The following is a 144179-nucleotide window of genomic DNA, read 5'->3' as shown; positions in this document are numbered from 1 at the left end:
AGTTTCTAAGCTGTTTTATGGATAGAAACAAAGGATTGCAGAAATGTATTGTCAACACTGTTCTATTTATTTGTGTGTGCGTGATCTGCACGTGATGTGCTAGCTACTTTGTGCGTTACAATGCAGCAGCGCACTAGCTTAACTTGCGCGTACAATAAGCTGTTTAAAACGTGCATTCACCCGATCGATTTTGAGTGTCCAGATGGTATAATCAAGCATATCATGTGGTGCGCTCTTGGAATATGCATTTATTTGTCATTTTAACTGTTAGAAACAAAGCGTAAATGTGAACTTCAAAGATTTCTTATCCTGTTGCGCCCCTCTATAGTCTGTAGACTAGTCTGTGCAACCCCTAGTACACACATGTAATGTACAGTAATGTCCGTTTCATTTATACTTGAACCCGGAGGGCGCCACAGGGGAAATCTGTGTTCGTGGTGATCATCCCTGTATGCCTGTCACTTAGACATAAATTTTTTTTTTTGTCAAATTGGACAGATAGTGAAACTAAAGTGCTTCTCTTCATCCAGGTGGATAAAGAAAACAGTACAGCTTTTTAAATATATATTTTTTTTAAATCATAGCTTTATCGGAATGGTCCGAAATTTGGTGACTTTGTTGGTACTTGGTATATGAACACCCATAAAAATTGGGGACAGGATTTGAATAGTCTAAGTGGTTTTAAAAAAAAATAGTCACACTCAGGACCTTCTGGTCCAAATGGACCCGCATAAGAAATGAATGGGAAATTGGCAAAAATGTGAAAATACAGAGTTTTTTTGTGCGTACAATCTACAAATCAGCCACGATCCAGAAAAAAAGCACACAACAGTGAAGGGGTGAATCTATAAAACATCAAGAGTGCAAAACAGACACATCCACACAGACACACAAACACACTTTTATACACATACGCACTAATAAATTCAGATTACATATGGGTTTTGAATTTTTAAAATGCTCAGTTTGTCCACCAGATGGCATCCATCTCATTTCAAAAATTGCTTTCATGAGGCCTAGGCTTGACTTTAAAATGAAATACAGCTTTAAAAAAAAAAAAAAAAAAATTCTATTATATTCAATGGGGAAAAAATGGGTCATAATTATTGCATTAATATGAATTATAAATAATTTTTATTTTTGAAATTATCTCAAAACACCAAAAAAGAAAAGAAAAAATATTATAAAAAACAAGTAAAAAAATTTTTTTTTTTAAATAAATATTAATCCCACCCTTCCGGCCCATTTGGACCCGAAGGTCCTGAGTGTGACTCTAAAATGAAGGACCCCAGAGGGTTAAGGTCATTTTTGATGATTGACATCACAGAGTTTATTTTCGTACTGATGTGTAAATGCTATCTTATCAGTAAAAAGACGGAAAGCTTTCTTGTGTGAACAGCACATTTGTGCATTTTACTGTAATGTACTGGGATTACTGTTTGAAAGACGCTAATCTTTACCTTAGGGTGTTTATATCAAACCTATGGAAGCTTGTTTCCGCCACAGAATAAAAGATTTTAAAAGATAATTGCGACTTTTTATCTCACAATTGTGGGTTTACATCTCGCAATTCTGAGAAAGTCAGAATTGCGTGATATAAAGTCGCAATTGCATGTTATAAAGTCAGAATTGCAAGATATAGGCTAAACTATAAAAAATAACTCGCAATTCTGACATTTTCTCAGAATTGTGAGGGATAAATGCACAATTGCGAGTTATAAAGTCCAATTCTAAAGAGAAAAAGACTGACTGTATATCTCACAATTCTGACTTTATAACACGAAATTGTGACTTTATATCATGCAATTCTGACATAAAAAGTCAGAATTGTGAGGTGTAAACTCGAAATTTTGAGGAAAAAAAGAGTAAAAGATTTACTTTATTTTTTTATTCTGTGCCGGAAACAAGCTTCCATAACCTGCAAACTCAATCCCTTTGTACAAAGCACAACTGTGTTGTATTCAGGGGTTACATATATTTGCTGTTCCATAAGTGCCACATACTGTCAGTGAGTGAAGCTGCATTTTTATTTGGCTGGTAGATCGAAAAGAAGCTAATGCATTCAAAAAATCTGAACAATTAGGATAAGATCATTTTATTTTTTTTAAAATGGTCTTTGTCAAAACCGGTTTCATTTAAACTGTAAAGTTGTTTAAATTGTCATTTTATGCTTTATATGTTACCATAGACATTGCTCTACCCCACCCATATGGTAATAGTTTTATTTGTGCAGGTCTTAAAGAGGTCTTACAATGCCTTACATTTTTGCAGATGCCTGCAGACACTTGTGCTTTTTATGCACAATAAACTGAACCAAGCTGTTTTGACCTGAGATCATTTAGATATACAGATGCCTTTAAAGTGTAATTGTAAGACAGGGTCAAAGTTGAAAAGAGTTGACACTCGGCTGTGTGCTGTCTGAATGAGTTGGACCTCATCAGAGCAGACTCGTTCTGACTGGACATGGCTGCCATTTGAGGAACTCAGCCTCAGTAATGAGCTCTTTTATTCCAGAAGAAACAAAGCCAAGTCCGTTTAAAGGAGATAAGATCCCCCTCCAGTGATCGTTCTCTCTGTGTCTTTTTGTCCCACTCCACGTTGTCTTGAGGGCATGGGAAAGGCAGTGACATCCCTGTCTCTTTACCTGGAGCATCCTTTGCCCCAAGCAGACAGTTGTGCACAAAAATACCCCCTCTGTCCCTCCCTCCGTGGCTATTCCTGAGCCTCCCGCTCTCTCGCTTAAGCAGCAGAAGTAATGAGTGTCTCTTTGATTAGATCTGCTGTGTTTAGGTGCTCTGGGGTACATGCTTTTGGTCCGACTTGCCTTAAGATAAATGCCTGGCTGTCCTGATGTCACGTCACCCAACTTGTTGAGTTATGCACCCGTGTTTCTTTTCTCCATAGGGATGTCCCTTCTCTTATCTGTTCCCTTTGACTGCCCTAAATGTTTTCTTGCTCTCTCTCACTCCTGGTTTACCCCTTTACTTTTATTTCTAGTTCTTTAGGGCTCTTTTGACTTGGCCCAGTAAGCAACCATGTAGAAACCACCAAGATTGAGCTAGTAATGGCCTAGCAACAACCAAGAAAATGGATGTGGCAAGTGTCTAAATTTTTTTTTTGTTGCCTTCACATTGTTCTGAAAAACGTATTTACGATTTTCAACATGTTTACGCTACCGTATAAAAGTTTGAGCTTGGTAAGATTTTTAAAAAATGTTTTGAAGTCACTTTTGCTCACCAAGGATGCATTTATTTGATTAAGAATACAGTTTAACCGTAATATTGTGAAATATTACCATTTTAAATTACTTTTTTAAATTCTAATTAATTTCTATGATGGCAAAGCTTGAAATTTCATCATCATTACTCCAGTCTTCAGTGTCACATGATCCTTCAGAAATCATTCTAATATGCTGATTTGGTGCTGAAGAAAAATTTCTTATCATCAATGTTGAAAATAATTGTGCTGCTTTAATATTTTATATTTGTTTGAGATTCTTTTAAGGACGTGTATTTGCATCCTCCTTTATCGTGTAGATTTTTCCATTTGGCTTTAACCTCCCATACTGCACAGCATACAACAATAAATTGATAATTGATAAATAAATGATGGTCCTACACCAGAAACACAAACTATCTATTATGCTTTGGAATTGTTTTTGACCAAATACATCATAAAATCACAGATGAGTAACAAATGTCAAGCTACACTTCTCAATTTATGAGATTTTTACTATGTTTTTGCTCAAAACCCACTTCAAACCATCATCGAATGCTTGTAATAACTAACGCTTATGATCTAAAGTTCTTTTTGACCATATAATGGACAGACATGTATTAGTTGTAGTGTTTTATAATGGACTGAATGTTCCGGTACACATACTTACCATTTCTCATGTAAACATATTTTATGGTTATAAAAATAGCCTGAACCGCATGACAAACACAAACAGAACATATAACTTGGAAATCAGCGCTCTGTACGCTGTTTCAAGCTCATCATATTGCATAATTCAAGGGGAAATTAATAGAAATGATATACTGTATAAAGAACATGTGATAATAAATCTGTTCTCAGACACCAGTGATAACAAGAACTCAACATCCATTCTCTTCTCTCTTAAAGAACAACTTTCTTGTGTGTTTACACTGGTTTTCAAAACAGCACCACCAATCTGGACCAGCGGCTCCGGGCATGTGATCTCAAAGTCCCCTTGTAGTCAATCATTTTATCCCTTAAAACTCATCTATGATCACTAAAATGACATTTAAATGTTGTTTCCTTAAAAAATAAAAATAAATCGCTTAAAATTGCTTGAATGTAACTCTACACCCTTGCCTCGTTTAGTGTACGCGGTTCTATGAATATGCAAATTAACCCCACCTCAACTCACTCACACCAGCTCAGAGATTCACTCGTTGACGTGATTGGTTACAAGGTAGTTTGTGATGTCAGAATTCACCAGCGATTTCAAACTGGGTTTTTGAGACGGTCTTTGGTTCACTGTAGTTTTAGGGAGAAAATAGTCTGCAATGGTGTTGACTGTGAATGAACACTGAATTTGCACATGGTTTGTCTTAACCCTCTGGGGTCCGAGGTGTTTTTGGGGTCCTTGAGATGTTTTGACATACTCTGACATTTGTGCTTTTTTCAGTTGCTTATAAACGTATTACTGGCAAAGGTGTAATTACACTCTATTTAGCACAAACAGGGCTACCATAATATGTTATCAACATGTATGTACATGTTTGTATTCTTGAGAGAATATTGTTTATGCGTGGTTATTGAAAAAACTAAAACTTAAAGTTTCTGAAATAAGGCCACAAAACACATACTAAATATCTGTCCACAAGACTTTTGACTAATGGATGTGCTCGCCTAGAGTTTTTTCTTCAAAATGATCTGAAAATCATCCTGCCTTATCATTCACATAAAACAATAGATTGGTTTAAATTTAAAAATGACACTTTTTGTTTGGAAAGGCAATATGCGCAGGGGTGTGACCTGCTGTGATTCACACCTGAGAAGACAATGGGCCCGCATAATGAGCGCATAATGGCGCTGCATACTAATGACATATTTTATCATACATATTTCACAGTTGCGGATTAATTAGTTTGAATATAGCCTACAATCGAACAAACACTATAATAACATCTTAGCAAACAAGCTTATTTGATGTGGCAGTATTTTACAGTAAAAACGACATCTTGTCTTTCATATGTAACATATCGTTTTTATGATTAGGACATATAAATGTTAATTTGCAGTTTAATACGTTGCTTATACAAAAATATTTTATTTCAACATATTTCAGTCGATTTTTACTCATCTCAGTATTGGAATATAGTTAGGTAAAAGCTGTTCATTCATTCACACACAAAAACGCGATTCAAACAGTCTTTTTGTTTACAGACACTATTCCATATCGCGATTAGCACGCACAAAGCACTTGAAAATAAAGAATGTACCTATTTCCTCGGCTGGATCCGTTGCTCCTCCAAATGAAACTACCTGTAGCCAACTTCTGAGGTAATTTTTTCCAGGATTATTATTAAGATAGTATTATTCCTCACAGCGTCGTAAATATGAGTCTCTTTTGGTGGGTTATCCAGCTGATGTGGGCGTGGATCGCCTCAGAGCATTTGTGTTTGAATAGAGCGCGCGCTCCGTGGGCGTGGTCAAATTAACTTTAATGAGCTGAGACGAGAACGACTATCATCTCTCTCTTTTCGTACAGATTACATAAAATGAGAAAATTTGTTTTTTATATAAATTACTTCATTTAAAAGAAGATAATTCAGCCTTCATGCCTGTGTGCCTGTATACTTGTTTGACTGAGTATTTGCAGAGTTACAGTTAATTTTTCGGACGCGTTTCAGAATGGACTTCACTGACAGAGAGAACGCAGAACGCGCATCATGTTTATTTTTCTTTATTAGGCGAAAAGCACAACACTTTGTTTTTATTATGAGGTTCCACAAAAAAAATACAAACTTAACAGGATCGAATGATGTACAACACTTATATGTAAGATCAAAATCAACAGAGTAATTTGAGTCTCTTTTGCACTGATAAGGAAAAAAGTGAGCTGGTATCGCCGGCGAGACCGCCGACCCCAGAGGGTTAAAGCACATTAAAAACACCACATATACATATAAACAACATTTTAAAAGCTTGATTTTCACCACAGGGGGACTTTAAGCTCAAATCTAATTGAATGGCCAGTTTCATCTAGGGTGACAGAGAAAAAAAAATCGATTCAATTGAATGAGCCTGGAGTGAATAGCTCCATAGGGATCTATTTTTTCAATACAAGAGCGACATCGCGTTGTACATTCGCGTCGCGCAATCGTGATCAGTGCAAAAGGCCCAAAAATACAGTAATTTTTGAATACATGCGAGTGTATGAAATTTAATCAATTATTTTCAAAAAAGTTTTTAAATATATTTAAGGTATAAAAAAAACATATAAATTAGTGTTTTTTTTCATTATGATATTAGAGACATTTTACCTCTAATGAGACATTAGAGCCTTTAGAGACATTTTACACAAAAAAAAAATCTAAATGGATTCAGAAATGAAAAACACACTTATCATAGATGGTGTTTTAATATCTCTGCATAAATAATAGAAAATGAGTTCCATGTCATTGATCCTAAAAACACTATATCGCAATGACCTGGCAGCCACCCAGGTTTACTTACTAGTTTGTCGTTCCACATAAAAGATGACAGACATTTAGCCTTTGCCTTGAAGTGAATTTTTCCATGATAATGTATGTGGTGTTTTGGTGTGTTGCCTCTTCACTCCTCTAAAATAACATCTAGAAGCAAACTGTCTGTTACTGAGTGTCTGCTAGAATTATACCAGACTAATAAATGACCTTTGAGAAAGCACTGAGCTTGAAAAGAAAAGGATGGAGAATATGAGGAAGAGGAAAAAGGTGTATTTGACGTTGAAGTGTGTGTGTGTGTGAGAGAGAGAGAGAGGGCTGGACAAAAGGGGCTGTTAGAACGAGGTGGTTAATTGTTCACTTTGGGATGGCATCTTGTCAGCAGAGATAAGTTGTCACGTTTTCCACTTGAGCTGAGACTAAACGATTGTAAAATAAGTTACGGCCGTCCTTGGGGCTGTGTGCTGATGCAGGGCGCTGGGAGCATGCTCAGTGCCAGCCTGAACACCCCCCTGGCCCCTCCCCACATCAGCTCTTTCACTCGGCCTGAAATTGATGTGAACTGAATGTTATTTTATTCTGCCGCTAGTCACAGCTGTCAGTGCCGCTTATGAAAAGTGAAGCAGCCTCTCTGATAGCCTGAGCTGCAGGATCCAGCCAAACGCCAGTCAGAACTGGCCTCACGAACACGGGTGCTCGATCATTTAAACCAGAGTAGACACCACGGAATGTTCTACACTCTAAAAAAGGGTCTGTGAAAATAGGGCCCAATGTACGGTTAATTTGAAGGAATTTTCACAGGTGCTTTTTCTGTATTTTGAATGACGCATTGCATTGTGTTTTAGGTTTAACCCTCTGCGGTCTTAGGTGTTTGTTTTTTTGGACCCTGGAGGTGTTTTGACTATTGTGCTCGTTTCAGTTACTTATACCATTTTCTTGGCTATAGTCTGATTTGTAAACTTAACAGAAATTTTTTTTCTATAGTTATATAAATAACTATAGAATAATATAATTCTATAGAAATATAAGTATTTCTAAGTTTTTCTATAGATTGTTCTTACAGTGCGTACATGTGTGGCAGAGTTGCATTCTGAATAAAATAGAGATCACGATTCTGAATAGACATCTAAACAAAATAACAGGTAATTTACTTGAGGTTCTGACAAATGTTAACTGCTGCAGTCTATTTAAAATATTTAATTTGAATTATTTAAAAGAAAAATCTGTTTAAATGAATGATTCAATGACTCACTCAAAGACTTTACTTGTTTAATTTCTGGATAAATTAGCGTTTTTTAATGAATCTTTTGAATGAACGATTCAATGACAAATGCATTTTTTTCACCTTCTGGTGTAACAAATTTACTCTGTTTTGATCACTACTGTAGACATCATTGTTTATATCCAAACTATAAACTTTTATCCCAGTAATCTGTGATCATTTGAGTTATTGTAACAGAAATTTTGATACTGTGTGTGGTTTAAAAAATGTTTCATACCATGACAACTGCTCTCTGGGTCAGCGGCAGCGCCAACGCAGATTTAAATGTTCTGCTGTTATTGTACTTGTCAAAGTACTCTTTTAACGATGAATCGTGCAGCTCTAGTGTGTGGTAAAATAGGGCTGAACGTCAGTCTCTCTCTCTCTGTGTGTGCAGATACCAGTATGGGAGATTCTGTGTGCTCCAGCCCTAGCATATCCAGTACCACCAGTCCAAAGATAGATCCGCCCCCATCGCCACACGCCAACCGCAAAAAACACAGGAGGAAGAAGAGTACCAGTAACTTCAAGGTGGACGGCTTCTCTGGAACTGCAGAAGGTACTTCCTGTCTCTGTCCCACACAGTCTGGTCTTTTGGTCTGCACATTCAGCTGTAAAGCACTGGTTCTTAAATGGTCTTTAAACATTCTCCTGTATATTTGGCTGAGCTTCTGCAGTGCCATTGATATTTTACAGGGGGGGTCAAATGAGGGTGAGTGTGCTTTGTGAGAAAACATTGCAAAAAGTCCACGCTGAAATATTTGGATTTTAAAAGCTATTTAAACCTGGAAACACATGGAAAATTGTCAGGTCAATAATCAAATTAGCATTGGCAGGATGCCAGAATTTCAGTAGTCAGTAACAGTACCTGTGAAATTTAATAAGCAATTAACACACACTATTTGACTATTTAGCTTTTTTAAGTATTTTAAAGTTAATCATTATAAATAAATATTAATTAATAATTCAAATAAACACATTAAATGCATGACATGCAGCCTTTTTGTTTAAGCATTGCTTGAAAACAAGTATAGACATGTGAAAAGTAATTGATAAAACCTTTGCAAGCAATCGTACGCAGTTATTGATGTTTTTCATTTTCTTACTGTAGAGGGTTATTAAAGCTGCTAAAACTATCCAGACAAGAACCGTAACCGTTATATTTATTTTATTTTATTATAAAACTATCAAGAAGTAACTCTCAAAGCTATTTTAATATAAAATTGTTGGTCCTCTGTCCTTTTGACATCACTAAGATAAATACAAGTAACTTTTTAATTTGTAAAATTGACCACATGAACTCCTATAAACAAACGGTCAGAAATCCAGCCCTTCTCTTTGAAGCATTTCTTAAATCACGCTGGATAACATCTTTAATTTTTACTAAACATGTTGAGATCATGCCATTTGAATACTGTCATAAAAGCAAAACGGGGACAAACCAAAAATTCTGAATTTCAAGTTAATTCATGTACTTTTTCATTCAAATACTGAGTAAATAATAACATTCACATGCGGACAATTTGTACCATATATAGATTCAGTACTTTTCATTAGAATCAAAGAAGCCTTCCCATATACCATCATGTATAAAAGCACATATGCTGCATACACTGCTGCTGTCGCACACACACAAACGCAAGTGAGCACACACTGTCATGCAGTGAAGTTGCAGTCGAACAGATGTTTCTGAGCAGCAGATGTGTAATATGTTTCCTGGCGTCAGTATGGATCAGGCAGCTGACAGGCCTGCGTGGAGCAAGAGAAATATGCTGAGTGATTATTACAATCTCACACAGACAAGCCGGTTAAACGCCGTCTGTCACTCACACACGCACAGACTCCACTCATCATCACTGCAGCCACCATTGTGACACAGTGGATATATATTTGTATTTATTTTGCTAGTGATTAAGTGATTTAATTAATATTTTATTTAACTACACTTACATTGTTGTTTGTACAAAACTTTGCTAGAGGCCTATAGGTTTACATGTGAATGTAATGTCCATGCAGATCTACAATTTACAAAATGATCTAACAAATTTTACCAAAAGTTACAGTAACACACTACCATTCAGCAGTTTGGGGTTAGTATGTTTTTTTCTAAAGAAATTAATACTTTTTATTCAGCAAGGATGCATTACATTGATTATAAATGACGGTAAAGATTTTTACATTGTTACAGAAAAAAATCTATTTTAATTCAATGCTGTTCAGTTGAAACTTTGTTTATCAAATAATCCACAAAAATGTTAATCAGCAACTGTTTTCAACATCAGTAGTAATAAGTGTTTGTTAAGCAGCATATTAGAATGTTTTCTGAAGGATCGTGTGACACTAAAGACTTTATTGGCTGCTGAAAATTCAGCTTTGCCATCACAGGAATAAATTACATTATAAAATGTATTAAAACAGAAAACAGTTTTTGTAAATCGTAATAATATTTCACAATAGTATTGTTTTTGATCAAATAAACAGCCTTGGTGTGTCAAACATCGTTTCAAACATAGCAGTGGTTAATTTCCAACTGGAAATCTACTGAAAATCTCATAAATTACTACACTGAAATATACCGAATATTAACAAACAAAATTTGCATCAAAAGTATCTAATGCAAAACTTTTGTTAACTTTTTAAAGAAGATTTAGATATTTAAATTAACCTAAAAAATCTAATAAAATTGCTAGATCACGATATATTTATGAATCTCATGATATGCCTTGTTACATTTTCAAAATCTTATTGTGAATGTTTGTCTACACTTAATGCGAATGAGTTCTCAGTTTACTGTAAGTAGTTTATAACCTCTTGTCAGGGTGAGAATTCAGTTCTGATGTGTTATAAGGTCATCTGTATATGTGTGTGTGAGAGACAGTGAGCATGTAGGAATGATGGATGAGTGTGTGTCAGCTCAGAGAGTGTGTGATTAATTAGACTGGGCTTGTGTGGGTGGCCACGGCCTCTTGAGAGCGGAGGATCAGTGCTTGTTTAAAATGTTCCCAATCAACCCTTATTGATCCTCTCCCAAAGGGGGCCAATATATTGTCAGTGAGGAAAGAGTGTGTGTGTGTGTGTCCATGTGTCATGTGCTACAGTATTTGCTTCAGAATTAAATGTAAACGTATATTTATGCATTCAGATGTTCTCAACTAGGGGTTGTGACCCATACATGGGCCAAAGGTCTGTTCAGATTGTGCACAGAACAGAAAAACAATGCTAGGTCCAAATAACAAAATGATACTTGTCTTCTATTTGTGCATAGGTAAAATGGCAAAATTAAATATGCATCAGACAGTATTTGAGTGCAAATTGTTGAAGCAATTAAAATTAGACATGCTAACATGAATAGGTTTCATGAAAGGTTTCAAACTATGTAAATAAAAGGAAACAAAACTGGCCAAAACTAATTACTATGATAATTTGCAGTGTGACCACAATGTGTTTTGTGCTGAATGAGTATATTATAATGTATATTTTTATTATTAAATAAATTATTAAATTGCATACTCTACCACTCAAAAGTTTGGGGTCTGTTGATTTTTTAAAAAAGAAACAAATGAATTCTATTCAGCAAAATGGATGAAGTCATTTACACTGTTAGAAAAATTTTCAAATAAAATCAACTTTCTATTAATCAAAGATTCACAGTTTCACAAAACTTCACAAAAGCATTGCATTATAAGTCAAATGTCCAACTGTTTTCAACATTGTTAATAATAATAAACGTTTCTTGAGCACCAAAATCAGCATATTAGAATGATTTGTGAAGGATCATGTGACACTGAAGACTAGAGTAATGGCTGCTGAAAATTCCCAGGAATAAATAAGTTTAAAAATATATTTAAAAAGATAACAAATATTTTAAGTTGTAATAATATTTCAAAATATTAATGCTTTGATCTTTTTCTTTTTTCTCTTGTTTTTACTGTATTGGGTTGCCATTTGATGGCCAATGTAAAACCAGTTGAGAACCACTGATCTGGTGCACCATGACTCTACCATGATCTTTAGCATTTGAGAGTTTTGAGAGGCCATCTGTTCCACTTATTAATTCTCTCTATGGTGCCACCATGTGGTCATGGTAGAGTGGAATCATGGGAAATGAGGCCCCTGATAATCCTTAGATTGTAGTAAGCATATACATGACCATTGTTCCAAGATTATTTTCAGTCTTTGATGATAAATCTCTGAACCTTATGTTTTATTTTGCAATTTATCCCATCTGGAGTTCTGTAAAACAAAAAAAAAAACATTTATATTATTGATCAATCCATTGATGATGAGTGATTATTATGATTGATACTTCACCGTCCAATGAAAATATTTTCTGTCTTCCTCTTCTGTGGTGGACCACATTTAAAATTTGCTAATTTAACATTCTGGAAGAGGATTCTGGATTTGTATGTGTTGCAACAAAGAGATTTTTCTTGTAGTTTCTGACCTGTAGGGGTCTTCTGTGAGAAATGGGGTTGCATTAATGTACCTCACTTACCCCCTCTTTATTTCTTGCCATCACTATCTTTCTTTCACTCTTTACCCATTCTCCCTCCCCCTTTCCTTTTTCCTAACCCTGGAGAGCCACTTTGTCTTGCCCTGATTCACGTTTTTTGAAAAGGTTGAACGTTGTCAGACGCCGCCCGGGCCTCTTCCCCAGCCCCCATTCGTCAGGCAGGCACTTAAGTGAAATATTATAAATAATCTACAGTATTGAAATCTTTTATCAGCTGTGTCACTTTCATTATTCAATAAGCGATTAGTAACAGTCTCCCAATTTAGCCATTAAGCACTTGTGCGTGGGGCCGGGGAGTGCTGTCACACCGCGGGCCTGCTGAGGGATAAGGCTGTCAGCTCCTCTGTTATTCATGAGCTCCACCAGCCAGGTACTGCGTCCATAGTGTTTTATATAACACACACTGTCACGGTCAGGTACTGCATTCAGTGTGTCTTATAGAACACTCACACACAAGCCGCTTTTCCATCACCCTTCAAATTGCACAAATTGAAATTTGAATTGAAAATACAGCCAATGGAAACAACGTCAATTTCGCAAAAAGTTTTTACGCTCGCATGCAGTGGTTTTTCAGGCAATTCGAAAAAGGAATATTTCGCAAAACTGCAATGGAAACCGTTTTTGCGGAGTTACAGGTCACCGGACGTAGATGGCGCGGTATGTTTGGACGGAGAACGAGACAGTGCTTTATTAAAATCCATAAAAGACAAAAGACTTATGGGAATACTGGATTCTAAACCACAAAGAAATGCCACAATCAAGACCTCGAAGCAGATATGAGGTAGCCTGGTCCTATACCAGACTCTGGTACATTTCATTTATACAGAGAGTCTGGCCACTCCCCATTGACAAGCCTTAACTTCCTTGAAGGCAGGTACTCTGTTGAAGTTTAAAACTATTGGATCTGCCTAGAGCCACTCTGGATCTGCCATAACCAATTGATAACGTTTGGTCGTGACCCTAACCCTGTGGGGTGAAGGGCCACAACATCATGGCCACCAACAAAACTCAGCAAAGATTGTTCTTGCTCCGGCTTTACCTTCTGGATATCCGGCAGTGTTGCCACAACGGACCGTATGGCTTCGCTCGCATCTTTCTCCGCCTCCATTACTGAACTACAACTCAAGCGCACGACCTCAACGTCATCGTTCTCAGCCACTCCCTCTGTTCGCTGCTTGGACCGGTAAACACTGGCCGGAGAAAACCCACGAATATATACCGCAAACCCAGACGACGTACTGAAGGAAAATGACAATTGAGCGGAAGTACCTAGGAGGGTAGCCTGGGTTTCCCCATACTGCCTTTGCGCAATTTTTATTCACGCTGCTAGGCAGTCTGGATACCATGGACCAAATTTTCACGTCAGCGAGGGGACCAATCACAGAACGGGGAAGGAGCAGTAAGACGATGACGACGTCTATGTGACACACCGAATCAGTTTGTTTATACCTATGGATCAAACATGGCAGCAGACGCGAAGTTGCCTTTCGATGCAGCCTTGGATATTGTTCTAAGTAGTTTAGAACGCAAATATATCTCTGACCCATCGTCTTCTTCCTCGTCTAATTTCTTTCGCTCTACATACGTCATCTGGTATAATTGAAACGATTGGCTATGAGCTACGTACAGGCGCATTTGATAGACATTCGTAGCACCCAATAAACGGCTCTGGGCATTCGTAAACCACGCCTCAAATACGAGAAAATGAACATCTGGTTCCCAGACCACGTCTCAATGTCAATGAGACGTCGTCTGACGTTAGCCAGGCTAGTAGGAGGGTGGAGCCAGGCTAGATATGAGGGAGAAACACCTCATACGTGGCCGCTCCCCGTGCTTTCCTTGCCATTAATGCTTGGATAACATGCCTACGTCTCCTTCGATTAAAAATAATGGCTGATGCAGTGGCTGGGATATATGTAAACCTACCAACATCCGTTGGCATTCTTTATGGAATGACTTATCGCGAGAGGAAAAAAATTACGTTTCAGTCACATAACATTGGTTAATGGAAACGCTTTCATTTCGCAATAGTTTTTTATCGACATTTAGAAAATATTGCAAAAAATTTGCGCACATCTATAATGGAAACACGACTACACTTACATGCACTCTGATGGCAAAGTGCTACTTGAACAGTGTGTTTGGCTAACATCTCATGTGACACAAAACCAGCTAAACACATGTTTGGTTCATTTTTCACTCCAAAATCAATCATATATTACTGAAAGATGAACCTTATTTTAGTTTGCATTGTGACATTATTTGCATGTTAAACACATTTTCCTTCTGAATTATCGTTATAATAATTTATTGAAAATATCTATTACTGTATTGCAAAAATGTTTCTGTTTAGATCACAGTCATTTTTGTTGCACTTTATGCTTAAAGTAATAGTTTAATACGATATATTAGTTTTGCATATAATGCAGTAAAAACAAAAAACAAAAATTATTTCATTATTTTCTCATCCTTTCTCATTCCAAACTGCATGACTGCCTTTCTTCTATGAAACAAAAACAAAAGAAGATATTTGCAATAATGTTCTGATCATTATCTTCCATACAATTACAATTAATGAGGCTTGGAGTTTAAAAAATGCAAAATCACCACAAAATAATCATACATTTTGTCTATATGATTCAAAAACTATATTCCATGTCTTAACTCGCTCAAAATCTTGACATCTGCTCTAACTCTCCTTGCAGAGCAAAGCAAAATTAGTTCGAGTCTTTTTAATGAATAAATTGACCTGGATTTTCAAACCCAGTCTGAATAATTTGTTCATGAAAATGGATTGATCCAGTTCTCAAGTTCAACACACTGCTGAAGTCTTCTGGTCGCAGCAGTCACCAGCTTACTGTATTGGAGAAAATAAATGTGAATAATGACTTGTATTTGTATAGAGAAATGTAATTGAAAAGAGTTTGTAAAAATTACTATAACGTGACTGTATACAGTGGATTCTTTTCTATGTTATAAAGACATCCTAAAGGTGTCTAAGTTCCTTCATCTTAAATGCTCGTTGTTTTAGAAATGTGTTTCTGAACACACAATCTCAAAAGGGCTGGTAGATTATCAGATGATGTCATAGGGTGTTTCTTTAATTTTAGCTCACCTGTTCTTCTTCTTTCTCCGAAACAAAGTCTTCTCACACACATTCCTCTTTCATCCCCCTACACACCCACACGAAGATCAATCCATCCCAGCATGCCGTGCATTTTTACACTCCTCGCATCCCCCCCACAGTGGTCCGCTGAAAGCTCACCACTCAAATGGCAAACTTACTGCACGGACGATCACAGTTTATCAATTACCGCTGAGCTGTAGGGCCCTAAGTGGCCCTTGTTAAGTAATTACTACGTTTGATGCGAGCAGGAGAATGCGAGAGCCTTTGAAACCGGATCAGGCAGACGGCGTGGGTTCTGCGCTGCACAGGGACAGCGGGAGGCTCATGAATGCCTTGATGGTCGCACAAAGAGAACGATACCTCAGGAAGGCGAGACGGTTTAAGAAACGGCCAGAAAGAGAAAGACATTCCAGAGGATGGCGGGGGCTCACAGGTGTCCTCAGCTGGAGTCGGTCTGGCACGTGGCCGTAACGTTTAATTAAAGCATTCTGCAGGTGAACGGCTCTGCGCTGTTACTCTCAGGAACAAAGTGAAGATGTTCTTATGGCTTCCTAATGGTATGGAAAAAAGGACCATTCACCATCTCAAACTGAAAGTTGCTGTCTGTGATCAACAAAAGCCATTTTGAAGTGTATTTAAGACCGGCAAATGAGATAGAGACATGTTAAGAGCAGACATTCATGGAATTTATGTTATTAGAAGGCGAAGAATGGTTTGCGTGGGGGACCAAGCGTGGCACGTAGACAATAAGATGGAGTCCATCTATCCTATACAGATTCTACAGAGTCTATTGTGTGGAAAATAGCTTGATACTGGGGACACGTTATTGTAGTTTTTGCTTCTGATGCTGTGCACATGGAAGGGACTGGATGGGGTAGTGTTTTTTTTTTTTTTTTCAGGATTACTGTTGTGTAAAAATGTCCCCTTTGGCCTAAGGGGAAAAGAGTGAGCCTGCACTGAGCCAAAGTGACTTCAGGTCAGTTGTCAGCACAGCTGGGAAATGAACAGTTATTTAAAGAGTCGAGACTAGACCTGTGTTAATACAGACAGTGAACAGAATTAAATGATTTAAATGCATTTTGCATAGTGCAGTGATTTTAGTGTAATTTGTTTTCTTTAAGGGTGTTTCTTCTATGGACACACTTATGTCCCATGGGTTGAATTTTATTTATGAAAAATATCAGATTTCAGCTTTTTCATTGTTATATGAAAGTCACAATAAACTTTTTTTATTTTTTTTTATCATGCCTTCATCTTTTTTTAAATGCTTTTACTTCTTAAATGCTTTTACAAGATTTTTGTCTTGCCCTTGTCATAGATCCAAATTTTCAATCTTAAAATGAAAAATCATAATCAAATAATTACATTTAAACAAAGATTGAAATAAAAAAAAATTCAAACATTGTCACACAGTCATGGCTTAATTTCCACCACACTGAACTTGTTTATTAAAATGAAGTCAACTTTACCAAGAAGATGACTTTGTCAGTAAAAATACTTAAAACTTGAGATGAAATATGAACAAAAAAGTAAATATCACATGTGAATCAAATATTTTTAGAAATATTTCCAAACAGGCTATACTTTTGACCATTTTTTTTTTTTTTTTTTTTTTTTTTTTACACAACCATTGTTTCTGTGACCAGAAACACAATACATAATTTGGTGTGGTGGAATTGCTCAGTGGTGGGACATTAAGAAGAATTTAAAAAGAATGTATTTGTATTCTTTTGGACATTGAGTGGAGAAATTAAACACGGGACCAAAAGTGCCATACTTGACGAAACACCCTTTATTCCACTGTTATGAAATGCATAGATTTATCTTTATTTTTCATTGCATGATAACACAACCTGTTTTGTCTTGCAGTTTTCCACTCAAGCGGTGCATTATTTTGCATTTTTTTAACTAATGCAATGTGTTTTCAAACCTGCTTCATACCCAATGACTTCATTAGCTAACTAAAAATGTCTATATCATTCTCATTTAAAGGAATATTTGCACTTTTGCCTGCTGACTGCAGTTCATCCTTTGTTTTCAATCCTGATGTTCTCTGTGAATTGTATTTCATTGCTTTGACACTTCCTGTTTATTTCCCAAATATCTTTTTGGCTGTTCTACTTTCTCCACTCCTATCATTTGCTTTTTCGTCTTTTTTTTCTTTCTCTCCGCTTATTCCTGTGCCTGCCGTCGGATGCAGCCAAAGTACGTAGGGCATGGAAACTAAATCGCGTCAGTAGTCTTCGCAACATTTACAGCTTTGCCTCCAACGTTGAAGGTAACTAGCTCCAGAAAACAGAGCGAGGGGGAACTCAGTGTGCCCCTGTTTTTTAGACAAACCCTTCACACATACCCTGTGATTATGCTTTATCCTTCAGTCCTCCCCGATGTACTGTTAACCCCTGAAACACTCCCTGCACGGCACTTACGGTTCTTAGAGCATGTAACGATTGTAAAGGTATGCTTTGCTTCCGTGATCGTGTTTGTATGTGTTAAAGTGTCGTGTTTGAGTTTTAATTATTTAGTGATGGTAAATTGGATGATGTAATTTGGTGATATTGAACACATTGTGGGAGGGCACATATGTTTTGGCTCCTCCTCTTTGCACACCCCCTTTCCCACGACTCCACCCCTCCTCTGCTTTATTTATTTGTTCACATTTTTCCCTGGATGTGAATAACTCCTGTAATATTTGCCAGGTTATTAATGCTGGATGCTTGAAAGGAGAGGGGATAATATGGGAATTAATGACCTGTGTCACAAAGCAATACTGTGTGCTTTGACATTTCGCTCGGTTAATTTGTGTTTCCAAGCATTCAACTCTTCCACTGTACCCCCAAGCACTGCCGTGTGGAGGTAACACCCCCACCCTATCCTGCCTCATTTCTGTGCATGCTGCATCTTTTTCTCTCCGAGTTGATTGTGTGCCGTTTGTTGGTAAAGGTTGCCTGTGTCAGAGTTCACAAATTTCCTTGCCTGTGCAATATGCCTGAACATCAAACCACAAGAATAGAAAAGCGCAGAAATGATTGGATACTTTCGGTCTAAATTGCACAGAAAGTAATTATCGTCATATTAGTAGCTTGTGGATTATGGAGATCAGCACCAGGCACCAGATGAATGATAGCTGCCCCATTTTAAAGTTTAAGGGCGAAATAGAGGGGAGGGGTGGCTGCCTGATGCCCTGTCATCGCAGTTTTTGTATTACACAATTGTTTTCTTATTAATTGTGTGCTAAGGGGAGGAGGCGGAGCCAATCTTCATATTTGCCTCTGAATATCATCTTTCTGCATTGTTGCTTTTCATAATTGTCAAATACCGCCCTCTCCCCAACAGCACTGCAATTTAATAAGGGTGAGAACATTGCTGCTGACCCCGGAGGGCCCGGTGCCTTTGAAGGGTGGGTCCAATCTAGGCTGGGATGCTCCAGTGATCCCACCAACCCCCAAACCTTGCAAATTTTAATAAAAAAAAAACACTTAAAATGAATAAATAATAGGCCCAGACTCCCCAGCCACTTTTTGTTGATGTTTTAAGTTTGACTTTTGCTGCAAATGAGCAAATCATCTAATGTAGGCTCGTTCTTTTGATCCAGAACAGGAAAGATCTCTTTCCTTCCCTTTTCTGAGTTTGGAGAGTGGAGAGGTTTAAGCATTCCGTCTACCAAGCATGTCTTTCTGTAAGGGAGGAATTTGGGGATTTAAACACAAGGCTCTTTTACAGCAGTGAGGGTGGCTCATGGCCCTGCGGGACCTTTAATATGACTTGTATGATAGGAGTTCAATTAGGCCTGTGATTGACTGAAGGAGAGGAAATGGTGCGACTGCACAGATTTCCCGCTGATTAAACTTGTGAAATGGCCTCACAGGGAGATGATTCGAAAAGCTGTTTCAGAACATAGTGTAGCTGGAAGAGAACCCTCATAGACATATTGGTTTGAATGCTTATTTATGGAAAGAAGAACAAATAAGCTGTGAATACAATTGATAGGTGTTTTAAACTTGCATTCGGCAAAATAACTGATTCACAGAGCCAGACTATCAGCATAAATAAAGTCTGGTCCACATTACAGCTTATTCTGGCAAAAACTGCCCCTTTATCTCATTCCAAACCTGTACAACTGAAAAGTTACAAAAATGTTCTCACAAAAAAAAAAAAAAGTTGTCTAAACAAAGTCTGATGTAAAACTTCTATTATATGTGCAAAAACAATTAAAACAGTCAATTTTTTTTTTACATTTTTTTTTTTGTTCCACAAAAGAAGGTCCTACAGGATTGGAATGGCGTGAGAGTTGTAACCTTTGATGCCACTGACCATAAGCCCTTACAAACACATTCAACATGTTCACTTTAGCTGTTGTGATACACGACCTGACCTCTTTCAAACTAAGTTTGCATTCAAACTAACATTGATAGCCAATCAGAATCCACCCAGCTTTAAGGAACTAGAGCAGGGGTCCTCAAATAGCGGACTGCGGTCCGGTTCTGGACCAAGGCTTGGTTCCAATCGGACCTCGAGACAAAATGACAACTGTAGCACCATTTTACCGTTTCTGTATTTTAAAGTGAGCAACACGTCAAAACAACGGAGCGGTTCACGCCACAAGCACTCAGGGTCGTTTATGGTAATGATCTTTCGGCACTATATACTCTGATACTTCTATCTAGAGCAAACGGTGCTTCATTTAAGCCTTTTTTGTTTTGTGTGCGTTGCTTCTCTCTCCCGCTGAAGACACTACAGTGCTATAAGAGCTTCAGAGATCGCGGTTATTTTAACAACAACAACAGTAGAGAAACAGTGAACAACAATCTAGATTCATAAAACACTGCAGAAAATTAAAATGCCGCAAATACAACTATTTGTATCTGTCATATATGACTCCGACCATTTAAACAAGTTTTTTGGAAAGACTTTTTTTTTAATCTATATTGAGCATTATGTAATGAGCATTTCATAATAAATGATGTTATAATTGGGAAAATTATTTATAGACAACTAAAACCTTGAAATAACTAGTTAAATTTGTTTTGTGTTCATGATGAGGGCATTTTGATTGTGTACCTTGTTTATAGTAGATACTTATTTTAAGAAAATAAAAAAATTGTCCAGACTTGAAAAGAGGAAAACCCTGAACCCTGACACAGTAGCTTCTTAGAAATCACTGCTTTGACTCTGAGGCCCAACATACTCATCTTTGATGACCATTTTGACTGTTTAGGTTTTTGTTGTTGTTTTTTACAAATTACTACTGCTGCCCAGATGGAAATTTATCCAAAAAAGTATTGTCCGGACCTCTGCTGGGAAGGAAATATAGAGACCGGACCTCTTGGAATTTAATTGAATATCCCTGATAGAGCATTTAAAGCAGCAGATACCTGCAGCCCACCTCAACATAAACAGAATATTATCTATTAATGTGGACACTAATATAACATGCCTTTATTGTTATTTCCTGTCTTTTGTTGTTTTCATTTTTGTGCATATCGTCACCTAAATTTGAGATACATGCACACAGTCCATTGTCATTGATGGATACTTTCATCTTCAGACAGGAAGAGGCTATGTAAGCTTTTTTTCTTTCAAAGATACAATGTTTAGTTCTTCCTCGTTAAAACGAAACGTATCCTGACTCCAACTGAATCCCAACGTTAGCCAATCAGTTGTTCTAGGCATTTTTGTGTAAAAAGCAAAGAAATGAGTTTGCCTGTCAGGGATACCAGCCATCCGTGAGGGATTAGATTGTATTCTAGAATACAGAGTTTCCAGGTTGTTTCCTGTTCTCATTGGCCTGCAGATGCTATGGAGTGCATGGGTCTTTCCACTTCATATGGCATTTTGGCCTTAGGGATGCCCCTATGTGTGTGTGTGGAGGGGTATTACTTACTGATTACTTCTTCATTATGTAATTGCCCACTCCAGAGTAAATTATAAACAGAATGTGTAAAGTGTGTGATCTCTTACTGGCTCAGATCGTGTTTCGGGGGGGGGATCCCTTTGATTGTGACACACCAACACATCTCATCAATGCAGGTTCTCTGTTCAAGCCATCTGCTTGCCCCTTCCATTGCTGTCCCATCTGATCACCCAGTCAATGGCCTTTTGTTCCTAACACTTTCCAAATGTTGACCCTCAGTGCCGCTAAATAACCTCCCTCCATTTCTCTGTACTCAAACTCTTGATATAAACTCCTGAAAAGGGGGCTCTCACTCTATCTCTCTCACTCACTCACTCACTCTCACACACACACATTTTCCTAATTGTCTTGTGATTGGCCCATTAACCTAACCGGGGCCCTGGATAGCAGATCCATATGTCACTTTGCCTAGGGAGTGTTGTGGACAGGACCAGCAGCACGGTTGGAAAGATCGTGATGCTGGTCTGGTCTGGTCTGTAATTAGTGGCATATCCTGACCAGGGTCGCGGGGCAAGCCCTCCAGGTCAGGGGTTGTGGAGTGTGTCCTGCAGCTAACAGGTGCTCCACAGGGGCGAGAATCCTTCCTGGTGACTTTTATCCCAGAACAGTACAACCAAAGTGTTTGAGTTTAGCATTCATATAATGTCTTAAGCTGCACTCAGAAACCATCACATTTATAAAATGTTCATAAGTGTCTTTAAAACAAACAGAAATGACTAAAATATATATTTTTTTAAATGACATGCATCACTTAATAAACATTCTGATTCTCTGCTTTTGTAGCTGTTGATTAGTAATCATCCTGACTGTTTTCTCCCATCTGGTCTAGAACAAGAGGACAACTTTGAGTTCATCATTGTTTCTCTGACGGGACAGACTTGGAATTTTGAGGCAACATCCTATGAGGAGCGGGACGCATGGGTTCAGGCCATTGAGAGCCAGATCCTGGCGAGCTTGCAGTCCTGCGAGAGCAGCAAACAGAAGGTAGAAAACAGATTCAAAGCACTAAAACAGTGTGTTTCACATATTATGCCATGTATTGCTGTGATTTAGACCAGGGGTTTTCAAACTTTTTCATGCTCTCACAAAAATGATGTTCCACTTGCAAGGGAATTGATATAAAGAGCAGGTGTGTTGTTTATGGGTCAGTTTCTTGACGCTCATCTATTAATTTATTCAAAATTACATAAACAATGCAGTTTACGCATACAGTAACTTGAATACACCCCTTCTATGAGGGGAGTGTTTTCAATTTCTGAATAAAAATTTAATTTCAATTAATTGGGGGCATAAAGTAAGCCTCATTAGATAATTAGATTTGTAAAAAGTATTAAAAAAATTATATTAAAAAAGCCTCACTGCTTCTTAATGAAAAACACCTGTTAAGTGCATAAGATAATTAAAATGACCCACCTTCTTGTTACATGGCTATATATATATATATATTGTGTATATATGTATGTGTGTATATGTATATGTGTATATAGTGTGTGTGTATGTGTATATATATATATATATATATATATATATACACTCACCGGCCACTTTATTAGGTACACCTGTCCAACTGCTCGTTAACACTTAATTTCTAAGCAGCCAATCACATGGCGGCAACTCAGTGCATTTAGGCATGTAGACATGGTCAAGACAATCTTCTGCAGTTCAAACCGAGCATCAGTATGGGGAAGAAAGTTGATTTGAGTGACTTTGAACGTGGCATGATTGTTGGTGCCAGAAGGGCTGGTCTGAGTATTTCAGAAACTGCTAATCTACTGGGATTTTCACGCACAACCATCTCTAGCGTTTACAGAGAATGGTCCGAAAAAGAAAAAACATCCAGTGAGCGGCAGTTCTGTGGGCGGAAATGCCTTGTTGATGCCAGAGGTCAGAGGAGAATGGCCAGACTGGTTCGAGCTGATAGAAGGGCAACAGTGACTGAAATAACCACTCGTTACAACCGAGGTATGCAGCAAAGCATTTGTGAAGCCACAACACGCACAACCTTGAGGCGGATGGGCTACAACAGCAGAAGACTCCACCGGGTACCACTCATCTCCACTACAAATAGGAAAAAGAGGCTACAATTTGCAAGAGCTCACCAAAATTGAACAGTTGAAGACTGGAAAAATGTTGCCTGGTCTGATGAGTCTCGATTTCTGTTGAGACATTCAGATGTTAGAGTCAGAATTTGGCGTAAACAGAATGAGAACATGGAACCATCATGCCTTGTTACCACTGTGCAGGCTGGTGGTGGTGGTGTAATGGTGTGGGGGATGTTTTCCTGGCACACTTTAGGCCCCTTAGTGCCAATTGGGCATCGTTTAAATGCCACGGCCTACCTGAGCATTGTTTCTGACCATGTCCATCCCTTTATGGCCACCATGTACCCATCCTCTGATGGCTACTTCCACCATGTCACAAAGCTCTAATCATTTCAAATTGGTTTCTTGAACATGACAATGAGTTCACTGTACTAAAATGGCCTCCACAGTCACCAGATCTCAACCCAATAGAGCATCTTTGGGATGTGGTGGAACGGGAGATTCGCATCATGGATGTGCAGCCGACAAATCTGCGGCAACTGTGTGATGCCATCATGTCAGTATGGACCAAACTCCCTGAGGAATGCTTCCAGCACCTTGTTGAATCTATGCCACGAAGAATTGAGGCAGTTCTGAAGGCAAAAGGGGGTCCAACCCGTTACTAGCATGGGGTACCTAATAAAGTGGCCGGTGAGTGTATATATATATATAGGAGGGTAATATTAGAATGAAAGTAATTACAATTTCTAAACATGGGCATGAATGTGTAACATATATATATATATATATATATATATATATATATATGTTACACATTCATGCCCATGTTTAGAAATTGTAATTACTTTCATTCTAATATTACCCTCCTGCAGTATTACATGCCAGTTTCATAGCTACAATTTTAACTCGCAACCCACTGTGTGTTTATGCCTCAGGCCAGGGCAAATTGCATTTCCTTGGACCTTCTACAGTGCCTCTATTATTTTTATTTAGCTCCGCTTGTTTCCCCACTTTGGAATCTCATTTCAGCATAAAATGCTGGGTGTTTGCGATGTTGCTGTGTAGTCAGAATTGTCTAATGATGCCTTATAATATGCTGCATGAGAGTCATTACCTTTGAAACAAACTTTAACTTATGTGCCCGTAGTCTCGTCTGAGCAGCCAATCAGAAGCCATCGCGCTGCAGTCTGTCAGGAACATGAGAGGAAACACACGCTGTGTGGATTGTGAAGCTCAGAGTGAGTTTTGACCTGAATAAATTTGTTATAATCTGAGATCTGTTTTTACATTTCGTATCATGTACTGATCATTACATATTGGTCTGGCTAAATGATGCAACAAACAGAATGATCCTTCTATATGGACAAATTAGGGTTATATATGCCATATATACACGGTTATGCCGTATATATATATAAACTTATGGACTGTTTCATTTTTTCTGTCTCTCTTTTTTGGCTTTTTCAGATCCTGATTGGGCCAGTCTGAACCTAGGGGCTTTGATCTGTATCGAATGTTCAGGCATCCATCGGAACCTGGGTACTCACCTGTCCCGTGTTCGCTCTTTGGACCTGGACGAGTGGCCCCTGGAGCTCATCAAGGTCATGTCTGCCATTGGAAATGAGCTGGCTAATAGTGTGTGGGAGGCCAATGCTCAAGGACGCCTAAAGCCTGCTCCTGATGCCAGCAGGTACACATTTACATTATTTCCTCTTTCTATCTGTTTGAGCTTTTCACATAACCAATCATTTCACTTTGTGGGTGTAACATCTATCATTATTTCCACTTAATGTAAACAAGGTACTGATTATATTTTCCTACTTTATATTTCCCAACTACATAGTATAGAACATTTTTTACAGCAACGGAGTAGTATGTACGAATACATAGTATTCAAAAAACGGTACTCAAAAAGTACACGGATAACCTTCTACTTTCACCGAGATTCTGCTGTGCGCATTCGATGGAAACTTTAATATCTCATGGTTATCCCATTAATAACCAATGGTGGTGAAGCTATGCATCTGACGCCGTAGGTCACATGACAGTGACAATCTGCCTTATAGCATATGTGTGTGGAGTTCTGTGGAAAAACCTAAAATCAGATTTTTCCTTTTCCTTGCTCTTCCATCTTTAGCAGCGTAATTATCGGCAGAGAGGCTTTAGTCCCACCAGCCATCATAACAAATTAGTGCTGACTGCTGGCCGCCAAAATATCGACTTCCCATTCCACGCCGGCCTCATTAGTCACCTGAAGCACCTTTTAATTACTCCCCTCCTCTCTGAAAATCTTTCGATATGGATCCGCCATTTTCTGCCGTCCGTTGTCGATGTGCTAATGCGATTATAGTTCCTCATGTAGCTGTTTATTTATGTATGTTGAAGGCATGTGGCCCCCTGAGTGGGAAGAGGAGATTACAGAGAGGGTCAATATTATCTCAATTAACCTCAGTCACTGGACACAGTCATCTCTCTACTCACCCTCAATACTCCTGCTGAAATAGACGGAGTGTAATCCAGTGTGATTCCCTCATGTTTTTGACTGGACCTGGCTTTTACTTAGTGACACTGAAAGTTGATGTGAAATATATTTGTAGGCTAAGCAGACAAGATTCATCTGAAGTAAAAACATGCATTTTACTGTACATCAAGAATATTACGAATATAGTAGTTGACAATGGGGGTCCTTGGCTCAGTTGTCATTTTTCAATCCCCTTTATCCCACCATCTTTTTGTTACCTTTTTGTTACTTGAAATAGCCCGCTAAATTATTTTAACTCCATCTTAAAATCATCTTTAAAAAAATTTACTTCAAAACACATATACATATTAGGACTATCAACGTTAATGCATTGACACATGCGAATAATTCAAAATCTTTGACGCCTTAAAATAATAGCGCAAATAAATGACTGAAGCATGTGATATTGCCTCATCACGCATTCAGATTATCTTAGAAGTCGGGAGTTTATCACACTGACCATCTACAGTGGCACAAGCATATGTGGAAATTTCTATTCTAACCCTTTAACCCGATTTTGCTTCTGTTTGCGGTCATTTAATTTCGTTAAACTCCGGGAAAGTTTTTAGTTTAATGATCCAGTAAGTGAATTCTTTTAAGCAATTGGTCCAAAAACAGTGTTAAAGGTGCTCTAAGCGATGTCACGCGTTTTTTAGGCCAAAACATTTTTTGTCACATACAGCAAACATCTCCTCACTATCCGCTGGCTGCCTGTCCCCTGAACACACTGTAAAGAAACGCGATCTCTGTAGACAGCCCAGGCTCCACAAACAGCAACAAAAACAAACTGCGGCGACCCGCTCCCCGAAACATAACAAACTGTTCCAGCCAATGACCGACAAGAAGGGTTTGGGGGTGTGGTTTGGGGGGTTAGTGTGCGGATGAGGAGGAGGGAGGGTCTAGCTAGCCTCCGTTTTGTTTGACAATAGTTCGAACGTCAACAAGAAGTGACGTCACCCAGGATCGCTTAGAGAACCTTTAATGTAAAGAGATGGCAGAGAGAGTAGAGACTTTCGTTGCGTTTTCAGTGAATTATTCATTCCAGTGTGTTTCGCTTTAAAACACAAGCTCTGATTGCTGTATGCTTAATTTCACAATAAGCGTGCAATTAATCGCGATTAAAACATTATTCTTTTGACAGCCCTGGTCCCACTTTGTTAAACTCCCCATGAAATTTACAAGCATTCAAAACTTACAGTCTCTCGCTTCCACCAATATGGATCAATGATTTTGATCACATCACTCCTTATTCCAATCAAATGCTCTCTCGAATCTGAAGCATTCCGCCCACTGCACTATAAATAGTGGCTGAAGCTCTGGCTGAAATCGGTCACTTGTTCACACTATTACTATTTTCCATATGGTGAATGGCACCTAATGCACTATATAGGGGATAGGGAATGATTTCAGACAGTGTAAATATGCTTTCCATTGGGGAGAATGAAGTCTAGTTTCACATTAGTGTCATGCGAACCACCGCAGCGCGCACAGTCAGCTCCGGTCCAGAGACACGATAGCACAGAGAGGATCAAATGCGCGGATCGGCGCAGACCACAAAAGGTATCGAACCCATTTGAATTCTACACAGAATGGTGTATTTTAAAGTTATATGAAGGAAATTAGGAGGAGAAAAGATTAGACAGACTCGGCATTAGAAACTGACAAGTGGAAGTGATCACATCGGTGCCATGCATGCACCAACATAAATATTCAAAACTACACATCTACACAAACTACACTTGCTCAGCATAATTATGTTCACTGTTTTGCTTTAGTAACAGTTGCATGTTAAATCTAAAAGGGGAGTCTATTAGTCTGTGGCTGTCATACCAAATACGGTTTTGCCGAGCTCAACAGCCAAGCTGTGATATAAACTAAACGCTATTGGCCATTTCAAAAAGGGGAGGGGCTGTTCGATATGTCCCGCCCTGTTTTCCTGTTTCAGTGGATATAACGTCAACACATTGAGTAATGCTGCACGTTTCTAGGCACTTCAGTGGACCTTTAAGTGTCTTTAACTACTATGTACTAACATTTAAATGAATGATTTGATACAATGCACTTATTGTGTACATGTTTTTACATTGTACTTATATTATTATAATTACCTGCGTGTAATTATATCTGTTATAATTTCTGTATTTACGGCTATAATTACACTGTTGACTCTTCCCTTCCCTTTTAACCCACCCTGAAACCTACACATACCACTAAACCTGTCCCTAACCTTATACCCGTATGTGTTTTGCAATACATGGACAAAAATTAAGTACAATTTACTTATTTTGTTAAAGTACATAGTAGTTAAAGACACCTAATATAAAGTGTAATTTATGAAAAGTACTGTTATTATTTTTTATTTTATATATATTTTTTATATATGTATTATATCATTAAAATTATTTATTTTGAAGCCTCATGAAATTCTAGGGGTTCATGAAGCCTGGTTGGGAAACCCGATAAAAGCCATAAAAAGCCACAAAATCACTGAGAATCTTGTAGAATTCGACTTACATTTTAAAGACTACTTGGCCACCCTGTGATTGTGTGTGCATGTGATTTTGTCAGTGCTCTGTTGCGTGTAATTTGCTGCCTTCCCATCCTTTACTGGACGTTTGAATTGATTTAGCTTGTAACATCCAAATGGATTCAATCTGATTGGATAAAGCACATTTGACTGTAGTGTGTCAAATCTAAAAACAGAATATGATCTAATCTCTATACTTGTTGGAAAATAAAGTTCTGTTGATATGATTTGCATTTGACGTGTGTGAAGTTCATGGTTTTCCTTATTAGAATGTCTCAGTCTTGAGACATTTTCGAAGGGTTCATACATTTGAAGCGCTGTCTTGTCGCTAAATGCTGATACTCAGCAAGCTTGTGTCTTGGTGAACAGCTCAGGCATTGGTGTGTGCGCTCTGCATCCAGGATTGGTGGCTGATAAATGAAAACCCTCCCTCGTGGTCTCTCAAGTGAGTAATAGAGCTCGAAATTTCATTTTGCAAGCGACTGATTTAATGATCCAAAGGGTAATTAATGGGCTGATTATCTTAATGTTAAATATGGCCAGCAGCAATTAGACTGACCTCCCGCCTGTCAAGGTCTGGGCTACTCTCGTCTTTCAATTAGGGGCCTGTTTGGGGGGTGTGAGCTGGAGGTAAGGGGGAAGAGACGCGTTGTCTTCCATACCTCTTTCTCCACATGCATCATTCCTCGTTCTCCAGGCTGGAATTATGTTTTAGAGTGATCACACCCAGACAGCCCACCTGGATCCGACTAGAGAAATAGTATGCTGTTTTCAGCCTCTCTCTTTTTTGCTTTTTCTTCTTGACCCACCTATTTCTATAAGGTTTTGTTTAGCATTTAGCCTCAGCAACCTCTGCCTCTTCTTCCAGCCTTCACTGTTAATCGTCTTTTAAGAGAATGTCAAGAGTTGAGTTAATGGTGCTGTATGTTAGCTGTTCTAAAACTAAACTTGCTGATTTGGACACGCCCCCCTCTTTCTAAACCCACGCCCTACAAGAATACTGTTGCATTTTAAGCACTGTTTAACCACAGCGGAAATTAGGAAAATAAAAAATGGTCAAACAACCTCCACTGGACCACTTGAGATAAACTGACCCTAATGCCTAAAACTGTTTGTAGCATTTACAATTTATGAAACTTTTTAGTCTTTTAGCTTTAATTCATTCAAACAAAACAATATAGAATTTGAATGTTGTCCATTTATCGGTTATTGGATTTAGAGTAAAAAAAACAACAAAAACAATCCTTTTTTTGTAGTTTATTGATCCTAGGACTGTTATATTTCAAGACACTTACATCAGTGATATCTGTCAGTTAATAGGGCTATTATTGAGCCATTAAAACATATTCTCTGTGTTTAACTGTTTGCTTTAAAGCAAAGGGAAAGTTTCTTCCTGTTGCCTCATGGGCTGCTCGGCCGTTATGTACGATTGAGCCCGAGAGAAGCTCTAAATATACCCATTAACCTTTTACTGCCTGGGATAAATTCACACCTTCTCTGCCTCTAAAACTCTATGAGGTCGCTCAAAGACACCGCTATGGGCTTATTTTTGGGATTGTTTGACCACACACACGCATTCACACACACTCCCTCTTAGGCGATAGGTTTTGGCATGAGTGCTGTTTGTTGGCAGCTAGGCCATGTTGCAGTCTCATTTTTTTAATTAGTGTGGTGCTGCCATGGACACCAGAGCCCCCTCTCCCCTTCCTCACACACTAGGTGCCGGTCTGTATTAGCGGGCCAGGCAGGGTAGGAATGACAGCTCTGCTAATTGCGCCTCGTGGTGACTTATTGGGAGGGTGGCGCTCGCTGGCATCTCACACTGCCAACCCTCAGCAACACTCTAACGTTTCGCAGCCTGTCACCAAGCGTGAATATCTTAAAGTGTGAAATACACGCATTGTGTGCGTTTCACACACCCCTTTGTTCCAAGTGCATGTTAGTGATATACTTGTTTTCTCCTGTTATCTGAGTGTAATCAATAGCAGAAAACACTATCAGATTTATACTGATTACAGTGGAATGCTACAGGAATGACGTTTTTTTGTAGGCCAAAACATGGAAATTATTATTTTAGCACTTCTGGTTCCATTGTCCTGAAGTCAATGTTTTTTTGTTTTTTTTTTAATGGGTTTTTGGTTAAATGCCTGAAATAAGGTCTGTGGTGAACACAAGTTCAAGGTATTTCTCACATTTTATGCTACGACATAAAATGTATCAGTAATACTTGTGATTTATTTTTATTTTTTTATCCTTTTGCTTGTCTTGAAAAAGGCGTTTTCTAACAAGTGAATGAGAGAGACTAAATAGGTTGTTGGGGGTATGAAATGTCATCACGCTGATCAGGTAAACTCGTCAATACACTAGTTGTGTTTATAATCATGCTATTCTAACGCGGACTATATTTTTTTTAAATAATGAAATGAAAGAGTTGCCTAAAGCTTATTGGTCGTGACATTGGAGTCATGTGACCCATGGTGTAGTTTGTTTATAGCCTACGTTTAGCTTTTTATTTCTGGTGAGTGTTTTTAGGCTTCAAAATTCATGAAAGTTGTGTTCATTTGTGAAGATTGTTATAGTGAACCAAACGTGTCAGGGCTTATAAGCACAGGGCTTATTTTTTGGCAAGAATCCAAAAGCCAATGGACAAATCCTATTGGGTTTTTGTTGAGGGATAAGGTTTAAAAAAAAAAAAACGCAAAGATAAAGTCCAACACCATGATAACTGAGCTTTAATAACACAATTAAGACCTTAATGTAAAGCAAACCAGCTAACTTACTAACAAACTAACTCTCTCGTCTCTACCATGGCAAAATCTACATAATGATGGGTGGGTGAAGGTGGGTGTTGATTTGCAGTTTTCTAGAATCCAAGAAACTTCCATCAGACAGCTGAGATATCGAGCTCCACAAACCGCCTGACTCCCATAGCCACATGCGTCATCATGAGCAATGTCTGGCCTATAATAATTCAGCAGTAAGTGGCTAAAAAAGAGCCTCTTTATGGCCAGATATCGGTCTCTGAAAGGGCAGAGCTAACAGATTTCAAATTAGACTCGACTCTTAATCTGGGCTGGGGTGCAGGTGTGCGTCCCCAAAGCTGAGATCAGATTGGGCCCTGGGGATGGATGAGGGGGGTGATTTGGGGGAGGCCTGCTGGGCTTCATTCTTCCTCCGATCCAGACGTAGACGGAGAGCGACGTACTATTAATGTCCCATGAGTTACTCGCATAATGTTACTCGTTGAACTTGATCTCTTTGTGGAAAAGGAAAGAAGAATAATCACATTTTAAATTTCAACATGTGCCGCGCACCTTCTTTCTGTCATGTACCTGTCCTTATCGTTTTCCTGTCAGTGCCGGCAGGCATCCAAGGAGGTCCATTTCTTCAGCATTAACTGGCTGATCCTGCATTGGTCAGCCTCTGACCTCTTCCCAGTGTGAAGACCGGTGATACGAGCCAACTCATGGCCTGCATGTTAAACAGCTCTTGTGTCGTTATCTTTCTCCTCTCTTTTTCTCTTTCACTGACAGAAAGCACTGCGCAAATGTTTCAAATAATTGGCTGCCCCATTCTAATTCATCTGTAAAAGGACTTCTTGATTAGATTAGTCTAATAGACGTTATTTTGTACATGACTGCCTACCATTGCCCGTAATCATGTCCCAACTAGGTTAACAAGCCTTCCAATTTACTATTGACATTAAACTGGCTGACAAGAGCCAATCAGAGCACGGCGTATTATGAAGAGGACTGATAATGTGAACCAAGATGGCATTTAATGCCTGAATCATCACATTGTCTACCTTTTTGTCCAATTTAATACAGGATAAATAATGTGTATGTATTTGTGTGGGGTTTTTTCTCCCTTTCTCTCGCTCTGTCGGTGAATTTCTTTTGGAGTTTTCATGGGTATTTTTTTATTCAGGTCAGGAAAAACTATATATAAATGTCACGTTTTATCATTTATACATTTTATCCTCTTTTTGAATTGTTAAATCTGTTAATGTGAAAGCCAGACAAGAATGTCAGCTTTTCGAAGCGTTTGTTCTTGTGCAGGTTCGAATATGGGTTTGAATCCAGCCTGCGTCGCATCCTGTTTCTGTACTTCTCCCGTCACACATGGATCTGTTGGGAGCATAGCGAGTACAGAGAAAGATCAAGCCCTGTGCGGTTTTACCGATGCTTAGCACATTTCTTTTCCGTCTCTCTCGCGCACATACACTTTTTTTTGTCTCTCTTTGCCCTTTGGCCCCCATTTGCATGCTGCCACTGAAGCGTTCTGATCCAGTTAATGGAACCTCGTATGAGTGTGGCCCATTGCCTCCAGTGGGACTGATTTGAGTGTGGCGCAGGCCAGAGCTCAGTCAGAATCAGAATCGCTAAGTGCCCGTAATATTAAAAGAAGCGCTGAGCTTAATTATCTGTGTCTATCCAAGGGCAGCTAACGACTAGACTAGAGAGGATAATTGATTTCAGGCCCTTGTTTTTTCCTTGTTAGAAAAGGGGGTGGGGTGGGTGGGGGGGGCAGGAACAGAGCAGCTCTTGGAGTAAAATTGTCCCTTTGTGGCCTTATTCACCTCATGAATTCTCTCTGTCATTGACGTTTAGTTTTTTTGTGTAGTTTTTTTAGGGTGGGTGTTTTCCATTTAGAATGTGAATATGGATTAGAATGGAAGAAAAGTGGGAATTTTTTTTACAGCACTCTCTTTGGGAATATTCAATATTCCAAGTATAAAACAATACAATATTCCAAGTGTAAAAGCCCAAAATATACTTTGCCTATCTGCGCTCTGCGATGGGTTGTGCGCTATCCGCGTGCAGCCCAGTTTGTGTGTCCGCGCGGACAACTTGAGCGAGTGACTTGAACGCTTGAAAACAAAGTCCACTAGATGTACACCAAACTTGTCTTGCCACACTCACGGCCAAAGGAGTATACGTGGAGAGGAACGAGGAAAATTAAGTATATACCCGGGTGTTAATCCAGTGAAATAACGTTATAAAGAATCTGATGTTGTTTAAAACCCTGTGAGGAAATCACAAGAGTGCAGTGTCTGTTGTGTTTTTCACATTTGAGAGCAGGTTTAGCAAAAAAGACCAGAAATTCTGCAACACGTGACTTTACCGACTTAGTCCATCAAAGTGGCATACATGACACATATGCATGCACCAAAATCAGGGTTTAGACTTTCATCTATATTGAGAAAACATCAGAGCAACTAACAAATCGACAACTTTGGATCTTGAAACATTTACGCATAGACTTTTAGATGCATTTTAGAACGTTTTCATCATGTCACACATCACAATGCAATGTATGTACACATGTTTTGGATCGGTAAGATTTTTAATGTTTTTCTGCTCACCAAGGCTGCATTTATTTGAATAAAAAAAACCCTGTAATATTGTGAAATATTATTACAATTTAAAACAGCTGTTTTCTATGTGAATATATAGTAAAGTGTAATTTACTCCTGTGATCAAAGCTGAATTTTCAGCATCATTACTCCAGTCTTCAGTGTCACATGATTCTTCAGAAATCATTCTAATATGATGATTTGATGCTCAAGAAACATTTCTCATTATTAGCAATGTTGAAAACAGTTATTTAAATTTTTATTTCAGGATTGTTTGATGAAAAGAAAGTTCAAAAGAACAGCATTTATCTGAAATGGAAAGCTTTTGTAACATTAAACACTACCGTTCAAAAGTTTGGGGTCAGTAAGAATTTTTATTTGATTTTTTGAGGGAAATAAAATAAATCAATACTTTTATTCATCAAGGATGAATTAAATTGATCAAAAGTTACAGTAAAAACATGTATAATGTTACAAAAGATTCTATTTCAAATAAATGCTTTCTATTCTTCAAATAATCCTGAAAAATGTTTTTCAACATTGATGATAATTTGAACATTACATCAGCATATTAGAATGATTTCTGAAGGATCATGACACTGAAGACTAGAGTAATGATGCTGAAAATGCAGCTTTGATCACAGGAATACATTACATTTGAAAATATATTACAATAGAAAAGTTAAAATTGTTTAAATTGTCATAATTTTGGTATTTTTAATCAAATAAACGCAGCCTTCGTGAGTAGAAGAGACTTCCATTAAAAATCTTACTGATCCAAAACTTTTGAACGGCAGTATACATAAGAGAAACTATAATCAAATCCCACCGCTTAACAAAATATGATAGCTTACTACTGATTGGACACAGGAGGCTTATTTGAGACATGTAAATGGGCTTGAGATTTGTGTGTGCCTCTGTAAGTAAGGGTTAAAGCACTGAGATGAATGAGCTTGTGTGTGTGTGTGTGTGTGTGTGTGTGTGTGCTTCTGCGCATGTGCAGGTAAATGTGCACTGCTGTCTGTTTGACAGATTTAGTCTGTCAGAGTTCATTACCTGTGAGTCAGTAGGACACTAATGAGCTGAATTAGTGGTATAATTAGCCTGAAAGAAAAGAGCATCAACGTCGATCTCTTCTCTATGAATTTCTCTCTCTTTTGTTTTACTCGGCCAGACTTGAAATTTGGTGATATCAGTTGCACAAGGTAGTTCGCATCTGATATGTGGTCTGTGTGAACTTTGGCAGAAGTTCAGAGATGTGTGTTTAGGGTAGGGGATCTCTGGGGGCTGTGGCAGCTGGAGGGTTGTCCTTTCACGGGACGCTGCATTAGCCGACGCCTGTCAGTGTTGGGTAAACAGCCGCTGGCTTTGAGCTGGACAGGAAGTGCTGGCAAGTGGGTAAACACAAGCCCACAAAGTGATCGTCCAGGAAGAAAACACAGCGCATTTACACTCACAAACAGGACACCATCCTGACGAGGGATTGATGTAGACTCCCGATAATTCCCCCATGACCCAGCCTGTTGCATTCCAACGTCGATGAGGCTATTGTCTCACCCCCCACCTTCCCCTCAGGAAAAGATCCAAAACGGCAATGCAACACACTAATGAAGCTGTCACGCAAACATATGTTTGCCATGAACACAGCTTTGCAAACACAGTATCTGTAGTTTCTGTCAAAATAACACTGACTACAGGTATTGTTACTGTTCTTTTATCACTTTTAAAAAACAATTAAAATAAAGATTTTAAAGATAAGTACATGTTTTAAAGGAGTTTCCATATTAATTTATGATTTTACAGTATCAAAGTCAATGACATGTTAATTTTTTATTAATCTATTCATTTTTGCAAAAAAAAAAAATGCATTAAACATTCAATTCATACATGCATTGACTTGAATACACCTGTGATGAAGTTGTTTTAATTTCTGAATTAAAATTAATTTTGATAATTTTGGGGGCATTTATATATATATATATAAATATTTATATTTAAGAATATAAACATATTCTTAAAAATAGAAATGTACACTTATGTGTGTAATATGTTCTAATCTAATATGTTTTTACTTTTGGTTTAATAGTTATACCACATGACATATTTAGTAATTTAATTAAAATTTTGTTCAAATTTAGTTTTTGAAAGTCATATGAAACCAATATGAGTACCACAATGAGTACATTTGTACGAGCTTTGTACATGCATTTTAAACTATATATATATATATATATATATTTTTTTTTTTTAAATAAGGTTTCTTTATCTTAGAAAATCTTATGTCACTAGAAACTATGGTTGTCATGGTCAGTTTTTGCACACATGTTCTCAAAGGGCCTGATTGAACTAAACATTATGTTCAGACATGTTGACTCATTGCAGACAGACATTTTGGATCTAACTTGAATGGCCAGTAATTTTTAATTAAACTCATGCTGAAACCTGCAGTCTGCTAGTAGTATTTCTTCCCCTGTAGGTCTATAGACACACACACACACACACACACACACATAATGATACACGGTCATGGAACAGAACTGCTAATTAATTAAATTAGCCGTATTCCCATGTAAGGACAATTTCCCCAAGATTCAGATGAGGTAATAATGATTTGGTGTGTCTGTTTGTGTGTGTGCGTGTGTGTGTGTGTGTGTGTGTGTGTGTGTGTGTGGAAGCGCGACACCCATCCTCTCCCCTTGCACTTGTCACCATGACTCCTGAACCCTGTTTTTGTTGTATTTGCAACCATGTCACACCCATTTACACTTCCATTTATGTGTGTATAAGTGTGTTTGTACATGTTTAGAGAGACCTAAAGTCAAACGATAAACACTATTGTCTTCCTCAATGTTTATAGATTGACCAGTATTTAAAATCAAAACTTATGTTAACCCAAAACAGTCCCAAAAAAGCTACCAGCTACGTTTGTTTTCATATATAATTGACAATGTTTTTAAGAGGTTAACTGCAAAAAGTTTAGAGTTTTTTTCCCGTTAGCCAGCCGGGCTTGGCCCTTGGCAACGCTGCTAACTGGGGAAGGCATGCGTTTCAGAGGGCAGTGAAGTGCTCCACATTTCCTCTAGACACAGAGAGGCAGAGGGGCAGTGGGGAGATCCTGCCGAGCCTCTTCCTCTCTCTTTTCCCCTCCTCTATCTCCCTCCTCCATGGCTCCCAGGATGCTTTGTGTGGAGGCTGTGGTCCGTGGCCCTCGTGCCAGCCCTCTCACTCACCCTGGGCTGACCATCAGCACCCGGAACATTCCGTGCTGCTAGACCCCCCTCTCGAAACACACACAGTTAATAAAATTCTTCAACTTTCCCACAGATGCTGTGGCTTTTCTCTCCTCCTCTTGTCTCCTCTCTTCCCTGTCTCTCCTTCCTGCTCTTTCATCCCATCTGTGTTTTTTCTTTCCTTGTCCTAATTTGAATCAAATGATCAATGCTGGAAATTCTGTAAGAACCTTCTGAGTTTCTTGATACTGTTTGAATCGTTTTATACATATATGTATGTGTGTGTGTGTGTGTGTGTGTATATATATATATATATAACCTAAACCTATAAATGTGTAGCGGTTAGTCACGCTGATTTGTATAGCCCTACACGCCGTATTAACATTTGTGATCATTATGTATGTGTGTGTGTTTGTTTACTTTAAGACTAATTAATTTGCAAAGACTAATCACTTTTTTATGGGACAAGTCTTGCCATTTTTTGGTGTAAAAGATACTTTTTTTTTGTTTTATATATATATAAATAACAAATTGCTTGGACAGCCCCTTCCTGTTATGTTCAGTGTCTCTTAATTAGAATAAACTGCAAAGTAAACCAGACTTTATGCTGATAATCAAATGTCTGGCTGTAGTTTGACATCAACAGGTGATTGTTACTTGTCTTTTTCCCATGTGTGCATGTATGTGCGTGCGCTCATTTGTGACTGTGAGCCGTGATGCTAGCTGTGACTTTAGACAGATAATCTTTGAGTGTGCTGTGGGGGGTTCAGGTCCGTCAGCATGGCTTTGCTGCTTTGATTAAGAAGGATGTCACTAAACCATCGATCCCCTGGGCTATTGATTACCTATTTTCATCCATCTGCCTCTCTGATAAAATGTTATCTCCTCTGCACTCTGGCCCCTGACATCCATACAAGGCTAATTTGTAATCGGGGTGTCCGAGTTTAACCATTTGAGCCACACTTGGGTTCATCTTTCAAAGCCCATCATGGCTGTGGCTTCTTCTATTACAAGCAGTGGATAGACCATATCAACTTGGGATTAAACAAATTGGGCAGTTTTTATAACTTTAAGCATAATATTTCAAATGTATTTTAATATTTATTTTTTTGTTAACACTTATTTAACACTTAAAATGAAAGATCAGATTCACACACTAGTGCAATGGTTCAAAACCTTTTTGACTCTAAAGCCTCCAATGTCCAAGACAATATTTGAAGGATCTCTAGTCTAAGCTGAGATGTATCTCTGGTTACACATATTTAGGGCCCAAGCACCAAGGTACGAGGACCCTCTTGGAATTGCTCCGTTTATTATTTTTTGTGTTTTTGGCATTTATTGTGTTAATATAACTTAATTTTAGTTTAAAACTTATTGGGACCCCCATTGAAATTTGCCGAGGCCCCCTGTTTTAGAACCATTGTGTTGGTGGTTGATCTATATGGGTTTTTTTAATGGCCAATGGCCAATATAATTCCGTAATATACACATGAATAAAACTAAATGTAAATGGATATTTAATCTAAAATGAATTATTTTTAGATTTATTTACTTATTTTACACTAAATTTCAATGAAAACTTTTACTTTTACAGAATATATACTCAACATATTATAAAATACATTTCTGGCAGTTTACATTAACTTGAAAGATTGGCCTATTAACTCCATTGTACATCATATTTAATTGGACAGAAATTAAAACTAGGTTGTGAGGTATTGTCGTGGTCAGAATTATTGGCACCATTGGTAAATATGATCAAAGAAGGCTGTGAAAATAAATCAGCATTGTTTATCCTTTTAATCTTTCATTAAAAAAAAATCACAAAAATCTAACCTTTCTATGAATGTGGGTGGAAATCATAATGAAATAAATGTTTTTCTCTAATACATGTTGGCCACAATTATTGTTACCCCTAGAAATTCTTATTAGTAAAATATATCTATGTATATTCCCCTTCATATTTCAATTTTAACACACACCATTGGTCTAGGAACATGAAATTAGCCATGAGTTCCTGTTTAGCAACAGTATAAATGAGGTAACACAAAGACCAAAGAGTACGCGTGTCTATATTGTCTTAATGGATGGCGAGAAGGAGAGTTTGAGTGGCCAAAGACTCTCCAAGGGTCACAGCTGGAGAATTGCAGGAAATAGATGAGACTTGTGGGTCAGAAAGCCAAAAAAAAAAAAAAAAAAATCAAACAGCTCCTACATCACCACAAGTGGTTTATACCACAGCATATTCAGTTGTCAGACACGACTGGAACTTCAAACGGGACTGGGTTCTATGGTCAGATGAAACTTTTTTTTTTTTTTTTAAAGAGCATTTTCGCAGCAAACAGGTTTGGTGCCCATAGGGATTAAAAAAAAGTACCCAATGTGTACGATTAAATATACTGCTGGATCTTTAATGTTGTGGGACTATTTTTCTGCTGGAGGTTCTGGACATCTTGTTCAGATGGATAATATCATGGATTCTATCAAATACCAACAATAAAAAAATCAAAACCTGACTGCCTCTGCTAAAAATCTGCTAAAAATCAAGATGAACTTGGGAATTTGAATTGTATGGAGGAATGGTCTCTGATCTCTTGTCAGGTCTTCAAGCGCATCAGGCATTATGGGAGAAGAGCTGTTATCTTGGCGAAAGGAGGTTGCCAAAAGTATTGAATAAAAGGGTGCCAATTATTGTGGCCAATGTGTATTAGAGAAAAACATTTATTTCATAATAAGATTTCCCGCCATTAATTATTATCTTGAGATTTCCCGCCATTTTTATTTTTACTTCAATGAAAGGTTAGATTTTTGTGATTTTAATTTTTTATAAAAGGTCAAAAGTATTAATGCAGATTTATTTTCACAGGCTTCTTAGTTCATATTTACCAAGGGTACCACATACTGTACAAGTACAGTCCATTCAATATGTCGTACATTTGTGTGCCTGTCCCTGGAATTGTGTGTTGATCATTCAAATGAAACATTGAAAATTCATGTTCCCACAAATCCTACACTATACTTCTATATCAAATTAAATGTGATTTCTGTTTGTCAAAACCTGAAAATGGAAATGACTCCATTGGTGTGTTAAGTCAGACTTTAGTCCTGACATCTCTAATCATCGTGTGTACACTTTGTTCCTGTCCAGATGCTCCTGGTGAGGAGGAATTGTGACAGTAGGATGTCTGTTCTTTAGTCTCATGGGTTTGGACTCCCCGATGGGCAACTGTGTTTTAGGGAACAGCTCAATATCCTCTGCCCAACTCCCTTCCCCTCCCCGGGGATATCAGAACTCCCTCTTCCCCTCAGATAGGAGCTGAAGCTGAACTAATCCCGAGTTGTCTGAGAAAGGCTGTTTACTCTGTGGGGATTAACAGAGATTAAGTGCTATCATAGCACAGTTTTAGGAGGGGTGCTGTAAACGATCCAACCATTTCTGATGGCCCTCTCCTGTTTGCGTTTGCTTGGTTAACTTGTCAAACACACACTCACATTCTTAAGGCGCCGATATACTGTATTCACGGCAAAGTTCTTTTTTGTTCTTCATTTAAGTTAGGTGTGAAAATAAGTTTGAAATTCCTTTGCATTGGTATACTGTGTGTTAGCGAACATCCCGATGCCACCCGTGCTGCTGGAAGCGGCATTTAGACGAATATGTTAATATGTGCTGCTCACTTTTTCTAAAATTTTCTACATTTTCTAAAAATGTTTTTTAATAAAACAATGGATCATATCAACATGGATATGTTTGCATGAACTCTGCAAATCGGCACTTCACTCAAGTCACGTCTCGTTTATTTATGTCACGTTATACGATAGACTGCTTTAAAGCAAGCAGCTTTACAACATTAAAAATTGAACAGTGTCGTTTTCAATTATAAGTAACTTCAATTCATCCAGTTTGCGCTTGTCTTTTTATTAGTCTTTAAATGAATTGCTTACATTTATCAAATTAGCCTACAATAGCAGAAATAAGCCTTTTTGAAATTTAAATAAAGGTCCTTGTTTAATACAAATTTCATGAAATTTATTTCATGAAAATGTAAAATATTTAGGACATTGTGGTTTAATTTAGTTTTATACATATGTTCTCATATCCATATATTTTGTTCTAATGTCACAAGTAATAATCTCAAGGTTTACTGGATTTTACACGATTCTTTGGTTCTTTTATAGCGTGGGTTTGGCGAATAAAATAACAAACATTGTCACGTGTGTACCTTACTACTTCTCACCGCTGCTTCCTGATGGTTTAGAGAACACTGCGAGTCGGCCCCTGATGTTTCAAAGAGTAGTGCGACGGCGAGCGCGTCAAGAATGAACGCCTCGTCCGTTTGGGGAGGAGCGTGCGCAGTTAGCGGAGGCTCGCGGTGCGGAGCCAAGCGAAAGTATAAACAAGGCTTTACTACACATACATTTACACACACACACACATCAACCATTCAAAATGTGGTGGTATTGTTTCTGTACTGCTCAGTATAATATTTGTTTTAGTGTATTAAAGTCTAGATGCTGCTGTGTGTAATGGAGATGTGAGTGCTAGTAAATGTTTGGCGCTGTGCTAGAAATGAAATGGAAAAGCAGTACACGAATCCCATCAAATTTTAAATGTCATTTGGAATGAGAGCCAGACCAAAACATGCCACCGGTGCGAACCGCGTGTTGACGGCCCCGCGTTAATTCAATCTTGAGCCTAACTGTAGATTCTGTGTGTGTGTGTTGTTTCAGAGAGGAACGTGAGCGCTGGATCAGGGCCAAATACGAGCAGAAGTTGTTTTTGGCATCGCTGGCGTGCACAGAGCTGTCTCTAGGACAGCAGCTACTGCGGGCCACGGCGGAGGAAGACCTGCGCTTCGTGGTCATACTGCTGGCCAACGGCTCCAGAGATGAGGTCAACGAAACCTGCGGGGAAGGTGACGGCCGGACAGCCCTGCACCTGGCCTGCCGCAAGGGGACTGTTGTGATCACGCAACTGCTCATATGGGTAAGAGCTACAGCACACACTCGTTTTATCACAGCCAACTACTGGCCAGGATGTGTTTTGGAGTAAAGACCTTTTCACACCAAATGTGAAACCTAAAAGCTCAACTGATCACAAATGAATGGTCTTTCCACACCAAGGGTGAATATTTGTCAGGTGCAGTGTGCACCACTCCTGTCTGATCTGGTTAACACTTCAGCAATTTCAGCAGTAAGAAAATGGAACAAAACTAAAAAAAAAAAAAAAAAAATTGAATGATGGAATTATTTAAATCCATGAAGTGTAATTAAAGGAGAACTCCGGCGCAAAATGAACCTTTGGTTTAATAAAACATTGGTACCTAGTCAACCGTTCTCTGAGATTTGTTTTCATGATAATCGAATGTAAAGAGTTTTATCTCTAAAAACTGTTTAGCGTATAACGCTAGTAATGGGCGCATATAATAAGTAAAAAGAAATCTCTAGTTTATACCACTAACAAGGCTCAAAATATCCCCACACGAACACAGTAACATAATGAGGGTCCCTACATGCAAAACGAAGCATTGAGAACTTTGTAAGTGTACAGACCGTTTAATAAGAAGATATTTTATGAAGACAGTCCACTTCGTGTATACAGACAGGAGCCATCTTTGGAAAACAGTCTCGACTAATCAAACCACGAACGATGTGCTAAGTGAGCTGAACTGTATGAAGTTCAGTGAACTTCTGAACTGTATGAATGGCGTTCGTGGTTTGATTAGTCGAGACTGTTTTCCAAAGATGGCTCCTGTCTGTATACACGAAGTGGACTGTCTTCATAAAATATCTACTTATTAAACGGTCTGTACACTTACAAAGTTCTCAATGCTTCGTTTTGCATGTAGGGACCCTCATTATGTTACTGTGTTCGTGTGGGGATATTTTGAGCCTTGTTAGTGGTATAAACTAGCGATTTCTTTTTACTTATTATATGCGCCCATTACTAGCGTTATACGCTAAACAGTTTTTAGAGATAAAGCTCTTTACATTCGATTATCATGAAAACAAATCTCAGAGAACGGTAGACTAGGTACCAATGTTTTATTAGACCAAAGGTTCATTTTGCGCCGGAGTTCTCCTTTAATTATTTGTCAATATTTGTGTTTTCCTGTTTTGATTCATTCTGAAGAACATAAAATATCTAGTAAAGTAAGTAAAGATAACTATTGCATAAATATACCTCTGACAGTAAGCCCATAAAAGCTCTATTCAAGAATGTTGCATACTTCTAGTGAAGACATTAAGCAGTAATGTGCAGATGGAAATGATGGATAACCAATAAGGGTTTTTGAAAAACAGATTTTTTTTTTAATTCTTAAAATGATTCTGTTTGAATTGGAACAAATCAAGACAAGATAAGCCATTCTGCCAATATCGTCCTAATCAGACCAATTGTAATCATTTGGAGTCATACAAAAATTGTAATATTAGTACATATATCACCCATTTTGCAATAAAAATCCATTTTCAAACAATAATTTCTGATGGACAAAATCAAGTCCCGCCCTCATTTTTTGTCTTGTTCGAGAAGCTGTTTCACTCGGATATACGTCACAATAGAGAAGAAAAGATTTGCAACTTCTGTTTCATGTCGACATTTAATACTATTGTACTGCCTTTCTCTGATCGTGAGAAAGCTCAAATATAGTTTTTAACTACATTCTTCAATAACGGTCTCTTTGTTCAAGGTGTTAAAATAGGGACCTTATTTAAATAATTTAATAATATAATAATTTCAACAATAATTTTAATAATAATAATTACATGAAGGATATATTAGTGGCAGGTGTTACACACAGCCAGGAACAGCATAGGATTTGTCTGACTTTATTTGCTCTTAAAAAGTTTCCGGTGTTCTCTTGCTAACTCTCTTCATCTGTCTCTCTGTAGTACGGCGTGGACATCATGGCACGGGATGCTCACGGCAACACGGCATTGGCGTACGCACGGCAAGCTAACAGTCAGGAGTGTATGGACATCCTCCTTCAGTACGGCTGTCCCGACGAGCGTTACCCGCTCATGGCCACTCCCAACCTGTCCCGCAGAAACAATAATCGCAATAACAGCTGCAGCAGCATGAACAGTGCAGTTATATGAGGAATAAAACACACACACATGAACATGCACTCTGGTCAGCACTCCTCCTCCCTCTCTATACACACCTTCATATGTACAGCGCCACCACTGCATCAGAATCATGAAACTATAGCAGACTCAAGGGAATGATGATGATGATGAAGCATGAGAAGAGCTACTGTGTTTGCACTCACGGCCTCCCCTTGCCTCTTGTGAAACGATCCGCACCCTGACTCTACAATCCCTTTAGTTGGAAACGTTGTCATCATGACAAGGTCTTGGCCAGTTGTGTCATCTATTTTTTTGGGAGAGTGCCCTCGTCCAATGTCTCGCTGCATCGTGGAACAAAAATTAAAACAACCCTGGATTCTGCTTTTCGGACTGCGCCAGTTGAAGCTACCAAGTGCATGATGGGAGAATAGGGTGTGTATGTATTTGGTAACCGATGACCTGGTGACACATATTATCAGCCTCTTTTCTGTGGAGTCCAATAGGAAATGATGGGATACTTTTACGCCGAATCTTCAAAATGACCCAGAAGTCCCAGAGAACTTCACTTGGTCACCATGCGTGTCTGGACTTTCATCTCACCCCTTTGACACTGGTTTTTTTTGTCTGTTCTCTCTCTCCCTCAGACTTTTTCTTTGCATCTGTTCTGACTCTTTTTCAGTCAGTATGTCCATTATGTCTTCTTTTATTTTAAAGGTATGTGAAAGGATGTAATGACGTTTACGGAAAACACCCAAATATTGAGTCATACGTTTGAAGTTTGAATCTGACGTGGTCTTTTAAACCTTTTTTTGTTTTAACATTGTTGAGTAGCATTTGTCTTAGTGCTCATTACTGGACCAACGGAGGATTCTTAAAAAGGTGTTTAAAGATTTATGTTTCTCAGACTTAAAAAGGGAATTCCATTTTTTACTTTCAACAGCTTTTATTTAGCCAATTTTTTTATCTTTCAACACGTCAAACTAGCCTTATATGTTGCCCATGTTCATCATCAAAAAAACTCCACCGCTATGCTTGTCCTCGTTTTAATGAAAGTAATATCACAAGTAGGTTGCTCCGTCTCTCAGCACAGAATATGCTCATGGTGGCCGTTGCTCTCGTACAGGGCGTGCCTCTCTCGGGTCATCTCTGTTGCTGTTCACACACACTTTACACTGCAGAGTCCGAGACCTCATGCATCTCAGCGAAGAGAAGGGCTCTCTGGGTCTTCAATCCCAATCTGTACATACTTCTTCCTTCTCTTTCATTCTATTTTTTCTCTAAGTAGTGTACTATATTGAAGGTATTTGAAGAAAACACCCCCAGTCTGACATGAGCCTTTATTATTATATTTTGACCAGCCCCTTTCTTGTTTCGGTGTCTGAAAGTGTGCCTGTTTGAGTCGAGTTCCCTCTTTCTGCTCCCTATTTCTCTGAATTGTTCTTCAGAGCTTATTTTTCCTCCTTGCCTTTATCTTCTTCCTTTATTGTGTGTCAAGGAGTATTAAAGCAATACGAAGCCAAAATCCCGCCAGGTAGACACACGAGTAATAATTTCTCGCCGCGTTCTTGAACGTCACCCCAGCGGTCCGAGCTGCCATTGTTATTGAGAGATGTAAAGCCGATGGAAGACTCGGTCTCAGGTCGTATATCATTACAGAAGATCCCATGCAGGGTTTGATATTGACTTACTCCATAATATGATTTAATGGGCTTTGATCATTTAATCTCAGCTTCCATTGATTTTACTCTTCGCTAGGTAGTAGAAACTAGAAATGTGAAGGTACTTGGCTCGGGGTTGGAGATGTGAGAGGCTCTGTGTTGTAGAATTGATATTCCGCAATACAAAAAATCTGCTTGTTGATTTGACATTTTGGGAATATGTAGAGAAACGTAGATAGTTTAGAAAACAGTGAGAGTTGAAAAGCTTTAGTGAAGGATGTGAGGATGTAAACTATGAGAGAAATATTGAGGTATGTTGATTTTCAGCTCAAAAGGGTGCAGTTTTCGCCTTGTATATAACGTAGCAGGCCTTTAGAGGCTTTACCACAATAACCATTATTTATGACTAAATGCACTACAGAACACCGATCACTTGTTGTGAAGAACCCACAATATAATGTCCACTTTGAATCCTTTCTGTGAAAAAAAAACTGTCGTTTTTCTTTTTCTTTTTTGCATGAACGGATGTAAATGTTCTCTTCCTTGTGTAAATGTCTTCGTCTTCATAAAATGACTGTTCCCTGACAGGTGACGCTAAAGAGTCTGCCATTTTAATATGAAAAAAACCCTTATGAACAACTTGTGTACATATCTTTCTTTCTTTTTTTTTTGTCAGTCCTCCCATCTCCTTCTTTTGTAATCCATCACTTTGAGCAAAACATCTTTTTTGATCATCTGTCTATCTGTAACTGAATAAAGAAAACATGAATGAGACAAAAATCCAACCAATACCATGACAGCAACCAAAGGATCATGCCAGCCCTGGTGAGAGAGAATGCAGACCGTTGGGGGCTTTATCAGTACGTTCCAAGTTGCTTGAACATATCCTCGTTTTTATTTCAGTTTCCCTTCACCAGTCGTCGCTTTGTGTAAATAGATGTAAAAATGGAGAAGCCCGTAGTGTTTGTTTACTTTGTTTTCGTTTGTGTTCGTTACCTCATTTCATCAACCGTCTCCGTGTTACTTTCAGACCCAAGAGACCGGTTTAATTATTTATGAATATGCTAATCTGAAAGGGGAGGAGCTCTCTCACACTACTTGGGTTTTGCATTTGTTCCTTTATTCAGTCCATTGACATCACAACTATCATTCTGAATCAAAATATCGGTGTTGTATTTCTAATTATTATTGTTGTTATTATATTGAGTTTGTGTCAGCTGTACAGTACTGTGTTGAAAAATTATACCTGATGCAGAGTCTTATACTGTAATGTCTCTTTTCAATAAAAAGCTTCTTAATATAATTCTCTCCTCAAATTTTGTAACCTTTTAATTTATTTAATAGTGTGTGTGTGTATGTGTGTGCGTGTATATATATATATATATATATATATATATAAATGTGTTTGTTTATATTTAAATAGGCAGATGCTCAAGACTCTATGATTTGATCGTTATTGCAGTGATTATTATGTTTCTTATGTTTGGCAACAGTAATTCTAACCCTAATTGATGGAGTGTGTAGCTTGTGTAGCTTTTAGAATTCTGTGTACACCCTTTATGGAGCGGGTCAAACTGACCCTAATTGGATTCAATACAATTCCTCAAAAATCACACTATGAAAAACAACAAAGATTTAGATACAAACAGTAAACTTTTAATATCAACATTTGTCAAACATTACAAAAATATTATATCTGAAAATATGATTTATAAAAAATGTTTTTAAACCAATTTTTGACAAAATTGGAAAATAAACAGTATACTGACTTCATATACATTTTTTTTTTTTTTTTTTTTTTTACATTTTATGCTTTGAACATCGTAACTGAACAATACAATTTTGCTGTATAATGAACATTTTTAATTTTCCTAAGTTAACTTTCCCTAGTTTCCTAAGACCTAGTTTCATTATTCACTCACAGGGAAGTGAGAAACCAAACATAACAAAAACATACATCAAATAAATGTTTTTTATTTATTTTTGGCTCTGTGAAGCTGCCTTTGAAAATCCTACATAAAAGTTTTGGTTAAAAGCTAGGTATTTTAGATATCTTGAATATTGAAATGAGAGCTTATTTTACTATCTGTGTCTAACAAAGATTTTCATCTGTAATTTGCAAATAATTCTAAACACTGTGATTTTAGCTTTTTCAAGTGTGTTTGGTTAGGGTTAGAGCACTTTTAGATACACTTGCACGTTAGAACTGGAGTTGAAGTGCCCTTACATACAGAAAATAAATGTTTTTATTTTGTGTCTGTACAGTTGCTTTTGAATGGCTGCCTATGAGGGTAAAATTGACCCGCGAACATCACGAACGTAACAGTAATTTTGTTTGTATATGTCAAAACACATCAGCATGTTGAAACTTTGCATGCATGTTCATCATGATAAATGAGAAAAAGTCACAAAATATCAAGAAAAAAAACAAAGGTTAACCAGTATTTCCAACAACTAGAAAATCGAAACGGGTGAAATTGACCCGCAACATAACACAAGGGTTAAACAACCATGTAGGAAGACACATCTTGGCCATATTCCAGGATGACAATGTCAACATTAATCAAATTGTGAAAGAATGGTTGGGGAATCCTTTTCACCCATGAATCAGCACCTCTGAGTCCAGACCTTAAATTCATTGAAAGTCTTTGGGATGTGCTGGATACGCATATACATCAATATATTAAAAGTATTCTTTTCAGCATATGCTTTATTCTTCTTCCTCCAGACATACCGCTGATCCATAGGGCCAAAAAGTTCCAGTTTTGTTTCATCGCTCCACAGAACAGAATCCCAAAACTTATATGGCTTATTTATGATTTTGAGCACTTTTGCTTTTGTGTCAGCAGTTGTGTGCGTCTTGGAGTTCTGGCTTGGAAAACTGTCTGCGTTTAGTACGTGCCGTACTGTGCAGGCTGAAACCTCAGTGCCTGTGGCCACAAGGCATTGCTGCAGGTCTTTTGCAGTCACTCGAGGGTTTTTCTGATCCTACCTTCTCAGAAATCTGGTAACAGTCATTGATAGCTTCCTTTTTCTGCTCCGTCCAGGTAGTGTAACCACTGTTCTTTCAACTTTAAACTTGCGAACTATGCTTCCAACAGTGTCTCTTGGGACATTTAGTGCCTTTGCTATGTTTTTGTGTCCTGTCCCATGTTTGTGAAGGGCGGTGATATCTTCTCTTAACTTTTTGGACCATTCTTTTGCCATATTTCTAACATGCAGTCAAACGTGACACTCAACAAACCTAGCCAGTTCAGGTATTTCATGTGTTCTAGCTCAAACGCACCTGGTGCAACTAATGAAGCCCTTGATCAGTTCCATCAGGTGTGCTTGAGACAACACCTGTTTTGCAGATTTGTGATGTTGTGAGGGATTCTATTCAGGGGGTTGAATAATTTTGAGACTGGAGAAGTCATTAAAAGTTGCATTTTCAGTTCAATTTGGAGAAACCACTTAAAACGTTTGTTGTGTTGAGCTATTTCAATGACTTTTGTTTGATTTGTTCAAAGAGCTGAAAGTCTGTAAATTTGACTTTATAATATATAATACTATATATATATATATATTGGAATTTACTTCAGATATCTTAAATACAAATCAACTGTTTCAGGAAGTGTAAGCTAATGGAAACACACGTGTATGTTTTGCGATTCTCGCATTTTCGCAGCCCGAACGCCTAGTTTCGGGTCTCTCAGCGGGTGCGATCCACTCTCCGGCCTCCGCGGTGCAGATGAAGGCGTTAGAGCCGGGCCCTGCCGACTCACTGTGTCTCTAATGAGATAAAGATCCTCTAATCCCCTTCTCATCCTTTCCCTCGCAGGAAGAGAGCCACAGCTCCACAAAGCATCCGAGGAGGGGATGCGGGGCTTGAATCTGCCCCCTGACCGGGAGGACAAAAGAGGCCTCAGCAGCCCAGGAAAACAGATGTAATTAAAGAGATTAGACAAGGCAGAGAGAGAAAAGAGCAATCTATAGAAAGAGGAAATGTTTCGTGGTTGAGAGGGGAAGTAGGAGCGTGATTATGAGTGACTGACAGGAAGTGTGTTTGTTTTCTTATAATTCCTTTCACAAACATTTGCAGCTTGTAAGCTGTCGAAGGTTGACAGGCTAAAGGAGCCATGGGAAATGAATCCTTAAAATGTCAGTGGTGGTCCAGAACCACAAAACCCTGAAGCATCTTGTCCAGATCTAGTCTGATCATCTCTCATCATAAATCAGTTCCACTTAGAAATCCAATGAGGCACAGCACTGGTTCAGTGCATTAACAGAGCTGTTCATCTATCATGATATGTGTGTGTGTGTGTGTGTGTCCCTCTCACACACACAATAATGGCATTAGAAATGCTAGAGAAGCCCTGAAATGAGGCGTGAGCTGCACCATCATGTTGTGATGATAATCCAAATGTTCAGAGAGAAAGAGCCGGAAAAGTCACACTCTCTAATCCTGCCGTACAGAGACGGGTGTGTTGTAATGCCTTCTGTTTTAACTGCTGTAGCTCAGTGTCTTATCTTTGATGGAATCCCGTATTTCTCTGCTACAAATTATAGTTAATAAATCTATTACTCATGCTTAAATTGTGTGAATTAATGTCAAGTGCAAAGAGTGCTGTGCTTCATCATCAGTTCCGAGGTGGGGTGAAACACTAATAGAAAACATGGCCGTTTTAAAATGCATGCATAAATTCAAACTGTCATAACCATCATCACCCCATCTTCATTTTACTGTAAACACTTTCCTTCTAAATGGCCAATTATAGGAAATTCAATGAAAATGGCAAATGAAATAAGTGCATAAAACAGGTGTGTGTGTGTGGTCCTGGTAAACCCTACGTTATGGGGACAAAATGTCCCCACAAAGATGGCAATATCTGAAATCCTTGTCCTTGTGTGGACATTTTTTTGGTCCACATGAGGAAAACCGCACTAAACACTAATGACTTTTGGAAAATTTAAAAATGCTGAATGTTTTCTGTGATGGGTATGGTTTAGGGTTAGGGGAGAGAATATACAGTTTGTACAGTATAAAAATCATTATGTCTATGGAATGCCCCTTTAAAACATGAGCAATCAGTGTGTGTGTGTGTGTGTGTGTTCTTCCTTAACCTAATTTGAGAGGACCAAATGTCCCCACAAAGATAGTAAGATGTAAACATTTTGATTTGGTCAGACCCCACAAGGAAAAAAAGCGAGTGATGTTTTTTTAATGTAAAAATGCAGAAAGTTTTCTGTGATGGAAGGTTTAGTGTAAGGGGATACAACGTGTGTGTGTGTGTGTGTTAGTCTCTCGCAATTGTCAAATCCTACTGTCCTGTTTTGTGGAAAATGCTAAAGTATATTCCCTGTTTTTTTTTCCCACCCAAACCATGAAACTTTCTAAAAATGTATTTAACATATAATATATATAATTTGTTTTATAGCAAGTTGAACATGAATCTGATGACACCTGTTCTGTCATTTAACGTGAATTAATATGATATCAACTCCAATTATAACCCAGACATGAAATTGTACTTACCTCAAAATTCTGTTTTGTCTTGTAAACATTTTTGTTTTACACAGAATCTGTAAATATCATACATATGTGTGTATGATTTGTAAGTGATTTCCTCCCTGTAGCTCTTTTCAAATTGGTTAAACTGGTGGTATTATAACTCACGAGCACAAACTGACTGCTTGATGCTCATTGAAAAAACATGCTTAATTATTAATAGCAGTTATGATTGTTACTATAAAATCATAATATTGGAATTTTTCTGTCCGCCTAATTAGATATATCTTTAAAAAAAATCTTTAAACTAATCTTAATCTCTCATTATGATTACAATTATGTTGGTCATAATTTAAAAAGGTTTTAATTTAATAAAAAACTGTTGAAAATTACTTTGAGTAATGTTTCATGTTACAAAATCACAGAAGTAAAAAAAAGAAAGTATTTGTCATTCTCTCATTAGTGTTCTCTTTGTGGTTGAACACAGAAACTTCCAGCATATGTGTGTGTTCCAGTGCTCTCACTGGTTCTGCAGCCAGTGCTCTCCGTCAGGATTAATCATTGGAGGTTCATTTGACGCTGTTAATTTAGTGCAGGAGGGACAAGCTGGAGTGAAAAGCTGCGGCCCGAGCCCATCCCCGCGGGCCCATTTATCTGTCAGACACTACGGACAGCCTTGATTACAATTTTCACAAAAATTCATTAGAGTTTAGGTAATTGTCAGATCTCTCTTTCTCTCTCTCGTCACGGTTCCTTATAAAATGAATTTCTGCCCAGTTTTCATGTAAATGTATATGAAAGCATTGTCTATTTTCCAACATCATTCAGACCAGCACATTTCAATTGTTTACACTGGTGTGTGTGTGTGTCAGTGATGATGAGGCACTGATGATGTCTGATCTATTGCGATGCTCAGGACTTGCACTTGCACACAACAATAAATCTACTACCAACAATAATTCAATTTCTCTAGGAAGAAAAATTAGAACTCCAGTTTAATTATGAAACTTGAGTCTATTAACCACATAACTTTTTGTTTCATGTTACATTTTTCATGTTACTCTATAGAAAGGTACATGCTGATTACTACAAAAAAGTACTTAATGTGTTTTGATTTTGCACAGCAGACTGTAATGAAACTGTTTTTGTTATCATATAAAGTAATCAATTATAATTACATATTGCTTGTAACATGGACACAGTAAGAATGTTAATAGAATCTTTTTTCTCATTTTCCAAGTATTTACTAATTTCTACTTGATTTAAAAAAATATTTTTTTTCAAATCGTATTCATAATAAGGTAAATAAATGTTTTCTAAACTAATAAAAAGGTTACCTATGATATATATTACAAATTCTACTTATATTATTAATTATATCTCAATAAATTATGTTCTTAAATGACTGTAATGAATGTGTCAAGTTTGGAGAAAATAACAGGACTGTAGAATTTAAGTAGGCCTATGCTGTAAAAAAAAAACTATTATTAATCTGTCGAATTTGGAAACTATAATATAAACCTGTAGCGTTGGTTGAGAATAATGTATATTTCGACAAGCTTGCATGCAGACACAAATGCAAAATTAGCTAATATTATATGATTATATTGATAAATAAACTATTAAAATTGGTGTACTTTTTTTAAAAGAGGTTTGAATTGACCTATGAGCAATTTGTCGAAATGAGTAGGCCTATGGAAAAAAATATGAACATAAAATATAGAAATTTCAAGAGCTGCGAGGTTTAAATTATTGCACTATGATCAATTGCATATACAGCAGAGGCTGTTTGCGAAATTATTTTTGATTTACATTTGCGTCTCAATCTTTCCCGACGTGCCCCGTGTGTGACGAATAGGCTCGTTACTTTTCGTCGAGGTAGCCCATAAAATAAGGCAGGTCAACGCCGGCCGGAGATCAAGGCTGACACGAGGTTGTATCCCTCATCGTGACCCTGAAAAATATTCATGAACCACACCCCCTCCTGTCACAACACCCGATTCAAACCTGACGAGGTTCGATGATTTCAGATCATCTGTACTAACAGAGCAGAGACCGCGCGGAACAGATGGCGCAAGCGGAAGCCGTTCTGCAGGTGCAATACTATACCATTATTAGCAGTAATTATTATTAACTTATGTTTAAAATATTGCTACAAATTATAAAGAAAAAAATTATAAAGACAAAAGTTGCACAAATAATGCAAAGAAACAAGTTTAGCCCACTCAATGTATTTGAATTGATGATGTAGTTTAGGTTATTTCCCCCTCACGCGCACTTCAGTGAATAGTGTGACTTACGTGTTGCATTTAAAAAATAAAAAAGGACAATTTTTTTTAAAACAATTATTTATGGTCCAGCTTTAATCCACACAATATTCTGAAGTCAGTAAACTCATGAAACGTTAGCAAGTTTTTTTTCTTCTCACAATATTAAATAAATTAGCAACGTGCCCGTGACGTCTGAAGAGGTTACAGAAAAAGGGAAATAAATGCAAGAAAAAAAATTAAATAAAGGCTATTTACCATAACAAATAAAAAGCACATATTCAGGGGCGTAGCACAAGATCCCGGGCCCTATGCATAGGCAGTCCTGATGGCCCCCATGTTCCAAATAAAATATATTCCAGACTTTTCAAGGGCCCTCTCTCCCCTTGGGGCCCTGGTAATCAGTACTGGTTTTACCCCCAGTCCGACGCCCCTGATATTTAAACAGGTTGTTTTTATAAATTCGAGGGAATTGTGTTAATTTTACTATTAATTGAATTATATTGTGTTCTTCAGCAGAGACCAGAAGTGCTCCTTTTAGGATAATATTCATCTCTGCAAAAAACACGTGAACTAGACAGTCACACAAAACTAAACAAAAAACTGATTAAGTTTTTAAATAGGCTACATAGTGGAAATTCAAGAACTAAAATTTGTTCGTGATTTGGTCCAAAGTTGGAAATAAAACAGGCAGCAGTTTCTCCCTCCCAGTAGTTCTTAGTTTGAACCTTTTCGTTCAAACGGAGTTTGTTGCTTTCTTTCCCCCCCGTTTGCACAACTCTGTAGTTTAAACGAAAACTATATATATATAGGCTGCGTGTCCTGGGTTCCTCAAGAACAGTTTGGTTATATTTAGATTTCTCAGAATTGTCTTGGTCCTCTAGTGTATCAAGGTCTGGCCTGTTCTAACTGTTGGTGTTGGCTGCGTATTGCAAACCGACTAACATGCACCGGAATGGGCACCACAATTTTCGGGTTTCTGGATGGCTCTCCGGTTTTGGAGTTCACGTTTCCCGCTTTGACACGTTTCCACTTGGCTCTCCGGTTCTGAAACCAGATCTTGACTTGCACCTCGCTGAGCTTTAAGGCATGGGCGATCTGTGAGCGTTCTGTGAGGGATAGGTATTTCTTACAGTGAAACTCCTTTTCCAGTTCTAAGAGCTGCTCGCTCGTAAAAGCCGTCCTCCTTCTCCGATTTTTCCCGGTGGACGTGGTGTTTCCCGCCCCATTCCCACCGTGGACGCCGTCGTCCAGTCCTCCGTTGCCGTCTCCATCTTCCTTCTGACACATCGCGTTCCCGGGCCCGTTGTCGTCGGAGCTGTAATCTAAATCACTGTCCATGGAGAAGCTCTCATCTTTCCTGTGACACTCGTCCTCCTTCGCGTCGTCTTTGCTGTGACCTCGCACTATGGGAATGAAATAAAAAGCAGAATTACTTTGAGAACTGTTATCAGAAGAAAACATCTAAATGTATCTGTTGTGAGGTCATTTGTGTTTTTAGTTTTGACTAGTGTGGTCGGGGGAACAAGTTGTGTGTTTTCATGAGAATCTGACCTAGTCTTGTCTCGCAACACATTCTTCCTGTTTATTGCTGCCACTTTTACGCGCAATTACGCACGGTGATGGATCTCTTAGGAAAGTAGTTTGCACACCTCAAAACAAACCGGCCTAAAAGTTTCCCCCCTTCTGCATCTCTTGAGATCATTTGGCTTTTTTTTAAAACATGCATTATTTTACATATACCTTTTTAAAAATATATATAAGTTCAGATTTCAATATCAAATTGTCCCTTCAGCTAATGTCCTTTTTCTTTACGTTGCAGACATGGTTGGCTATATTACAATAATGCTGGACTACATTTATTTTTCTCTGCCTACATATAAATGATCCAGGCGACAGTGAATTTTGCTTACAGTTTTATGGACATTTAAACACCGCTGGCCCTCCGATCCCTCAATTAAAATGAACTAATTTAGTCCTTGATGGCAGCTCGGCCTCAGGCACTATTCCCTGGAAAACTTGATTTGGGCCTTTAATTCACGTGTGTGTCACTGAAATCCCACAATCATGACATTTTATCTCCGGGAGATTTTATATAATTATTTCCGTCCCACATTTCTCGCTGCAACTCGATAAACTGAATTTTAAGTGACAAAATTAATTTTAGCGTAAAGGCCTAAAGCAGACATACACAATTTGCTTCTTAGAAAGCAGTAAAAATAAAACTTATGACATCGGAATGATAAATGTTTATAATTATTTTAAGTTTTTTTTTTTTTTTTTTTTTTTACATTTTAAAATTTGAGAACACAAGAATCAGTAACAACTATGGGTCTGTTTTTACTTTTATTTAACATGCATGGCATGATCAGATTTGCATGCTCTTCAAATATTATTTTTTAAAGACTTCTCAAAGCAATAAGGACTTAGTTCAATGCAACCCTATTCACAACAATGCACCCTCTCTGAAAGTGTGAAGAGTTCTGAAGGCTGGCTTTATCTCACCTGTAGAGGTGTGCGAGTCGTGAAATGATGGAAGGGTCGTTGAATCTTTCGTTGGGAACGTTTTCCCATCCTCTCCATCCAAACGAATATCCTGAGATTTCTCAAACATGGCGTGAATGGACTGAGAGCTCAGCTTCCTCGCCGCGTCCTGGTGCTGCTGAGACGGCGAGCTGGAGAAGCCGCCGGGTAACGTGGCCATTAGCGTGGATGTGAGCGCCATGCCCTGCGCCAGACTGGAGCAGAACCCGCTGGGTAAGCCCGGGATCGGGTGGTGCGGATGGGTCGCGGGGAGCGCGCTTTGAGGAAGAGTTGGAGGAGGTGGCGGTGGCGGAGGAGGTAGCACCACTGACCGGTAGGGCATAAACATGGGATAGCCCGTGTACACGAAATGTCCCGGACTGGGCTGCGGCGGACCTCCGATGAGCGAGTCAATGCTGAATGCAGTGGTGCTTCCCACCGGACGCTGCATCATCATGAACGGTGTACTGTAAGCTGCACTCATATGATCGTATATGGCTAGTTTATAAAGTCCTGAAGTCTGTGGGAGCAGCTGTCTCCCCTGTGCTTCTCAGATGAGGATCTCACTGCTGGACAGTGTCATACACTGACACTCTCTGAGGTTTTGGTAATCCTGCGAATGTCTCTCTGTATGCGCAGTTCGTAAAACCGTTGCATCTGTTTCGACTTAGTTCAGTGCCAAACTGATTTTCTTCGTTATAGGAACAGAGCGAGACAAGTGCATTAAAACACAAACAAACGACGCAAATCCCTTGCTGAGAAATGTCTGGACGAGAAGAAGGTCGAGCATCTCAGATGAGCTTTATCGTCCTCCCTTGAGTTATTTCAGCGTCCTTGTCCCTTCTGCTTGGCCGCTTTTCATTCCGACCTGATGGAAGTCACAATAAATTGCTCCTCGCACTCGCAGTATCAGCTGTGACCATCTACTGAAGTGTGAGTTTGAATTACGCTCCTTCGGTTTAAGCGTCTCCACCATGCGCTCTGGCCACGCCCACCGCGACTCTGCGCTTGCTATTGGTCCAGTTTCATCCGTTTCTGTGGAACTGTCCTGACGCGCCTGAGCCGCGAGCGCTGGCTGCTGTCTCTTAAATTAGAACGTCACTAACACAGTCTCACATTCCAAAACAGTCAAAACAAGAATCATGTGATGTGAGATGTGATCTGATGTGTATTTTGGCATCTAATGGTCCTGCTGATTTTTTTATTTTATTTTTTGTATTCCAGACAGTTAATGAAAAAACCATCCTTTTGGCCACAGTGCATGCATATTCTGAGATGTCATTTTGTAAATGTAAAATAAATATTTTACCGTTCCAGGGGTCCCTAGAATCGTCCCCACATTTCGCCCCGTTAGCGACGGCCCTGGAGATGACACTGACATTGGCTTGTTCATAATGACATGAGACACTGCCCTTTATAGCAGTCATCAAAAGATCTCATTTCAGACACATTATGATCTGTGAATCAGCAGTTAATAACCCTCACCCGCACATACACTGTGTTCTTCACATCTGTAAACAATCAGCTCTGCATAAATACATAAAGAAGTATGAAAATGAAAACCTATAATTCTCTGACGTTTCTTCAGATAAAGCTTTTATACATGTTAAATCATTCGCCAGTAGGCAGGCACAATTCCAAAACCCTGGATAATAATAATAAAAAAACAAAAAAAATAATAATAATGGAATTGTCAATGTTTAATGGGGGAGGGGGATTAAATAATGAATTATTCAGTGGAATCACTGATCAATAAATGTGTCTCCATATTTGTAAAATCTTTGTCCATGTGAGCATCATTTGGTCCACATAATTAAAAGGAATGCGCCCGTTTTCTCCGTTCACGCTGGTGATTAGTCCTAATCTTTGGGGACATTCGTGCACCCTAAAAACCATGACCCGAGCCCCCACCTCTGCCTCCATGCCAAATCAAGGGCAATCCCCTCACCCCCTCCCCAGGGTCACAAGGACACGGTCTCATTAAAGACAGGCTGATCCGCAACTGCAATGCAGACATTAAATAGCAGTATTTTTCAATTAACGCTGACAAATTCAATCAAAATTCCATAGATTAGGATGAAATGAGGCATGGGTCATTTACAAGGGGATTTAATTGCACCACCATTAGACAAATAGTACAGCAGTCACCGTTCCATTATCAATCATGTGAAGGCATCAATAGTACAGGGAGAGGATGGGGGATGGGGGTGCTTTCTAATACGCCGCACCGCAGAGCAGCTAATAAATACCCTCTTTTGTACTTATAAATTATCCAGTTTAATTAACAACACGGATTATGATTGGAATATGATTTAATTAAACCTTTCCTGCATGGTGGAGTGCAGAATCATCCATTATGTAGAAGCGAAGGGGAGCGTTACCGTGGGCTAAATTAAGAAAGGCCCAGAAACACTGACAGACCCCGAAGACCTTCTGAACGGGACAATAACGGCAGATAACATGCAGAGGAGTTCTGTGCTTTAAACCGGAGACTGCGACGGCCCAATACATGCTTTTAATTGTGTAGCCTAGCATACATGCAGACGGAGGCCCGGAGAAAATGCCCCGCATCTAAGAAAGGTTTACTCAGTGGGCAAACCAATTAAAGACCTCTTATTGCTACTCGCTGCAGTTTTGCAGGGGAAATGGATTTTGAAAAGTTGCCTGCAGCATTTGACCATTCAACATTATTTAGTTACTGTGTCTCAGGCTCAACCTTTTCATCAAGATCCAAATGTCAGCTATAATTTATTCGGCACAGTTCGCTTCTCCCAATGAAAACATGAGTCGCTGTTTCCCTCTCTCTGATCCAGTCGCATTAGGAAAGGGCATAGGCTCACTTTCATATATATGTTTAATTTGCTCTCAAATTGTTTTGGTCATAGACACACGGCTATTAAAAGCCTGACCTTCGATTTCAAATTATGAGATCTATTTGAAATCAATTGATTAACCTTTAAATGATCCCCTGATGATAGCAGATCAGAGCCATTCAAGGTCTGGTCAAGCGTGACTGGGGAGAGCTGGTTCTCCCTGAGGCTCGGGACTAAGCACAAAGATTGATCTATCTCAGTCAACCAGTGCTCAGGGCTCCACACTATACCAGTCAATAACCACTGAGTTAAGGCTGCTCTGTATCCTTACACTCACCGCAAAAGGTCTACACATGGATTATATACTGTGTAATATGTACTGAACATGAACTTGAGAAAGTACATGATCATCACATTTTTTTTATGTTTATGGAGAAACATCATTTGTTAATAAGAAATAGCACAATATTTAAATGCATAATTAATTCAGAACCACTTTAGCAACTAGTCCAACAGTTTTCTGTAATCATTTGTGGTCAATCAAGTATTTTATAAGAACTCTGCATGTTGTTTTCAGCACAGTATTGTGCATCAGAGCTGCATTGTTGCTATTTCCCTAATGACTCTCCATCGTGCAATGTGAGCACACTGCACATCCTCCACAACAAATCTATTCCTTCCCAATTATAGAAAACAATCAGTTGCACTACAGGTATTTTGCATTTGCCTCTTTTGCTTCAAACTGCCTAAAACCTAACAGCAGTTTTGATGATTTATTTTGGCAGCAGTGAATCATTTAGTCCCTTAACTGAGCCTTTACACCAAATTCTATCCTTACACCTGTTTAAAAGTTACTGAAAAATGGATCTCACTAAAACAAAATTTGAAATCACCGTAAACACTTTTCTCAAAATATCTTATTAGCTACATACAACTATAAAGATCAAATGAACAGCAATGAACCTCGTCATTGTGCACAATGCCGTCAGATCGGGAAACTCTTGCAGTGCATTGAGACAAACAGCTGTTTACCCTTGTGAAAAAGAAGTAGCATACTTTTAAAAAGAGTACTTAATATAGAAAAAATTACTATAAAATAATCCTTAAGTGTGAACTGGATGTAATGTTTTCAGACATTTAATTGCTTATTACATTAAATATTGAAATATGAAAATGTATTATTATTGTATTAAAAAATATTTTAAATGCAATTATTTGAACTATATATTTTAGACATATAGGACTTCAGTACATCTTTATATGTAATTTCATAGTTACTGCTGTTGTCTTTGAAATATGGTTAAAATCTGCTGCCGAATACTGACAAGCATACATCGTAAACTAAAATATACTTTAATTTACTTTAATTTCTATTGAAACTTATTTGTGTATTATTAGGTGTGTTAAGAAACACTTAATTAAAAGCTTAGTTGACACAAAAATAATAAAAAATTGTCATCAATTACTCACCCTCATGGTTCCAAACCCGTAAGACAGTGTTTTCATCTTAGAAAACACAAATGAAGATATTTTAAATGAAATCTGAAAGATTTTTCTTCCTCCATTGACAGTCCACACAACTACCACTGTCGCTTCAAAAAGTTCAAAGAGATCATAAAATGATCATATGAACATCCATATGAATGACATTTTCTGAAGAGACTGGATCCCAGATGAACAGATTAGCTTAAATGTAGGCCTTTATTCACATATAAATATTGATCAACGAACATGAACAGAAGCTCTGAACCTTCTTGATGCGCGAGAACAAACCTCATTGGTTCTTGCGGAAGCTCAAACGTGCTGCGTAACACGAGAATGAACCTCATTGGTTCTTGCGGAAGCTCAAACGTGCTGCGTAACACGAGAATTAACCTCATTGGTTCTTGCGGAAGCTTAAACGTGCTGCGTAACACGAGAATGAACCTCATTGGTTCTTGCGGAAGCTCAAACGTGCTGCGTAACACGAGAATTAACCTCATTGGTTCTTGAGGAAGCTCAAACGTGCAGCGTAACACGAGAATGAACCTCATTGGTTCTTGCGGAAGCTCAAACGTGCTGCGTAACACGAGAATGAACCTCATTGGTTCTTGCGGAAGCTTAAACGTGCTGCGTAACACGAGAATGAACCTCATTGGTTCTTGCGGAAGCTCAAACGTGCTGCGTAACACGAGAATGAACCTCATTGGTTCTTGCGGAAGCTCAAACGTGCAGCGTAACACGAGAATGAACCTCATTGGTTCTAGCGGAAGCTCAAACGTGCTGTGTAACACGAGAATGAACCTCATTGGTTCTTGCGGAAGCTTAAACGTGCTGCGTAACACGAGAATGAACCTCATTGGTTCTTGCGGAAGCTTAAACGTGCTGCGTAACACGAGAATGAACCTCATTGGTTCTTGCGGAAGCTCAAACGTGCTGCGTAACACGAGAATGAACCTCATTGGTTCTTGCGGAAGCTCAAACGTGCAGCGTAACACGAGAATGAACCTCATTGGTTCTAGCGGAAGCTCAAACGTGCTGTGTAACACGAGAATGAACCTCATTGGTTCTTGCGGAAGCTCAAACGTGCTGTGAAACACCAGAATGAACCTCATTTGTTCTTGCGGAAGCTCAAACGTGCTGTGTAACACCAGAATTAACCTCATTGGCTCTTGCGGAAGCTCAAACGTGCTGCGTAACACGAGAATGAACCTCATTGGTTCTTGCGGAAGCTCAAACGTGCTGCGTAACACAAGAATGAACCTCATTGGTTCTTGCGGAAGCTCAAACGTGCTGCGTAACACGAGAATGAACCTCATTGGTTCTTGCGAAAGCTCAAACGTGCTGTGTAACACCAGAATGAACCTCATTGGTTCTTGCGGAAGCTCAAACGTGCTGTGTAACACCAGAATGAACCTCATTGGTTCTTGCAGAAGCTCAAACGTGCAGCGTCAGACGAGAATGAACCTCATTGGTTCTTGAGGACGCTCAAACGTGCTGTGTAACACGAGAATGAACCTCATTGGTTCTTGCGGAAGCTCAAACGTGCAGCGTAACAAGAGAATGAACCTCATTGGTTCCCGCGGAAGCTCAAACGTGCTGCGTAACATGAGAATGAACCTCATTGGTTCTTGAGGAAGCTCAAACGTGCTGTGTAACACGAGAATGAACCTCATTGGTTCTTGCGGAAGCTCAAAACGTGCTGTGTAACACGAGAATGAACCTCATTGGTTCTTGCAGAAGCTCAAACGTGCAGCGTAACATGAGAATGAACCTCATTGGTTCTTGAGGAAGCTCAAACGTGCTGTGTAACACGAGAATGAACCTCATTGGTTCTTGCGGAAGCTCAAACGTGCAGCGTAACAAGAGAATGAACCTCATTGGTTCTTGCGGAAGCTCAAACGTGCTGCGTACCAAGAGAATGAACCTCATTGGTTTTTGCGGAAGCTCAAACGTGCTGTGTAACACGAGAATGAACCTCATTGGTTCTTGCGAAAGCTCAAACGTCCTGTGTAACACCAGAATGAACCTCATTGGTTCTTGCGCAAGCTCAAATGTGCAACGTAACACGAGAATGAACCTCATTGGTTCTTGCGGAAGCTCAAACGTGCTGTGTAACAGGAGAATGAACCTCATTGGTTCTTGCGGAAGCTCAAACGTGCTGTGTAACACGAGAATGAACCTCATTGGTTCTTGCGGAAGCTCAAACGTGCTGCGTAACACGAGAATGAACCTCATTGGTTCTTGCAGAAGCTCAAACGTGCTGCGTAACACCAGAATGAACCTCATTGGTTCTTGCGGAAGCTCAAACGTGCTGCGTAACACCAGAATGAACCTCATTGGTTCTTGCGGAAGCTCAAACGTGCAGCGTAACACGAGAATGAACCTCATTGGTTCTTGCGGAAGCTCAAACGTGCTGCGTAACACGAGAATGAACCTCATTGGTTCTTGCAGAAGCTCAAACGTGCTGCGTAACACCAGAATGAACCTCATTGGTTCTTGCGGAAGCTCAAACGTGCAGCTTAACACGAGAATGAACCTCATTGGTTCTTGCGGAAGCTCAAACGTGCTGCGTAACACGAGAATGAACCTCATTGGTTCTTGCGGAAGCTCAAACGTGCTGTGTAACACGAGAATGAACCTCATTGGTTCTTGCGGAAGCTCAAACGTGCTGTGTAACACCAGAATGAACCTCATTGGTTCTTGCGGAAGCTCAAACGTGCTGCGTAACACGAGAATGAACCTCATTGGTTCTTGAGGAAGCTCAAACGTGCTGCGTAACACAAGAGAATGAACCTCATTGGTTCTTGAGAAAGCTCAAACGTGCTGCATAACACACGAGAATGAACCTCATTGGTTCTTGAGGAAGCTCAAACGTGCTGTGTAACACGAGAATGAACCTCATTGGTTCTTGCAGAAGCTCAAACGTGCAGCGTAACATGAGAATGAACCTCATTGGTTCTTGAGGAAGCTCAAACGTGCTGTGTAACACCAGAATGAACCTCATTGGTTCTTGAGGAAGCTCAAATGTGCAACGTAACACGAGAATGAACCTCATTGGTTCTTGCGGAAGCTCAAACGTGCTGTGTAACAGGAGAATGAACCTCATTGGTTCTTGCGGAAGCTCAAACGTGCTGTGTAACACGAGAATGAACCTCATTGGTTCTTGCGGAAGCTCAAACGTGCTGCGTAACACCAGAATGAACCTCATTGGTTCTTGCGGAAGCTCAAACGTGCAGCGTAACACGAGAATGAACCTCATTGGTTCTTGCGGAAGCTCAAACGTGCTGCGTAACACGAGAATGAACCTCATTGGTTCTTGCAGAAGCTCAAACGTGCTGCGTAACACCAGAATGAACCTCATTGGTTCTTGCGGAAGCTCAAACGTGCAGCGTAACACGAGAATGAACCTCATTGGTTCTTGCGGAAGCTCAAACGTGCTGCGTAACACGAGAATGAACCTCATTGGTTCTTGCGGAAGCTCAAACGTGCTGTGTAACACCAGAATGAACCTCATTGGTTCTTGCGGAAGCTCAAACGTGCTGCGTAACACGAGAATGAACCTCATTGGTTCTTGAGGAAGCTCAAACGTGCTGCGTAACACAAGAGAATGAACCTCATTGGTTCTTGAGAAAGCTCAAACGTGCTGCATAACACACGAGAATGAACCTCATTGGTTCTTGAGGAAGCTCAAACGTGCTGTGTAACACGAGAATGAACCTCATTGGTTCTTGCAGAAGCTCAAACGTGCAGCGTAACATGAGAATGAACCTCATTGGTTCTTGAGGAAGCTCAAACGTGCTGTGTAACACCAGAATGAACCTCATTGGTTCTTGAGGAAGCTCAAACGTGCTGCGTAACACGAGAATGAACCTCATTGGTTCTTGCGAAAGCTCAAACGTGCTGTGTAACACCAGAATGAACCTCATTGGTTCTTGCGAAAGCTCAAACGTGCTGTGTAACACCAGAATGAACCTCATTATCGGAATCACATTATGAAATAAAATGTTTTTCTCCACAACACATTGGGAACAATTATTTGCCCCCTTTTATTAAATACTTTTTGCATCCTCCTTTTGCCAAGATTACAGCTCTGAGTTTTCTCCTATAACGCCTGATGAGTTTGGAGAACACCTGACAAGAGATCAGAGACCATTCCTCCATACAGAATCTCTCCAGATCCTTCAGATACCCAGATTCATGTTGGCGCTTCTTCTCTTCAGTTCAGCCCACTCATTTTCTATAGGGTTCAGGTCGGGGACTGGGATGGCCATTGCAGATGCTTGGTTTTGTGCTCAGTGACCCATTTTTGTTTTGATTTTGATGTTTGTTTTTGGATCATTGTCCTGTTCGAATCCATGATGCCATGTATCTGAGCAAGATGTCCAGGACCTCTGGCAGAAAATTAGGCCCACAGCATTAAAGATACAGCAGAGTGTTTCATTTTACACATGGGGTACTTTTGTATCCCTGTATGAACCAAACCCAACTTAAGTGTTTGCTGCCAAAAAGCTCCTTTTTTGTTTGTTTCATCTGTCCAACAAACATCAAAATCAACACAAAAATGGGTCACTGAGCACAAAACCAAGCATCTGCAAAGGCCATCCCAGTCCCCGACCTGAACCCTATAGAAAATTAGTGGGCTGAACTGAAGAGAAGAAGCGCCAACATGGATCTGGGAATGTGAAGGATCTGGACTAGATTCTGTATGGAGGAATGGTCTCTGATCTCTTGTCAGGTGTTCTCCAAACTCATCAGGCATTTTAGGAGAAGACTCTGAGCTGTAATCTTGGCAAAAGGAGGTTGCAAAAAGTATTTAAAGGGGTCATATAATGGTACATGCACTTTTACAAGTTGATTGTACTGAAATGTGTGTTGGCAGTGCCTGTACACAACCATCATAAAATGATAAAAATCCATCCAGTGTTTTTGTTTTAATCTCCTTACATGTTTTCCCCTGCCTCAAATTGAGCCGTTCGATTTTGTGACGTCATACGCTCGGAAGCCCCTCCCGCGATTGTTGATTGATAGCATCGTTTCAACACAGACCCGCCCTCACTCGTGAGGGAGCTGTCAATCATATAGTCTTCGCGGACCGGCGCGGTCATTGTTTATATGCTGGAGCACTGTCTATGAGCAGAATGGTGTCTAAGCACTTGTGGTGTTCTGTTCTTGGGTGTAATAACGAACACAGTCATTTAAATGTTCCCAAACCCGAACCGCTGAAGACGCAGTGGCTGAGTTTGTTTTCGAAGGGAATATTCCCCACGAGCAACGTCAATGCTCTCATGTTTGCGCGAATCATTTCTCAGCAGACTGCTTTATAAACGAGGATCAGTATAAAGCTGGATTTGCTAAGAAGCTGCTCATGAAAAAAAGGATCGGTACCAGCCATTCGTGTTCCTGCTGAACCTATAGAACAACTGAAGTGAGTATAACGTTTTATTAAACTTTATATTAATATTTATATGAATCTTTGCAAATCGCTAGCTGCACATTTCACAATGAATGCGTCTAAGGTTTACACTCAGGGTACATTACGGCATGTTTTCTATGTATGGTGTTCTCAATATAATTCATAATCCCACGTTTATACTGAACAACGCGTTATGGTTATTCTGTTATTGTGTTACAAACGGTGTACGCACAGAACAGAGAGGCGGAGTGAGCAAAGCTCATTATCATTTAAAGTCATATGCACTGAAACGGCGTGCTGAAAACAGAGCTGTTTTTGACCAAGTAAAATAAGTGTTTTCTTACAATACTAATGAGAATTTTTAATTAAAGTACATTACAAACTTTTAATTTAGACCCTAAAGAATCATAGTAGCTTGTACAAAAATGGCATTATATGACCCCTTTAATAAAAGGGGGCAAATAATTGTTCCCAACGTGTTTTAGAGAAAAACATTTATTTCATAATGTGATTTTCCCCCTAGTTTCAATTGTTTTACTTCAATGAAAGGTTAGATTGTTGCAGACATTTTTAATAAAATATCAAAAGGATTAACAATGCAAATTAATTCTTTGATCATATTTACCAAGGGGGCAAATAATTCCGACCAGCACTGTATGTGAAAAAATGCCTAAATTCAATATGTTCATCATATAAAGCGATCAAGTCTCTTCGGAAAATTTGGACTAAACTATTCAATTCATATGGATTAGTTTTATGATCTCTTTGTGAACTTTTTGAAGTGTCAAAAAGGAACTGTCATTGGAGGGACAGAAAGCTCTCAGATTTCATTAAAAAGATCTTCATTTGTGTTCTGAAGATGAATGAAAGTATTATTAGTTTGGACCGACATGAGGGTGAGTAATTAATTATTTTTCATTTTTGGGTGAACTCATTTAAATGACCGTCTATTTTATATTATCTTCAAGTCAATTAAAAATAAATACTTTTAAGATTTGAAGTACACTACAATTGCACATTAAATACAATTACGAATACTTCTCTTTCAGAAAAATCGGAAATTGCTGTGGTTGTTTTTGTTAATATAGTGTTCCGTGAGAAAAACACTCAAAAGGGGCCTTTAGCCCCATCGTATCCTACTTGCTCCTTCTGAATACTGGTTATTACATTGCTTTACATCAATCACAATATAGCTGACAAGAATTCCATTCAAGTCTATGCAGACAGAAGCAATAACACAAACACTGTCTGGCAAGTGCAGACTGAATGGAGTGTAAAAGGCAGGTCAGTGTCATAACTTAACTATAGGCATGTGCTTTACGCCTGTTCAGACTCCCACTTGATTATGTTATCTGGCTTTGTGAGACATATACTTCTATCTCAGGACACATTTTCACTGCCAGTTATACTTGAGCTCAAAACAATACTCATAATGAAGCATAATTCAAATCATCATTCCATTTTTTAATATGCCCCACATTACAGGGATCACACCACGACACAAGTGTGTGCCATGGTCCAATTCATCTTGCTTTATTAAAGCGAGGAAATGAGGTGAGGCATCAGTGCTTTGCACCCCCAGGGCACGTTCAAGACAGATGAACAACAGGGGCAAGCACAATGATAGCACAGGATTAGCACCCCACACACACTGGAGCTCTGTTCAAACGCACAAAGCAGCAGAGAATGGCTTTACAAATCCTCAAAAGCAACATTCTGATAGTGTCACAAGCACCTCGCAGTGTTGTACGGCTCAAGGAAATCAATACTGCTATAAGTGCATCTATAAAAGACCACCATAAACAGTCACTGGACTCATGAACTAAGAATTTACAGTATGCTGCTCCCTTATTTATTAATATTCTTTTTGTCCATAAATATATTTTCAGCAAATGATGTCATTAAAATATAATTTATAATAACAAATATTTCCATTTATCGACAATTGACATCTAATGTCACGAACTGATCAACTGAAAGTCTCTACGTAAAAAAGCGTTTATAGGACAAGGAAAAGAAAGTTGTAAAACTTCACATCTAGTTCTAATTAATGATCTGTGTTCATGTTAATCAATGTTAATTAACAGAAAGAAAATATATATCATGGCCGACCAGATGTGGAGGGTTGTAACACTTTCAAAGTTGACCCACAAAAAATGGCCATACACTGCAAAATATGTTTTTACATTGCTTTAATTCATCAAAATATGTTAAGCAATTTTCTACTTTTTTTCTGTAAGTTATACAAGATTCAACCCCTTTTAAAATAATTTGAATGTAATTTAAGTAGAAATTACTTAAACATCCAAGTTGATTGTACTTAAAAATGTAAGGCAGCAACTTTTTTTTAACAGTGTGTTAATAAAACATGCCACTATTCTGTTTTTAGAATCATTAGTTTCGAATATGTTTTATGTATTTGTTTTATTTTATTGTTGTTTCTTATGTTTCCCATTTTAATCCTGTTTTAATTAAAAAACTTAAAATGAAATGAAAAAGAATATTGACGGAAGACAACAATTCCTGTAAATTTGTCCACAATAATTCTACAATTCATGGGCAAAAACAGTTCAACTGTTTTTTAAAACTCACTCTTGTAGTAGGCCCACGTTTGTAACATTACCACTTTTTGTACTTTTTACAAATATTTAGGCTGCTACACAGTATGGATACTTTGTGAACGAACACACCGTTTAAACCTGATATTTAAGAGATACTATATCAAAGAAATACCAAATACTCTTAATTGACGTCTTGGGACGTCTTTTGACCATACGTCAATATCCGCCTTTTTAGGGTACCCTTAAACGTCGGTTTATGACGATCCTGGGACGTCATACAACTGACGCTTTACCTTTAACGTCAGTTAGGTTTAGGGCTAGGTTTAGGGGTAGGTTTAGGTCTAGGGTAGAGTTAGGATCCGATAACGTCATCTAACCGACGTTTAAGGGTACCCTAAAAAGGCGGATATTGACGTATGGTCAAAAGACGTCCCAAGACGTCAGTTATATGACGTCTTGGGATGAGACTGCGCTGCAATGTGTTTTACAACACTGGCCGTCTTTCCTACTATAATTGTAGGCTACAGTACAGAGAAGTTCCAATCAGTCACATTAATCGACAGCGCCGCCCGCAGGACATAATTAAAACTACAAACTGGTTTCAGACAGTTCAACGTGTCGAAGACGAAATTCGCTCTTTGAGTAAAATAGTATTATTTGACAGAAAATATGTTTAATTGTAGACTAGATTCACGGTACATCCAGGCACTATACAGAACATCTACAGTGGTCAATGTGCACAATACAAACTCTCACATGAACACAATTTGTAGCCTACTACATTTTAAAGAGCTATGAGGAATTAGATTAAGAACAGAAACGAGAACCTTGAAACCACGAATTAAATATCCTTAATTGTCTTGCCCCTACCATCAACTCCAAGCAAAACTACCAGACATGTCAATCACAAGCAACTTCTAAACGTCCATGAAAGGGAAATCCAGATGTGCTCTAATTATAGTCATTTCAAAAGCATCAACAGCCTTCACTCTCTACAGACCTCCAGAAACAGACATCATGCTCCACGACTAGACATCAAATTATTGCCGTTAACAAGCTGAATTAAAGCCGATTTGGTTCAAGACATTCACGGGATCAGCTGTCCCAGCTGTCCAGACGGTCAACATTCCCAGTGCTCTGCTCACTAACGTATCGAAATTAAATTTCACCTCAAACGGCTCTCCGACACGTCCCAAAGCACATTTATTCAATTGCAATATACGCATACTAACACCTATAAATACCAGTCAAAATAAACAAGTAAATAAACACATAGCCTAATTACAGCGTTTTCTGACGCTGGATGGAGTAGAGTAGGCCTAGACCCAATTCATTTTCTCTCTGTTAAAGAGCAGTCAGTTTGATTAACTTTAGTACCCGGGACTTGTCATGTTATTGCTTGGCTAGACGAGACATGAAGTGTTCATGTGCCCTAACACGTGAAAACAACTACATTAAAACATACACTCATGTTCTCATTTATAACTTAACTTGTATGATTTTCCACTTCTGTGTGAAATATAAACTTTAAAAACCTTACAAGTCAATGTGAAAGTAAATGTAATCTATAAAAACATGGTTAGCATTGATTTCTTGTCTTTACAGTGTCTCAATAATGGTAGCTTCATGGGGCTGTTTTTGACAACAAAGAGCTTTGATGGATTTAAGAGCAAGCTTACTGCCACCATTCAGTTCAGCCTCATCAGTGGAGGTAAGGAAGAATAAAAAACTCCAGGTGACACACACAATCACCTTCATTCGTTAAATAGATAGATAGGTATTTTTTCTCCCAAATGAAATTCAGACAACAAGATTCAGACTGTGTGTGTGTGTGTGTGTGTGTGTGTGTCTGCGTGTGTGAGTGAGAGAGAGAGAGAGAGTCATCTGTGGAGTTAACCCTGTACAGATATCCGTTTGATAAAGTGTAAAGTGTCTTCAAGGAGTGGATACAACATCATTATGAGAAAAGGGCCACAGTTTGCTTAGACCTCTAGAGCTGTAATGAGTCTTTCTTTGCTAATTAGTCTGATACGAGCTCAACTATACAGCACCCAGACCTTTCACTGCTGAAGTACAAGCCTGCGAAACACACAGAGATTCCCAGAGCACTGTGGCACACATGAAGCAATTTGTTTCTTGAATGTTTACAAGGTTAAGTGGCGTTTATTCAAAAATGCAATTCAGCATGATTAGCATGTTTTTAATTTTGGAATTAAGTTCATTTAAAAAAGAAAAATCACATTGATAATCAGAGTGATACGACTGTCCTAAAATCATATTAAGGAAAAGGACTCATTAATGGAATGAAATCCCGGAAAAGAGAGGAGCCATGCAGACCCTCAGGACTGTGTGTCAAGGTTAAAAATTCAGATAAATTAAGTTACCCTACATGAACAAAGATATATTGAGACATGTTTTTGGTCAATAATGGTATAATGTTAACCAAACTCACCAGTGTTCTGCAAAATATCTTCTTTTGTGTTCCGTGGAAGAAATAAAGTTTTCACAGCGATGCAATAGAATAACCATTTTTTGGTTCCCCAAAGAAACAATCAGTGAACAGTTCTTAAAATCGATTTTTTTCTTAGTGTGAAGAACATTTTAAAAATCTAAAGAACCCTTTCTCACTGTAAATAACCTTTTGTGGAATAGAACAGTTCCATGGATGTTAAAGGTTCTTCATGGAACCATTGATGCCAATAAAGAACCTTTGGTTTTATGAAATCAGGGTGAGTAAATATATTTTTTTTAGGTGAACTGTCCTTTTGATGTGTACACACATGTATTCAACCTTAATGTCTATTGGCATTTAAAGTTTTCTTATAAATGGTATAAAAGCTTTTACATAAAAAAAAAAAAAAAGTACATTTCTAAATTTCTACATTTCTTTTAAAAAAAAAGATTTTATTTTTATTTAGTGTGGACACTTGTATTTGACATTAACACTCTCCTTTGGGAAAGACAAATCAATCACTGCAGGCCGAGCTTTGGATTTATAGCTTCCATTTCCTCTAAAATTGTTCTGTTTTTAATTCTAATTTTTGAGGGGTATGGATTTAAATATGGTAAAACGTGTAAATTGGGGTAGAATGTATTACACTGAAATTATTATCATATAAGCCAAATTCACTCATAAATGATAAGGATGTATAGTAGAAGTTTGTGAATGATGAGCAATTCTGTGGAAATCTGCAGAGCTCTCTATGGCCACATATTCAGTGTAGGGTTGGTCATAACTACATGCTGGCTTCTTCAGCATGTCTGCACTTGCAACTTAATGAATGAATCTTCCCTCTTGCCTTCATGTTCTTCTATAATAATGATCTAAAGACCATCTAAATTCTGCCAACATGCATCATCCCTTTATCACCATCTTACTTACAGAAGGATATATGGGGGAGTTAAATGTTTTTTTTTTTTGTGTGTGTATGAACATTTGCTTGGAAACATATGAGAATATGTGTGTAGACGTGTGTGTAAGTGCTGGTGTGTGAGTGAGCAGAAGGGGGAGTGTTATGGGCTTTTCTAATGTAGCTCTGCTGACAGGGGGTGTGGATTCTGAATGGCTGTGGTTTGCAAGGTCACTGTGTCAGATTGGGTTCTATAATGTTTCCATGATCATAATAACAAATCCTCAAGGTTACAGAGCGTTGCTCTTGATCACGAGGGAGGGCAGGGGTGGAATACTTTCAGAGGTCCAATATGCCACTCAGATCAGAATATGCAACCATCTACATTCCGTATGTTAACCGTTGTCCTTGAGCGTTCTACTCCCAAAAAATAGATGTGCTTGAATGGTGGGACGTTAACATGTGGAACCTTCTGCACCCTCAGGATAGAGCTGCAACATGGAAAAACTATTTTTAACATTAAATGACATACATGAATCTTGTTGTGAAACTGCATGGGTCTATTTATAAATTCCAGGCATACAGAAACATGTCAAGTTTGACTGTCGTGGGCCAGTTGTTATCTAGGCAAGGATAAATGAGACGGGGGTAGCGCCTTTACCCCTAGATTACATTTCAGGATGGGAGCTAATAACTAAAATTATATTAAAATAGGGCCATAGAAATATGAACTTGTTCCTCATTAGGGGTAAGTTGAACTATGTGGAGTAAATTGAATATATACAAAGTTCTGTCATGAAACTCTAGATGGCCCAGGCTGATGGTCCTTTACTCAATCTGCTTGCAATCACATCATTCTCTATAGGGCACAGCTGATTGGTTCCTGCTGTTTTAGTAGCCAATGAGCTCGCTACGCAACCTTCAAATACTTGGTCAGCATTTGCTGTAGCAGTTGCAGCACACTTTCAGAAACCCTCCATCTTCCCCAGCTCCACCTGTATCAGCTACAGGTAATTCATGCCTGCCATATTATAACGCAGCAGTGTGTCATCTAGGCTATGTATTGGCAGTAGCAAGTGCCATAGCACCAGCAGCAATAACAGCAGGAGCAGCGTAGCAAATTTCCGTTGTCATATCCATTAAGGCCCTGATTTACTTCAAATCGAAGAACGAACTGCCATTCCGAACAAAATCAGGCCAAAACGAAGTTTGTTTGGAGTCCTTTTTGGAAGATCAAAACAGCTTTCTGGAAAAGTTCTCTCTGGCTGGTAAACACCGTTGTAATACCATTGGTCCGTGGCGATTACGTACTAGGTAGTTGTGCTCTGAAGCTTCGCCTTCTTTGACGTGGAAAATTAATTTCTTCTGTCCCGTCTGTCAAGGTCAGACGTCTGCGAGTGAAAACATGAACACACTGGGAAGCCGTGCTATAAGTGTTATATACTGTAAATAAACATGATGTGACTTTACTAGAGTGCCGAATTGCAGAGCATATATTTACATATATTCATCTAAACACCACTCTCAGCACTGTGGGTGGCGTCTGGATGTTCGCAAACAGTATATCGATGCTCACATATTTCGAACTTCTTTTTACCCCTAAGCGAATAACAAAAAAGAACTTTGCTGTGAGTAGGCCTATATCGGGGCCTTTACCATGCCAAACACTCAGAGAGTTTAACCATGATAGAAATATATTTTAGGTTGGGAAGATTTTTAAAGAAGTCTATTATGCTCACCAAGGCTCGATTTATTTGATAAAAATACAGTAATACAGTAATATTGTGAAATATTATTAGTTTTAAATAGGCAAATGCTCAAGACTCTATGATTGGATCATTATTGCAGTGATTATTATGTTTCTAGCATGTAATATGTTTGGTAACAGTTACTCTAACCCTAATTGATGGTGTGTGTAGTTTTTCATAAACAACCATGTAGGAAGACACATCTTGGCCATATTCCAGAATGACAATGCCAATATTCATCAGGTTCAAATTGTGAAAGAATGGTTGGGAAGAAGCATGAAGAATCCTTTTCACCCATGAATCGGCACCTCTGAGTCCAGACCTTAAATTCATTGAAAGTCTTTGGGATGTGCTGGAGTAGACTTTACAGAGATGCACCTCTTGATGGAAATAAATGTTGGAAATACATTTTTTAACTGTTGCTAAACATAGGCTATACTGTATGTCTATGTGGTGTTTTTAATATGAAACCATGTAATATAAACCATTTAATATAAACCATGTACAAATGCATAAGTCAAAACCATTCCTGAGTATTTTCTTCTTAAAACTGCAGTGAAACAAAGACAGTCTTAAAAAGGGGGTTTGAAATCGCTGGTGTTTCTGACATCACAAACTACCTTGTAACCAATCAATCACGTCAACGTGTGATCGTCAACGAGTGGATCTCTGAGCTGCTGTGAGTGAGTGGAGGCGGGGCTAATTTGCAGATTCACAGAACCACTTATACTAAATAAGGCAAGGGCTAGTTCCATTCAAGCTATTTTAAGGCATGACATTTTTTTTTCAAGGAAACAACTTTTAAATATGTCATTTTGGTGATCAAAGATGGGTTTTAAACACTGATCTATATAATGCCATTCTATATAGATCAGTGGTTTTAAATGCTAAAATTATTGACTACAGGGGGACTTTAAGTGAACGCACACACAAATATTTTTTTATAACTCATCTGTTTAAATTATATTAAGCCTTAAAGTTCTGCATAATGAAGGGAGTGGCCACTTGAGTGACAGGTGGATTGCTGCTGCTGTCACTACTATCCGTTTGTCTGCTGTCTGTTAGCCGTCACGGCACCTCAGCTAATCCCGTCTCTTTGCCCATTTTATGATGTTTTATTAACAAAGTTTGGGAGGAGCACGTTCAGTTAATTAACACGAGTGGAGTGCACCCAGCAATCAATGATAAGAGGTATATATAGATTCAGCATTCTCACCTCACTCCATTGATAGTTTAGGAGCATCCCTCCACCACCCCTTCTCCACACTTCTAGTCCTAAACACTTACATAGGGGGAGTACTCTGGGTTCGGGCCAAACTCCGAGCTCGGAGCCCTCCCCCCGGACAGCACGCCAAATACGCATTAAACCTTATCCACTCTAATTGTATGTAAGTGTGAACTCGTGAATGGTTATCTGGAGTGACCAGAGGTGACGCTCTGCCAAGATGGCGACGGCTGGTTCTGCCCACTTCAGGCTTCAAAAATGCTCTTCAGAAATCACAGGTGACGTCACAGACACTACGTCCATTGTTTTATACAGTTTATGGTCTGCGTTTGTAATGTTAACCAAACAATAAAGGACAAAGAAAAAACAACAACTCACTGCTCTTGATCTTTAAAAAGGATATGAAGACTATGCAGTGTTATTTATTTGATTAGACTACTTTATTAAATTTCGGTACCTCAAAACTATTAGACCTGCCTGAAGAGCACTGTTTATTCCATTTGTATTGTATTGTATTTATTTGTGCTTTTGCCTTTAATTTGTTTCGTTTTTTATTACTGACTGTTTACTTGTCTTTAAAATGTAGGCTATTACATTTATATTTTGTGAACACATTTTTTTATGCAAATTACCAACTGGCACATCTTACCCCAATCTTCCCTATTTATAATAATGTGCTACTCTTTTCTGTGCTTTACCTCGGCAGATATTGACATGGGCCAGTACTCAGTCTCAGTGCTGGCTTGGCAAAGAAGAAAACTTAAAACTGAATAAAGAGTTATGTGGATAATCACTTGTACTTCTGTTTCTCAAGGGCGTAAAAGAGTCATGTTAGGGCTTCCCCACCCCTGTCCAAAAAGGCGGCAGCAGTGGCCTGTGATTTCCCAGATTCCCCTGCTGGAGCTTCTGACTGGGGCAGGCTGGTTGGTCATTATGTGACAGGGCAGTGGTGTAATTGAGATGAAGCACACCTGGACTTTAATTGCTCACTCACCTGGTTCAGCAGCCCCTCTTTGTAAGTAGCACTGCCTACCCTGTCACTCTCACTCTGAAACTGAGCACCAGCATATACAGCTCTGACATACAGACATTAGTTGACCTTTTAAAGTAGTCATAAAGGTGTAACCAGTCTGCTCTCCTTCCCAGGTAACTCCTTGTATGAGTAATGATTATCTGAAATGCCTGAGTAGCCAGGCCTCTCTCATCCACACAGCATCATTTCTAGACACAGTTTTACACTGCTTGACAAGCCGCTAGTAAATAGCATGGTGTTCGGAAAAGCCGAACGATTGTAACTGTTCAGGGGACTCATATTGTGATTATGGACTATTTGCATTATGCAAACACTATGTAAAACAGGTTGAAGCTGAATTAAACCCATGCTGTGCAGCTCTGCAGTTTTTTTTTTAAATACCAGAATATGTTTAAATTAATCACTCTTGATTTGCTGCATTAAAAAGTCAGACTAATTAACAAATGATTAGCAAATGATAAAGAATTACATGATGTTGGGCTAATTAACATAACATTAATTGCTTTGTTTTATAATACCCAGCTGGCTAATTGTTCTTTCTCTCTGTTCTCCATAATTATTCCAGAAAGGAGGTGACTGGGGTTTTCTCTCCTCCCCACTGAGGGGTCTGAAGCTCACAGTTAGCTACCTTTATATGAGGATGGCACTGCCCAGTTGCGGCTCCTGACTGTAAATTTAGGTAGGGCAGATTCTGGGTCTTAGTGCTAGTCTATGATGATAGACATTTTGATAGAACAAATGAGGTTAGTTCTCGCGTGTCAAGCAGGTTCAGAGCTTCTGTTTATATTCGCTAATCAATGTTTATATGTGAATAAAAGCCTAAATTAAATCTGTTCATCACATAAAGCTCTCCTGTCTCTATTGTGTGAATCTCATAGAGCGAATCTACACCAAAAAGAAGAAAGTCCTACAAGTTGTGAAAACATTTTGTCTGAGCAAGTGTAAGTTTTTGCTGCCATAAACTTAAATGCTGAAATTATAAATCATTGTAGGCTTACCATAGTTTATCAGGGTAGAGAACACGTTGAACACAGTTTTTTTATGTACTTGTTGAGAAGTGTAATTTTGTTGCTACAGTATATACCCAAACAGTATTCCATAGTTCAACTTTTCACAATTCAATGCTTGTTGTCAGTGAGATTAAGTGTTTTTGAAAGTCACTTTTGTTAAACAAGACTGCATTCATTTGCATTTATTATCTAAAAAACAACAACAGTAAACCCCCTAATATTGTGAAATATTATTACAATTTAAAATAATTTTTTTTTAATTTATGTAATGGCAAAACAATTTTTTTAGCAGCCATTTCTACTGATTTGGTGCTCAAAAAAACCTTATTATATTCTTGAAATATTAATGTATAAAACAGTTGTGCTGACAACTATTTTTGTGGGAACTGTGATGCATTTTTTCAGGATTCTTTAAAAAATTCAAAAGAACAGCATTTGTTTGAAATAGAAATCTATCTATCTATATTATTATTATCCTCCCTGATGATCTCCTCGTCTTCTCTAGAGCACCACCGTAAGCCACCAATCCTTCATTTAATAAAATCTCAAGCCATTACAAAACAGCAGTCTATCTCATCTACATTCCCAATGAGCAAACTGTGCACTCTGCACACAGGGATGTAGTCAAATGTGACAGCTTAAGAGAGGCTATCCTGTGGGTCAGTTTCCCAGATATATCTCCTGTCATATGGCCTATTTGGAAGGCTCACTTTAAAAAACTCCATTAAATCAGGGACAACTTCTTAATGGCTCTGTCTCACCCTTCCGCCCCTAGGCCAAACCTAGGGTTACTAAAGTTGTAAAGGCACGGGCAGGCTGCATCACTATAAACAGTACCTCAGAGGTCAGCGCTTGCTGCAGGAAAGGCAGCGCCGCATAAGAAAGCCCTGCACCCAGGAGCAACAGGACAGGGAAATAAATAGTAATTGCAAAACAATGGTTAAAAGGCTCCTTGAAATGAAGGAGTTGCTGTACTTTATTTTACATCAACGGCCACAGGGCGAGAAAGGACTGTGCTCAGGTCTCAGTGAGACAAAAAGATACATCTGACTAATCCAATCTGAATAATGTTTAATTATCAGCACTCCTGAAGGGGAGACGTGTGTAAGGGGAATGACCTATGAGAATAATGTACAGTCAAACGAGGCATTTAATTAAAAACAGTATGAAGAGCACTGCGGGAAAAGATGACTTCAAATCATCTTTTTATTTTCCGTAATTAGGTGTGCAAATATAAGCCAGTGCATTTGGGCACGTGCATATCAACATCTCGCATTTAAATTAGCAAGTCAAGGAAAAAAAAAATACTCTTAACATGTCACCCAGCTTTAGGGCTCTTTTTGTTCTTCGGGATAGATGTAGCCTACACACACACACACACACCTGATTAATTCAATTAGATGTGAGCTGAAGCTACAAAGAGCACATTGAGGTGACTGTGTTTGTCATGCCCTATAAACCTGGTGAGGAGGAGGGGATCCGGTAAGATCAGAGTCGAAGAGTGGGATAAAGATAGAACAAGGCACCCCCCCCCCCCCCTCCACCCCACAAAAAAAAAAAAAAAAAAAAAAAAAAAGAAAGAAAAAAAAGAAAAAGAAAAAGAAAAGGGAGAGGGAAATTTACCAAGAACGACCTCGGATTAGCTGTGAGGGAGTCGATGATGTTGCAAACAAGGGGTTGGAGACATTACCGAGAATGAAGGAATTTAAAATAGGCTCCCATGGGAAGATTCTAAAGGAAGAAGGGAAATGGTTCAGCTGCTTGGCAGAGCAGGCGGTCTCATAAGCAACCTGGGCAGAGATGTCGCACTGCAGCCCGGATGGCAGACACAGTTTGGCTGAAGATTACATGGGACAATAAGCTCTCTGATACTGAGAGAGAGCGAGAAATCAGTCATCATTTACTCACTGACATGTCATTCCAAACCTGTATGACTTTCTTTCAGCCCAAGCTCATTAGAAAAACGTAACTGTGGCAACGTTTTGTGAATGAAGCTGCTTTTCGTACTGCTTTTTGAAGTGGGGGACTTGATTTTGTCCACCGGGAATTGATTGGATGGTTGTGATTTGCTATTGCTATGATCTCATGTGAGTGACAGGTTGTCCTGACACATCATCATAGAAGAGATGAGATGTCTCTGAAGAGAGTGCAAGTTATTTTGTTTAAATATTACGACGAGGGCACATGAAAAAAAACAAAACAAAGATGTGCACGGTTAAATCGTTTATAATACTGCAATGTCAAATTTTTTTTAATGGTGACTAACCATTTTCACAATTATTTTGAACTAACTGCACACAAGGTCATTTGATAACTATGGAGTTTGCCACAACCACAACCACAAAATGCCCAAATCCTTTTTCACCTTAATTTGAATGTTCAAAGGTATTTTGTCTTAATTTTAAACTGGATATCTATTATTTTATAAATGAAAACCTAACACATTTATTTTCCCTTTTTTGCATGAAAAGTGTGCTCGTACTGTTTTTCTCTAAAATAATTGCACCCGGTTTCTATACCATATATTGTTATCCAATGCAATTACATTTATACATTTTTAAGTGTATTTTATTTGCAAGCATGTTAATGGGCTATTGTATCCGAGTCTGAATGCACATCATTTCAGGACATTGACAAGAGAGACAATTTCAGGTTCATGTTTTGTCCTTTAATGGCTGTCTGGCTTCAAGTCAGGTTCAACAATCACATTTTAATAGATCAAATTATAAAGTAAAGCAACATACATATTAAACAACACACCCATCTTTGTACTTCCTCTCTGCACAGTGATAAAGTTGAAGGCAATCCAATCTAAACAGTTTGGAACAGTGTCCAAGCTCTTGTATCAATTGTGAGAAGCTTCAGTTGTTAGAGGTATAATGTTTTATGTTCTCAGTAAAGGGTCTGCTAGTCTGACTATATCATCGCAGAAACTATTTTTTCCCCAATGGGAATACCTAATTCAAGTAAGAAATATCATAATTAGCCAAAAATACACATGATAAAGCACACAGATGAAAACCAACATAATCCAAACTGGTTGTGGAATGAGTAGAATTAATTAGTAAAAATACCATAAAAAGTACTAGTTGAGAAACAAAGGAAAGGATTAAACACTGAAGTAGACTTTTCATTGGGAGATGTGCTGATGCTCTCTGCTGGCCAGAAGATGAACTGCAACTGTATTTTTTTTAAGGGTCTGATTGGAGTGTCCATTTTTTTCACTTCTTTTTCTTTCTCTTCTTATTCTTCCCCTCCTTCCCTTTTGTTTGTAATTTTCCTCCTTTTGTTTTCCCTTTCTTGAGATCTGCCTCCTCCTCACTGGCCCTGGCCGCTCGTGCCCTTTTTTTGCCCAGAGGTGTCCGGCTGTACCAAGTCTATCAACGCAGAAAATACAAACATAATCTACAGTCAGTATGCATACGTATAGCTGGGTTCAACACATGCGTCCCTCCAGAAAGCATCAAAAAAAAAAAACTGACCTTAAAGGCCTCCTCCTCTTCTTTGTAGACCGGGTCTAGCCTTGCAAGAGGTGGGATGAACTCCACAGCAGTGAGGGGTCTTTTGGTCTGCTGGTTGAGGCGGTAAGAGTTCAGGACAGTTTGGATCGCCTGAAGAATGTGACCCTGAGTGTAACCATCTGTAACTTTAGCTAGAGAGCTCAGGTCCAGCTTAGGGCCCAACTGAGCACCACCTGCTTGGAGCAGCTCCTTCCACAGAGCTAAACATAAAAGATAAATTAATATACACAATAATCTAGATCTAAAAAAAACAAAAAAAAACAAAAAAAACATGATGTATAGAAATGCAAACTGTAATTATAAAGAATGATACATGTGTTAATAACTTAATATGTGAAATCGATCTCAGTATGAAACTTTAAACACAAACATAGATGATTACTTACTAAATCTCGAAGCATAATCTGGTCTAGGGATCAAAATGATCTTCTTGTAAACTTTACAGAGAGGTTTGATGTCTGCATCAAAAGGTCTGCGTGTCGTTCCCACCACTAACACACGGTCCTCTGGTTTAATAGATTTTAGGACCTTCGGCAGGTTTTTCTTTAGTCTTTTGGGTTCCATCTAGAAATGAACAGAATTAAGAAACAGCTGAACTGAAGAAAACAAGAGTCCTGCAGGGATGATGCATTTTTGTAGACAATTTTAGCACTTGAGGTTCCATCGTCCCAATTCTTGTCAATGTTTTCTTTTTGTTAAATACTTGAAATATGGTCTGGTTAACACAAGCTTATTTCCATGTTTTATTCTATGTCATCAATAATACCCAATGATATGTGAACCGGCGGTTGTTAACAACAAGTGGCTAAATGGGACTACAGAGGTTGTCGGGACATTAAACGTCATCATTCGAACAGGTAAACTCATCGACTCACAAGTCCCCTTTCACAGCCTCGTTGGGTTTATAATCACGTTCCTGCAAACTATTCTAACTCGAACTTTCAGGATTTTTTTTTTTTAAATTGACGCTGAAAGAGTTGTTGGAAGCGCAATGGAACAAAACATTCAAGAATCATAAACTTTCAGCACTGCAGCAGCACTCTTTTAATGTTAGCACTCTACATCTTTAACCACAAGAGGACAGCAGAGTCCACCACCTCACATTGACAATGGCTTTAAAAAAGAGGTTTTTACTTTATATGCATTGGATTTTGTGAATGAAGAGCTAAACAAATGAAGAACAATATCACAGTTTATGGTCTGGTATTAGACTTGTATGTATGTTTCAAAATTGTGTTTATTTAGTAAGTGTTCTAATGACTGTGAGTGTAAGTGTGACATGCGACAAACCTCTTTCTCCAGCTTTGGAACTTTCTTGTAGAATGTTTTCTCAGCGTCGCCGATCCAAATCACTGAGGGCTGCAGCTGGCGAGCCACCTGCCAAAACACGACAATGTTCCTCCAACGCAAGCCAAACGGTACAACAACCCAAACAATCAGCAGCTCACACAAACAATCACTTATCGGCCAGAGCAGAAACAACACTGACCATAATCAACACTGCCCTTAAAACTAATGGTAGCACATTAGTAAAGTGAGTGCATGCTTTAATATTAATTGACTGAAAACAATGCCTTCAGTTCACTAATGTTTAACAGTAATTTCTGTAAACTCCACAGACTCCCACAAACTATGTTCCTGCAAATTTGTTTCTGATCAAAAACATGCAGACCATTTGCCCATTTAAGCACAAACACCCCATGGTATGTACCACAATTTTGTTTATACAGAAATTCTATAAAATACTACTTATACATAAAACATATATATATATATATATATATATATACCTTGATTGTGCTACATTTTACACAGTAGCTAAAATCAAAAAACAAAATATATATTGCAAATATTTAGCCTATCTGGATGAATATAACAATTGAGAGTGTTCTATGGGGTCTGTGGAAAATTTGAGACATAAATATTGAAATATTGTGTTTTTATTATTATGTATTCTCTTTTTCTAGGACTGTTGCTGAAAAAATGTGTAAAATTGGTCTGGAGAGATACATATAAAAAAAAAAATGCTATACAACTAAATGAAATGAAAATGAATTGAAAGTGAAAAGTTTCTTTTTCGGTTTATACATCTAAAAGAAGATGCAAGTCAATATTTTCTAGATAATATTTTAGCGAATTTTTTATTTTTTATTTTATTTCACACAGTATATATTTGGCAAATATTTACACATATCTAGCTGCCTTCATATTTTAAAAGGGGGAATCCCTCACGAGGGGATCATCATATTTGGGGGTCTTTGGCATCAAAACGGTTGAGAACCACTGGCCTATAAGGTCATTCTGTTATGCTGCATGCATAAAATCTGCATACTATGCATTGTATACACTCTAGTAAGATTGTAGTATAGTAGAATGCTTTTGTCTCAGTCTTGGTTTCCTAAGAAAAGTCAAGCATGGGCTTCTGTTAGTTTGGAAACAGTAAATTTGAACTCCCTTTATTAACCGCTAAGAACTTGAAATCTCTGTCGGCTTCTGTTTTATGATGCGGTCCATAGCGAATTAATCAGCACTGCATATTTCCACACAGGATTTCTCAGATTCAGTTCCATAATGAAAATCGTTGGATATATAGCTGTAATTCAAGAAAACACTAGCTCTTTTCCCACATATTTGAGTTAACCACCTGGATTTGCGGATTTGTTTCAGTCGGATTTGTTTTGGCTTCCACGGGAGCAACATCAGAAGTATGCAGTTGTACAGATTAGAGGGAACAGTAACAAACTAACTTCCCTAAATATATGTAAATAAAACCTTTCTCCAATGTTTGTAACAGAGAGCGTTGCAGTGGACAGGAAAGTGGAGGAGTGATTCATCTCAAAACGGCTTAGTGAGCAGGAAATCATGCTGGCACCTGGTTTTATTCCCAGCATGCATTAGGAGAGGTGCTGAAAGACCACCATCCAACACAATGCTGAGCACAGAATCTCAGAATCCCCCTGCCTCATCCTGCCTTGTTTATCTGTGGTGCCAGATGCTCTCAGGAACAGTTCTTCAAGTAAAACTTCCAAGCCTGGTATTCCCCTCTCTTAAAGGACACAAATATGGCCACAAAAAAACTATACTGGTGGGCAACAGCCCAAATTTCATAGCCCTTTATTGATTTGACCTTTCCATTCTTTGTGATTTATTACTAAAGCGTCATTAAAAAAAGGGAAGAGGTGATATGGGGATACAATTTGGCCTCCTAGGTTAAACACGCGAGTTTATTTATGTACAGTACTAAACACTTCTTGAAATGTTAAACAGCAAGTAAACAACGTCTTTCTAGAAGTATTTTGTTGCCACATTGAGACAGGGAGGAAAGTTTTTCCATTTGCATTAGTGTTTATGTTTGGAAGTCATGCCAGAATATTTCTCATAAACAGAAAAAACATCACGCAAAGCCTCATGTTTCACTCTATGTTAGAACATGAATTGATGATCCTGACGATAAGTCTTGACGCAAGCTAAAGTATGCATAGCAATCAATCAGGTATGTCTATCCTATCAGTTTTTATGAAATGTGGAGCTAAATGAAGCTCATGGAATTTCAACATTTCAATATCTTAGAATCTTGGCTTTCTATATTCCCAGAAGGTATTTTCAGAGAGGCCTCAGATGGTTTCCCCTCACCTTGAAGACCATGTGCAGGAGGAATTGCAGTCCGCTTTTGCCTGGATATTTGCCAGCTAGTGTTGAAGGGGAGAGGTCGAATAAGTTTGCACCAGTTTCGTTGCATAGGGCATGCACCAACATCTTCTTCCCAACCCCTGCCGGCCCCGTAAGCAGCACAGCCCGGATCAGGGGCCCTCTCTCATGGACGCACTGAGAGCCTATGGAGACCAGAAGAGGGAGCAGTGAGATTTCCTTCTCAGACGATATACTTCAAGCAAAATCAAAGAAAGAACAGGTGTGATATAATTTCGAACAAAATCAGGCCAAAACAAAGTTTGTTTAACGTTCGTTTCGGGAGTTCAAAACAGCTTGCCACACACTGGAGTATATAGGGTAGGGCTGCATGATTATGACAACAATCATAATTGTCGATTATTCCCTTGAATTGTAATTGCGATTATTAATTACGATTATCACAAGAAAAAAAAACCTTAAGATAAGCTGTAGAAAGAAAAAAAAACACATTAAGCACACAGAATAATGTAAGTGGACTTTTTTTGTAATTGCGCCTTTGAACGATTACATAATTGTGGCATCCGTAATTGTAATCACGACTACAAATTCGATTTATTGTGCAGCCCTAATATCTTGTGTGTTCTATCCCTGTTCTTATCAACCTTGACCTCCTACACTTTTGTCTTTGCTCTGTCGTCCTCATTTATCATAAATTCATTTTCCTGACTATGCAGTATATAAGATAACCATCTGTAAACATCGGTTGAATAAGAGTAACTGTTTAAGTCATCTCAAGATAATTGTCAGATAATTTGTTATAATATAACATTGGTCTAACAAAGAAGGAAAATCCCCTTTGACTCCAGCTGTTTAAACTCGATTGCACCCCACCCAATCATTCATCTATATCTAAAGACAGGGAGGAACTCCCTGCAAACTCTATACTCATTTGATTAGGAAGTCAGATGTCAGAAAAGGTTGATGGCTCTGGCTGCCGGTGCTCAGTAACAGAAGAACAATAGTTTAATGGCTCTCTGGGGCTAAATCACAGGTGGTGTGAGATTCCTCTCATGGATGCTGTAAGGGATCCAACTGGACAGAGCTCAGGATGCAGTGAGCTGGCATGAATGTGAGACCACACAGACACACAAACAGAAGCATACACAAATATACGTCTACCAGTGCGCACACAAACGTCCGGCCACACACACACGTTCAGACAAACAAACATGTCTGCCCAGAAGGGAGGCTTACACATAACAGGTGCAGCACAATATCACGTCTCTGTTCTCAATGAGTCCCAAAAGTGCTATAAAAGTATACTTGTGGTTCTTATTCGATATCTTTATATCTAAGTCATTATTCACTGAAAATCTTGGCATCCACACATCTCTCCTCGCTGCGTTCATGAGAATTCATGAAAGTAGCAATGTCTGATTCATTCTTTTAAGTTGGCTATTTTCAGTGAATAAGTTGATTTAGTTTAAAAAACTGCTCTAAATGATTCATTCACAAATCAGAATGAACAAGTTCTCAAGTTCAAATCACTGACAAGAAAAAAAAAAAGCTCATTGGAGGGGTAATGAATAACTTAAATTTATCTTTGTTCATCACAAAACATATTGTAAATATTAAAGTAAATATTATTAAGTAAATAATATGAATATTAATAATATTATAAATGCTTACAGCACAGTTGTATGGGATATTAACATACTTTCATGGTGCTTAAGTATCCCTTTTGAAGCTTGAAAGTCTTACGCTGCATCTGAAATTAAATACTTCCCTACTATATAGTATGCGAAAAAAAGTATGTCTGAATACATAATAGCTATACCTACTCGAAAAATAGTAGGCGAAAAGTACCTGGATATCCTACAACTTCCGACCGAGATTCTGGTGCGCATTCGATGGACAACTTACTATCCCATGAGGCCAGAGGAGAGGATTTGTGAATGGAAGTGGTAACGCTGGTAGGTCACGTGACAGTAACAACATAGCGGATGTAGTAGCCTACGTCTGAACTTCATTCATACTAGAACATACTTTAATGTTCGCAAAGTAATTCAAACGCAGTATACCTACACAGACAGTATGTGATTTTGAACGCACCGTTGATCCCTATTTATTGTAATAACATAGAGCAGGACAGTTGTGACCCTGCCTGGATCACAAAACCAGTCACAAGTAGCACGGGTATATTTGTGGCAATAGCCAATGGGTCAAAATGATCGATTTTTCTTTTATGCCAAAAATCATTAGGATATTAAGTAAAGATCATGTTCCACGAAGATATTTTGTAAATTTCCTACCGTAAATATATAAAACATTTATTCTCTTACGAGAGGTTCTCTCGTATTGCGTAAGCTAGCTTACGCTGCGGGAAAGATTCATCTTTGCTGAGATATTGAAGCCAAAAAATTATTTCATAATTTGTATCCATACACAACGCAGTTCCTCTGCGGCAGACCTAGAGCAGGCTAGCTAGCAGCTCATTGGTTCGCTCAGAGAGAACTGCTTAAGCCTATGGGAGAGCGGGGCTGAACCCGCTTCCAATGAGAGGCGCCCGCGCGCTCATTGCGTCATGGCCCGCCAGAATGGGCGTGGTCATGGTGTATATAACAGTCTCTCCCAGGCTTATATGTTGATTCATTTCATCTTCAGCAAGCTGCACGCTTCTGCTGTCCTGAGAAAAGCCGTCGCCGTCGAGAAGGCATCTCTCTAGCGAGCTCCCGGACCCTGAAGAAGCCGGCCGTCTTCGCCACCTTCAGCCGCCCTGCAAGCTAGCGCCATCCGACGACTGTATCCTTTCTCTTTTCTCCATTATATCTAAAAGAGCCGAGCGTCTTTTTAAAGATGTCTCGTTTTTCCTGCGGCTCTTGCCGCGCTCGTCTCGAGGACGGAGACCGCCATGTCATCTGCGCTCTCTGCCTGGGACTCGAGCACGCAGAACTCGCCCTCGCGGATGGAGGATGCGACTTCTGTGAGAGCCTGCCGTTTTCGTCCCTGCGGGCACGACTTCTGGCAGCAAAATCCGCTCCCGCGCCGCCTTCTTCTTCGCCGCGTAAGAAGAAACGCCGCTCCCAGAGGCCGCCGGAGCCCCCAGCGGAACAATGCGGGCCGCCGCCGCCGCCTCCCGCTTCCCGCTCTCCCTCCCCGCCCCTGCCGGACATACAGTTGCCGCCGAGTGGCCGCTCTGTCGCTTCCGATGACGCCGCGGAGGAGAAGGACTCCTGTTCACTGCTCGCATCAGACAGTGAAGAATGGTCATCTCTCGGATCCACGAGAGAATCGGCGGGGATCCACGCCGGGATAGAGGAGGAACTAATGCGCCTCCTCTCACAGGCCGTCGAACGCCTCGGTCTCGAGTGGTCTCCTCCACCCGAGCAGGCCCCGAACCGGATGGACGGCAGCTTTTTTCATCGGCGCTCGACCCCCGCGTGCAACCGGGCCACTCCATTCCTGCGTGAAGTTCAGGATCTGACACGGATCTGAGAAGTGCTACGGACCTCGCCCTTCGCGCCACTAAAGCCGCCGCACAAGCTCTGGGGAGATGCATGGCCAGCCTTTGTGTTGCCGAGAGACACTTATGGCTCACACTCGCCGACATGGGAGATTCTGAGCGCGCCGCGTTTCTTAACGCGCCCCTCTCCCCGACGGGCCTTTTTGGATCTGCTGTCACGGGAATCGTCGATCGCTTTTCTGAGGTCCAGAAAGCTACTCAGGCGATGAATTTGTTTCTGCCCCGCCGCGCTAGCTCTTCCGCGGGCCGCTCTCGCGAGCCTCCTGCCAGAGCTCCACCACAGCGCCCCCCTCCGCAGACTCAAACAGCCCAGCGCAGACAGGGCGGCCGCCCTCGCTCTCGCTCTGACAGCCGCCGCAGACCGCCGCCCCCACGAGGCCCGCGACCTAAGATCACGCTGAAGCCTGATCATCAGAAGTCTGCCTAGCAAAGTTAAGAAAACGAAGGTGCTCTCCCGCTGCGGCCGGACCGCCGTCAAAGCTTCGCCCTCTGCCAGTCCCCGTTATTTCGCCGACTGCTGTAGTGTTGACCGCCACAAACAAGCCGGTGTCCCAGCCCGCTTGCGAGCGACAAAAAGCCGTTTTTACGGCTACCCAGAGAAATTTCAAAAAGAGAAAATTTGCCAGTTGTGTAGAAAATGTGCCCACAATCCTGTGCTCACCCATACACACAAGCATAACATATCCCGTGTCTCTATCAGAGCCCCATCACATGAAACGGGCACAGCCCGCTCTAATATCAGAGAACATAAACACGCCCACGAGCTCGTGTCCCCTCTCTGCTCGCTCTGTTTCACGGCCCATAGACTCCTCTCTGAGTGCAAATCCCGTTGCCACACACATTCAAAGCGCGCCCACACACTGTGTCCAGCCCGCTATGTGCAGCAATCAGGGCGATATAGCCATTCGGCCACTAGCCGCATGCTCCAAAGCGTGGGAAGCCATTCCAGGCATTTCCCCGTGGGTTCTAAGCATTATAAAGAACGGCTATCTGCTACAGTTTCGCCGCCGCCCGCCTCGTGCGCGCGCGCGGCTCGAATCTACTGTCAACCCGCTGGCCGCCGGCGCGCTCCGCTCAGAAATTGCGACGCTGTTGCAAAAGGGCGCCATAGAGAGAGTCCCACCATCTATGACCGAGTCGGGGTTTTTACGGCCGTTATTTTCTGGTTCCCAAGAAAGACGGCGGCCTCAGACCGATTTTAGATCTCAGGTCTTTGAACAAAGTGCTCATGAAGAGACCGTTCAAGATGCTCACTACCAGGAAACTCCTCGCGCAGGTGCGCCAGGGGGACTGGTTCATCTCTCTAGACCTGAAAGACGCCTATTTTCAGATCCAGATAAATCCCCGTCACAGGCCATTCTTACGTTTCGCCTTCGAGGGTCATGTTTATCAATACGCCGTTCTCCCGTTCGGCTTATCTCTGGCGCCCCGCACATTTACGAAGTGCATGGATACGGCGCTCGCCCCCCTGCGGAGCCAGGGGCTGCGCATATTGAATTATCTGGACGACTGGCTGATTTTGGCCCAATCACAGACGGAGCTTCTGTCGCACCGCGCAGTTCTCCTCGACCATCTGAAAACGCTGGGCCTCTCTGTCAACTGGACAAAGAGCTCCCTTCAACCCAGTCAATCGATTTCCTTTCTAGGAATAGATTTGAACTCGGTCACGATGACGGCTCGCCTGTCTACACAGCGCGCGCGCAGTGTACAGCGACTGGCCGCCTCGTTTCAGATGGGCACCCGCTCACCTCTGAAAACTTTTCAGAGGATGCTGGGTTACATGGCCTCAGCCTCCGCTGTACTTCAGCTGGGCCTTCTGCACATGCGTCCGCTTCAGCTTTGGTTAAACAGCCGTGTACCCCACCGCGCGTGGAACACGGGCCGCCAGCTGATCAGAGTTACGCAGACATGTCTCACGGCGCTGCAGCCATGGACAGTAGCAGAATGGTTTCGACAGGGCGTCACGATGGGGACCTTTTCTCGCCGAAAAGTCATCTCGACAGATGCATCCAACACGGGTTGGGGTGCAGTCTGCGAGGGCTCACCGGCCTTCGGCCATTGGTCGACACAGGAAAGCCCTTTACACATAAACTGTCTGGAAATGCTTGCGGTCGAGAACGCGCTTTCGCGCTTCCTCTCGCTCATTCGGGGACACCACGTCCTGATCCGTTCGGACAACATGGCTGTGGTCTCCTATCTCAACCGTCAGGGCGGTGTCAGGTCCAGGAATCTCTTCCTACTGACACACCGCATTTTAGTTTGGTCTCAGAGCCGCCTGCTCTCGCTCAGAGCGACGCATGTGCCGGGCCATCTGAACGACGGTCCAGACATACTGTCCAGGAACCTCATCTCCTCAGGAGAATGGTCCCTGAACACACAAACGGTCCAAATACTGTGGCGGCTATTCGGCAGAGCAGAGGTGGACCTCTTCGCGTCAGAAGAGAACGCTCACTGCCCAATATTTTTCTCAAGGAGCGAGGACGCGCTAGCCCAGGAATGGCCTCGCCGCCCGCTCTATGCTTTCCCTCCGATCGCTCTGCTACCACAGGTAATTCAGAGGATCAGGGACACACGCCACTCTGTGCTCCTCATAGCCCCGCATTGGGAGAGTCAGAATTGGGTTCCGGAGCGCACTCAGCTGTCGCAGACAGCCCCGTGGCCCATCCCAGTCAGAGCAGATCTCCTCTCTCAGGCTCGCGGCACGATCTGGCACCCCCATCCACGGCGCTGGGCGCTACATGCATGGGTGATCAACGACTATTCGTTGATTTGCCAGAAGGAGTAAGAAACACTATCATACAGGCTAGAGCACCTTCCACGAGAAGGCTCTATGCGTCTAAATGGTCTGTGTTCTCAAAATGGTGCACCGACAAACATCTGGACCCACGGTCATGCGAGGTGCCGTCTTTGCTTGTTTTCCTTCAAGAGATGCTGGACAAGGGCAGGTCCCCCTCCACTCTCAAGGTTTACGTGGCAGCCGTCGCGGCGTTCTCTGAACCCCGACGCGCTCAGTCCCTGGGCAAAGACGAGTTAGTCATCCGCTTCCTCAGGGGAGCTAAGAGGATGAACCCTCCGCGCCCCCCTTCGGTTCCTATCTGGGATCTTTCTATAGTTCTCGAAGCTATGAAAGCACCCCCGTTCGAACCGCTCGAGTCTGTGGACCTAAAATACCTCTCGCTCAAAACCGTTTTTCTGACGGCTCTGTCCTCAGTAAAACGCGTGGGGGATCTTCACGCGCTCTCATCCAGCACCGCGTGTCTCGAGTTTGGTCCGAATGATTCTGTTGTCATTCTCAAACCTAGACATGGTTATGTCCCGAAGGCGATTGGTACCCCGTTCAGGGCTCAGATTATTTCCCTATCGGCTCTGCCTTCATCCGATAGTGAGCGCGACGCCAATCTCCTCTGCCCGGTGCGGGCTCTGAGATTGTACACTACGCGCGCTGCCGCGTTCAGACGCGCTGAGCAGCTTTTCGTGTCGTTTGGGGGGCGCACCAAAGGTCTGGCCGCCTCTAAACAGACACTGTCTAGATGGATAGTAGACGCTATCGCCTCTGCTTACGCATCTAAATGCCTGCCCTGCCCTCTGGGCATCAGGGCGCACTCCACTAGAGGCATGGCCTCATCGTGGGCATGGTCCTGTGGAATTTCCATTCATGACATTTGTGTGGCCGCGGGATGGGCCTCCCCGTCCACTTTTGTCAGATTTTACAACTTGGAAGTTCCCGCCTTGCAGGCAAAATTACTAGCTGTCTAAACGACCAGCTCCCTAAGAAGCTGCATTACTGGGAGTCCCTCACACAACCGGTTCGCCCCTTGTGCTCTCCTTAAATGCTTATACACTTCATGTGCCCGCTCTGCCGGCCTCATACATGCTTATGTATACACTTCATGTGCCCGCTCTGCCGGCCTCATAATACATTCACTCCACGTTAAAAATCCCCCGGTATCACCCTGGGATTCATGAGTGGATTCATAGCGCGCACGGCGTTGACCAGGTGTTCCCGCAGCGTAAGCTAGCTTACGCAATACGAGAGAACCTCTCGTAAGAGAACGAATCGGTTACCTAACGTAACCTCGGTTCTCTCTAGAAGAGGGAACGAGTATTGCGTTCCCGGCCGTGCTTGCGCTACTAGCGTTTCGCTTCACGCTGAAATAAATCAACATATAAGCCTGGGAGAGACTGTTATATACACCATGACCACGCCCATTCTGGCGGGCCATGACGCAATGAGCGCGCGGGCGCCTCTCATTGGAAGCGGGTTCAGCCCCGCTCTCCCATAGGCTTAAGCAGTTCTCTCTGAGCGAACCAATGAGCTGCTAGCTAGCCTGCTCTAGGTCTGCCGCAGAGGAACTGTGTTGTGTCCCGTCCTTCGGATGAGACGTTAAACCGAGGTCCTGACTCTCTGTGGTCATTAAAAATCCCAGGATGTCTTTCGAAAGAGTAGGGGTGTAACCCCGGCATCCTGGCCAAATTTGCCCAGTGGCCTCTGTCCATCGTGGCCACCTAATCATCCCTATATACTAATTGGCTTTATCACTCTGTCTCCTCTCCACCAGTAAGCTGGTGTGTGGTGGGCGTTCTGGCGCAATATGGCTGCCGTCGCATCATCCAAGTGGATGCTGCACATTGGTGGTGTTTGAGGAGATTCCCCCTTCTATGTGAAGCGCTTTGAGTGCCTAGAAAAGCGCTATATAAATGTAATGAATTATTATTTATTATTATTATGGATACAAATTATGAAATAATTTTTTGGCTTCAATATCTCAGCAAAGATGAATCTTTCCCGCAGCGTAAGCTAGCTTACGCAATACTCGTTCCCTCTTCTAGAGAGAACCGAGGTTACGTTAGGTAACCGATTCGTTTTTGTGAGTGAATGCAGCACAATCGCAAATACAAATGGACAATTTTAAAAAACGATTTTCTCAATGTTTCGATTTTTTTGCACCCTCAGATTCCAGATTTTCAAATAGTTGTATCTCGGCCAAATATTGTCCTATCCTGACAAATCATACATCAATAGAAAGCGTATTCAGCTCTCTTGTGTTCTACGGAAGTAAGAAATTCACATGGATTTGAAATGACATGATGGTGCGTGCGTAAATGATGTCAGAATTCTCGTTGAAACTAAGTGTTCCTTGGAGTGAAAAGAAGTATGTGTAACCCATTTTTAGATAAAAAAAAGGCAGACATTGAGAGCATAGAAAGAACTGCAGTGAAACAGACTAATATTTCCTATGTGTGGGTATTTTTTCATACATTTCCAGCTCTCTTTGTCATCCCAGTGATAACTTCACAATTATAAACCAACTTTTACACTTTAAGGACTATAAGCAGCAGGGGGCGATATAAATAGAAAAATCACATTGTGCTAGCTGTGTTTGTATGAGTAGGGCATAGGCTACATCCTAATTCAAATATTATCCTAAATAATATACAAGAATTAAAGTGTCTGAAATCATAGTAGGCTGAAATCAGTAAAAGTGCCAGCATGGTATATTTTTTTTTGTGTGATTTTATTTTATTTTTCAGAGTGTGCATGATTTTTGTGCTATTACCCACAATCCCTTGCACATTGGAAAAGGATGAGTTTGTGATGTTTTACTTTTTTATAGTTGAAAAGTGTCAAGGGTGCAAGGCCAAAGCTGCTGCTAAATAATTATTTATTATTTATTAGTAATTAAATTAACTTACTGCTATCAAGGTACAGCACATGAATCATTTTACCATGTGTTCCACTTGTACTCAGAAGTCAGAAATTCCCAGTAGGAAGTTTTAACTGGAATGCCCCCTCAAGTCAGAGTTCCAACTTGGAAACTCAGAGGAACGCTCACAACCCTGACTTGAGTATCCAAAATGGCTTCTCAGCACCTCAACAGTAAGTGAAACAGAACTGTTTATTAGCACTTCTGTTTGTCTTTGTCTCAATGCAAACATTACTTGCCAAACTCTATCTGTGGACATTATTTGTGCAAAATGCTTCTTTTTAATAAACAACAAAGGTTTGCTGGACGCATCCATCTTGGTTTTCCGACTTGTGTACACTTGGTTTTCCGACTTGTGTGATTTCATTCAAAGCTCCAAAATCCGACTTCCAAGGTAAACACACCATAAGCACCAGATTAGCACTAACAGGCCTCAACTGGATAGTATGGTTGGATCAGTTGTTTGTGAATATTTATAGAAATTGTATGAGTTCTAAATGTATCTCAGGTATGAATCATTGTATTTAATCATTTGAACAAAATTACTGTACAAATGGTTCCAGTAAAAAATAAAGTAGTTTTGAGTTTTGCATGTGGTTCAATGGAGAGTTAAGCTTTTTAAGCATGTAAGCACCCCCTTGAGGAAGCCCACTTGTGTCACATAGAAAAGGTTTCATAGGTTATTAGCCGCCAAAATTTCCCACCCAGTGCTACACAATCTAAAGTATGTCCTTTACCATCACCAGCGAAGTGCATACTTTTATTGCGCACTGTAAGCAAGCAGATTGGAGCACAGCCTGTGTATGTTTATGCATGAATTAATGTGTATCTGCGTGTACACTTCACTAGCACCATGGTTTAAACTTGATTATCCAAAATTGAATTAACTTCCTAATCTCTCCCAACAGCTCTGTTAAAAGGGCCATTGTGTTATGGAGGAAGTTCATTTGACCTCAGAATATCTGCAATGTTTATCAAGTATAAAATGGTTTACAGAAAAGCACAATGAGGAACACTGTGAGAAACTTGTGCTTTTCTGCAACCACCTAGAAGGTAGTTGTACTAACCATGGTTCATAGTTCATGAATCTCACACTGTCCCAGTTAACAGCTGCTGGCTTTGATGTTCAAATCAGATTTACACTAGTCCGCCCTGTAAAATGGTGGGAGCGATTATATTTCTAGGGATGGGTAGGTAAGAACTCAAGAAAGAAAATAACAGAAATGAAAGAAAATCTAATCTCAACTTGTTCTCAACTTGTTTTGCTTCAAGGACAATGAAAAAGTCCTTAAAATCAAACACTGAAAGTTTACCATTAAAATTGATTCAGAATGAACCATGCAAAAAAATATTCAAAATGATCAGTATGAGACAGGCTGTGTGAGGAAACAATTTTGTAAATGAAATGAATTACCATTCTAACATGTAAAACACACTTGGTCTTACTGTATTAGTTTTAGTCATATTGCAGAGTAACAGGTGAATTTGTGTCAAAATACTGCTAAGTTTGATGAGGCACAGTCTTTGACTTTGAAAGTTGATTTATTTTGCTCTGCGTTTGCTGTATTGGGAGCAATCTAGTTTTGATTTGCACTTGCAGTGTGTTACTCTCCTCTGGGAATGCCGTGATGACAGTCCTCTGGAGAGACATCACACACTCTCATACCACAGAGATCTTTAGGGATATAGACGTCCTGACTCCTTTGTGTGATTGTTTTGCTGCTGCTGACTGAGGTGTCTTTGTTTTAGCACTGAGCTCTGTTTATGTGGTAACCCTTTTCTGCCTAGGGCCACGAATCACTGAGGGACAATCTAACTCTCCCTGCAAAGAGTTGTTAAGGTTACAGCCCACCAGGGCAGCGTGTGTATGATCTGGCCTGATCCCTGGGCTGATCCCATGGCTGGGTTATTAAATGAGAAGTGAGTGTATAGAGTGAATGTTGCTGTTGATACTATGATACGGGACACCGGGCCTTGCTAGGCAATGAAGCATTCGCTCCAGAGAAAGTTACAAAAGACCATGAGCTGCTTAGTAGGGTCAAGTACAGTTCAGAAGGGCAGACAGGGTGCATTCTATTACCTACACACACACACACACACACACACACACACACACACACACACACACACACACACACACACACACACACACACACACACACACACACACACACACACACACACACACACACACACACACACACACACACACACACACACACACACACACACACACACACACACACACACACACACACACACACACACACACACACACACACACACACACACACACACACACACACACACACACACACACACACACACACACACACACACAAACAAACATGTGTGCATGGATCTAATAGTGCTACTCCTGAAAAATTGATGTGAGCCACTATAAAATTTCCTAGAGGCTCTTGAGCGCAATGGTGGTGGTTTTATTCGCAAAAACTTGTTCGTAGCTTCTGTTTTGACCCAGAAGAGATACATAGAAAAAAAAATGCATAGCTTTTTGTACAGGAACCAAACTTTGCAGATGAGCCAAGACTATCAAATGTACCGGTAATGTTTTTTTTTTTACTTTTTAAAACATGAGATATAAACACTTTTTGACCTGGGTATTAACTAAGGCTTTATGATGTTATAGAGACTATTTTTTTTTAAACATCTATGAGTTACATGTCTCAAAATTTTGTAAAATATATTTATCCTATTTCCTATATCTCAAACAGAGTATTGGGACAAAAGTTTGTTGATAAACATGAATGCACCTATTGATGAACCACTGCAACATGAACAAATTATCTTCTTTTTCATTGGTTCAAGTGTGAATTTTTTTTTGTTATTTTATATATTGATGTTTTGTTTCAGGATTCATAAATTTAGACAATTTTTGTTAATACTGGTTATTCTCAGGTTACATGTTCTTATAAATTTCACATAATGAAGTAAAATGATTTATGATTTTGATTATTTCTGTTGGTCACGTAAATTTGAAATTCAGCAGTTCAGCAGAACATACCTTCATTATAGTGACATCATCAGAGTAATGCCAGACATTTGCAGGTGTTTGTGAATGATGTATGACGACTAAAGCAAAGAGAAGCACAGTTGGCTAGGTCTGACTAGTCAGAGCTGGTTACACTCACCCAAAGGGAGAATGCCATAAAGTGCGATGAGCTGTCTTACGTCAGAGAGAGATGGCATGGGCTCAATATCTGCTTGCCGCAGTGTTGTGCCCAAGTAACTGTATTCACCTAGAGAGACAAGGAAAAATATATGCCATACTGCTTTAAATATGCTAACAAACATCAGACATCAATGGCTGCTTGCCAGCACCGCATCATGTCACCGTTACACGGTTTCCATGGAACGCAAAAAACAATGTTAGAGTAACAAAGTTGTTCCGACACAGTCAATGTGGTATTCTATACTTTAAACGCCACACCCTGTTCCCGAAAAACAAACTAAACAGAAACTGAAATTTTAAGGCTTCACATTTCGTGTCATTTTAGAGCAACATTAGGTTGCTATGCTGTGCAGTTGAACCATTGATGAGTCATAAAATCCATTGTGGTGCGCACACACACACACATTCACATGGGTGTGATTAAGCACTGTGCATGTGTCTGTGGTAAAGTCGCTTTAGCAGTAAAGCCCAGTCTGAAACCCTGGGCAATGCATTTATCATAAAACTGATTCACTTGATTCACCGGTGTAACCGTCTGATTTCAATGTGCTTGTGAGATGTAACAAATGGCAATACATGAAAACCACTGAAAACAGTGTTCTAGGTAAAATCAATGTACACTAAATGTTCACATCAAAGCTGACACTGGACTTTATGTACTTTATGTGATTAAGCTGAACTAAGTCCAAAAAGTATGAACATAAATACTGAAATGTTTAGCAAAACAAATGATTTCAGAGGCAGTTTGGAGCCCCCATAAGTGTGACCACAGTCATTGAACTGGACAAGAGTCTCTGTTTTCATGTGGTATTACACTGTGCCAGGAGAAAGGAGACTGATTTCAGCAAGTGCAACATGTTCCTGGATCAACATCTTTGTTGATCCTGGAACATCATTCCAATCAACCAATCAGATTTGAGGGACAAGTTTAATTGCCCCCAAAATTTAAAAAATGTTAAATAAACTTTTAAAAATATAAATATAGTTCTTTTTTTTTTTTTTTTAAGTGTGATAATCTTTAATTTAAAAAACATTTTTTTTTCGGGATTTAAAATATGGTTATACAGTACTTTATTTTGACAGTCCACTTTAGAGATTTTACTAACCATAAGTAACTTTGCAACTATATGTCAACTAACTCTCAGAGTATTAGTAGACTATTAGATTATGGTGAATAAAGTGTTAGCAGATATTAAGCCGACAGTCTACTAATAATCTAACATGTAGTTGTAACGTTACTTATAGTAAGTAGAATGTCTGAATTGATTTAAAGTGTTACCTAAAATATTTTCAACATTTAAAGATAATTCAATTGGAAGGAAATTTGTCATACAACTGAAATGTGTACATCTTCAAAAATAATTAAATATATTTTTGAGTGTAATGTTTAAGCATTAATGCAGAATTAAGCAAGTGAAACAAATTATGGGGTTAAGAAGACATTACAGATTGTTAAAAACTAAAAAGACGTGACATTTATCTCAGTGGTGTTTAGTTTTTACCTATGTAATCGGACAACTTGATGTTCCTTGGCCTGATTATGAAGCCTTCCAGAACAAGTTCCTCATATAGAGATTCTATGGTCCTAGAGGGAAGACAAAAAGAGAGGTAAAAAGAAAGTTTGGAAGAGAGGAAAAAAAGAAAGCATTGCAAACAAGAGAGCAAAGTGATCAGTCATGCTGTGTATCTGACGCAAACTTCTATTACATCACAGCGTTCAGAGCCAGCCGGGAATTCTTGTGCTCCACATGGATGTTTGCCAGGCACCCCCTGAGCTCCAAACCCTGACACTCACTTGAGCACTTTCCAGAAGCACAATCCCTCTATTCCAGAACTCTCACAGTGCACTGGTGTTTAACGTATGACCAACATCTCCCAGTTGCAAACAGTGCCAGGGGTCAAACATGCTCTTTTAGCAATGATTAAACTACATTATAATATTCTTGAGAAATAGACTTTGCATTTTAAACCAGTTTATTTATTCAAACCTGTCAGCTGTGAGATCCTTCTCTTTCTTCTTCTTCTTTCCAGTCTTCCGCCCTTTCTTTTTTTTCTAAAGCAAAGAAAATGTGTTTTTAGTTATGGACAACAATATAGGAAAATAATTCTGAATCAAGAATGACAGGGGAAGGAAAGTATGTGTTGTAGATATGATATTTTTCCTTTCTGGTTTTTAGATTGAAATAAGTCTTAACATTAGTTAAAGTGTGATTAGATTAGTGTCAGATTGTAAAGGAAGTTTATTTTCCTTTTAACAACAAGGCATGTCTACGTGTCTGTTTCAGTATATTAAATCTTCCGACCCTACAATGTAACATGTAAATAACAAGTGTGTGGCATATGCTTGCATCCAAAATGTAGAAATCCTGAAAAACCTCTGGTGACTTGACATAAACAATCACTGTGTGGGATCAAGTGATGGTCTGTACGTGTGTGTTTCCCTGATAATAGACTGTACACCCAGTACAGCCGTTTTTATGCAGCCTACTGGAGGAGACACCTTGGAACTTGCTGTAATTCAGGGCTTTTTCAAACCACAAATGAACCAGACTAGCAGGATTAGCAACCAGGAATTTCCACGAATGATATGTTACCAAACGTTCTAAATATTTGTTCGGCGAGTAATAGAAACCCACTTACTTCATTTTCTCAGAAACTGGGACTGAACATACTGTGATTCCCCAAAATATTTTTATGGAGAATCTTGGATCATTTTTTGGCAGGTCTCAGTATGTTAGTCAGAGAAATTAAGATCATGAAACTTTTATATAAGACAGGATGAACTCCTGCTAGCATTAGCTCAGCTTGGGCGTTGCATGTTCATTTAACAAACAAACCCTCCCTCTTGCATAATGTTCAATTTGATGTTCCCTAATTGCATGGCTTCCTAAATTCACTGAATGTGTTTTAAAATTCCAACAAAGTTCAATGTGCAAACCTACTTCGATGAATTAACAGCTGGAATTCAGTCTTACGCCAGCAGAGCTGAATAGGGTATCCGTGTGCCTGCATTTGCTGAATGATTAATGATAAAAAACATCTTTGTGTATAAATTACACACGTCGGACAGACAGCGTCTGTGACCGATTTAGCTGTCAAAACCTCTCAGCGTAAAGCAACTCAAGCAGGGTGCCAAATATGTTGTTGAGGAATTCTAGCTCTTGTGCAGGCATGCAATGAGGCCTTTTTCTATGCTTCTTGTTTTGGAGAAGACACAATAGTGACTGATTGCAGGAAATATAGAGATGGATTGGTCTCCTATATATTCCCATATATTTATAGGTCACAGTTAAACAGAGCCACACACATATTCACATACATACACAAACAGATCTATCTTTTTATATGTATATTATTCTGTCTAAATATTGCCGGCATAGTAATGGATGTTTTTACTTTGCAAATATAAATGTCTAGAATCAACACTCCGATAATACTGCTTCCAGGTCAGCTTTTTTTTGTTTCAGAGTAAAAAAATAAATAAAATCATGACACATTATGAGTTGTAATAAAGTCACATTGTGAGATATAAAGTTGCAATTGTGAGAAACAAAGCTCCAATTGCAAAATTTAAAGTCATATTGTGAAATAAGTCAGTTATGAGAAGTAAAGTTGGAGATAAAGTTTCAATTTTGAAAAACATAGTAGCAATTGCAAAACAAATAGTCCCATTGTTTTTTACTCTGTGGCCAAAACAGGATTTCTATAGTTCTAGAATATGCTTTGAGATAATACATTTAACTATACATTTACATGTCTATGACTACCGTATACATACATTATGTACTTTACCATATGTCTTGGTCCTCTCTTCATATATTACCATATATTGTGTGTGTTTGTGTGTGTATGTGGTTCAGGTATACTCTACGTTACCGGGACAAAATGTCCCCACAAAGATGGCAATATTCGAAATCCTTGTCCTTGTGGGGACATTTTTTGGTCCCCATGAGGAAAACAGCTTATAAATCATACTAAGTGATGTTTTTTGACAATTAAAAAAGATTTTAGTTTTCTGTGATGGGTAGGTTATAGGGTAAGGGTTCAGGGAAATAATTTACAGTTTGTACAGTGTAAAATTCATTATGTCAATGGAATGTCCCCATAAAACATGGAAACTCAACATGTGTGTGTGTGTACCTGGTATTCCCTACGTTATGGGGACCAAATATCCCACAACGATAATCATACTGGTAATTTTTTTTTGGGTCCCCATGACGAAAACAGCTAAATAATACTAAATTAAGTGTTTTAAAAAGAAAAGTAGAAAGTTTTCTGTGATGGGTAGGTTGAGGGGTTAGTGTAGGGAGATATAATATACAGTTTGTACAGTATAAAAATCATTGCATCTAAGTAGATCCCCATAAAACATGGAAACCAGTGTGTGTGTGTGTGTGTGTGTGTGTGTGTGTGCGTGTGTGTGTGGTGGAGAAGGTGGGGAACAGGGGCCCTATCAAAACACAAGCTGACGAGGGCAGGACACCTTTACTAATTCTCTGTCCAGACCACATTCCTGGTCATGAGGGCAGATCACTGTATGACCCCAGGGCCCCTCACACAAGGTGCATAAACAGAGGGCAGAGAGTATATCTCAAGATCTGGATTCATCCAGACTAAAAGACACATTACTGGGTTTTACAGACCAGTCACCATCTATAATCTCAGGAACATCAGGGAGCACTGAGCATCTGTACACTGTCACTCATGCAGAGAATTTAAAATGCGCTTAAGGTCTTATCTCAAAGGAAGAAGTATGCATGTCTGCCATTCACCTTTTTACTACTTTTCTTGACTTTTTTCTTTTTCTTTCCCTTGTCTCTGTCCACCACCAGTTTAAGGTTCTTCAGTTCCTGCCTCATCAGCTCGTCCACCTGAGACAAATATAAAAACATAGATGGAGAAAGAGGAAAAAACATGTGATGGCCCTCATGTTGTTCCAAACCCATAAGACTTTCGTTCATCTTCGGAACACAAATTAATATATTTTTGATTAAATCTGAGAGCTGGATCACTCCTCCATAGGCTTCTTAAGGGATCGAAACTGGCCGGCCCAAAAGTTATGAAAGACATCGTTAATATAGTCTGAGTGACTACAGTCGCTCAATCTTAAGTTTATCAAGCGTCGAGAATACTTTTTGTGGGCAGAAAAAACAAACAAAAATAACGACTTTATTCAACTATTCATTTCCTTCCCTGTGGTCCTCGAGTGAGTTCACGTAGTGATATTGCGCAAAGCTTCTGTGTTGTACGTCACACGCATCACACATGACCAGCGTCGGCCAATAGTGAGCCTACGTGTGACGTGCAACACAGAAGCTTTGCGCAATATCACTACGTGAACTCATTCGAGGCCCACAGGGAAGGAAATGAATAGTTGAATAAAGTCGTTATTTTTGTTTGTTTTTTGCGCACAAAAAGTATTCTCGTTGCTTGATAAACTTAAGATTGAGCGACTGTAGTCACTCAGACTATTTTAACGATGTCTTTCATAACTTTTGGGCCGGCCAGTTTCGATCCTTTAAGAAGCCTAGGGAGGAGTGATCCAGCTCTCAGATTTAATCAAAAATATCTTAATTTGTGTTCCGAAGATGAACGAAAGTCTTAGGGGGTTGGAACAACATGAGGGTGAGTAATTACTGACAGAATTTTCATTTTTGGGTGAACTAACCCAAACTAAGTGTTTTGTTTTCATAGAGTGTTATGACTTTCATAAAATGTAGTGCAGAAAGAGTGATGATTTCTTTACTCCCAACCAGGATTTGAATTCATGAGGGTCCGAGACAAAATTATGAAGCCTAGGGCCCCACTTCGCATATTATTGGCAAGTTAAAGATGTGTTTACTGGGACCCCTTCATCACAGGCCCCTGGTTCCCCCCCCTGATGACAGCTCTGCTCCCACCTGAACTCTGAGCTCCTCTTCAACTTCCAATCTCTTCTCCTCTCGCACCAACTGAGCATCGAAACTTTGAATGAAGTTCTGTTTTTCATCTCGGTAATGCCAAACCTCTGCAACGCACAACAAATCCACAGAGGATGTTGATTTATGTAAAACTAAATTTCAACAACCGTGATAATATGATCATACCACAGGGAAACCGCCATGGTTATTGACACATCTAAAACGACAGAACATACAGACATTATCTGACATGTGAAAACAAACTTGAGTTGGACACAAAGCATCAAAGTATAGTCAGGAGAACATCAGTCAGCACTGTGTGTAAAAGAGGAAACAATTCTGAGAGGGGTCTGGAGGGCCTCAGTCGGACCTCCTGCGTGTGGAGCATAGCGGAAGCACAGGTGCAGTAGTCTGGGTGAGAACGCAGCGTCTGATTGTACTCCGTGCTGCGCTCTCACGCGCCACATCCTGACAGGAAGTCCATTTCCACCCACTTCCTATCCTGGCTAAAGGCAGTACGCCAGGTTGATTTGGAAACTGGAAGAGGACTGAATGGCAGGGTCTGACCTCACAATGAGTCTGAAGTTGTTTTTCCCTGTTTTGTTCATTTGCATATCATAGAGATAAAAAACAGCAAACTTAATCTAAACTGGCCAGGACAAACATTTGTGAAAGTGTGCTAAATATTACATTTGGCAGATGATTTTACTCAAAGCAACTAGCAGTGAATTCAAAGTTTATATTTTTATCAGTTCATGTATTTATCTGAGAATCAAATCCATGACATTGGTGCTTGTGCTACAGTTCTTGTAACAAAGCCTCATAAACAGCAGGGTTGTGCACCTTTTAAAATTCAATACATTTGAATACATTTTTTAAATTCAAATTCCAGTTTCAGTTGTTCAGGTGTCAGTCAAATTTCAGTTTCTAAATTTCAATTGAGGTAGCAAATAGGAACTAGACCCGAAATTCAAATTGAGCGAGTACATAAAAAATTAGCGTGAGAGCGCAATTCCAAAAAAGCACCGATGGGAGTGGAAAGTTCTGCGCAGACAAGCAGTGCAAATTAGCATCTGGTTTAAGACATGCTTTTTTGGGCGGTAAATAATGGCGCAAATACCAATAAATTGACTACCACAAACCTTGGTAAATCACCTTGAAGGATTCATTTAAAATACTCTACTCCCATAAATTTTGCATCTGTAAGGGAAACTCCTACAAATGCACATGCAATAAGGTCAGCCGCAAAAATAACCCTGTCCACTCAATTTCAGTGCTAATTTTTCACCGTGTGTCTTTAGTAAATCCTGACAGTAGTTTTTTAACACCAAAAAAGATGTTAATAAATCTGGCCCTATGTCTAAAATAATGATGTAAATTTTGAGCAATTGGGACTGATTTGGTGGCAAATTCCAGGTTTACGTCATTTGTCCTTGCATGTTTATGTCGTGTCCGGAAACACAGACAGCTACTATATACAGATCAGCTCTGATATGATCACTGGTAACATTGCACTTCCTCAAACAAAAAGCAGTGTCGAAGAACATATGACTGCTCTGCAGTCATGTAATTTCAACCACAGAATGACGGTAGAGAGGCAAAAATTCTGTACTGCAGCTTGAATGAAGCACAAGTAAAATGAAATTAAAACTGAATTGGGTAACACTTTATTTTGATGGTTCCTTTTGAAAATTCTGTTGACTATAAGTAACTTTGCAACTACATGTCAAATAACTCTCATTTGAGTGTTAATAGACGGTCTGCTTAAATATCTGCTGACTCTTTATTGTGATGGTCCTCCAACAGACATTCTTCTGACTATAAGTAACTTTGCAACTACATGTCAACTTATTTGAACCCTAACCCTTCCAGTCTACTAATACTAACACTCTAATGAGAGTTAGTAGACATACAGGTGCAAAGTTACTTATAGTCAACAGAATGTAAGTAAAGTACAAATCATAACCCTAATAAGTGTATGTTATAACACGGAAAAGGAAAGACTGTCAAGACAGACTCCGAATCTTGGCTTCAGTCTTTTTTGAAAGTTTCTATTAAAAAAAGTTTAAAAGTCACTAGATGGACCCTGTTGGTGTCTTTTTGACCGATTGAGCATGTCGAATCAGTGTTGGCCAGTCTTTGAGAGAGATCCCTCTGATTGGCTGTTCAGCTTATTGAACCAATGAACAAGAATTATAGTTGAACTGATTGAGTAAGAAGTTATTCTTTAATGACAAGAAGTCATTGCGTAATGATTGTGCAAATGTGTAATATGGTGACGTAGCTAAGCTAATAATGGCAGGACTACAAACGAGCAAGTGTTTCCTGTTGGAAAAATGTACTTCCTTTGGTGTGGACCTTGTGCTTTGCAAATCTGCAGATCATTTACATGCACAAACATCTATATTACACACTAAAGGAAAGGTGAAATAAAAAAGCATAATAGGTGCCCTTTAGATTCTGAATTTCGAACAACACTAATAAGCAGTGTTGTCAAGTTCACACAGGGGTCAAAGGGCACTGATGTTAAAGCTCACTCTGGTGGAACCTAAAAATAAGCATCGGACTTTGAAATGAGATCCCTTGGTGAGGTCAGAGGTCAAACTGCCGTCCACAAAGCCTCCTTTTCAAAGTCACATTTTCAAAACATCCCGGGGCAATACGATCCATATAATTGCCTAGTTCCTTCAGAGGGATGCATTCACATAGCCTGGCCTGTTTGTTTAAAGACAACATCCACCTAACTCTCTTGAAAACACATGACTGTTAGGGGTCAGCATTTTAAACCTACTTTATTGGGGCTGAAGACCTGAGAATGGTCCAACCCCACACAGTGCAAGAACAACAGACACTACTGTGGATGAACAGAAAAGCAACAACATTTCTCGTGAGACGGCGGCCAGTTTTGTGGGAAGGGGGAAGCCACACACATCTGCTCTGAACATGGTGTATAAACAGCACATTTGCCACCCACCATATGGGGATTGAGTGAAAAAACACTTCAGGGGCTGGAGGGCGGTCAGCTGTATCTACTCTGCTAGGCTCCGTGGCGGCCTGTTATCTTCACGGTATGGTCTTTTGTACCATTTGTGAAGATTTGTATGCTGGTCAGTATACGACGATGGAGCTGCACTCATTCTGAAAGCCTGTTTTGCTTGTTTGTCCCGGTCATTCAGCTAACAGTGAGAAACAGACACTTCCTTAACACGGCTCTCTTCTGCCAAGAGACTGAAATGAAATCAATCAGTCACATCCAGCAAGTGCGGCATGACGTTGGGATGCAGGAAGGGAAGGAGGGAGAGGGAAGCAAGCGCCAGACAAGACCAAACAGGCAATCTCAATCTTACTACAAATGACTTCCGTGGCCTCCCAATAAGCCACTCTCAACTGCCGTGCGAATGACTTTCCCAACAGAGCTTGTCCCTCTAGGGATCATGCTGGCTATAGTCTGATTCTGGGTAAATATGGTGCTCACCTTTCCGCCTCATTACAACTAAATAAACCCACCACATGATCATATCCCAATTACAGACAGCTGATAAAACAGTGTGCTGCCGATTAACTCGCGCAGCAAAGACCCTCGACTCTAATTAGCTGTCTCACAGGCAGGATGTGGGACATGGACTTCACCATGTTGCTCTGCTGAACACATCATACAAGAGTTCAGAATTGCTGATCACATTGTTTACTGTGACAAGGCTGTTCTTCAAGTTAGGAGAAAGAAGAACATTGTGAAATAGAAGTATAATTTCACATGCTTTTAAAAAAGAGTACTTATTATGGAGATATCATTTGAAAGAAAAACATGAACTGAATGCAATGTCAGTTCATGTCAGTTAATTGCATGTAAATTAAAACATATTATAGATTAAATTAAAAGCAATTAGCTGAACTGCTTTTAGAAGTACAATTTTATACATCATTTCCTAATTACTTCTATGGTCTTTGAAATATGGTTAAAGTTTAAAGTGCCAGATGTACTGACAAGCATTTAGGGTAAAATAAAATGTACTTTAATATATTTTTTTTTAAATTGAAACTTGTTTGAAATGTATTTAAATTGATTTGTAATAATACATTTGAAATGGTGATTTACATATATTAACTTTAAATGTATAACACTCCAGTAAAAACTATAATCGAGCACTACAGTATGGATGCACTTTAGTGTGTTGATAAACACATCAAAATAAGTTTACTTCTTTAAAGCACAACCAAAAATGATTAAAACCTAATGATTTAAAATGTTCTTTAAAACGTTCAATTTAACATTTACAAAGCGCATTTTTAAAAAGTGTACTAAATTGTACTTCAGAAACAGTCATGAAAGTGTATTCTCTAGAAGTACACTTAAGTAGCCATTTATTACAGTTTTAATTAAAATATATACTTTTAAGATTTGAACTACACTACAAGTGTACATTTATTACAATCAGCTGCATTCCTTTTGTTTATAAGAGGAGACAATACAATTAATTAAAAAAAAAAATTATAAAAAATTTTCACTTACATTTTAAAATGTCATCATTTAAAGGTACTGTATTCTATCGACATTGCTGTTGCCAGCAGTTTGGTTGATCAATATAACAGATATAACCAACACATTGTGAGCTGGACATCGCTATTCACTAACCCATGTCAAATATTTAGGAGGTAAGCTCTGATCTCTGCTTTTCATTACACCTTTAAGCTTCATTCCTCAGGAATGTAACCCTTTGCTCCACAGACTGAGCAATGTGACATTTGGAGGAAAATCTTAATGAAAAAAATTAAGCAGCTTTGACTGGGCATATAATTGCTTCCTGTAAGGTTACAGAAGCTAGTTGGCTGAAATATTTTCCAGTCAAAAAGGCATTTCTAAATGCACACACTCACACATGTACATCACACTTTTAACATGCCGTGCTCTCACTTGTAGCATATTTAAGTATTTACATATCCAATAAATATCCTGTACAAAAAATGATAACTAAATATATGGTATCTCGGGCACAGTACAACAGCAGTACTGAAAACGGCACTTCTACTGTATCTGAATGACATATTACATATTAAATTATATATTATATTTGAAATGTTTTATGCACACAGTGTTTCATCTGCTTGGTGAAAAAAATCATAACATGTAAAAATGTACTTATACAATAGCATCAACTAAATTAATAAAAGTAGGCCTATAAACTCTGTATAAGCTACCTCTATGAAAAGCTTTACAGATGAATACAGTGCAGTATGACACCGGCAACAGTTTACATGCCAAATGTATACATGCCAATGCAGCTGTTGTCCAGTTACTGTAGTCAGTCAAACCAGTTGTTGCACTGATCTGAAGTATATCCTACTATTGAATTGAGCTTCACTTGTATTGTACTACATTTACTACAATATAGTTGTGCAGTTTATCATTGTGCAGCACAGCATAATTTTACTCTACAAAACTTGTCACTGCATAGATTGCAGTAATAAACTACCGAGAAAAACAGAGGCCACAGCAAAAATGGCAAAATATTTAGTAGTCTTTTAATGGTCTTAACCATTTTAATCACAAATCACTGGTCAGGAAATTTGCAAGAATTGCACAAACACTAGATAAAGTAGCTTAGCACAGAATAGCCTTCCCCTTTGTTTTCTGTGAATGTTTAAGCCATGTGGGTAAACTTGCAGACAGCTTTTTACAGAAGAAAGTCAGTGCTGTCCCACTCAATGTTAATGGCTTCAAACAGTTCATAAGCAGTTGAAAAATGCTCCAAGGTAGTTTGAGTTTAATGTGAGAACAAATATTCACAATCAAATCTGGACTCTGACCAGGCCAAAACATGAGCCTGATGGACTTGTTCTCAAGCCATTTCTTGTTTGTCTTTGCAATTTGAGCAGGAGCATTTTGTTGAAAAATAACATCTGATCATTCCTCTTTAGATAACAGCTTTTCATTTGTGGGAAGCAAGCCATTCTGCAATAGTCTCCTGTACTCCAAAGCATTAAATGACTTTTCACAGTGAAGTAGCTCAACAATACCAGCAGCTGAAAAGGCTCCCCACAGAATGACACCTCTTCCTCCATGCTGTGGTAGAGACGCATTTATTATTATATTTCTCAGCAGATTTTCAGAGACACTGCTCTTGAGCATCACCATGCAACTCGTGTTTCATTGTGATTCATTACTCCACATACAGCTTCTCATTTTCTGCCTTAAATGTTATTCCGTCTTTGGCGTTATTCTGAGAAATCAGAGGCTTATTTCAATAGTGCATTTGCTTAAATTATGCTAATTTCCTGACCAATAATTTGAGATTAACCCCCTGGGGTCGGCTATCGCGCCGGCGCGATAGGCAGACTTTTTTTCTTATCAGTGCAAAAGAGACTCAAAATACTCTGTTGATTTTAATCTTACATGTAAGTGTTATACATCAGTCGATCCTGTTTAGTGTATATTATTTTTCTGTATACTCACAATAAAAACAAAGTGTTGTGCTTTTTGTCAAATGAAGAAAAATAAACATGATGCGAGTTTTGCCTTCTCTCTGTCAGTGCAGTCCATTCTGAAACGCGTCCGAAAAATTAACTCTAACTCTGCAAATACTTGTCACACAGGCACGAGAGATTTTTCTTTATGAAGCTTGAATTCTCTTCTTTTCAATGAAGTAATTTATATAAAAAACAAATATTCTCAGTTTATGTAATCTGTATGAAAAGAGAGTGCTGTCAGAATTTTTTTCCCCAGCTCATTACACTTCATTACGCGTTAATCTGACACGCCCACGGAGAACGCGCGCTATTCAAACGCAAATGTAGAGGAAAGCCATGACAACGCCCACATCAGCCGTTCCACCGCGGCGGTAAAATGTGGGGTGTATTTGCTACCTTTTACCGCTAAGAGGCGCTACAATCATAGACTCTGAAAAGTGTTCGTTTATTCTCTCTAATGCGTAATCTGCTGCTCATTCAGAGCGATTGAAAGCTGGTAGCAGATGAATTCAACAAGTGAAACGTAGTTAAAATAATTCATTACCACAATACTGAAATTAGGCTGAAATACTGAAATGAAATTGAATAAATAATGAAAACATAAAACATTGCAATAAAAACATTTAGGCTACATCAATGAAGCTTTACAAAAGCATAAGACTTTAACTCTAACAGCGTACAAACGGTGGCTCAGTGATCAACGCATCAACACGAGCTTCAGGGAGCTTCAATCGACCCGAGATCGAATCTCAATGTGGCATACATGTTGTTAACCGATGTTGGCCAACAGCGTTTATATTTTACCTTCTTGATGCTTAAATAGCTAACTGTTTATAACTGTTTACTTATTTAAAGTCAAGAGTTTTGTTTAATTATCATTACAACATAAATTTGCTACATTCCAGTAGAACCGCAGCCGCTGCACAAAGGACACAAACTGATGAAAGATTGTCAGCCGATTGCATCAGAAAATGAAAATGAAGAAGCTCGTCTTTAGTCTGCTAAATTATTGTGTAATGTAAAAGAACACTAAAATTACTTAAGTTTGAAACCAAGTTCGAACATTTCAAGGTTTAAATAAAGTGTTTTTTTTTATTTAAAACAGGGTTGCATCGGGTTTAGAGTTTATTTCTTTTGCGATGCAAAATAAGAAACACTAGGCTAATATTATTCTTGCGACATTTTAAATTTGTATTGCCAAATAAATGACATTAAACAATTAAAACAGTAGGCCTACAAAACGAAAATTGTCCAAAGCAACATAATTAAATTAAAACATGCGTTTTTCTTTGCCTCTCTCGCGCTGAATCTCTTTTTAACAAGTTTATTTAGTCTCCCTCGCTCTCCATATGAAAGAGGAACATTAACACCTAGGCCTATTGTCCTGCGCGCACAGCACTGAACTGTCCCCCAACCCCCCACAGGCTATCGGAGTCTGAGGCTGATTTAACACAAAGAGAAGTCGTAATTCACACTTAAATCGCTATTCTAGACAGTGTTGATAATGAAGGAATTAAATGATTTAAGTTACATGTAGCCTAGTGAATTTTCTGTCATAAAAGTTTATTACTAAATATTTCATTATTTCAATAATTGATGAAATAAAACTGGTTTGGGCCAGCTTTTTCCAAGCAAAACTAAATATAATCTGAAAAAACGCATGTTCATTTGTTGTCATGAACAAAATGTTCAACTTAATATTAAATTCTACAGGGATCTTTGGATCCTTTCAACCAGGCATGCAATTTGTGAATTAAGTTTTTATTATTTTTTTTATTATTCAAATAAATATCGAACCACGGTGCTTCGTGGTAATGCTGCTAAATTAAATAACATGTAGGCCTATAGAATAATTATGAACTTAAATGAAACAATATCGCAACATTTCGACAAATACATTATTTGATCTGTTTTTACATTTTAATTCAGGGCGATTTAGCCTGCTACATTTCATTAGAGCGAGATTTTCACCCTTGTCATTTTCTCATTGGGAAGCGCTTACATAGGCTACATGTTTGAGTAGATCCTCTGTACCTCTCGTTTTCATATGGATTACATAATCAGATAACATTTATTAGCCTGAATATTTAGACATTTAAAGGCATTAGACAGAGCCGATTTCTTATAGTGACTGAGCTGAAGTGGCTTTCGGTTCATTTTTGTGACGCGCAGTTCCCGGAGACAGAGACGACAGATAAACTTTTGTCGTTAGCAAAAGTTCGAATAAAACCCGATTTTAGAAAAATGCATAGGGCCACTCGGCGTGGTCTGCCAAAACACTTAATTATAAACTTCAATATTTCATTCAAAATAATCTCAAAACGCTTTGTGAAATTTTGAAAAGCCGTGCATGCATTAAGGCCACTTGAACTATGGACAACTGAAACGCTGGTTTTGATTTTATTGTTTATCGTTGTTTAAACGTGCTTGTTCTGTTGCATATCTCTATTTTATATTTGATATGGTCTATTGGTGAAGTAGCCTATAGCATTGATTACTGTGGAGGGAGGGGTGTGGGGATTCAAATAATTCAGCAGAAGCAGGGATGTTTAGACCAGAAGGAAATCCCCGTCCCCCTGGCAAATCACACTTTACTTAAAACCATGTTTTTAAAAACTCTAGGTTGTAGGGAATCAAAAAAATAATAATAATAGGCCTAATAAAATATATATATATATATATTGGCTATATATATAAAATTACTTTTTTTACAGAACTGCTTTTGAAATTACGATTGGCCTCATACGATTGGTACAGATGCAAAGTCGTTCTGTTGGATACTATTGTTCCTTAGTGTAAAATGGAAATGCATGGTAATTTTATTTTATAAATATAAGCAAAAAACTGTATGGTGTACCAGAGTTTTAGAGCTACACAAATCTCTCTGCATTAATAAATATAAAATTTACAATAGACCATGTTTGTTCGGGATTTGAACCCGTGTCATCTTGATGATCGAACCGTAAGTTCTACCACTCGGCTATGAATTTTCTCACTGAGAAATGCCCAAACGTTTGTTTGTCATGAGCGAGAAAACGTTTTGTCGTTAGCCTGTGAGTGTAGGCCTACTTTAGCCTACATGAATAAAAGTAGACCTTTTACAGTTTTAAAAGATGATATCTTATCTGTATGACCAACAATTACGCAGTAAGTTCTTTTAGCTGTTATGAGAAAAATAAATTCAAATGAACGCGCCGCCGCGTTTGTCAAACTCTAATTCAACATGCCAGAATAAAGCCAGATTTTAGAATAATGCATAGCCACTCGGCGTGGTGTGCCAAAATACCCTAATTATAAACTTCAATATTTCATTCAAAACCATCTCAAAACGCTTTGTGACATTTTAAAAAGCCGTGAATGTATTAAGGCCACTGGAACCCGGATCGTAACTGCAACGCGCTGCATGTCTCAATACAGGAGCAGAAGCGCTGGTTCAGATTGTATTGTTTGTTGTTTAAACGTGCATGTTGCATATTTAAAAATATTTGTTTAAAAATAAATGTTTGTTGTAGGCTTATTTGCAAATTACCATAACTTGTAGAATTTCATCCTTACTGTTAATTGACAGTAGCCCCACTTACGTTTTGATAAATGTCCCTTTGCGCCACCTGGCGGTCATTTCGCGAACGACTTTGAAATGCGACTGGTTTATTTTTATTGTATTGGTCTACTTTAAAAAATAATACTTTATAAGACATTTATGGAAAAAGACTATTTTCTTTTCAAGATTCTGTAGAATGGCCCATATAGCATTTGACTAGAATTTGTTTCCAGGTATGACTAAAAATGTGCTTTTGGCTTTCATTTATATTTTGATTGTTTGTATATATATATATATATATATATATATATATATATATATATATATATATATATATATATATATATATATATATGTGTGTGTGTGTGTGTGTGTGTATATATATATATATATATATATATATATTTAGGCTATATATATACAAGAAAGAATGCAATGACAATATATATATATATATATATATATATATTGTCCTTGCATTATTTCTTGTGTGACACCCCTGAATGAAAGGCTCATTATTATGTAGGGTCACTGTCTGAGAACCACTTAATATTCATGATAGGGGTTGGGCCGTTCCGCCCATCTGCATATTGCCTTGGCAAACAAAAAAATGTTTTTCACAATTTAAAACAATCTATTGGTTTATGTGAATGATTAGGAAGGATGATTTTCAGATCATTTTGAAGCCAGAACTCGAAGCGTCAACATCCATTTGTCAAAAGTCTTGTGGACACATATTTAGTATTTGTTTTGTGGTCTTATTTCAGCAGCTTTCATTTTAATTTTTTTCAATAACCACGCATAAACAATATTCTCTTAAAAATACAAACAATGTACATACAAGTTGCTCACAGATTATGGTAGCCCTGTTTGTGCTATATAGAGTGAATTTACACCTTTGCCATTAACATGTTTATAAATAACTGAAAAAAGCACAAATGTAAGGGCATCACAGAACATCCAAATGGCCCCAAAAACACCTCAGACCCCAGAGGGTTAAGACAAATAAAATTGGCCCATTTTTTTATTATTTGTTTTTGCCCAGGAGTTTTGTACAATCATACTGCAGTTTTACTGCAGTTAATTTCTGTAACGGAGAGATTAAGCATCAAAGAACTGCAACTGACGTGACTTGACGTCAACGTGTCTTGTGATGAATACATGTGGAGGGTCTGATAATAGAAAGAACTTTAGCAGATGTGAAGTGGGTGATGCGCTTTAGTGAACCTCTATGTTTTATAAAGAACGATAGACTCATTCAGAGTTACAAGCTAAAAGCACAGCTGTGAGATAAATGTGAGATTCGGTGACTTAAAAGACAGTTTTCCTTATCAGATGTTGACTTTAAAAGACACCTCAGACCTCCCTCAGGTAACAGGAAGTAAATGAGACTAGCAGGAGCAGATGAAAAAGAAATCTAACAATATGTGGCTGACCCGAGATGGTCTGTAATGGACCGGACCACAGCTAAAAAGGGGTTGCCCATGGTAATTCCCCACTGGTGTGTAATGAACAGTGCAGTCTATTGATGGGAGTTTTCTAATCACTGAACACAGGCAACAGTGCAGGATGCTGTCATAGCAATTTATCCTGGAAATGCTAGACTGACATGTTCAGAATGGGTTTTTGCAGACCTCTGGTTCACCTGCTCCCTACTGACAAACATTCACAGACATGCACAAAAACATTCAAATGGTTCTGAAAGATCTAAGATCTAGCTCTCTACCCTGCCTTCATGGATCACTGAAACACAGAAGTGCAGTCCAGTCTTCTCATTTCCTGTTGAGCGACCTTAAACCTCTACACAAACAGGAAGTAGTGTCTCAGTCATTAACATGCTTGTCTTGTCAAGAGGTTCCAGGGGTGCCTTGATTGATTTGCTGCTCAACGGGCAATGTTGAGGTTGGGTTATGGCTCCTAAACACACAATCTCCTCCTCACACATTACAGAATAAGACCCAAGTGAAGCATCAGGTCAGATAGGACATATAGCCTAATGTGTTAAAGCCATTTGTGTGAATGGGGAAAAAAAAAGTTATTTTCTCTGTTCAAATAAATGGCCAGATTTTACATTACAACCACGATATATGGAAGTAAAATGTATAAATGCAGTGTATGGTAAAAATGTAAGATAATACATATACTTTTAGAGCAGAACATTGTTAAAACGTTTTTTTTTTTTTTGTAGTAAAAATTTTGGTAAAAAAACAGCATCAGTTATTTTCTGTCATCTGTTGGCTGCGTTACATTATATGATCACACTCATATTTATGCAAATGCTTTTAAACCATTCAAGTGCGACAAAAGAGAACGTGCTGTCTGTGAATATCCTCCTGACACACACACAATGCACAGAAAGATGGACGCCAGTATCGTGCTCACAGACAACGCGACAGAATCGAGTTCTCTTTCATGCTCGAACAAACAACAACATACACAAATGCCAAACTGTCCGTTTTGTCAAGTATCCTCATAAGAGCAGTCTTAAATGAACGTAAAGAGTTGTGAGAAAATGGGAGGTGTGTGAGATGTGCAGCAGCGGCAGGTATAAAAGTGACAGAAGCCACTAATTCTGTCATTATTGTTAATCAAAGAAACAAAGGTAACAGGGAAAATTACTCACTTTAAGGTTAAGGTTACTTTATTGTCCCCGAGGGGCAATTATTTGTACAGCCAGCAGATAAACACAAGGCACAACACACAACACTACCACAAGGTATAAAACGCACATAATCTCTAAAAATACATCGAAAAATAAGTTAGTTATTAAGTACATTAAAACAGTTCTGGCAATTTGTTTAATATCGAGATCGAAGTCGGGATAAGAGAGTTTCTGTATCTATTTGACCTGCATCTGGGCATGGAGTACCTACGGCCTTTTGTAGCTTTAATAAGGATTAATCTATATTTATTATATTTATAATATATATATTTAACTTCTGTATATTTCCTACCTGTTAGACAGGAAGGGCACAGGTAAATATGCCATTTATTATGGGTTTATGTGAGGATTGTTTTAACGCCACTTAAATTAAAAGTTGTCATATTTTTTGAAGCCTAATTAATGTTAAAAAAAATAACATTATTTTTACGAGAGTGATACGACGCATGCGCGAGAACTGAGAAGATGACGCTCTCGATCATTTGATGGGAAAGTGTGAAAGGTAAGCCATTCATTTTGCGGCATTGGTAAGGCACTTTTACGTTTACTCGTTGGTTTCTCACGATTGGGACATCCAGGGAATGCACACTTTAGAACCATTTTAAACACTACATCGAGACCCATCTGTGTCATCTTCTCAGTTCTCGCGCATGCGTCGTGGCGCTCTCGTGAACTCACGTCAAAGGCCCACACGGAAGAAAATGAATAGTTGAATAAAGTCGTTATTTTGGGGATTTTTTGCACACAAAAAGTATTCTCGTCAATTGATAAACTCAAGGTTGAGCTACTGTAGTCACTTTGACTATTTTAACTATGTTTTTAGTAACTTTTCTGGACCGGCAGAATGAAATTGCCTAGAAGCCTATGAAGGAGTGATCACACTCTCAGATTTAATCAAAAATATCTTAATTTGTGTTCTGAAGATGAACGAAAGTCTTACGGGGTTGGAACAACATGAGGGTGAGTAATTACTGACAGAATTTTCATTTTTGGGTGAACTAACCCTTTAACACTATGTCTGGACTATGTAATGGACTAAACAGTTATGAATTGTAAAATATACAAGCATCTAAATGCCTCCAGTAAGGCCTGAAACACTGTATTTTTACAGTGAATGCCTGGCAAATAAGCTGTCAGTTTTTTACCGTAAAGAACAAAGTTTGTTTTACAGTGTACACTTGTTTGGAGAGAATTGGATGAACGGCTATCACTTCACAAACAAATGTAGTTAGATATACGGCCTGTGAAAACTGTCATTGCCGTGAAACCAAGGCAACTGGGGGGTTGACAGACGACTGCTGTTGATTATAGAACGAGGAGGAGCTGAACTTCAATGTGGCGTCAGGAGACTCCATTTTAATGAGAGGGCAAGAAAACGTATCTGTAGTCACAAAAGAAGGGGGAAGGAGAAAGACGTATAGAGAGAGAGAGAGAGAGAGAGAGAGAGAGAGAGAGAGAGAGAGAGAGAGAGAGAGAGAGAGAGAGAGAGAGAGAGAGAGAGAGAGAGAGAGAGAGAGAAAAGGAAAGACGCTCCATGTGGGGTGGGGAACCATCTGGACCGGTCTTGACCTGAGAACTGACATGGCCCTATCATTATTGGTTACTTAGACGTATTCCAGACACATCTCATGTCACAACTGTGATGAAAGCTCCCTCGCTCATTGACCTCACACAAACACTGTTGACATTGTTGAGAATTAGTCATTTGGTCAGGGAAAAGCTGCATAAATTATCGATGACAGACACGCAGACTGCACCCTTTCGCCGTCATTTCCCACTTACCTTTGTACAGTTTGGCTCCCTCGACTACTGTAGGAAGGAAATTACTGGGAGTCATCTTCCATCCCTTCTCTTCTTCCTGCAAAACAGACAGTTAGTATCAAGGTGGGCCCTTCATAAGCACAGCATCACTGTTTTCCTGTAAATGAACTTCTCTGAAAGTTCTCTGAAATAATGAAAGTCAAGTTATGGATAAATCAGCCAAGACTGAGATTCCACACGTGTGATCAAAGCTCTTCCCAGGGCGATGTGCTTGCATGCTGCTCTGGTGCGGGGTCAGTCTCATTTTAATGATGTGAATACACAGCAGGGGCTGAACGCGATGCTGCGAGTATGATTTACGGCGCCTCCTGTTTTCCTTTCTCTCAACTAGGGGTCGCACATTAAAAGTAAATCAACGTCCTCGCATACTCACGCGAATGTTTGGCTTGCTTGTCAGAAGCACACACTCAGACCGCAGAGTGTGTCTGCTCAGGAGCAGAGCTTTTTAAAAGGAATAAGCCAAATGGAGGCTGTATATTTTATTGGCTGTCTTCCTTTAAACACATTTCTCCATTAGCAACTAATGACCCCCAAAAGAGACAGAAATCCATCTGAAAATATGAAAGGCACTTAAGTGCTTGGGAGCAGTGATTTATGATTATTCATGTGGCATTAGACAGAACTTCCAAATGGATCTAGCAGCTCATATCAAAGAACCATGTGACCATAGGTCAGGAGTACAATGAATTCATGCCAGGTTTAATATAATTTAGCTCCAACTGAATTTGTCAGGTAATAAAACATTTGCAACAGCCTATATGGCAAAAATAGATATAATTTCATATATATATATTTAAATATATATATATATATATATATATATATATAGCTTTGCTAATACAGCTTTTAAGATGTAGGCCTACTCACACAAATATATAATTATATGTTTTAGTTACTTATATTTTCTTAATTTTTTTGCCATTTTTTATATATATTTTCAATCTGTATCGTCCAAAATATATACAAAAAAATACATTTTGCTTGCACTCTTTTTCTTAATATAAGAAAATACAAATTTAATATAATATTTTATAAATTTTCTGGTAACACTTTAGAGTAAGTTTCCATTTGTTAAGATTAGTTAACATGAACTAACAATGAAAAATACTTTAACAAAGATTAATAAATTATTATTATTATAATGTTAATTTCAACATTTACTAATAAATTATAAAAACTGAAAGTTGCACCAGTTAATATTTTATGAACCCAAGCTAACATTAACTAACAATGAACAGTTGTATTTGTATACTTTTATTAACTAATGTTAACACATATTAATAAATACAATAACAAATGTTATGGCCACTATTTCATGCATTAACTAATGTTAGCATCTTGAAGTACATTTAGCCTTTTTTTAACAAAATATATATTAAATTTGAATATACTTCCTAAAATATATTTCTTTAAGCTGCACAGTTTACAGCTTATTTGAAATATGTTTTGGCCATGTCGTAAGCATTGGTGGAATACATTAAATATTTACTAATCACAGTTTTATAAACATTCTTTTCTTTGTAAACTATGTATTTGGTGCTTCTTTTTTCTTTAACGAGGAGCCTTTGAGTGGCACTTGGAATAGGCCTAAACTAGGCCAACATAAGAGCTTTGACAAAAATTCCTTAATGAACTATTGAAAGGCTCAGCTTTCACACAGGATGTGAGCATTTGAAAAAGGTCAGATTGGTCTTTCGGCCTCATTGTGAGCTGATATCAGTGGTTTGGCTCTCCAATGAGGATTACAGGTGCTCTCATGAAGGAAAGCCTGAACAAAGGCTCCATTCTAGATCTCCGGAACGCAGCCAATCAGCGTGAGCGGGCATTTTTATCGCTTGACTGGTTCACAGTAATCACTGGTCAGCATATGACGTTCAGAGGTCAAATCACAGAACATAAAACCTCACATGAACCTAAATCACTTTGGACTTCAACATGAGAGACTGCTGTCTGCCACGCCTAAGCTTTAATCATTTGTCAGGTTCAACTCTTTGTTCAAATAAAATGTAGGAACACAGGAAATCAGGATGTCATAGTAGAGAAAGCAGAACCTCTATCTATGTTTAACCAGAGGAAGAGTTCTGAATAGAGAGAGCAAGAGGTTATCAAGGATACAGTGAAATCGCCTTGCTGAAATCACAGCTATTTCCGGAGACTGTGGATGAGTTTAACAAACTAACATCCTCACCATTCATTCCTCATCTTAATCTACCCTGAACAGAACACAGGCAGGGATATTCAGGCACATTTACAATGTGTAATTATGCATGAGAATATGAGTGTACTGAGTATATTAAATGTCTTTTCTTAGATGGAACAATGCAAGTGCTGGTGCGAAATGTCATAATTCTCTCATCTGATACACTTTTTTAACTTAACAGTGAAACTTCAGACCTTCTCACCTAAGGGAAACCTGTCAAATAAAACTCCCTAACACATATGTTGATAGGAATGCTTGTAAACTCACTTTCATCTAACTGCAATGCAAAAACGTGCCTGTAATGGAGATGTCAATGTCTTATTGCATCCTATTCTTGTTACAAGGACAAGGAAACACTAAACGAGAAAGTACAATGAAAAACCAAGTGGTTTTTCTTTAAAATCTGCTCTGTAATCAAATTATCCACGCTCCATGCAGTTCAACCAATGAAGTGTCGTTCACTGTGTGTGGGCCTGACCACAGAGGTCATCGGAGTCACTAGATACTCAAATATGTGCCACATCAGCTGATTTAATTCTGCAGACAGATACTTTGAAAAGCCTTTATTGATTTCTGTGCAACTGTGATACGGTGTTATGAAGGCATGGCCTTACCTCTGTATCTCCTTTCCCCTTTTTTCCTTTCATCTTCCCTTTTTTCTCTTTCTTCTTCTTTTTGCGGTCATTCCCCTTTTTGTCCTTATCTTCTTTCGATTTTTTCTTCTTCTCCCTCTCTTCTTCCTTAGCAGCAAATTCAGCAGCAACCTTTAAAACATTTACTGTATGTAAACATTCTTAAACAAAGATTAATGGAAAAAAATCTTAAAAAAAGAACAGTATCAAGAAGCAGTATACATCTGAAATGAAATAATATTTCTTAGTAATAGTACAGTAATTGAGTCTGTAACTGTAATTCTGGATGGATTGAATGGACTGATAGGATTTATAACCTGCTCTGGTGTCTTCTGAGCAAATATGGAAGCAGATCCTCCATCTTCAGGGCTTGGAAAGTCAGGGAACTTCCCAGTGGCATCTCTGAAACACAAAACAGTGTATATATATATATAAAATGTATTTATTTATTTTCCCTTTATTTAACCAGATAAAACTTTGAGATTAAAAATCTCTTTTACAGAAGTGACCTGGCCAAGATGAGCAGCACAACATTATCAAAAAAGAAAAAAATTATAATAATTAAAAAATAAATAAACAAATAAAAGGAGAAAGAAAATCACCATGACATTAAAACATATCATCAAAACAATTAAAAACAAATATATATATATATATATATAAAACATCCAATGTCTTTTTTAGAAACAGTTGAAATATACATGTAATCATCCAGAATAAAGAGAACAAATATAAAACTGTCTATTGAGAGACTGAGACCTACAAAAACACCTATAACTCATAAACGTATTTCAAATTTCCCTCCCAACTTTTTTTTTTTTCAGAATTCCCTCCCAAAACAAAAAAATATATGTGTGAGAAAACCAATTTTCTTAAAGATTTTTTAAAGATGAGGTAAGGCAGACTTCACGTCTGTGTGAGCATATAGATAAACAAAGCAGATCGCGTGAACAAAGGCAAATCAATCATATTTGAACTGTGAACTTCACACATGGGGAGGATACATTAGCCAGGTCCAGCGCTGACTCTCAGGGGAACTAGGGCAGGTTTAGAATAACAGGGTAAAAGTGTCAGTCAGGGCCCGGCCTGAGCTCTCTGCTCTAGCTAACTTAATCAGTAGCACACAATTGAAACTCACTTCCAATATGGTAGCACACACTGAAAGCTCTACTACTGTAATGCTTCATTGTAGAGTGCATTAGTGCCTGTCAACTTTTTCAGTGGCGTTGATTCTGGAGGTATTTTTTCCATTCGTTTTCCCCATTTGGATTTCATAAAAAGTCTTTATTAAGTTGTTATAAGCCATGAAACCAGCCAACCAGCTACGAGGGGATTCATAGCATTACAAACTTTTATTTGAAGCAAAAAAGTATTTGAAAATCAGAAAAAAAGACAAAAGTACAAGACTTAACGGGTATAGTAAGGGAAAGAACTACAATCCCATGAACCACTACAAATGACATAATCAAATTAAAATGATGGCTAAATTTAAAATTATTAATTTAGAGTTGTTGATTATGCCTATAGGAACTATATTTTAAGTTTATTGCAATATTTAAGTATTTTAACTGCATAGCAAGACTCAATTACATCATTTGTGGTGCTTCTTGGACGTGATTTTCTCTAATTGGTGGATTTGTCTGGGTAATGTAGTTTTTCAACACAAATTCAACTGTAAAACACGATCCTTTTTAAAATAAGTTGAAATAATGCGAACGGATGGCTTCAATAAAATCATATCCGATTGATTCCAAACAACCTCATAACTCAAAGTAGGTCTGTCTTTAAAGGTTATCATTAAAAATCAATTTCCCTATCAAGAAAATTAATTCATATTTTACTTCTGGAACCCGCCTGCTGCACTCTGTTAAGAGGGTGAAACATTTTATAATGGCGAGACGTGTATATGTTTTACAGCAAAGGTCTGGCTGGCTGCTCAAATACTCCACCTTCACTTCAACAGCACATGGAAACCACGCCAACATACTTCACCTTGCGGGTCCTGACCCGGGATCCCATACATCCCTTATACAACAAGCAGGGACCCAGCAAGGTCACTGGAAGGGGCCAGAGAAAGGGGCCGCTAAACGGAGACAAAGCTACTGAACCCCCCCCCCCCCCACCACCACCACATTGTGTTGTCCAACTGAGATGACTTATGACTGTTGTCTCGGCATTAATGGGCAGCAGCATGCATTGGCAGGCCGTAAATCAGGCTGGAATGCACTAATAAGCCCAGTCTCACTCTACACCGTGCACACTTGCAAATATCACATGCATTAGGTAAGCATAAACAGCCCTGGGTAAAAGTGACCATCGCTTTGACTGCTTACATTCCAGCCTCTGCACAAAAGGAAGAGACGAAGGACCAGGAATGTACTTTACAATTAAGAGTGAAATAATGGGTTGAGAGAATGGAGAAAAGCAAGGAAAAGCTCTTGTGAGTTTAGAAGCAAATTAACAGATTATCTAAAGGGGAAGTCTGAGTGGTAGAAGCTTACATAGAGGTGATTAGTTCCAGAGATTCTGCGAAAGTAATTTAGGGAATGCTGAGTAACAAAAAGTCTTTATTTCAAGTGGAAAAATATTATTGCACTATTTCCACAATTTGCCAGTTACTTTTATACCTCTCCATGATAAAGAAATATCTTTAAAAATAAAAAAATCAATTTTAAAACATATGTGCCAAGTTCCTATACATGTATTATTTTTTTATCCATATTGGTTTCATATGATTTTGAAAAACCTTAATACCATTTTCACAAAAAGTTTCAATTTAAAAAAATGTCATGTGGTGTAACCATCAAGTAAAAAGTATTTTCCTTATTGAATACATGTCTGTAAACATCCTAATCATTTTTGTACATATAAATATTTTTCAAGATAGAAAGTATTTTTCATCATCGAGAAGGATTAATCTAATTACTTTTTAGGGGGATTCACACCACATAATGTCAAATTATCTGCCTTTTTAAGAGACTTACTGACAGTAGGGATTTTATAGTCAATTTTGTAGTATTTTTTAAATATTAATATGCAGTTGCTTAATTAAATATTATATTTTTTACTTATAAGAAATAATAATAAAAGATTAAACTACTTAACAATGGGTTCTTTTCAAACTTTAATTCTTTTATAACAAAAGTTTTTTTTTGTGCAGAAATTGAATCATAGATGGATTGTATTTATGAACTGGATTATACATTAATTTCGGAATAAATAGGACAAAAACAAATTGCATCATGTCTTTGACCCACCTATCATCTTTAATGTAATTACATTTTTTAAGCTAAAATGTAATCCAACTTAAACTGGAGATGGTATCTGTAATTTTTGTGTATGGCTTACCGACACTCAATAAACCACTGCCTTATTTGTTCTTGCAGGCTTTCTTTAATATCTGGGCCATCCACACATTGCACTGACTCTTTGATGTTGGCAAGTGCCCTCTGGTACTCAGCCTCATGCTCCTGCTGCATGCCATGCCTCCTACTTGCCAGCTGATGGGCATGCAATTGGGCAGGGGTAGGTGTTGGTTGCTGGGCTGGTATCTGTAATTAGGGCACCAGGAGACAAGAGATGAAAAAACTGACAATGAAGGGTACAAAAAGTTCAGAATGTGGTTTCACCAAAAATAGCAGAAGTTATGTACAAAACATCAAAATTCATGAAGAGACTTGCTTTTCACGAACAGTAAATTCCCAGCTAACAAACATATATTCTAAGAATGTTTTGCTAACGTTCCCATAAAGTTATGAAAACTTTATTTCTGAATGCTCCCTGAATGTTTTTCTTGGTTATACGAATTTTAATAGAACATTCTATCTTATATTTTGCAGATATTTTGGGAACATTACTTTTTAACGTTCTGAAACAAGTAGTAACATTTAAAGGCATAGTTCACCAAAAAAATTAAAATTGTCATAATTTACTTGTTCCAAAACTGAATGAATTTATTTCCTCTGCTGAAAACAAAAGAAGATATTTTGAAGAATGTCGATCACCAAACAGTTGATGGGCCCTATTAACTTCCATTGCATTTTTTCCCCCGTACTATGGAAGTCAATGGTCATCATCTGTTTGGTGACCGACATTCTTCAAATTATCTTATTTTGTGTAAGCAGTAAGAAATTCATTCAGATTTGGAACAACTTTAGGGTGTGTAAATGACAGAATTTTCATTTTTGGGTGGACTATCCCTTTAAGTAATGTTAGACGAACGTCAAACTAAAACGTTTCAGAAAAATAAATGTATAGGCCGGATAACAGACTGGAAGAATGTTTGCCAAAAATCTGAGAACATTCCCTGTTAGCTGAATTTGGCAGAGCAACCTGGTGTTTACCATTCCCAAAAATATCATCTCCTCTAGACACTCCTTTTTGACCCTCGTCCTGTCTCGATACCCCCGCCAAACCTAGAAGATGGAGCGAAAAACACATGATAATAGCAGAAAATATGAAAACCTAAAGCTGAAGACACATACCAGAAATGATGCTATCATAGTCAATTTGAGATCAAGAACATTCATCTGTTCTTGTGTTATCTGGTGAAAACAGTCTACCGTCTTCTTGCATTCACTGTGGACTTTTAGATGAGAAGAATGCACAACAGCAACCGAAATTCTAATCTGACAAACATAATTTCCTCATACAGTTTGTCAGTGAGAATGTGAGGATATTTATATCACCTCAAGATTAAGGCAAATCAATCTCAAGTCTCAGCTTATAGTCCATAAATGCAGACAAGGGTTTTCAATCATTTTCTATATTACTTTTAATGAATCCTCTTTTTTAGTTTGAACAACAATGATGCTAAAACAACAATAGCCAACTGAAGAGAGAGGATTATGTTTCCATGGTTTCAAAGAAATCTACTTTGCTGTGAGCTACAGAATGAGAAAGGATTAGACCTTGCAAGGTGTGAGAGTACAAATTGTAATCACATTCAATGGCATTCAAACACAGTACAGTGCTTGTTGGATAAGCTATTTGAAAATTAATTACCCATTAGCTACATTGTTGTGACTCCTTAGGTGTCATGGGTGGCTGAGTACAAACGCACAACGAACTGTCTTTATTAAATCCAAAGGAGAATAAGGTAAACACAATCACTTTACATCAACAAGAACAAATACCTGAACAGAACAGGGAGTATATATACCAGACTAAGGCCCTGTCCGACAGGGGCTGTCCACACGGACACAGGTATTTTTATAACCGTGACTTTTTTTACGTGGTTCGGCCGTTCGTCCACACGAAAACGCACTGAAACCGAACATTTTTGAAAACCCCTGCCAGGGTGAGGATTTTCAGAAACGCCGGTTACAGTGTTGTCATGTAGACAGTGAAACCGGGGTTTTTGCCTTGCGACGTCAGAGTGTGCGCCGTTATCCTCTGTGTTTGACGTCAGATTTGCGCTTCTGATTGGCCAACGTGGCTTTACGATTAAGGTTTATATTGCCGCCTGCTGGCGTGGCATGCTCTTCACCGCGCTTGATAGCGTGTTTTTGCATTTTCATGTAGACGGAGACCGAGCATGTGTGGACGGGATTTTTTTTTAAACGCTGTAGGAAAAACTCCGGTTATAAAAATACCCGTGTCCGTGTGGACATGGCCTAAACCAGGGAACTAATGAGTTGATTAATCAACAACAGGTGAACTGAATCAAACAGGCACAGACATAGAAATTAGGTCAACTTAGAATGACAGAACCAAACACGAATATAGCTGCAAGCAGCAATTATCGGGGCCAAGCGCAAAGAAGACGATAAGACATGCCAACATGGCTGGGAGTGCCAGTCCAACTGCAACAGCAATTAAAGACATTTAAAGATGATTTTAGGCAAAATGGCTGAAAAAATCATATATACAGTAACTAAAAATATGACCAATAGGTGGCGTAGTTACAAAAGTGAGGTGACAATGACACATTCAAAGTTTGGTGTCAATATGTAAAGGTATTGCAGAGATAAAGCCTGAATAGTCATTTTGGCATCATACCTAAACTTTGCTGCTGTATATGAAAATGGTTTTGTCTATCAATACAAAATCCATAACTTTTAGTCGGCACGATCTAGAGATGATACGATTCGACTTTGGTGAAAATCGGACAAACAGTCTAGGAGGAATTCGAAAAAGTAGGTATTGAATGAAAATCAAGAAGGCGGACAGGAAGTTTGGCCAAATATGGCAAACTTGGCATCTATGTTCTCGACCTGACACAAGAGATCTATTAAGACCAGTTTCATTGCAATAGGCTAATTTATTCAAAATGTATTATCATTTTTGGAAATTTCAATATAACTTTAGACCAAAAGGTGGCGCTGCCCCAAAACATTTTGAGTACTTTCAGGCCATGGTGCTGAAGACACATACCAAGTTTTGTAATGGTACACAAATGCATTTGTAAAGTGTAGCATTTAATATCATGATATTATATTGTAATTAATAGCAATTTCCTTGTTTTGTTCTATTTTAGCACCACCAAGTGGCACAGTTCCACCGCTTTTCTTGTATGTGTTCTCAGAGTGAGCCCACTCATGCGTGTCAAATTTGGTGAAAATATCTAATTTTGTTTTGGAGTTATAGACATTCATATGTATGAGCGCATAAAAAATGACCCACGGGCGACTTTGATTGGATTTTTTTGCAACTTACTATCAAAATTTTTACATTTGAGTATTAGCATATGAACAGCGACCTATGTTTCCGAATTACCTACGGTGGTTTCGCCTCGATCGGACTAACAGTTTTGAAGATATTCGCAAAAAAAAAATATGCGCCAAACCCCAACTTTGCATTAACCGTAAGGCAAAACCTAGCATGTTTGGTATCAATTGACTCAGCAAGGCTTCAGGAATCTAAAGAGATGGAAAATAAGTCGACCACATCCAAACTTATAAGCATGTAAATAATGCTTATGGTGCAATAATGCATTTCCCCACTAGGTGGCGCTGGTCCGAAACTTCTCAGACTCTTTCATGGCATCGTGTCGAAGACCAAAATGTTTTATTTTAGTACATAATTCAAAATGGCATGATGCCCCAAATCTAACGAGACCACTTTTATGATTTTTGGACAAACCGCTTAGAAGTTAGTTAGCAAAAATATTTAATATGTAAATATATACATTTTTGGTATCTCCGGATCAGTAGGTGGCGCTACACCGAAACGCAGCATGCATGTCGCAAGTCATGCTTGTGATGACATGTACCAAGTTTGGTCTGAATACACTAAAGTGTTGCGGAGATACAGCCTTAAGTCTGTTTTCGCAAGCGCTACATACAATTTGTTTGCGCTGTATTCGAGAACCGTTTGACAAATCAACTTGAATTCCATAACTTTTTGTCAGCATGGCCTGCAGTTGATCTGGTTTAATTTTCATGAAAATTGGAGCAACCGCCTAGGATGAGTTCAAAAAAGTCTTTTTTTTCTGAAAATTCTAAATTTCATAACTTTCCTGCAAGCGGTTCTATGGGCTGCCATAGACTTCCAGAGCGGAAGAAGAAGAAACGGAATAATAATAATAATAAGAACGTCAACGATTTCAATAGATACCTACGCACTTTCATTGCTTGGCCCCTAATAATAATAAGAACGCCAACGATTTAAATAGGTGCCAATGCACTTTCAGTGTTTGGCCCCTAATAAACAGAACATAATTCTGACAACAGGGACCCTCGTCTACGTTTTTCTGTACTATTTCACTCAGAAATGTCAGTTTCACACCTGCACTGTAAAGCATTTCAGATCTCTAAAATCATATCTGCAATCTCTTTCAGGCTACATCTATGTCTGGGTTCACCAACCGTAGCGAACACTCGCTCAAAAGGACGTCAGGATACATGAGCTCAGATTTCATGATTAGGATGGCACTGAAAAATAACACCCAAAATCCAGGAATTCTTTCCTTTTCCCATCTCTCAGCACTCCAATGCTAATCTCCCTCCTCCTGCCAAAGGGCCTACAAGCACATCATTCCCACAGATGAGGTGGACATATATCTTTTATGCTTGGATGGGATCACATGTCATTCATAGTCCTTTGTGAGCGGACTACATGTCAAATGTGACAACTGATGAGTGTGAAAGGAGATGGCCTGACCTCTACATTTGAGTTCATGCACAGGTAGGGCAGCAGACATTACCTCCCTTGCGTATGATGCTAGAACATCACAAATCAATCTATATAATGATATATTTACTGATGTAATGTTATGATGTATGTATCATCTTGGGGGCCATAATAGATATTTATTTTATTTCCTTGATAGCCAATTAGCTTACTCTGATGACATCGTGTAGTTTGTGTACTCATAACTTTACTCAAAACAATAATCCTATAACAGTAACCGCATAACTTATTCATGCTGCAGTGCATGCTGAGACAACATTGCTCAATATGAAATTATTGACTACTGTGTGACTAGTTGGGACAACATTTGAGTGAGTTTTATTGATTAAATATGGGTTATGTACAAGTAACTCATATTTCTTAGTATTTGTGACTCGTTTGAGCTGTCTTAACTGAAACTGGCATATCTTAAAATATGCAGTGCCATTGTTTTGTTGTTTTGATGCACACCAATTATGCTTTCTAAGGCACACTTAAACAAAGCTACTTAAATGTCCTAATTGAGCAAGGGCCTAATCCTGGCTACAGAGTTGTTTGTCTTTTGCAGAACACAAATGATATTACAAAGATTGTTTGTTTCAGATATTTTTTTCCATGTTCTCAAAGCCAATGGGATCCAAAACTTCCAAGCTCGAACTAGGACATAAAGCATACAATTAATCCATTCAACCCGACTGGTATATTCCAAATTTTCTGGTTCTAAAGTGATACTCGCTTGGAATAAACTTGGAAAAAACTTGGAATATACCAGTCAAAACATTAATTGCACTCTAGGTTTATGTCCTTTTGGATAAAAACAGCTCTTCAAAATATTTTCTTTTGTGTTCCAGAAGAAGAAAGAAAGCCATACAATTTTGAAACAACATGAAAGTTAGTAAATGATGACAGCATTGTCATATTTGTGTGAACTATTCCTTGAAGTTTGTGCAGTCATTGTCATATAAAAGAAGTAGTAAAATGTATCATTTCACTGCATGAAAGTTTTCCTCATCATTCCTTTGTTTTGCCAATTTCAAACCCATCCATGCAATGCATCGGTGATTTCACTGGAATGCAAACTCACTGTTGAAAATCAAATGATTTCCTGATACCTTCTGAATGCAGGTGGCTGCACAGTCAGGGTCCAATATGCTAGAGCTTGAACTCTGAAGTTTTCTTTGTTCATCCTGCAGAATCGCCTTCATGAAGCGAGCTCTCAGTCTTCCCTGCCGTGCTCGCTCACTGACCTGTAGCAGCCAAATTGCCCGCTCTATAGACATGGACGGAACTGGCACCTGCTAAATGAGAAACCAGAACCACACACATGAAGTGTACACTGCATTTGGTGCAACCATTGAACTTGCATTGCATGTTTTTGTATTGAGAGAATATTTTTACATAATGATATACTCACACTTTTATCTTCCTGACGTCCTCCTTTAGCCAAAATATGGGCCAACATCTTCTCCCTCTCTTTCAGTGCCCTCATCTTCTCCCTCACAAAATAGCGTGGGATAGGCACCTCAAGATCCTCCTAAAAACAAATTTCAAACTATTTTCAGCCCTGAACAGAGCAGGTCATATGTAACTCCAATTAGCATCCACTAAATTCAGAGGAAAAACAAGAGGCTTAGTCTGCTAAAATCCACTTTGACATTGAGCACTTAAATCTTCCCCAAGCCCAAATCTTCAAAATTCCCTCAAGGCCCACTTTTCGAATCTTACAGACCAAAACATTCCCAGCATTCTGTACCTATAAGCGTATTTTATTATTTCACTCACAGGTGTCATTTTGAGGTCCTGCAATATGTCATCAAAGTAGTGAAACTCTGAGAACTCCAGCTCCACCATCTCATTCTTCAGCTCAACAAGTCGCCCCATCACCCCCTCAAGAACCTGGTGCACAACCCGTCTCTTCTGGGGGTGAACAAGCTGATCATAAACCTCCTCCAGGGCACGGAATATCTTCAGGTAGCGCAGATAGAAAGTGGCCAATGTCTGAAAAACCTGCATGCGGTCCTTTTGAGGATGGAGTTGCATTGTGGGATATTCATCCTCCAAAAGGTACTCCAAAGCTCCCTGAGCAGCATCCCACATTCGGCCATAAGAACTGGGTAAAGGAAAAAGATTATATTTAGGTAATAATGATAGCTTAATGAGATAATAGTTCTGCAAATCTTACATTTTAACATATTTCCTTTGTTTTATTAACAGTTTATTTGGATAAAACAAAGATTATATTTTCTCGTGTACTTATTAATGGTGCAGAGCTTTGTATTTATGCATTGAAAAATCAAGGTATTTTTTTCATTTTATTGAAAAGCAGTTCATTTTATTATTTTATTTGCTTTTATAAATGCTGAGTTATATAGTGTTTTCTATATTTTAACATTTCCATGGCCTTCCATGACAACCTGTCTTTGAAATGCAATCAACAGAGACACGTAAATCTGCGATAGTACCAGTTAACGGGCCCCAATTACACCTGTTGAGAGCACCTGCCCTCTGGGAAAGTTTTCCCGACCCTCAGGCCAAAATTAGCACCGCCAATGCCTGACTGTGCAAACTGAATGTGGAAAAACCACAGAATGCACACTGAATTCACCCCAAGTCAGCATATTAAGCCACATAATGGAAGAAATCCCCTGACAAACATTATTTCTCCATTCTTCGTTTTCTAAAGTTGAATACGCATGAATTCCACAGATGTCCTCTGACCTCTTTGACTCCCTTGCGTGTGGGTGCTCCCTTTGTGATTGTTGAAAGAGTTCATGGCGAGGGTGAAACCACCTTCTTTTCTTATTCTGATGGGCCCATACAGTATTGTTCCCCTCTGGGCATTAACACTGCCAAGAGCTACTCAAATTGTAGGGATGGCAAAATCAAAGGAGGGGATGGGATAGTTAGAGCGGGAGGGGGGCAGGGGAGGAGTTGTGGGAGGAGGTTAGAAGGGAGGTTGTAAAAGAACATTTACAATAAAATAGAGAGGCGCCTCTTAGAGATATCTTAAATATGGCAGACAACAAAGGCAGAAGTACTGCAATTCACTTGAAATCTGCAGTAAATAATGAATGTCCCCTGAAAGTAGTGCTTGATGAGGAAAATTACTTGATGTTTTTTTTTTATCAGGAATTAAAAATGTACTTTCGACATGTGCAGAACTACTAAATTAAGTTATTTGCTTTAGAAAAATAATTGTGAAGGTTACTAAAAAAAAACATGCACCACACACCAAAGCTTGGGGACAAAAATACTGGTTCTCAGTAGTTTTGCTTTATGTTGTCATAGGAACTGCAATACAATGTGGACTTTCTCCTAGTAGGCGTTTGTTCCCAAACTTGCGTTTTCAAAGAACACTTTCTTTAGCACCTTCCTTTTTTTTCTTTCTCAGAAGTCTTATCTTATAATATAAGCAAAATATTCTGCTCGTTACAGATGTAACTTAGGCAAGTAGCTTATCTGTTCACTGCGCCAGGCTAGATAACACATAGCCTATTACAGTTTTCACACATTACACGGTTTTCGTTAATAACGCTATGGTATTTTGGCATCACATCAACATTCCCGTTTCGCACTAAAGTGCACAAGGTAAAAAGGGCAGTCATACTCACCTCTGCGACATCTTTAGTGATTCCACGCGCTACAGAGTTTAGTTTAGAACGTGCTGTAGGCTATTTGAATATCAGTGGAAAAACAAAATTGCAAGCCGCCGCTTTCGAAACTAAAATAGTTAAACGAAGCGAAGTAAGGCATCCAAGCAGTAAGTCTTGATTATTCATTAGTTAACCATTTTTAACTAGAGTTGGACGAGTCTCGCGCCAGACAGGCTGCGGTTTGCGCAGAGCTTCTGACAGCTATGGCAACGAGATCAAAGCCTCTTCACTGCTTCTGAGACAGAGCAGGGGGCATTTATGCAACCAGTTAAACGCAGAATACAATACTCTATCAACTTAACTATAACACATAATGCGATTCTAACACATAATGAGAGCTCTAGTCGGTCATTTTCATCGTTTTCTTATCTTATCCGATAAGCATGTCAAGTCTCTGTTACTAACAAGCTTTAGTTTGGCATCCCGCTATGCAAAACAACACAACACCACGCTTGCGTTGCTGAGCTCATTCAATGTATTAATGCTATTCGGCCATTTGTTAACAAAGCTATTTGGAAGAGTCTTTCTGAAGCAGCATGTTTTGAAATATTTGTTGTCATTTTGATTTTGTAAGTAAGCTATATTCATTTGCATGTATCTCTATGACATATTGTTTGAATTCAATAGCCTATGGACCATGTGGGCAGGTGTAAATGCAGACTATGGAAGTGCAGTGTGAAATTTATTTATCAATGAATGGATGCATCATTTGTCCTTGTCTCCCTACCTTCCTGGTGGTCCTGCCATGGATAATAGTTTTTAAAAGAGTGTTGGTTATTTCCCATCTAACAAAAATATGTTCAAGAACGTTTTGCTTAAGTTATGAAAACGTTATTTCAAAGGCCTACGTTTTTCTTTGGCATTTTTCGCGTACAGACGACAACGTTTTTTAAATTATCCCCATTCACCCTCGAAAATGATTAAAATGCTGTATTATGCTGCCAGGTAATTTACTATAAAGAAAAACTACTTGCCTATAGACTGAACACATAATACGCATGACATGACGTCGTCGTTTTCACAAATTTGCGTTTTCGAAGTTTATGCAAGATAACGATATCGTTTTCAAAAACTTGCACTTTAAAACCCATGTTCAAAAGTTTGCGTTTCCAGGCCCCCAAAACCCAGTTGTCGTGTGTAAATGAATGGTCAAAACGCGTAGTTTTTAGTTGAAAACAGTGTGGGTAAACGGCCCCTAAATGTTCTCCGAACGTTCAAAGTGTCAATTTTTTAAATGTTTTTATAAAAAATGTTTTTTTCTTCCATTTGATCATTAAGCAAATATTTTGTGAAAGTTACTTTAGAATGTAGGCTACTCATAGATAGGCTACTTTGGTAAGGCTTGTTAGATAAATGTCCAATTAAAAATGCTCTATGAACAAAATAACATACATTAAAGACCAGATCATTTGAAAAAAATTTTTTTTTACTGCAGAACATTTGTTCATATAGGCCTAGAGAACCATGCTATAGAACGTTAGCCAAAGTTCTGAATCTTCCCTGTTTGCTGGGATGATCCCTTACGCATGATGGGAAGTGAAGAGCTACTTGCAGTTGATAGAAGTTTGTTAATAAAACTGTCAACAATGAGGTTGTCAAGAAATGTTTTGTTTTATAGACACCCCATAAGCATTCTAATCCAAAACCAGTGTTCTTTTGTGAAAACCTCTCCTTTCCAGACACACAAAAAAAAAAAAAAAAACAGACTCAAGTGAAAACTTAATAAGATGGAAAGACCATTTTAACAATCTTTAATTTGGAACATGTCTCAGTTTACCAGCCTACGCCCCTAACTAAAACCAAATGTCTTTCAACTGCTGGATTTCTATGCATGCTTCTCACAAAAAGACCTGATGGTTTCCACGCTGCATGGTCAGAATCTTCAAACAGAGAGCATTGACCTATCGTTATTGAGTCTTGTGTGAAGTTGCTTTTAATGTGGAAACTGTTATGCTCAAAGTTTATTTCCCCATTTCAGGGGTGGCTCCCCAAATGATGTGTATTGTTCAGGCAGGTGTTCCAACTGATTTCATATGTTTACATGCATAAGCAAGCACATTGATCCATCTCCGTCCAAATTATTATCGCAATTAAAAAATAATGCTGGCAAAGTCTTTACACTTTCCGTGTCGTGATTACAGTTGCATTAATCTGGCTTATCTCTTATGCGTATACAATCAAATCCATCACTTCTCTGAACAATTTATCTCATCAAGATTTCATTGATATCGTTAGGCATGCTTAATTTCAGTTTCCACTTTTACAAGCCACATACAATAGGCACTGGCCGTTATCCAGAAAATATAAAGCTAAACAGAGGCCAGCTGAAAATTCGGAACAGGTGAGCTTCCTCATGCCTAAATTTAGCAAACTGCTTGGAAGTCTTTGAGGGATTGCCAAGAGGATGCAAAAAGAATGGAACACTGGAAAAACAACAAAACAACATTCACCTGCTACTACTTACAGCATGGTGCAAGATACATTTTATAAAAAAAAACTTTACCCTGAAGCAACTAAAAATCAAACGTTTAAAATTAAATTAATAGGGCACTAGTCCTTTTACCGGTAATATGATGTAATAAGTGTATTATAATAGTCTAATTTAGTCATTAGCTAACAAACCATAGCTAATGCTTAACAGATCATTCCAATTTGAATATAGGCTATCAGGCTATGATCTATAAGATATTTTAAACTCTTTGAATGGAATGATAAGATAGGAAATGATGTGTTAGCAATATTGTTACAGCATTAATGATAGTTATAAAGTGTTACATTGAATAGTGCAAAGAGTGTTTATATCTTGAGAATATTACATGAAGCACATTTCAGCCCGTGAAACTGTGAAAGTCCACTCCTCAATGAAACTTTCGCATGGATATGCTCCTTTGATTTCTCCAAACAACTCTCGTGCGAAAACAAAACACAAAGGCGTATTTTTATATCGGAACAGTCTTTTTTGTTTATATCGCTGTTTAAAATGGGAGTGGAAATCCGATGTGTCCCACGTCCGCTATTCACATTGTTGTTGGACAGAAACTTTAAGTGATTCACTTTTCCGATAGCGTTCGGTAGGCGTTGCTCGCAGCACTATATCAGCAAGTGCAGTCAGAGCGCAGAGGGACAATCACGCCATCCTCTCGTACGGATAACCACAAGACTTTAACATTTTCTCCAGGCATCGGAATCTCGATACCAAAGGCTACGTTTAAAAGTCTAGGAGCACCAAAACAGACCACAAGGATTGTAAGTTAATTTGTAATGTCTTGTCTGTGTGTGCACGTGATTGTGTGAGAGATTTTAGTTTTGAAATGCAACCTTTTCCATAGCCTACTCGTACCGGACCATGGTAAACTTAAAACTAATGATATAAGGTGTTACAAGATATCAGTGTTAAATGCGGTCTTAAAACCTCAAGTAACTTTCCCTAATTTTACACTTAGAAAGTTAAGGTAGCCTACTTAAAAATATCTCTTTAACAAATTTACCGAGCCCCAAACTCTCAGATGGTGGCGTGGAAATGTCCAATCCCGCGGATTTGTCACTCTAATAGCCTAGGCTACCAACGTGATATCCGATTATATTTAGGCTAATGAATGCTGTTTTAGAATAAATTAATTTAAATGCACATTTTAAGAGTAGGATGCATTATTGTGTGTACAGGGTCAGGTAAAGGGACTCTTTTTTCTCTCTCGTCTCTTTCGAGACTCTTTCGGTCTTTTTTGTTTTCTGGAGCAAGAATCAGTTCCTGTGAATCCATTCATGTAAATACTGAGGTTGTTTGTTGACTGAGGTAGCCTACAGTGAAGTCGCGTATAATTGTTATTATTATTTTTTTTAATTTGGGACCAAAGGTGGTTTTAAATAATGCAGTACTTAAACTGAAACTCTCCCCTTCTGAAAATGTTGACTCAGGCTTCTTACATTATTTGATTTAAATTAACATTATTATGTCTATTTATAAACAGAAACATATTAATATTTATATAAAAACATATTTCTGTTTTTTATTCAGTCCACACTTGGGCTGCTACTCATTATGTTATGTGGGACTAATTTATTTAAATTCCCTTGGTAGAGTTTCCTTCCAGTTTCATGATCAGCATGTTTTCAATTTCAAAGATTTGTTTTACTCCTTGTATTGTTGTTCAATTTTTTACCCCCACTCACATTCAGTACAGTCAAGATTTCATTCTTTTAACCATGACTGATAATTCCCTTATTTCATGCTTGCAAAACACTTTTGAGTGAAACAATACTGAGTTTCAAGGGAACTTCAAGACTTCAAGTGAGAGAGAGAGAGAGAAGGGGAAGGAGGGGGCTGCACGGAGAGTCGCTGTGTCCGCACAGCTAAGTCTTTGTGCGGGCAAGTGTGCTTGATGCCTGGGGCCGGGAGATCAGGTGAGGGGGCCGCTGTGTTTGAGCAGTGTAAACGCAACAGTTTTACAACAAGGCTGGGGGACGTGATGGTGGTGCTTGGGGCCGTCTGTAATGGACCATCACATTTTATGGCACCTGATTTTTTCAATTGCACCTGGTAAATCAGGTCAGAGGTTTACGCTGCCCTCTCTGTCTCTAGTCTAATGATGTCAGAGTGGAAAGCTGTAAAATAAGTCTTTGTTTTGGAGGCGATTGAGGATCTTGCAGTAAGGATCACAGGATGCATTAAGAGCAGCTGTGTCTCTTCTCATATTTCTTTTAATGAAATTAAGGTCAGGCGCTAACCGTGTTCAAGGGTCAGAACCGTGGGTTGATTTGGAATGAAAATAAACAAGCCTAAACTCATTCTATCACTTGATGGTTCTTTAGCTAAACACAACAAGTTTATAGTTGTATCTTTTTTCTTTCTTTTTTTTTACGCCAGGCCAATTGTAAACAGATATTTTGTTTAATATTCTCCATGTTTACTTAATAAATGTGAAAGAGCATAACTGTGTTTATCATTTCTGCTCCACTGCACAAACTTTTAGTTTTAAAAAGCATGCTTAAGTGTGCCAGTGTTTTTTTCTATTCTGCAAACCCTGGGGGTTGAAGATCAAAACAGTGTGATTAGAGATGTGTGTACATCTGTCTTTGAGAATGTGTAAACGGTAAAAACTCTGACACAGCGCCAGTCTGGTGGTTCTCTGTTCTCTTTAGCTTTTGTCAGTTCAAAGCCTGGCATCCAGTCCTCAAGCTGAGCATATCATTTTGAGAAAAGAACCTTTCACCCCTCTGTGTCGCAGAGGGAGCAGCAGCCGCCCATCCTCCCCTCTTTCTATGACTTATCTCACTTCTAACAGGCATTAGTCTTTCTCTGATGCCTTCAGGAGAGTTACACTCTGCTCTCTATCATTGTACTCACTCGTCTGGCCTGTTGGTTGTGCTGAACTTTTTTGTAATGCCTTAATTTGCCATGAATAACTACTTAGCTTTTCACTAGGTCACTGCATGACAACTGAGGTCTGCCAATAACCTTTTGCTCAACCATCTTGAGTATTGCTGCCAGGCATTTAGTCCTTATGTTCAGCAAAGCAGCACAGCACAGCCTTTGAGCACTGAATCACTTTTATTACAGTCAATACAATGAAGTAACACTAAAATAAATTCGGAACAAAACTGCTTCACGGCTCAATGTTATTTGCAAAACCTTTGTCCGCTAAATCAGTCATAGAGAGCGTGGTGCAGCCAATGTGCAGAAACGTGAACGTGTAGATGTTCATGACTGTATGTTTAAGGTCAATACATTTCTTAAACATCAGAACATTTGACCTTTTTAAGACAAGACAAGGGTGGTTCATATTGTACAATGTCATGTGGTGCGACTCCACAAAAATATAATATTTGTGAATAAGATATCCCTAATATTTGAAATAATAAACTTTACATTGAGAATTATATTTAGAAAGGTTTTTGAAAATAGCGATTAAGATGTGTACAATTACATGTATTCAAGGTGAAAGAAAAATTGTATTACTTTTTGCTTGATGGTTACACCACATTACATTTTTAGAGTCATTAAATGGAAAATTTTCATGATTAAGCACATTTCTAAGAATTTGGAACATATTTTAAATATAGATTTTCTTTTTATTAAACGTGGACACCCTTATTTGACTCATTGTCCCTTCCCTCTTTGAGTTTGTGACCATTTAAATTTATTCTTAAATTAAGCGCAGTCCAGTAAGCCTGGGAAATAAACCCATGCACTGAATTATTTTGGGGGAAAAAATCCTCTTAAACAGTACAAGGTCCTGCCCTCTGACAAGGGATCCTGGTGTGTTCGACATGTTTCAGATTATGTGTGTTTTATAAATAAACGTTCTTTGTTTTAAATTTTTCTGTCCCTCTGAGTTTAATTGGTCCCGTTTGTGTTTTTTTTTCTGTCTACGTGTCATAACAGTGGCTCTCTTTTTGTTTCAGGTCACAGCCGTTGTGTCCCAATAGCGGCAATAACAAAGACGTGGCAATATGAGTGTGAACGTGAATGACTTCAATGACATTTTGGATGCACTGGGCGACCTAAACTTCTCAACTCTTGACGATAATGTCTCCCACGTGGAAGTGTGTCACAGCACCTTCAGCCAGAAGGCATTGCTCTACGCCCTCTCTGTGCTCTACATCTTCCTCTTCATCATCGGCCTCGCCGCCAATGCTCTGGTGGTGTGGGTGAACGTGCGATCTGAGCGGAAACGTTACGAGACTCACCTGTATATCCTCAACCTAGCCATCGCTGACCTCTGCGTAGTGGCCACTCTTCCGGTCTCCATTAGTTCTCTGCTTCAACTCGGCCACTGGCCTTTTGGTGATGCCATGTGTAAAATTACACACCTGATCTTCAGTGTCAACCTTTTTAGCAGTATCTTTTTCCTTACATGCATGAGTGTGGACCGCTACCTGTCCGTGAAACTTTTTGGAGACGGTCCCAGTCAGAAGAAGAGAAGGACCAGACAGCTAATCTGTGTGGGCGTTTGGCTGCTGGCACTCTTTGCCGCCCTCCCTGAAACATACTTCCTTCAGGCTGAGAAATCCAGGTATTCAGACAGCATAGTATGTAAGTCTGTTTTCCCAGCAGACACCACTAAGGAGTGGACAGTTGGCATCCAAATGAGTTTCTTCATGCTCGGCTTTGCCATTCCCTTCCCTATAATTGCTGTGTTCTACGTCCTCTTGGCCGGTACCATCCAACCCTCAGCTGACCAGGAACGTCGCATCAGCCGTCGCCTCGTCTTCACCTACATTGTGGTCTTTCTAGTGTGTTGGGTGCCCTACCATGGAGCTCTACTGCTTGACACATTAGCCTTTCTCAACGTGCTGCCCTTCAACTGCACTCTGGAGAATGCTCTCTATGCAGCACTGCATCTCACTCAGTGGTTCTCCCTCCTTCACTGCTGCTTGAACCCCATCATCTACAACTTCATCAACAAGAACTACCGCTACGACCTCATGAAAGCCTTCATCTTCAAGTACTCTACCAAAACTGGCCTCGCTAGGCTCATCGATGCCTCGCACGTGTCTGAGACTGAATACTCCGCTGTGGAGAACCAGGGACCATTATGAACGTTCTATGATGGTGTTGATCAACACCAGCTCTGCAAAGCTCAGAGATAAACAGGGAACAGTCATGTAAATCTCTCTGTACTTTGAGTTCTTGAGGCATAGCACAATTTGAGGTTTTGTAAAATAGTGGAACAACTTTGTACACATATAATTTGCTTAATCTTTATAAACAGATGAATATTTATGCTTTTTGTACATTATTATGACAGTTATAGATGTATTGAGAAAGCACTTGTATTGATTTGATTTGTAAGCATATTAGCCTTGAAAGTCTAGCTAGGCTTTTGTGTCAGTGAAATTGGTGGAAAAGGTCCCTCCCTGTCCTGGAGCCACAGAGAGACTCATATAATCCGTTCTCCACTTATCAGTGGCTTTCGTACATCTGCCGGAAAGACTAAAGATCACATTTTCATACACAATGTGTAATGTACAGTTATGTCTGGTAAAATTGGAGGAGGATGTTGAAAACCCACACATTGTAAATTTCAAGAACAATGCTAGCTGCATTTGTAAATGTTTTGTAAATAAAATTATATTTATATACTCAGTGTGTATGTTCAGTGTTTTGTAATATTGTCTGACATAAAAATGTGCCGTTGAAATAAAAGATATATACATCTTTTGGAATTCTCTTGAATATTTTTGTTTTGTTTGATTACAAATCAACCCATGAGCACTCACTATTTAAGCATTAGCTTAATAATTATTTTATGTCTTGTATCTTTTGAGAACATGTGTTACTTATTTGCAAGATCATTAACATTTTACAACAGTGTTTATTTACACTATTCAATACATTAGATTGATTAACAATAAACCTGTTTACAGCATTTGTTAATTTAGGGTTAATGTTAACTTGATGTTTGTCCATAATACATCAACTAATGTTAATTTATAGAAATTTAAATGTTATAAATGTATTAGTAATACATTTATTACTCATAATGTATTACTGATTTTGAAGAACAAACCTATATTAGGATAATGGATTATTTGAAAATACATAATGCATTAATTAATTTTAATGAATTAAACATTACTAGAAAGTCTTATCAAATCATAATACTAGTTGTAGTTGTATGAATTTCTAAAGTAAACCATATGCATTTATATTTTTTTATTTAATTTAGAACTACATTCAGACCTATACATGATCAAAGTAAAGATGTTGAGTATTTACATCTGACCATATGGCTTATATTGCCATGATGAGCAGACATTACTCAATGAGCCCGTGGGCATGGTTCATATGGGTACGGCTGCGTATATGTGCGGGTGTGTGTACTTAAATCTCCAGGGGGGTCCGGCTCGTTCTACATCTTCAGTGAGTTCAGCTCAGAGAGAAGGGAAGTTTGTTTAATCCATACCAACTGTTTCAGGAGCCCGTTTTCTCTCCTTCGCCTTTGTAGTTCTGAAGAAGTTCCAGGTGTTTGTTTCAAATATAGCCTACCCTGTGTAGTTCCCTGTGACTGGGCTTCTAGACAGTGCAAATTAGAGAAGGCATTATTACTCTTCCCTTGGAAAGTCCTCAGAAAATGACAAGGCTTATTCTCTCCCGTAAAAAAAATGAAGCACCAATTTATGATTTTCACAACAACTTTAATGTTTTGAAAGAAGAGGACCTTAACTTGGGAATCCCCTGCATCAAAATAAATAATGTATCATAACCTGACCTGTTTATGCGCTCAAGTCTGTGATTTGAGCAGTATTGCTTAATACATGTAATGAAAAGACGGAAGGTTCTTGGTGCAGACACATTTTTCTGGTCCAGACATTTCAGAATACCACGTATCTCACTTGGAGGTTTCCACTCTCCAAAATGATCTAGATTTCTAGTGAGTTTTCTTTCACATCCTCCTGGAAGACAGCTGTATTTATACCCAATTGTGATTTCAACATCTGTAAGGATGGATCATGAGAGTGAAGACAGACTACAGGTGCTGGTGTGTGACACTATACAATAAAATTTATGACCTGTCATGGCATCTTCATTTCTGTTAGACTTTGAAGAAATAGATATTTTCTGTGAGGAAAATCAGTTTTTCTCCTGTTGTCAGTGCCACAAAAATGTTTTAATGGCAATTAGTATGACATTAATCTCATAATGCTATGAATTCTTCAAATTTAGAGTTTGTTCTAAAAATAAATCTAAAAATCTTTATGATATTATTGACACTCCTTCCAGACTAACATTTATCAATTGCTTTAAACTTAGGTAAGATAAGGATTCTGTCAAACTCTGTTGCTGTCTGGACTTCAGTTTCTGCTGAGTGATACAGGAGAACACCTCTCCAAAGGTCAGACTAATTGAGAATGTGTATGTTTTTCTGTCAATACTGTGATTTATCACATGGGATATTCCCTGAGCTCCTCTTAATCAAAGAAAGGTGGCAATGGTAACGCTTTGCCATAAAGAATGGCACAAGTGAGAGAGAGAGAGAGAGAGACAGAAAGAGAGAGAGAGAGCGTGATACAGAGAGCCCTGAGAATCAGACAATAGAGTCGCTTTCGGTGGATCAGTTTACAGGTAGAGAGAAAGTGAAGACTGAAAGGTCATTAGCACTCTAAGGTCATTAATAAACCCTGCTGGGAACCACCCTGTGAGAGAAGCTAATGGGCCATTCAACCACTACACTGTGTTTGGCCTGTAACGCTGCACTAACTCTCGCTTCAATCCTATTGTTTGGTAATGAGACCACAAGTTCAATTTCACATGGTTTGTGTGCGGGCCGAGCTTTTTCTGATTGGGCCGAGATGCTGAACCAATCAAAGTTGAGAGACAGGGGGAGATGGAGAGGACAAAATGATCTGGAAGGATGCGGGCAAAAGCGGATATGGAGGTCCACATAATTTTCAGTCCTTGCTGAAAAGAGAAGGGTTGCTTTGGCAGAAGAACAATGATGGGAAGAAATTCATTACAATGAATTATTTTTCTCTGGGCATCAGATACACTTACAGCAACATGCAATAAAGGAGATGACGCACAAGTTCCTTTCCTGGGTTATTTATACAAAATTTGCATGCAACCACAGTATCAGTTACTATGTAGTTTCACTCTGTTTAGGCGTTTTAAATGAGGAACAAGGAAGAATGAACTTTGGAGAACGAGGAGTAAAAAGAAAATGGAATAAAGAGAAATCGAATATGAGACATGAAAAAAGAGCGAGACACTATTCCCCCCTAGGGTTTTTAAGCAGTGGATGTGGAAACAAATGAGAGTCATTTCTCTTCCCCAACAGTTTTAACCTTTGATACAATAATAACTCTCCGCTACACTGATTTCCCCAGTAGAAAAATGTTGATGTCTTGAAAAAGAACATTACAGAAAAGGTGCGGTAACATTTACTATTGCTCAGCGAAGGTTTGCTAGCAAAATACAGTCATTCCAATAAGAATCTGTGCTATCGTGCGTTTGTGTGAGGCAAAAAATGTTCCCCATATAGATTTCCCTCATTTTCAATTTGGCCAAGTAAATTCACCACACTGACCAACAAAAAGCTGCTAGTTTTGAAAGTGACTGCGGTGTGAGCTGTGTTTTATACGTCGCTACGCTATTGACAATTAGACAATGGACCTTTTTTTTTTGCCTGTGAAATGTCACTGAAATTTGTGACCACACCTTAAAGAGGACCTATTATGCCCTTGATTTTGTTTTTGGGGGTCTACTAGAATAGGATTTCATGCTTGAATGTTAAAAAAAGTTTTTTCACATATTGTAGATTATTGCAGCACCTCTTTACCTGACAGTATAGTCTTTCTGTAAATCTCTGTTTAGTTGTAGTCTCTATGAAGCCCCTCCTTTTGAAAAGCACAATGTTCTCTGATTGGTCGGCTGGACCAGTGTCTTGTGATTGGTCTACCATTTCGAGCGTGTTTTTAGAAATGTTACACTTCTTACCATAACCTCAAGTTTCAACACACAACTAATGCAACTCAACCAGGCCTCGTCCCCTTTTTATGCATTGGGTGGGAATTATTTAAATGAAAAATATTGTAACATTTACATTCCCGGAAGAAAACTCAAGACTGCAATCGAGCGTTTTCAGTAGTTCAGAAACAATGCTTACTGATATAGAGATTAACTCCCTTTGTAACTTTGCAGACCCTTTTCATGCTCAACCTTCAACATAACATGCTAAAGAAAGTTGAATATGTACAAAAGCATAATAGGACCCCTTTAAGAAATGTAGAACTCCTGACTTCTGGGTGTTGACATAAGAATATCTTCACACTTTGAATGATTTGCACCAACACGCTTGGCCATGATTCCGACATACTGTCTAATATGCACTGATGATCTCATTTTTGAAAACAGAATACAAATTTGACCCAGCAGCTGAACAGCAACATACAACATGATCAGACATTCATTTATGGTTCATTTATGTCACAATTCTGCACTTAACCATTTCCTGTGAATAACTCAGCATTCACAATGCCAATGAATATAAGCAGCAGGCTTTGAGCACTGAGACTGTTCTCTGAGTATGTGCCTACTGCCTAGATGTATAAAAGGAAAGCGGGGGCTGCTCATGTCGCTGACAGACGTGTGGGTGGAGTCTGAGTTTGAGTGAAGGGCAGGGGCACTGCTGTTGTTATGTGGAGAAAAAGAGTTCACAGGAGACCCGTAGCATGTGGCTCGAGCCTTTGGCAGAAAAAAAAAAAAAACACGGCTGAATTTAAGCATGAGGAAAAGGACTTACTCTGGCCTCCAAGACACGGTGCATTTGTGTTCTGAAAGCTCAAGACATAGTCAGAGATTCTCTGCATGGTTTAAATGCAGCCACGGATTTCATTCATATTGAAATTATCCTATAATGTGTGATACAATGGACAATAAATCCACCGTCGCACACCCAAACAGCCACTCACAACCAAGTATAGGATATGGACAACTAAAAACATAAATGTATATATTTGTGAACTTGAGGGGAACTGAGTTCAATTGTCCTTGAAAAATGACCTTGAGACAAGCAGGTTAAAAATAATTGGAAAAAGTGGCTAAGAAAAATTAGCTCAGTGAAAAGCTCTCATCTTGTTTGCAGATGCCACCTTATATATATAATAATGAACCATACTTTTAAAGCATCTATTATTGTGTTTGTTATTATCTCTTAACATCTTTTAAGAGTTTAAGTACTATAAGTGAACATGAGTTGAGTTAATGTATTATCAATGAACTTTAATGAGCAATAGTATATTTATAACTTATCATTATAGTAGATTGTTGTCAATTGTTAATTCATCATTCATGTTAATTCAAATTTAACAAATT

General features: G+C 38.8%; 4 protein-coding genes across 9 annotated transcripts in view; 2 read left to right on the top strand and 2 right to left on the bottom strand.

Annotated features, from left to right (window-relative positions):
• agap1 (ArfGAP with GTPase domain, ankyrin repeat and PH domain 1) overlaps positions 1 to 45606 on the top strand; it is a 201606-nt gene extending 156000 nt beyond the window's left edge. For all 4 annotated transcript variants that reach the window (XM_056233560.1, XM_056233559.1, XM_056233558.1 and 1 more), the window contains 6 exons: positions 8336 to 8497; positions 22322 to 22476; positions 24682 to 24772; positions 25002 to 25224; positions 41897 to 42152; positions 44060 to 45606. In XM_056233560.1, coding sequence (XP_056089535.1) covers positions 8336 to 8497; positions 22322 to 22476; positions 24682 to 24772; positions 25002 to 25224; positions 41897 to 42152; positions 44060 to 44266 — 1094 coding nt within the window. In that variant the 3' untranslated portion in view covers positions 44267 to 45606. The remainder of the gene's footprint in view (positions 1 to 8335; positions 8498 to 22321; positions 22477 to 24681; positions 24773 to 25001; positions 25225 to 41896; positions 42153 to 44059) is intronic.
• Positions 45607 to 54370: 8764 nt separating this feature from the next.
• gbx2 (gastrulation brain homeobox 2) lies at positions 54371 to 57126 on the bottom strand. Its single transcript, XM_056233594.1, has 2 exons — positions 56155 to 57126; positions 54371 to 55055 (listed from the first exon to the last, which is right to left on the bottom strand). The coding sequence occupies exons 1-2, from the start codon at positions 56654 to 56656 to the stop codon at positions 54538 to 54540; spliced, it is 1020 nt and encodes a 339-aa protein (XP_056089569.1). The 5' UTR covers positions 56657 to 57126; the 3' UTR covers positions 54371 to 54537.
• Positions 57127 to 79879: 22753 nt separating this feature from the next.
• Positions 79880 to 131595, bottom strand: iqca1 (IQ motif containing with AAA domain 1). Of its 2 annotated transcripts, none has more exons than XM_056233562.1 (19): positions 131324 to 131595; positions 129495 to 129822; positions 129127 to 129246; positions 128825 to 129010; positions 123944 to 124015; positions 122949 to 123151; positions 119918 to 120002; positions 119583 to 119732; positions 116730 to 116805; positions 102280 to 102386; positions 101152 to 101250; positions 98368 to 98432; positions 97882 to 97964; positions 96339 to 96446; positions 83962 to 84161; positions 81619 to 81705; positions 80715 to 80892; positions 80290 to 80528; positions 79880 to 80184 (listed from the first exon to the last, which is right to left on the bottom strand). In XM_056233562.1, the coding sequence occupies exons 1-19, from the start codon at positions 131332 to 131334 to the stop codon at positions 80029 to 80031; spliced, it is 2553 nt and encodes an 850-aa protein (XP_056089537.1). In that variant the 5' UTR covers positions 131335 to 131595; the 3' UTR covers positions 79880 to 80028. The 2 variants fall into 2 exon arrangements, with proteins under 2 accessions (XP_056089537.1, XP_056089538.1); XM_056233563.1 differs by having other exon boundaries at positions 128825 to 129007.
• A 2858-nt stretch (positions 131596 to 134453) lies between these two features.
• Positions 134454 to 139121, top strand: ackr3b (atypical chemokine receptor 3b). 2 transcript variants are annotated; one of them, XM_056233592.1, is made up of 3 exons: positions 134454 to 134611; positions 137768 to 138944; positions 139038 to 139121. In XM_056233592.1, exon 2 carries the CDS (start codon positions 137816 to 137818, stop codon positions 138902 to 138904), a length of 1089 nt encoding a protein of 362 aa, XP_056089567.1. In that variant the 5' UTR covers positions 134454 to 134611; positions 137768 to 137815; the 3' UTR covers positions 138905 to 138944; positions 139038 to 139121. The 2 variants fall into 2 exon arrangements, with proteins under 2 accessions (XP_056089567.1, XP_056089566.1); XM_056233591.1 differs by having other exon boundaries at positions 137768 to 139041.
• Positions 139122 to 144179: the final 5058 nt, after the last annotated feature.

This window comes from Rhinichthys klamathensis, unplaced genomic scaffold (assembly GCF_029890125.1).
Source record: "Rhinichthys klamathensis goyatoka isolate OS25496 unplaced genomic scaffold, OSU_Roscu_1.1 h1tg000372l_1, whole genome shotgun sequence".
Taxonomy (NCBI): Eukaryota; Metazoa; Chordata; class Actinopteri; order Cypriniformes; family Leuciscidae; genus Rhinichthys; species Rhinichthys klamathensis.
Note: the sequence above shows the minus strand (reverse complement) of the source record. Positions and strands in the feature narration are given on the sequence as shown.

Coding starts and splice junctions, on each gene's coding strand:
- gbx2 (XM_056233594.1), bottom strand. CDS start 56,656: ATGAGTGCAGCTTACAGTACACCGTTCATGATGATGCAGCGTCCGGTG. Junction 55,056..56,154: donor CGACTCGCACACCTCTACAG/GTGAGATAAAGC, acceptor TCATTCCCATAG/TGCGAGGTCACAGCAAAGAC.
- iqca1 (XM_056233562.1), bottom strand. Junction 129,011..129,126: donor GACGTCAGGAAGATAAAAGT/GTGAGTATATCA, acceptor TTTCTCATTTAG/CAGGTGCCAGTTCCGTCCAT. Junction 80,893..81,618: donor TTCCAAAGCTGGAGAAAGAG/GTTTGTCGCATG, acceptor GTTCATTTCTAG/ATGGAACCCAAAAGACTAAA.
- ackr3b (XM_056233592.1), top strand. CDS start 137,816: ATGAGTGTGAACGTGAATGACTTCAATGACATTTTGGATGCACTGGGC.